This window comes from Arachis hypogaea, chromosome 2, assembly GCF_003086295.3.
Source record: "Arachis hypogaea cultivar Tifrunner chromosome 2, arahy.Tifrunner.gnm2.J5K5, whole genome shotgun sequence".
In the NCBI taxonomy this organism is placed as follows: Eukaryota; Viridiplantae; Streptophyta; class Magnoliopsida; order Fabales; family Fabaceae; genus Arachis; species Arachis hypogaea.
The window spans coordinates 34,285,343-34,429,521 of NC_092037.1; the positions used below are offsets into that span (position 1 = coordinate 34,285,343).

General features: G+C 36.0%; 3 protein-coding genes, 2 long non-coding RNA genes and 1 other non-coding gene across 7 annotated transcripts; 2 read left to right on the forward strand and 4 right to left on the reverse strand.

The window, feature by feature from the left end:
• Positions 1 to 31,602: 31,602 nt before the first annotated feature.
• Positions 31,603 to 76,108, reverse strand: LOC112742597 (uncharacterized). 2 transcript variants are annotated; one of them, XM_072216770.1, is made up of 5 exons: positions 75,914 to 76,108; positions 35,775 to 35,948; positions 35,498 to 35,621; positions 32,572 to 32,993; positions 31,603 to 32,050 (listed from the first exon to the last, which is right to left on the reverse strand). In XM_072216770.1, the coding sequence occupies exons 2-5, from the start codon at positions 35,858 to 35,860 to the stop codon at positions 31,795 to 31,797; spliced, it is 888 nt and encodes a 295-aa protein (XP_072072871.1). In that variant the 5' UTR covers positions 35,861 to 35,948; positions 75,914 to 76,108; the 3' UTR covers positions 31,603 to 31,794. The 2 variants fall into 2 exon arrangements, with proteins under 2 accessions (XP_072072871.1, XP_025647624.1); XM_025791839.3 differs by lacking the exon at positions 75,914 to 76,108 and having other exon boundaries at positions 35,775 to 36,883.
• On the forward strand, positions 45,808 to 49,293 carry LOC112742607 (uncharacterized). Its single transcript, XR_003171896.3, has 4 exons — positions 45,808 to 46,293; positions 46,386 to 46,443; positions 46,833 to 47,196; positions 47,289 to 49,293. It is a non-coding gene; the product is annotated as an uncharacterized lncRNA (long non-coding RNA).
• Positions 56,440 to 77,970, reverse strand: LOC112742586 (uncharacterized). The gene is made up of 3 exons (XM_025791835.3): positions 76,628 to 77,970; positions 57,565 to 57,719; positions 56,440 to 56,736 (listed from the first exon to the last, which is right to left on the reverse strand). The coding sequence occupies exons 1-3, from the start codon at positions 77,277 to 77,279 to the stop codon at positions 56,482 to 56,484; spliced, it is 1,062 nt and encodes a 353-aa protein (XP_025647620.1). The 5' UTR covers positions 77,280 to 77,970; the 3' UTR covers positions 56,440 to 56,481.
• A 1,404-nt stretch (positions 77,971 to 79,374) lies between these two features.
• LOC112718903 (uncharacterized) lies at positions 79,375 to 80,288 on the reverse strand. Its single transcript, XR_003161233.3, has 3 exons — positions 80,133 to 80,288; positions 79,866 to 80,028; positions 79,375 to 79,747 (listed from the first exon to the last, which is right to left on the reverse strand). It is a non-coding gene; the product is annotated as an uncharacterized lncRNA (long non-coding RNA).
• Positions 80,289 to 85,411: 5,123 nt separating this feature from the next.
• On the reverse strand, positions 85,412 to 87,029 carry LOC112742613 (E3 ubiquitin-protein ligase SGR9, amyloplastic). The gene has a single exon (XM_025791855.3). The coding sequence runs from the start codon at positions 86,605 to 86,607 to the stop codon at positions 85,738 to 85,740; it is 870 nt and encodes a 289-aa protein (XP_025647640.1). The 5' UTR covers positions 86,608 to 87,029; the 3' UTR covers positions 85,412 to 85,737.
• A 50,060-nt stretch (positions 87,030 to 137,089) lies between these two features.
• Positions 137,090 to 137,196, forward strand: LOC112765511 (small nucleolar RNA R71). Its single transcript, XR_003183805.1, has one exon. It is a non-coding gene; the product is annotated as a small nucleolar RNA R71 (small nucleolar RNA).
• The last annotated feature ends 6,983 nt before the right edge of the window (positions 137,197 to 144,179 follow it).

Here is a 144,179-nt window from a genome sequence, read left to right on the forward strand (position 1 = left end):
TGGGAGTTAAACGCCCAAACTGGCATAAAAGCTGGCGTTTAACTCCAAGAGGAGTCTCTGCACGAAATTTTCTTCATTGCTCAGCCCAAGCACACACCAAGTGGGCCCGGAAGTGGATTTTTATGTCATTTACTTATTTCTGTACACCTTAGGCTACTAGTTTTCTATAAGTAGGACATTTTACTATTGTATTTCGATATGGGGGGATTGTTTTAGATCCTTTGATCATCTTTGGACATTTAGTTCTTAGATTATTGGGAGGCTGGCCATTCAGCCATGCCTAGACCTTATGCTTATGTATTTTCAACGGTGGAGTTTCTACACACCATAGATTAAGGTGTGGAGCTCTGCTGTACCTCGAGTATTAATGCAATTACTATTGTTCTTCCATTCAATTCCGCTTGTTCTTTATCCAAGATATCACTTGTTCTTCAACCTGATGAATGTGATGATCCGTGACACTCATCATCATTCTCACCCATGAACAAGGTGATTGACAACCACTCTTGTTCTACAAGCGATCAAGGCTCTAGTGAATATCTCTTGGATTCTTTAACCGGAATCTTCGTGGTATAGGCGAGAACTGATGGCGGCATTCAAGAGAATCCGGAAGGTCTAACCTTGTCTGTGGTATTCTGAGTAGGATTCAATGACTGAATGACTGTGACGTGCTTCAAACTCCTGAGGGCGGGGCGTTAGTGACAGACGCAAAAGAATCACTGGATTCTATTCCGGCCTGATTGAGAACCGACAGATGAATTCCGCTATGCTGTGACAGAGCATATGCAATCGCTTTCACTGAGAGGATGGGAGGTAGCCACTGACAACGGTGAAACCCTTGCTTAAGCTTGCCATGGAAAGGAGTAAGAAGGATTGGATGAAGACAGTAGGAAAGCAGAGAGACGGAAGGGAAGGCATCTTCATGCGCTTATCGGAAGTTCCTACCAATGAATTACATAAGTATCTCTATCTTTACCTTTGTGTTATTTTCGTTCATCACCATATACATTTGAGTTTGCCTGACTAAGATTTACAAGATGACCATAGCTTGCTTCAATACTAACAATCTCCGTGGGATCGACCCTTACTCGCGTAAGGTTTATTACTTGGACGACCCAGTGCACTTGCTGGTTAGTTGTGCGAAGTTGTGTAATGCCATGGTACTGAACTACCAAGTTTTTGGGGTTCATGACCGGGGATTATGAGAGTTGTGAAAAAGTATTGTTCACAATTTCGCGCACCAAGTTTTTGGCGCCGTTGCCGGGGATTGTTCAAGTTTGGACAACTGACGGTTCATCTTGTTGCTTAGATTAGGTATTTATTTTTTTCGAAAGTCTTGAAGATGAATTCTAGAGTTTCATGATGATTTGTTAAAATCTGGCTGGCTGAGAAGCCATGTCTAATCTCATTGGACCGAGGTTTCAACTTATCACCACAAGAGCTTGTTGATTTTCATCAATCTTGCTTTTGGAGCAGTGATCTGCAAAGGCTTGGCTGGCCTTTGGCCATGTCTAGTGTTTTGGACCGAAGCTTTCTTTGAAGGCTTGGCTGGCTGTGAAGTCATGTCTAATTCCTGGACCGGAGTCTTAGACTAGCATTGCACTGATTCCTGGAATTCTCATTAAGAATTTTGATACCTTTTTCCACTTAATTTTCGAAAAAAAAAACACAAAAAAATCAAAAAAATCATAAAATCCAAAAATAATTCTTGTTTGAGTCTAGTGTCCCATGTTAAGTTTGGTGTCAATTGCATGTTTCTGTTCTTATTGCATTCATGCATGTGTCTTAAGAATCTTCAAGTAATTCTTGATGATTTTCGTGCTCTGATCTTTGAATTCTATTGACTTGAGTGTCTCATTTGCATTTTCATTTTGTTAGTGTCAGTAGTATACAAACTGCTAAGTTTGGTGTCTTGCATGCATTGTTATTTGATTCTTGTTGCATTTTGATTTTTTTCCTTATTATTAAAAATCCAAAAATATTTTTAATTTGTGTCTTTTCAAGTCAATAATACAGAGAATTGAAGATTCAGAACATACAGCAGAGGAATTGCACAGAAAAAGCTGGGCGTTCAAAACGCCCAGTGAAGAAGGACAGACTGGCGTTTAAACGCCAGCCAGGGTACCTGGTTGGGCGTTTAACGCCCAAAAGGGTAGCATTTTGGGCGTTAAACGCCAGAATGGATACCATTCTGGGCGTTTAACGCCAGGATGGCTAGAAGGGAAGATTTTGTTTTCAAATCAAATTTTTTCTAAGTTTTCAAAATCTTTTCAAAATCAAATCTTTTTCAAATCAATTTTTCAATCAAATCTTCTTCAAAACCAATTTCTTTCCATTTTTTAAGATACTTACTATCAATTAATGATTTGATTCAACATTTCAAGTATGTTACCTTTTCTGTTGAGAAAGGTTTAATGTTTGAATCATATCTTTTCTTGTTAGTCAAGTTTTTAATTTTCAAATCAAATCTTTTTAAAATGTTTTTCAAATCATATCTTCTCAATCACATCTTTTTAAAACTAATCATATCTTCTTAACCACATCTTTTTCAAAATAGTTTTCAATCAAATCTTTTTGATTTCTAATTTCAAAATCTTTTTCAAAAATCACTTGATTTCTTTTCCATTTTCATTTACGAAAATTAAATAATGTTTTTCAAAAATGTTTTCAAAATTTTTCACTTAATTTTCGAAAAATTACTTCCCTCCTTCTCACATCCTTCTATTTATGGACTAACGCTATTCCTTAATGCAAAATTCGAACTCCATCTTCTCTGATAAGTTCGAATTTTCTACTTCTGTCTTCTACGCTTCTTTTCCTCTGACACCTAAAGGAATCTCTATACTGTGACATAGAGGATTCCACATTTTCTTGTTCTCTTCTCTTTCTTATGAGCAGGAGCAAAGACAAAGGCATTCTTGTTGAGGCTGATCCTGAACCTGAAAGGACCTTGAAGAGAAAGCTCAGAGAAGCCAAAGCACAACTCTCTTTAGAGCACCAGAACGAATTCTTCAAAGAAGAAGAACTCATGGCAGCCGAAAACAACAACAATGCCAACAATGCAAGGAAGGTGCTGGGTGACTTTACTGCACCTACTCCCGACTTCTATGGGAGAAGCATCTCTATCCCTGCCATTGCAGCAAACAACTTTGAGCTTAAGCCTCAATTAGTTTCTCTAATGCAACAGAATTGCAAGTTCCATGGACTTCCATTGGAAGATCCTCATCAGTTTTTAGCTGAATTCTTGCAAATCTGTGACACAGTCAAGACTAATGGGGTTGACCCTGAGGTCTACAGACTGATGCTATTCCCTTTTGCTGTAAGAGACAGAGCTAGAACATGGTTGGACTCTCAACCTAAAGAAAGCCTGGACTCTTGGGAAAAGCTAGTCAATGCCTTCTTGGCAAAGTTCTTTCCACCTCAAAAATTGAGTAAGCTTAGAGTGGAAGTCCAAACCTTCAGACAGAAGGAAGGAGAATCCCTCTATGAAGCTTGGGAAAGATACAAACAATTAATCAGAAAGCGTCCCTCTGACATGCTTTCTGAATGGAGTATCATAGGTATTTTCTATGATGGTCTCTCTGAACTGTCCAAGATGTCTTTGGATAGCTCTTCTGGAGGATCTCTTCATCTGAAGAAGACGCCTACTGAAGCTCAAGAACTGATTGAAATGGTTGCAAATAACCAATTCATGTACACTTCTGAAAGAAATCCTGTGAACAATGGGACTAGTCAGAAGAAAGGAGTTCTAGAGATTGACACTCTGAATGCTATTTTGGCTCAGAACAAAATATTGACTCAACAAGTCAATATGATTTCTCAAAGTCTGTCTGGAATGCAAAATGCACCAAGCAGTACTAAGGAAGCTTCATCTGAGGAAGAAGCTTATGATCCTGAGAACCCTTCAATGGAAGAGGTGAATTACATGGGAGAACCCTATGGAAACACCTACAATCCTTCATGGAGGAATCATCCAAATCTTTCATGGAAGGATCAACAGAAACCTCAACAAGGTTTCAATAACAATAATGGTGGAAGAAACAGGTTTAGCAATAGCAAGCCTTTTCCATCATCTTCTCAGCAACAGACAGAGAGTTCTAAGCAGAATACCTCTGACTTAGCAACAATGGTCTCTGATCTAATCAAAACCACTCAAAGTTTCATGACTGAAACAAGGTCCTCCATCAGAAATTTGGAAGGACAAGTGGGTCAGCTGAGCAAGAAAATTACTGAACTCCCACCTAGTACTCTCCTAAGCAATACAGAAGAAAATCCAAAAGGAGAGTACAAGGCCATCAACTTGGCCGAATCCTGGGAGAAAGAAGAGGCAGTGAACGCCACTGAGGAAGGCCTCACTGGGCGTCCACTGGCCTCCAATGAGTTCCCCAATGAGGAACCATGGGAATCTGAGGCTCAAACTGAGATCATAGAGATTCCATTGGACTTACTTCTGCCATTCATGAGCTCTGATGAGTATTCTTCCTCTGAAGAGGATGAGTATGTCACTGAGGAGCAAGTTGCTAAATACCTTGGAGCAATCATGAAGCTGAATGACAAGTTATTTGAAAATAAGACTTGGGAGGATGAACCTCCTTTGCTCACCAAGGAACTGGATGACTTGTCTGGGCAGAAACTGCCTCAAAAGAGGCAGGATCCTGGGAAGTTTTCTATACCTTGTACCATAGGCACCATGACCTTCAAGAAGGCCTTGTGTGACTTAGGGTCAAGTGTAAACCTCATGCCCCTCTCTGTAATGGAGAAGTTAGGGATCTCTGAGGTACAAGCTGCAAGAATCTCACTAAAGATGGCAGACAACTCAAGAAAACAAGCCCATGGACTTGTAGAGGATGTTCTGGTTAAAGTTGAAGACCATTACATCCCTACTGATTTCATAGTCCTAGAGACTGGGAAGTACATGGATGAATTCATCATCCTTGGCAGACCCTTCCTAGCCACTGCAAAGGCTGTGATTGATGTTGATAGAGGAGAGTTGATCATTCAAGTGAATGAAGAATCCCTTATGTTTAAGGCTCAAGGATATCCCTCTATCATCATGGAGAGGAAGCATGAAGAGCTTCTCTCAAATCAGAGACAAACAGAGCCCCCACAGTCAAACTCTAAGTTTGGTGTTGGGAGGCCACAACCAAACTCCAAGTTTGGTGTTGAACCCCCACATTCAAACTCTAAGTTTGGTGTTGGGAGGTTCCAACATAGCTCTGAGCATTTCTGAGGCTCCATGAGAGTCCTCTGTCAAGCTAATGACATTAAAGAAGCGCTTGTTGGGAGGCAACCCAATGTTTCATAATTAACTATTTTCTTTTGTTATTTTACCTTTTTTGTAGGTTGATGATCACAAGAAGTCACAAAATCCATTGAAAAAGAAAAAACAGAATGAAAAACAGGAAGAAAAACAGCACACCCTGGAGGAAGAACTCACTGGCGTTTAAACGCCAGTGAGGCTAGCAGTTGGGCGTTTAACGCCCAGTCTGGCACCATTCTGGGTGTTTAACGCCAGAAAGGGGCAAGATGCTGGCGTTAAACGCCAGAAATGGGCACCAGCCCGGCGTTTAACGCCAGAAATGGCTCAAAACGTGTTTTTGAGTGCCATTTGGTGCAGGGATGACTTTTCCTTGACACCTAAGGATCTGTGGACCCCACAGGATCCCCACCTACCCTACCACTCTCTCTCTTCTTCATCAATCACCCCCACACCTCTTCCCCAAAAACCCCTCACCTATCAAATCCCATCTTTCTCTTCACCACTCACATCCATCCTTCATAAAACCCCACCTACCTCACCATTCAAATTCAAACCACTTTCCCACCCAATCCCACCCTCAAATGGCCGAACCTCTCTCTCCCCCTCTCCTATATAAACCCTCCTTCACTCCTTCATTTTCACACACCTTAAACACTACTTCTTCTCCCTTTTGGCCGAACACATAGCCATTCCCTTTCTCCTCCTTTCTTCTTCTTCTACTCTCTTCTTTCTTCTTTTGCTCGAGGACGAGCAAACATTTTAAGTTTGGTGTGGTAAAAGCATTGCTTTTTGTTTTTCCATAACCATTTATGGCATCCAAGGCCGGAGAAACCTCTAGAAAGAGGAAAGGGAAGGCAAAGGCTTCCACCTCCGAGTCATGGGAGATGGAGAGATTCATCTCAAGGGTGCATCAAGACCATTTCTATGAAGTTGTGGCCTTGAAGAAGGTGATCCCCGAGGTCCCTTTTTCACTCAAAAAGGGTGAATATCCGGAGATCCGACATGAGATCCGAAGAAGAGGTTGGGAAGTTCTTACCAACCCCATTCAACAAGTCGGAATCTTGATGGTTCAAGAGTTCTATGCCAATGCATGGATCACCAAGAACCATGACCAAAGTGTGAACCCGAATCCAAAGAATTACCTTACTATGGTTCGAGGGAAATACTTGGATTTTAGTCCGGAGAGTGTGAGGGTGGCGTTCAACTTGCCTATGATGCAAGGAGATGAACATCCTTACACTAGAAGGGTCAACTTTGATCAAAGGTTGGACCAAGTCCTCACAGTCATATGTGAAGAGGGCGCCCAATGGAAGAGAGATTCAAGAGGGAAGCCGGTTCAATTGAGAAGGCATGACCTCAAGCCCGTGGCTAGAGGATGGTTAGAGTTTATACAACGCTCAATCATTCCCACTAGCAACCGGTCCGAAGTTACCATAGACCAGGCTATCATGATCCATAGCATCATGATTGGAGAAGAAATAGAAGTTCATGAGGTTATAGCCCAAGAACTCTATAAGGTGGCGGACAAGTCCTCTACCTTGGCAAGGTTAGCCTTTCCTCATCTCATTTGTCACCTCTGTTATTCAGTTGGAGTTGACATAGAGGGAGACACCCCCATTGAGGAGGACAAGCCCATCACTATGAAGAGGATGGAGCACACAAGAGATCCCACTCATCATGAGATCCCTGAGATTCCTCAAGGGATGCACTTTCCTCCACAAAACTATTGGGAGCAATTAAACACCTCCCTAGGAGAGTTGAGTTCCAACATGGGACAACTAAGGATGGAGCATCAAGAACACTCCATCATCCTTCATGAGATTAGAGAAGATCAAAGAATCATGAGGGAGGAGCAACAAAGACAAGGAAGAGATATTGAGGAGCTCAAGCACTCCATAGGATCTTCAAGAGGAAGGAAGAGCCGCCATCACTAAGGTGGACCCGTTCTTTGATTTCCTTGTTCTTTATTCTTCTGTTTTTCGAATTTTATGCTTATGTTTATCCATGTTTGTGTCTTGTGATCATTAGTGTCTTAGTGTCTATGCCTTAAAGTTATGAATGTCCTATGAATCCATCACCTTTCTTAAATAAAAAAAATGTTCTTAATTGAAAAAGAGAAGAATTGCATGAATTTTAAATTTTATAACAGTTTAATTATTTTGATGTGGTGGCAATATTTCTGTTCTCTGAATGTATGCTTAAACAGTGCATATGTCTTTTGAATTTGTGGTTCATGAATGTTGGCTCTTGAAAGAATGATGAAAAAGGAGACATGTTACTGAGGATTGACGATTGGATTTTTGACGGTTTAGAATTTCACTAATGAAATCTCGTTGTAAAGTATAGTTTCTAAACCAAACAATGATCCTTTCGTACAAAAAGTTGTTTGTCACTAGTACAAACCCCTAGAATTTATAAACCGAAGTATTGGACCTCGGGTCGTTCTCCCTAGGACTACAATAAAGTGTCTTGTTATTGGTTGTGAGTTATTTTGGGGTTTTTGATAAGAGGCATGAAAGTAAATGGCAATGAAAGTAAACTAACAACTATAAAAAGCTCTTGGCAAGATATGAGAACTAGAAGTCCTATCCTAGTTATCTTACTCAATTGTGATGAGAATTATTCATTGCTACCACTTAGTTAACCCTTGCTAAATAAAGGAAAGTCAAGTGGATGAATCAATTTGATTCCTCAAGTCCTAATCATCTCCTAAAGGAAAGACTAGCTTTAGAGGCATTCAAATCAATTAGCAACTTCTAATTATCAATCAACAAGGGAATTAGAGAACTCAAGAGTTACTAATTACTCTACCTAGGCCAAGAGGGACAAAAATCTATTCTAAAATCCTACCAAGCATTTCATCAAACACTTGGAAGGCATAAAAGAAAAGCATAGTAAATTGACAACAAGAAGAGAATCTAACAACAATTATTGAAAGAAATTAACAACAACAATCAAGGAAATCACAATTATCATGAATTACCTCAATTTGCATTATTGAAATGAAACTAAAGAACAACAATCTATCCAAAACAAAATGAAGAACTACAATTATAGAAACACATAACTAGAAAGAGCGAGAGAGATGAGAAGATTGAGAATTGATAAGGGAAGATTGAATCAAAGCATGAATTAAATCTAGATCTAAGAAGAGAGATTAGCCTAAACCTAATCCTAATTCTAGAGAGAAGTGAGAGCTTCTCTCTCTAGAGAACTAAACTAAAACTAATCCTAGTGAGTGTGTATGTATGTATGAAACATGTGTTGTCAATCCCCTTCAATCCTTGGCTTTTATGTGCATTTTGGCGCCAAAGTTGGTTGCTGAAACCTCTCCAAAATCGCCAGGCACGTGTTACATAAATGAAGTCATGTGCCATCATCGGCGCGTGCGCGCATGGTACGCGTGCGCGTCCTTGGCCTGTTTCGCAATGTGCGCGCGAGCGCCTAGTGCGCGTACGCGTACATGGTCTGGATCAGCTCTTTTGGCTTTTAGTGCTTCTCTCCACTTGCATGCTTCCTTCCTTGCTTCCTTTGATCCATGTCTAGCCTATTTCAACCTGAGATTACTAACAAACACATCAAGGCATCTTATGGAATCAAAGAGAAACTAGAATTCATCAAGATAAGGCTTAAAAAGCATGTTTTTACACTTAAGCACAAATGTGGGAGAGATAACAAAAACCATGCTAATTCATAGGCTAAATGTGACAAAAGGTCATCAAAATACTCTAAATTCAATACAAGATAAACCCTCAAATTGGGGTTTGTCAACCTCCCCACACTTAAACCTTAGCATGTCCTCATGCTAAAATAAGAAGGAATTAAAGGTGATGACATTTAATGAATGCAACTAAACTATATGAGTCCTATCTAAATGCAACTACCTAAAGTAAATGCAAATGCTTAATTCAAACATCTCAAATTGCCAAGAGAGCATGTGTAAGCACAAGGGCTAGGCAATAGAAATTAAGTCCAAACCACAATTGTATTGAATTATCAAAAAGAGTTTAAACTTGCAAGAATATAGATAATATGGGTGAACACATGTAGTTGAACTTTTGAACCCTCACCGGATGTGTATCCGCTCTATTCACTCAAGTGTTTAAGGGTCAATTCACTCAATTCTCTTTTAATCAAGCTTTCCAAAATTTGATTTTCTTCTAACAATCAACATTTATTCAATGCATGCATACATTCATCATGAGGTCTTTCATTTAGGTTGTAATGGGGTTAGGGTCAAGGTAGGATTATTTATGGTTAAGTGGGCTAAGATTTGAATCTTTGATTAGCATAGACTTCTCCACCTACCTATGTAATGACCTATACAAACTCAAACTATTCTAACTACCCATTCTTCACTTTTCTTACATATTCATGCATCCTTATTTGACTCATAACACCTATGCATTGATTCCTTTTTATTGACTTCACTTTGGGGCAATTTGTCCCCTTTTTATTATTTTCTTCCTTTTGTCTTTCTTTTTTTTTTCTTTTGTTTTTCTCATTTTCACTTTTATTTCTCTTTTTTTTTTCTTTTCATTTCTTCTTTTTTTTTTCTTTTGTTTTTTTTTTCAAATTATATACAAGAGCATCAATGCATAAGGTCTATTCATTTGATCAATACATGAGTATGTACCCAATTCCTAAACATAAAAGTGTACTACCCCCTTTATCCCATCCAATGTTCCCAAACCTCACCAACTTTGAATAATGAACACTCTCACTAGCCTAGGCTAGTCAAAGATCCAAACAAGGACTTTTATTGGTTTTCCGCTTTAGGCTTGTAATGAGCTAAATTGAGAATAAGTTGGTCAAGCATAGGCTCAAAATTGGCTAACAATGGAGAATAAAAGGTTGGCTATTTGGGTAAGTGGCTAATGAAGTAATGGCCTCAATCATACAAATGCATAAATACAAGAAATAAATGGACATATAGAATCAAGCAAATCAAGGATTACAATCATAAAAAAAAGAGAACAATTTCACACAAGAATGGAAAATAAATGGTTATAAAATGTAACCACATTAATAGGCTCAAGTCTCACAAGCTTGTGTTCTCAATTCAATACATGCTTCACAAAGTATGAAATTCAAGCAAGTTTTTTTTTTTTTCAAAAAATTTTCTTTCAATCAATTGGGTTGATGCCCTATATTTAAACTTCTTGGAAACTTTCAATATTTGAATAAGCATTGTTGTGATTGAAAAATTCAAAAATTTTCTTAGTTCACCCTTTCCCTTTTTCACTTTCAACCAATTTCTTATGCAAAAAGGGTGACTAAATATTTGCAATCCAAAATATGATTTCTAATCACAACTACAACTAAAAGACAAAGATAAACAAAATGTGTAAAGAAAAATTCAACTAAAAGTACGAAATCTAGCATCCACAATATCTAAAAATATCCAAAAGCATCAAAATAACTAAAATCCAAAATAAGCAATAAAAGTATCCAAAGCAAACTAGAAGTGCATCCAAATATATACAAAATGTGCGAGATAAGATAACTAGGCTGAAAAGTTCACCGGTTCCTGAATGATGCTACCGGTGCCCTCCCCACACTTAAAATCAAGCATCGTCCTCGATGCTAAACCGGAGGATCAGTGGGAGGTACAACGATAGGCTCAGGCTCTGACTGTGGAACCGGCTCCTCATGAATCTCTAGTGGCTCTGTAGTGGCAGGGGAATGCTGCTGAACCGGCGCCTCCGCAACCTCCTCCTGATGATCCTGCTCATCGGAGGCCGGAGAGTCGGGAAGTGGGGGTAGCTCAAGGCCCTGGGCCACAAACATCTGGTCTATCCGATCCAGGCGGCGTCGGATATGGCCCTTCTCACGCTCTAGGAACCGGAAAAGATGCTGGACTAGGAGATATGTAGGCTCAGGTGCTGCTGGTGGATCAGTGGATGATGAAGGAGCTGCAGCTGTAGAGGATGATGGGGCAGCCGTAGGGGCTGAAGGAGAAGGCGTCCCCACGGGAGCTCTGGCCCGAGATCGGCGTCTGGCAAGTGGTCTCTCGGGCACCCAACCACCCCAGGGAATAGTAACCTCCTTGTAATCATCATCAGGGGGTGGCGGTCGCACATCATCATCCAACCATGGCACCTCGGCTAGGGCTGCCATACTCGTGACCAATGTAGGAAATAGAAGTAGGCCACGAATATGCGCCCGCCACATACACTGTCTGATCAGCCTAGGGAAAGAGACCTCCTTCCCCTCCATGACACACCCAATAAGTAGAAGCATCTCCATAGGAATCTCAGAGAAATGGGTGGTGGGAAGGACATAGCAGGCAAAGATCATCTGCCAAGTCTTGGCCTCTCTAGTCAAATGAGTAAACAACATCCCTTTCGGCTTGGTATTGTTGGCATCCATAACCCAAGTAGCCTCTGGTATCCCAATAACAGTCCTGAGTGCCTCATAATCGAAGGTCATACTGTGTATGGCCAACTCAGCCTGCTGATGGGCACACAGCTCATCCGAAACATGCCTGCACTGTAATGCCTCCTCAATGGCAGTCTCAGTGATCATAATCTCTCTACCCCTCACCTGAACCGAATCTAATGTGGGACGGAAGAAGTTACAGTAGAATTCCTTCACCCAAGAAACATTGATATCCCCCAAATCCCGGTCAACAAAGTCAATACCCAAATCAATGATCCGACCGGAAATAGAGTGTCTCACATCCATCGGGAGAAGTAGCTTCTTCTCAATGTTGAGCTTTGTAGTCTGATATTTAGAAAACCGGAGCTCACAGTAGAGATTAGGGAATTTGTCCGGATTGGTAGAAGGTAACTGTTGGTTCTCCTTATCCACATCATTTAAAGGGTTCTTGGCATAATTCTTATATGTGGAAGGAAGAGAAGGGGTAGAGTGTTTTCTCTTTTTGGAGGTAGTGGTGGCTATGGCTTTACCTTTGTCAGCCATCCTGAAAAATAGGATAGGATATATAAGGCATTTAGCATTTAACAAATAAAGCATGTTCAGGAGACAAATGACAAAAACAGTCATGATATTGCAATGAATATATAAAAGTGAACAAATAAACCAAGAAAGCAAGTTTCATTAAAAGTAACAACTCACATTCAATATGCAAAAATATCATCATAATATTGAAAGAATTGTTAAAGAGTAAGCTGAAGTTAGGTGGTTAAAGAGATTAGTAAGTTAAAGAAAATGGATTAGCAATATGATGATATTTATGCACAATGAAAGGAAAGGTTGTGGTTCATGGTCACCATGAGTATGCAAATCCGGGAGGTCAAAGGAAAAGAAAGCTGCCCAAGTTTGAAATAAAGATCAAAAATGAAACCGATTTCCTTGAAAATTGGGCAGCATTTCGGCTTAAAACAGGACGTTCCCGGATAGCAAATCAGCACAAGAAGCATAGAAAGCAACATCAAATAGGCAAAGCATCAAAAATCTCCACAGTGGAGTATCATTCAGGCAACATGAGATGCACAAAATCATTCCAAAATCAACAAATAGCATCCAAATAAGCACACAGCAATTTAAGCACAAACGGAGCACTTATCAGGCCTAGAATCCTCTATCCAGCCCTAGCTACCTAACCGCAATTATTTCTAACTAATCCTATCATGCGAAATTTGAATTCAACTAACTAACATACAATTGAACTAACTAACAGAAATTAAAGACTAACAGAAAAACAGAACAAAATTGAGTGGAACCTGGGAGCAGAGGAATCAGTAATGGAAGGGAGAATGGGGAGAAATAAGGCTAAGCACTGCCTCGCCGTGAATGGTGGCCGGAAAGACGAGCAGCGGCGGTGGTTGGCGGTTTGGTCAAGAAGAAGGGAGAAGAGTGAGAGTGGATGAGAGTAGGTACGGTGAAGGAATGAGAGAGGGAGAGAGACCGTGAGCAGTGGCGGCCGCGGCGAGGACTGGGTGGCGGAGAGTGCTGCCGGCGTTGGGACGGCGGTGAGTGGGGAGACAGAGGGAAGGAGAGAGAGAGAGAGTGTGTGTGGAGGAGAGAGAGAATGGGAATAAGCGATGGTGGTTATGAGGGTGTGTGGGTTGGCCGGAGGTGGGGCCGAAAGAAAGAGGTGGTGGTTATGGAGGTTGGGAGGTTGAGAGGAGGAAGAAGATGATGGGGGTTGGTGGTGTGCGCGACTGCGCAGAGTGCATCGCGTATTAGGGTTATCCCTATTTTAAATCGACGCGAGCGCGCACTTCGCGCGTCCGCGCCCCTTGATGGAACTTGGGACCTACGCGTGCGCGTAAGTTGCGCTTACGCGTGGATGAGGAATTTAGGAAGGGACGCGTGCGTGTACAATGCGCGCACGCGTGCATGGGGTTGGGCTAGAGGCATAGAGTTGGCCCAACCCAGGCCTAACTCTCTGGAGAATGGCCCGGAAGTTGCGCCATCAGATCGGCGCGCACGTGGCATGTGCGCGTCCGCGTCTTAGTGAGAAGAGAGGCTTAGAATGGGCTTGAGGCACGCCCAACTCTCGGGTCCTTGGCCTGGATTGTTGGCAGCACGCATGGACGCGCGCGCAGCAAGCGCGCGTCCGCGTACATTGTTAAGGTATGAATTGGCGCGTCGGCGCGATGTGCGCGCTCGCGCAGACCGAGCTGGGCCTGGGGCTTAAAGCTAGCCCAGAGCCGGCGCAACTCTCTGGAGTTTGGCTCAAAAACCTGCAGCAGCGAATCGGCGCGGACGCGGCATGTGCGCGTCCGCGTGAATGTCCATGTTCTCAAAAACGGCGCGCACGCACGTTGTGCGCGTCCGCGTGGATCGAGTTGGGCTTGAGGCATAATGTTTGCCTACGGGTGGCCCAACTCTCGGGAGTTTAGCTCGTGGTGCATCCTCACAGGGACGCGTGCGCGTACATGGTGCGCTCGCGTCCACCCCCTTTTTTTTTTATTAGAACCAAATTGCTAGGTGCTCTCCTCAGTGTTCACAACTCTTATTCACTCAACCCTCATACAGTTTCACAAAAATGCAATTTTGATATTATTCGTCTACTACTAAACACAACATGTATATGACTAAGCTAACAATTAAATTGTACAAACAAATTTGTATGAAACATCTACCTACAATGGTAACTCAAATCACTTATTAAGTAAATGTAAAAGATTGGAAAGAGTTTACCATGGTGGGGTGTCTCCCACCTAGCACTTTTAGTTTAAGTCCTTAAGTTGGACATTTGAGAAGCTCTTTGTCATGGTGGCTTATGTTTGTACTCATCCTTGAATCTCCAAGGATCCATGCTCTTCAATTGGTTGACAAAATTTCCAACCATCTTTATTAAGCTTGGGCAGAGTTCTACCCAAAATACGAGTCCCCATATTTGGTCTTCACATATCGAACCGGGATCCCATATCTTATTTTCGCATCCATCCGTTGGTTGAGTTCCATGATTTTGTCGGACGGGTAGTTGACATAAATGTGGTGGACACACAGAATTCTCTTTACTCCAACAGTGCTTCCTTCTAGATCCATACAAGGTGATCCTTTTCCCACTATCATCCCTATACCTTGAGGCCTTGACCTTAATGAACTTAACACCTTCTTTCCAACCACTACACAACTCATTCTTACTTTTAATTCCACAAAGAGTTCTAAGTTGACCATCATTTTCAATCAAACCATATTCAAGTGAGAAATTAAAGCTTAGAGATAGAGATTTTACCCACTTAAATGTTGTGTTTGATGGTAGCTTGGGAAGGAAGATTTCCCCACACTTAGACAATGCAAGATCTACCTCTTTGTGCTCCTCTTTGGTTGTTTCCACCTCTTCATAAGCTTCTTTAAATTCAACCGTTTCCCTTTTGTTACATGGCTTGGTGTTGACATTTTGTTTAATGGGAGGTGATTCAACTTTGGATATGAATTCATCGATGAATGAATTCATCTCTTGATCAACCTCTTCGTATTCTTCAATTTCGATATACACCATACCGTTTTTGTTTTCCTTGGGAGGTTGTGCACATTCTCCTATAGCTCCAACTTCACGTCCAATGGGAGAGGATTCGATTGTAGATAGGAATTCATCCATGATTGAATCCATCTCTTGATAAGCTTCTTCCAAGTCTTCAATGATGGTATGCCTTGGAGGTTGCGCACCCTCCTCAACATCAAATTCAAACTTCTTGGAAAAGTGCTCTATGATGCTACATTCCCATGGACTTTCAACATCCCCTAGATCTTCAACCACTTCTTCCTTTTCTTCAATGATCATAGGCTCCTCCAATTGTTCCAACACAAAATGGTATCCTCCATCCCCCACCGAATCTTCCAATTTCTCCTTCATGCTTTGTTCTTCTTTTGACTTTTCACATGAGGTCAAGGAAGTACCTTGAGCATTCAAACATCGGTAGGCTAAGGTGGACACTACCTTGGTCAAGTTGGTCACAAACTCAAGTGTATCCCGCTTCATGGCTTCTTGTCCTTGAAGTAACAAAGTGAGTGAGTCGTTTATTGATGCTTGTGGTGGGTAAGAAGGATCATTATTTTGGAGAGAGGGTTCATAATAGGAAGGTGGTTCTTCTTGGTAAGGTTGTGGAGATGGTGTGTATTGAGGTGGTTCTTTGTGGTGATCTTGATATGCTTGTGGTGGTTCTAAAGGTTCGTGCTCATAATGGTCATAAAAATATGGTGTGGATGATTGGTCATATGGTGGATATGGATCATAGGAAGGTGCTTGGTATGGAGAGGCTTGTGAGGATGGTTGCGGCTCATGTTGAGGATATGGTTCATAGGCATATGGTGGTGGTTCTTGAAAATCACAAGGTGGTTCACCATAGCCATTGGGTTGGTATGCATCATAGGAAGACTCTTCTTCATAGTGCATTGGTGGAGGTTGTTGCCATGAGAATTGATCATATGCATATGGCTCCTCCCACCTTTGATTGTTCCATCCTTGATACACCTCCTCATTGAAGCTCTCATTACCTACAACATAATTGTAATCACACTCATAGCCAAAGTGAGAATTCATGGTAGAAAGGGAAAATAAAATTCTACACTAGCAATTAAAGCAAAAAGCAAGATATTTACACTATTCACATATGTACAACAACCAATAACGCAACACCATTGCGGTTCCCCGGCAACGGCGCCATTTTGACGATTGGATTTTTGACGGTTTAGAATTTCACTAATGAAATCTCGTTGTAAAGTATAGTTTCTAAACCAAACAATGATCCTTTCGTACAAAAAGTTGTTTGTCACTAGTACAAACCCCTAGAATTTATAAACCGAAGTATTGGACCTCGGGTCGTTCTCCCTAGGACTACAATAAAGTGTCTTGTTATTGGTTGTGAGTTATTTTGGGGTTTTTGATAAGAGGCATGAAAGTAAATGGCAATGAAAGTAAACTAACAACTATAAAAAGCTCTTGGCAAGATATGAGAACTAGAAGTCCTATCCTAGTTATCTTACTCAATTGTGATGAGAATTATTCATTGCTACCACTTAGTTAACCCTTGCTAAATAAAGGAAAGTCAAGTGGATGAATCAATTTGATTCCTCAAGTCCTAATCATCTCCTAAAGGAAAGACTAGCTTTAGAGGCATTCAAATCAATTAGCAACTTCTAATTATCAATCAACAAGGGAATTAGAGAACTCAAGAGTTACTAATTACTCTACCTAGGCCAAGAGGGACAAAAATCTATTCTAAAATCCTACCAAGCATTTCATCAAACACTTGGAAGGCATAAAAGAAAAGCATAGTAAATTGACAACAAGAAGAGAATCTAACAACAATTATTGAAAGAAATTAACAACAACAATCAAGGAAATCACAATTATCATGAATTACCTCAATTTGCATTATTGAAATGAAACTAAAGAACAACAATCTATCCAAAACAAAATGAAGAACTACAATTATAGAAACACATAACTAGAAAGAGCGAGAGAGATGAGAAGATTGAGAATTGATAAGGGAAGATTGAATCAAAGCATGAATTAAATCTAGATCTAAGAAGAGAGATTAGCCTAAACCTAATCCTAATTCTAGAGAGAAGTGAGAGCTTCTCTCTCTAGAGAACTAAACTAAAACTAATCCTAGTGAGTGTGTATGTATGTATGAAACATGTGTTGTCAATCCCCTTCAATCCTTGGCTTTTATGTGCATTTTGGCGCCAAAGTTGGTTGCTGAAACCTCTCCAAAATCGCCAGGCACGTGTTACATAAATGAAGTCATGTGCCATCATCGGCGCGTGCGCGCATGGTACGCGTGCGCGTCCTTGGCCTGTTTCGCAATGTGCGCACGAGCGCCTAGTGCGCGTACGCGTACATGGTCTGGATCAGCTCTTTTGGCTTTTAGTGCTTCTCTCCACTTGCATGCTTCCTTCCTTGCTTCCTTTGATCCATGTCTAGCCTATTTCAACCTGAGATTACTAACAAACACATCAAGGCATCTTATGGAATCAAAGAGAAACTAGAATTCATCAAGATAAGGCTTAAAAAGCATGTTTTTACACTTAAGCACAAATGTGGGAGAGATAACAAAAACCATGCTAATTCATAGGCTAAATGTGACAAAAGGTCATCAAAATACTCTAAATTCAATACAAGATAAACCCTCAAATTGGGGTTTGTCAAGGATCTGAAAAATCATTAAAATGATTCTTGAAGCAAGAAAAAAGCATTTCTATTCCAAAAAAAAAAATTTCGAAAAAAAAAATTTTCGAAAAAAAAAAAGAAAGAAAAGAAAAAAAAATTATAGAGAAATAAGAGTTGTGATCCAAGGCAAATAAGAGTGTGCTTAAGAACCCTGGACACCTCTAATTGGGGACTTTAGCAAAGCTGAGTCACAATCTGAAAAGGTTCACCTAATTATGTGTCTGTGGCATGTATGTATCCGGTGGTAATACTGGAAGACAGAGTGCTTTGGGCCACAGCCAAGACTCAATAAGTAAGCTTTGTTCAAGAATCATCATACTTTACTAGGAGAATCATTAACACTATCTGGATTCTAAGTTCCTAAAGAAGCCAACCATTCTGAATTTCAAAGGATAGAGTGAGATGCCAAAACTGTTCAGAGGCAAAAAAAACTAAAAGCCCCGCTCATCTAATTAATACTGATCTTCATAGATGTTTTTGGAATTCATTGCATATTCTCTTCTTTTTATCTTATTTGATTTTCAGTTGCTTGGGGACAAGCAACAATTTAAGTTTGGTGTTGTGATGAGCGGATAATTTGTATACTTTTTGGCATTGTTTTTAGTATGTTTTTGATATGATATAGCTAGTTTTTAGTATATTTTTATTAGTTTTTAGTTAAAATTCACTTTTCTGGACTTTACTATGCGTTTGTGTGTTTTTCTGTGATTTCAGGTATTTTCTGGCTGAAATTGAGGGACCTGAGCAAAAATTTGATTCAGAGACTGAAAAGGACTGCAGATGCTGTTGGATTCTGACCTCCCTGCACTCGAAGTGAATTTTCTGGAGCTACAGAAGCCCAATTGGCGCGCTCTCAACGGCGTTGGAAAGTAGACATCCTGGGCTTTCCAGCAATATATGATAGTCCATACTTTGCCCAAGATTTGATGGCCCAAACCGGCGTTCAAAGTCACCCTCAGAAATTCCAGCGTTAAACGCCGGAACTGGCACCTAAATGGGAGTTAAACGCCCAAACTGGCATAAAAGCTGGCGTTTAACTCCAAGAGGAGTCTCTGCACGAAATTTGCTTCATTGCTCAGCCCAAGCACACACCAAGTGGGCCCGGAAGTGGATTTTTATGTCATTTACTTATTTCTGTACACCTTAGGCTACTAGTTTTCTATAAGTAGGACCTTTTACTATTGTATTTCGATATGGGGGGATTGTTTTAGATCCTTTGATCATCTTTGGACATTTAGTTCTTAGATTATTGGGAGGCTGGCCATTCGGCCATGCCTAGACCTTATGCTTATGTATTTTCAACGGTGGAGTTTCTACACACCATAGATTAAGGTGTGGAGCTCTGCTGTACCTCGAGTATTAATGCAATTACTATTGTTCTTCCATTCAATTCCGCTTGTTCTTTATCCAAGATATCACTTGTTCTTCAACCTGATGAATGTGATGATCCGTGACACTCATCATCATTCTCACCCATGAACAAGGTGACTGACAACCACTCTTGTTCTACAAGCGATCAAGGCTCTAGTGAATATCTCTTGGATTCTTTAACCGGAATCTTCGTGGTATAGGCGAGAACTGATGGCGGCATTCAAGAGAATCCGGAAGGTCTAACCTTGTCTGTGGTATTCTGAGTAGGATTCAATGACTGAATGACTGTGACGTGCTTCAAACTCCTGAGGGCGGGGCGTTAGTGACAGACGCAAAAGAATCACTGGATTCTATTCCGGCCTGATTGAGAACCGACAGATGAATTCCGCTATGCTGTGACAGAGCATATGCAATCGCTTTCACTGAGAGGATGGGAGGTAGCCACTGACAACGGTGAAACCCTTGCTTAAGCTTGCCATGGAAAGGAGTAAGAAGGATTGGATGAAGACAGTAGGAAAGCAGAGAGACGGAAGGGAAGGCATCTTCATGCGCTTATCTGAAGTTCCTACCAATGAATTACATAAGTATCTCTATCTTTACCTTTGTGTTATTTTCGTTCATCACCATATACATTTGAGTTTGCCTGACTAAGATTTACAAGATGACCATAGCTTGCTTCAATACTAACAATCTCCGTGGGATCGACCCTTACTCGCGTAAGGTTTATTACTTGGACGACCCAGTGCACTTGCTGGTTAGTTGTGCGAAGTTGTGTAATGCCATGGTACTGAACTACCAAGTTTTTGGGGTTCATGACCGGGGATTATGAGAGTTGTGAAAAAGTATTGTTCACAATTTCGCGCACCAACCATCCATCTCTAGTAGCCCATATTCAAGTGGGAAAGTAAGGATTAAGGATAGCAATTTTACCCACTTGAATGTTGTATTGGATGGTGATGGCTTTGGGAGAGGTCTTGCAAGCTCTACTCCCTTGTGTTCTTCTTTGCATTCTTCTACCTCTTTGCAAGCTTCCTTTATTTCAACATCTTCCTCTTGGTAGCTTTCTTTTTCAACAAACTCTTCATTGACCTTGGTCTCAGAGCCAGCTACTTTACCACTGCTCAACTGAATAACCGTGTAGTCTTCTCTTGGATTCACCATTATATCACTTGAAAATGTACTTGCAGACCTCTCAAGTAATTGCTTGCTCATTTGGCCCATTTGCACTTCCAAGTTTCTAATGGAGGCTCTGGTTTCCTGCATAAAACTCATCATCATCTCCCAATTAGGATCTTCTTGGGATTTAGAGTTTGCCTCTTGAAGAAGATTTTGGGTGTTGATAGTTGGGACTTGCATGCCACCCATCTGTTGAGTAAGTAGATTCACTTGCTGAGTCATAAGCTTGTTTTGGGCAAGAATAGCATTAAGAATTTCTACTTCCATAACACCCTCCTTCTGAGAAGCCTCAATATCTTATAGTGGCTCTTGATATGGGTAGAAAGATGATGGTTCTTGGTAGTTGGAACATGGGACATTGAAGTTTCTTTGGTTTTGGCCTTGCCAACCAAAATTTGGATAGTTCCTCCATCCACCATAATATGAATCACTACTCGGGTGTGAGTAGTAACCCATGTGATCTCTCTCCATTATTTTTCCTTAGCATAAAACACCAAAAAGGATTAAATGCACCATGTGGTAAATAGGAAAGCAAAGAAGAAAGAACAGAATTCTAAGAATAAAACTAACTGGGAGACACCAAACTTAATTTTAGAAATTAAAAAAAATATTGGTACTATTTATTAATTTTTTTTTAATAAATAAAAAAATTTTTTGAAAATTTAAAATTTAATTAAAATATTTTTTTTTGAAAATCAAGTAATAAAAAAAATAAAACGAAACAGGGGAAGGGGAAGTAAACGAAAAGGAAAAGTAAAGAAAAAAAATAATAACGTAAAGGAAAAAAATTAACGTAAATAAAATAAAAAAAATATAACGTAAAAAAAAATTTTTCTTTTTTTTTTGAAAATTTAAAGCAAAAAAATTTTTTTTAAATAAAATTAAAACTAAAACGCCTAATCTAAGCAATCAAACAACTAATAGTTGTTAATCACAATCAATCCCCAGCAACGGCGCCAAAAACTTGGTGCGGTATTTTATAACCCACACTTACTAACCGGCAAGTGTACCGGGTCGTACCAAGTAATACCTTACGTGAGTAAGGGTCGATCCCATGAGGATTGATGGATCAAGCAACAATGATTGATTGATTGGCTTAGTTAGGCAAGCAGAAATTGGTTTTGAGATGTTTAAAAGGTTTAAGTTTGAATTCAAAATATCAAAAGTATAGACAATAAAAATAAAATATGGATACACAGTTAAGGCTTCAGAGTTATCTATTTTTCTGGATTAACTTTTCTTACTAACTATTTTAATTATGTAGGATTTAATTTATGGCAAACTATATGTGACTAGACCCTAATTCCTTAGACCTTCCTAGTCTCCTCTAAAATTCATTAACTGCCAATTCCTTGGTCAATTAATTCCAATTAGAGGGTAAAAATTAATTTTCAGTTTATATGCCACAAAAATTCTAATTACCCAAAAATAAGGGGATTATATGTCACGTATCCCATTAAATCCAAATAATTAAAATTTAGGAGAATATGTTTTCAAGCTGTTGTTCAAGTAAAGAGCTTTTCCAAGTTTTACAAGAACTCAAATAGAAAGAGGGTCATAATTCCATTCCACCCAAAATTCATAAGATAAAGAACGAAAACAATTCTTAAATATAAATCCAAAACATAAATTAAAATAGAAAAAGTAATAAAATCAATCCATACAAGTAGACAGAGCTCCTAACCTTAACAGTGGAGGTTTAGTTGCTCATGGAATGTAGAATGTAAATTTGTATCGAATTCCCTAATGGAATCCCTCTAATGTAATGTAATGTCCTAATAGAAGAGAAGTCTCCTCTTTTTATAACTAATCCTAATTAATTTAAAATCTAATTATCTAAAAATAAAAATAATATCTTTTCCTAAAAGATAAGATTTGAATTTAAATTCGAATAAATTAACAGATTTTCAGTTGATGAGTGGAGACCACTTGCTTTGTCCATTTTGCAACTTCTAATTTTTGTTTTCTGGGCTGAAAAGTGGGTCAAAACAGCCCAGAAATCACCCCCAGCATTATCTGTATTATTGCAGATCGCGTATGTGACGCGTCCGCGTTGTCTACGCGCTCGCGTCATTTGTGCATATTCCAGTCCACGCGTTCGCGTCAGGCACGCGATCGCGTCATTGCGATTTCTCCATTTCATGCGGTCGCATGAGCCATGTGTCCGCGTCGGTCTTTCGCTGGTCATCCCTATGGTTTCTTCTTTTTCTCTGCAGAAACTTCATCAAATCCCTCCGAATGCTACCTAAAATAAATAAAATTGCACAAAACTCAAAATAGCATCCATAGTGGCTAAAATATAATTAATTCTAAATTAAACTCAACAATTTAGATGCAAATTCAATTATGTGAGAGAGAGTGCGATTTGACTGTAATTAGGGTTAGGGTTTCAATTTGGGGATTTTGGGTTTATTTTGAAATCTAATTAAATCTCTAAAAATTACTTTAAAATATTATTTACTGTATTAAAATACTAATTGATTATCAATCAAATACTCTAATAGAAATTATAAGATAATTCTTTATTCCCAAAACAAAAGTATTAAATTGCGGAAAGATCAATTATTTAAATTAAATCATATAAAATTCTTGTTATTCCATAACTAATAGATTTGTAATTTAAATATAGAAAATAATTCAATAATTATAAAATTAGATAAAATCCAAATTTAAATAGCCAAATCTCATATTTTTTGAATTTCTAAAACTTTAAATTATAATTAGAAAAATAATCAATAATTATAGAGTTTAGATAAAACCTTCATTTATTTCAAATTCAATTAATCAAAACTGTCTTTAATTATCTTTAATAAAATAATTTCTGAAATTAAAACTATAAATAAATATATAATTTGAAATTAGTTTATAATAAGGTTTTCCAAAAGTTTTGGATCTTACATTCCACCCACGTTATGAAAATTTTTCTCCTAAAAAATTAAAGTAATACATATGGTAATACATAGTCTTTACACTCTACTTTTTTATAAATACCTTGTAGAAAAGTAATAAATCTTGGCATATATATATATATATATATATATATATATATATATATATATATATTTCAAATACCGAATAACCATAAGATTTAAATATAGGGATAAAATATGGTGTAAGGCAGAAGATACAAGATAGGTTCGGTGCAACAAGGTTATATGGTTTCAAGACTTTACAAAAACTTGAAGGAACAAAATAGGGTGTAAGTCAAGATAGGCGTTCACAAAGCAAAGCTATAGTTAATGTGACAAAAGGCTACAAAGTACGCTGGTATTTAAACAACAGATATAACATCACTTACATATCTCGCACCCACTTCAGATCTTCAACTTTTCAACTCCATCAATCACTTCACAACCCCATAACCAGTCACAAGCCTAACCTCCACAAACCCCTTTTGCGAGAAATAAAACTCCCACAACTTCTTATAACGTTGGACACTTACCGCTTCACCTTTCATATCCACAAACCACGTCTTAAAGAACTAACGCATCATATTACTACACCTAAGAATCTGTTTGAAGCTTCTTAAGGGCTTTACATGCTTAGTTTGGGACCCCGGAGGCTACTGGAAATACAAACATTGGTAGGGATTCCTGGATCAGTACAAGCATAAGCCACCATAGCAGGAATCTCATCAAATGTCCAACTTAAGGACTATAACTAAAAGTGCTAGGTGGGAGACAACCCACCCTGGTATGATCGTTTCTCTTTATTTAGTTTTGTTTGTTTTCAAGTTTTATTTTATTTATTATATTGAACCTGGAATTTTGCATCTCATTCACATTAAGCATTGCATTCTGCATTCTGCATTTTTCAGTTATTAAAAAAAAAATTTCGCTACGCGACGCGATCGCATCAGCAACGCGTCCGCGTCGCTTGGAGAGAAAGGAAAAATAAAAGTGAACAGAGAGTTACGCAGGAGCAGGGCTGGAGGCGCGCTATTAGCACAAATTGACTCCACGCGAACGCGTCGATGACGCGTCCGCGTCATTTGAAAAAATAGCCTCCCACGCGACCGTGTCACCCACGCGGCCGCGTGACCTGTAATCGGCGTAAAAAGGGTGTATGGCCGAAAGTTGAGCTGGAATTGGGCTGGACCCGTGCTAGCAGCACAAGCCCTGCCACGTGAACGCGTCACCCACGCGTCCGCGTCATATTAGAAATAAGGCCACCCGCGCGATCGCGTCGACCACGCGACCGCGTCACCCTGGATTTTGGCAATACTGACGTTTTGAACAGAGAGTTGTGCAGCCGCGACGCTGCACTCGCGCCACTAGCACAAATCGAGTCACGTGATCGCGTGCCCCACACGTCCGCGTCACCCAACCTTATCGCGCACCACGCGACCGCGTCGCCAGCGTCGCACAACCTATCCAGATTAGTGCCAATTTTCTTATCTTTTCTTTTCTAATCCTAATTTCTTCCTTCTCTCTCCTTTCTCACTTTCTTTTTTCTTCTAATCCTTTTTCCCTTTCATTTTATTTTACTTCATTTATTTGCATATTTCATTCATTGCATTATTCTCATTGGTGTTGGATTTTTATTTGGATAAGTGCCTTATTTTATTTGAGCACGTGGCTACTCGGAGAAGAGATTTGACAATTGACATTTACTTATGGCTCTCATATACATTTGGATTACATTATTTTCATCCCTATTTTAACTTGCACACCCAATGTATTTGGGATTATCATTCACAATTGTCATCATTACACATGCTCTTTAATTTGGCACATTTATTACTTGATGCTTGAGCTATGCCTCTCATGCCTATTATTTGCATGTTTTTACCCTCTTGCATCTAATTATTTTGAATTGCTCTTTAATGTTGTCTTCCCTACATGTTGTAGCTACCATGTAGATGGACTATCATCTTTCCTTTGGCATTCTTTATCACTTGGAATTTCCTCCCTTCTGGTCTTAGTTTTCTATATTTCACACTCTTCCTTTTTCTTCTTCCTTAGGCATGGGTACCAAGAAAGGAAAAGAGAAGGCCACTGACAAGACACCAGCAAGGAAAGGAACCAAGAGATCTCCAACTAAGGCGCCTCCATCTACAAGCGTCAGTTGGAGCAACCCGTCCACCTGCACATCTCAGCATGCACCGAGGACGGTGCAATCTTTAAGTGTGGGGAGGTCGATACCGATCTCCATGGGTTAGTTACTTCTTGACTCAACACCAATATTTTATTTTATTTGTTTGTTCATTGTTGCATTTGCATGTTTGTTTGATTTTTGTGCATATTTTACCACTTGGTTAAAGTAATATTTTCTTTTCAAGAAACCTTTTAGAAAATTTCACTAATTTGAATAAAATTTAATGTTACACTTGTTTGAAGATATATTATACTGGAACATGGTTTAGAACTCGAACACACAAAACCTGTGAGATTTTTGAGCCTATTTGAATTGGTTGCATTTTATCAACCAAAAATTTTGTTTTAGTGTGTATTTTTCTCTCTAAAATTGTGATCTTTGTCTTGCTTAATTCTATATTTCCATAATTTGATGTATGCATGCACTTATATGATTGAGGCCTTTGTTTCACTTAGCTTACATACCCACATGGCCTTACCTTTTATTATCCTTTGCAAACCAATTTGAGCCTATTTTACCCCTTTGTTCTTTACTTTAGCACATCATTAACTCTAAGCGGAAAACAATAATGTCCTTAATTTGAATCCTTAGTTAGCTTAGACTAGTGAGAGTGCTCATAAATTAAGTGTGGAAAAAGTGAGTTTGGAAACAATTGGTTTGAGAATTGAGTATGTTAGAATTTTCTGAAAATGTGAAAGAATGTTGAGAACATGTTCATGCATTCAATACTTTAATCATATGCATTGAAAAAAAAAAGAAAAAAAAAAGAAAAATAAAGGAGAAAAAGAAAAGAAAAAGAGCAAATAATAAAAGGGGACAAAATGCCCCAAGGTAAGCGGTGAAAGCAATGCATATGAGTTATACTTGAAATTAGAATGCATGAATATGTGGAAAACATGGTTAATGGATGGTTAGATGTTGTATTGTGATTACATGGATTGTTTAAGTTAGGTGGGAAAGTTTAAATTAATTAAGGATTCAGATTTTAGTCCACTTGGCCAAATACAACCCTACCTTGACCCTAACTCCATTACAACCCTTAAAAGACCTCTTGATATGTGTATTTATGCATTAAATTTATGTTGATTGTTAGATGAAGAGCAAGCCTTAGAAAGCAAGGTTAGTAGAGAATTGAGAGAATCGAACCTAAAACACTTGAGTGATTAGAGTGATATACACTACTAAGTGAGGGTTCGATGCTCGATTCTTTGTTCCCAGCTTTCATGAGCTATTTTCTTCTACAAGTCTGTTTGTACTTCATTTTTATGATTTGAATTAGTGAAATCCAGTTCATATTTATTCTTGGGGATTTATTTGCTTTTCACCAAGTAAGTAGAAACATTTTTCATTTAGTTGCATTCATAGGTTGCATCTCATACATTCTATCATTCCTCTTCATCTTTATAGTTTCTCTTGAGCATAGCATGAGGACATGCTAATGTTTAAGTGTGGGGAGGTTGATAAACCCATATTTCATGGTTTATCTTGTGCTCAATTGAGTGGTTTTTATCTACTCTTTACCCACTTATTCATACTATTTGCATGTTTTACATTTTCCCTCCTAATTATGTGCTTTGATTGAAAACATGCTTCTTTGACCTTAATTTTATTAATATTAATTCTCCTTTTATACCATTAGATGCCTTGATATGTGTGTTAAGTGTTTTCAGAGATTACAAGGCAGGAATGGCTCAGAGGATGGAAAGGAAGCATGCAAAAGTGGAAGGAATACAAGAAGTTGGAGAAACTGCTAAGTTGTCCAGCCTGACCTCTTCGCACTCAAACAGCGATAACTTTAGCTACAGAGGTCCAAATGACGCGGTTCCAGTTGCGTTGGAAAGCTAACGTCCGGGGCTTCGATTTGATATATAATTTGCCATAGCTGCCCCGACGCCAGGCAATGCGAACGTGTGAGTTACGCGGACGCGTGACCTGACAGGAACGCAACTCGCACGGCCGCGTGAGCCATGCGGCCGCGTCACTTTTCCGCGACCTGTACGGACCAGAAAGCGCTGGAAGTGACTTCTGGGCTGTTTTTGACCCAGTTTTCAGCCCAGAACACACAGATTAGGGGCTATAAAGTGGGAGAATGCATGTATTCATAATTATTCACTCATAATTCACTTCTCATGATTTAGATTAGTTTTGAGAGAGGTTCTCTCCTCTCTCTCTTAGGATTAGAAATTAGGATTTTTAGAAATTAGGATTTAGGACTTCTCTTGGTTTTTAAGAGTGACTCTCGATTCAGGTTCAATGTTCCTTTTTATTTATTTTTCCAATTAAATTTATGAACTCTTCCATGTTACAGATTACTCTTTTAAATTAATGTTATTTGAGATATTTCAGATCTATGATTGCTTTCTTTAATTTATGTTGTCGGTATTTATCCAAATTATTTTCATTCGAGTAGATAGTTTTCCTTTTGGCTCTGGTTAATTAACTGGCGACTCTTGAGTTATCAAACTCATTGTTAATTGAAAATTGGAATTCATCCACTTAACTTACCTTCATAGTTAGAGGTTAACAAAGTGGGAGAAAAATCCAATTCTCATTACAATTGATAAGGATAACCAGGATAGGACCTCCAGTTCCCATACCTTGCCAAGAGTTTATTTTATAGTTATTTATTTATTTTTCTTATTATTTTTTGTGCAACATACTGCCCCTTACCTCCTAAACCCCAATTTACAACTCATAACCAATAATAAGAACATACCTCCCTGCAATTCCTTGAGAAGACGACCCGAGGTTTAAATACTCGGTTATCAATTTTAAAGGGGTTTGTTACTTGTGACAACCAAAACGTTTGTATGAAAGAACTTTTGAAGGTTTAGAAACTATACTTGCAACGAGGATTTATCCGCAAATTTCTAGACCACGCAAAAGTTCTCTCATCAACTGTCATGTGCATACAGCTCTAACTCTCATTATTTGAACAAGACTACTATATGATAGACGCTCAGAGTATGCAATTGAAGCATAGTCAGTCCATTCCTCAGTCCCTATAGGAAAGACCGCTCTGATACCACTAATGTAATACCCTCACTATTAGAATGTCACACTTCCAGCTGTGCCACTCTGATAGCTTGGATACTACGATGACTCTAAACATATTTAATACTAAAATAGAAGCTTGTTTAAAACTTAAAACGTGTAATCTTTTAAAACAAACTTTTTTGTTGAAAACAAAATATATACATACTTATAAAGATCATATATCTACACATAGTATCAATATACAAACTTTACATATCATAAATTCTATCCCTCTTACAAAATTGGTAAAGATAAAAGGCGAGGGAAAAAATATAACATCTAAAACAATACAAAATATCGTATAACAAAACTAGAAATAAAGTTTTCATAACATCTTTGTCCATGTCCTGGAAAAAGAAAATTTTGTAGGGGAATGAGAACATCGTTCTCGCTGGTTCTCACTATAGGGTTACAGAATTGCTATAATAAGATACGTAAAATAAAACTATTTTTTTAAAGTACAATGATCATTGCTCGTCTTACGTACCTTTTTGAAAACCAAAGAATTAACATCCAAAATCCGTTTCAAAAGAGAAATCATTTAATTATCCAAAATTTAGAAAATATTTTTCTTTGTTATAAAAATCTTAAAATCTTTCCTAGACAGTATGAATGACCAACCTGCCCCAAGCATAGGTTCATTAAGTCTATGCTGAATCAGTTTAATTTTTATACAGAACTAGAACTCAAACACATATCAGCCACGACCTGCAAGCCCATCACCTAATCAAACACGGTCTCAGGCCCAAACAACTCAATCAACATTCAAAACACCACAATCCAAATAATTTCTGTCACATATACAAGTAAAGAGGTTTAAACACAGTCAAAGCAATTACATCAAGTAGAGCAATTAGCAGTTAAACATAATTATTTCACATAGGCAAATCAATTACAATATGCACACCCAAACAATGTCATATAAATGCATATGATGCATGCCTGTCCTACTGGCCACGAGCTCACGCGTCAGTTATGTTGCCAGACCCAACTCTGATAAGCGGGATTAGACCACCATTCTTATTCGTATTTTATTATACTCATTAATATTTTTTATAATATAATAAATATTTAAATATAGTGTAAAATGGAAGAATAAGGATAAATATAATGAAAAAGAGGAAGAAAAAATGATTGAAAATTCGTGTAAAGAATTTTATAGTATATGTGAATGGCTAACAACACATACAGAAATTGAAAATAAAATTATTATAGATATCTGATAGAAGTAGATGGCACTTTTATTTATAAAAAGTATTACTTTATTATTTATAACGTGTGTTTAATAAATTTTAGGTGAACGGATATGGTAAAATTTGTCGAGGAGTAGGTGAACTTGGTCTAAAATATTGAAATTTGTCTAGGACTTAGACAAATTTTTCCAAAACTAAAAAAAAAAAAAATTGTTGAAAATTAAAGTTGGATTAATTTTTTTAAAATTAAAATTTTTGTATTTTATTTCAGGAAAAAATCATATTATAGTGTTTGGTGGACATGGTGATGTTCTTTGATCTAAAACTACAATTTATTCTCTGAACTTTCACTTTTCCATGGTTATAACTTGCACAGAGGAACTAAAGAGAGATAAAAAAAGAAATTCCGAATAAGGTCCATTTCATCACATGTTATTTCTTCCTAAGAAAGTTTAAAAAATAGAACCACTTACTTGCCAACCTCTTATGTTTAATCAGGTATCATATTGAAATTATGTATAATAGCAAAATGTAATAATTTTATAAAAACTTATGGAAGTAATACTATAAAACTTATAAATTAGGTATCATAATGACATTTGAAGTAGAAGTAGTTCTATAAAGCATAAATTATAAATTATAAATTACAAGTTATCTTATTAGATATTAGGATAAAATGCATATTCTAAACAACTTATGCACTTCAATAGAATCAACTGATAGGAGTGAATTTCCCACCTCCCAAATTTAGACAACACTTACTAAACTATAAAGCACATTCACCAAATACATCTACATTTTTTTCCCTTGTATTTAAAGTTTTAAACTGACACTAGTCATTTTTTTATGGTTTAATTATTCTATGAGTAGTTTTATCAAATTTATAGATAGGTTCTTATATTTTGTAATTAGATCTTTATATTTTTTTAAATTTCATAATTAAGTTATTTTTAGTATAAAAAATATTAGAATTAACTAAATATTTTTTTACAAATTAAAAGTATTAATGATTAAAAATCTAATTAAATTTTTAACCGCATATATTTTAAAAAAATATTCTATTAATTTTAATATTTTTAACATAAAAAATTTTAATTACAAAATTAAAAATAATATAAAAATCTAATTAAAAAAATTATAAAAACTTTATTAAAAATTTAAAGAAACTATAATACCAACATAAAAAAAATTTTATCTATTCATTACAAATATTAACCCTTAACATTTCTCTCTCTAAATATATCCAAGCACAATAAAAGGTCGCAGAATTCGCTAAACTCTAGGTCTTGTGCTAAGCCTGGTCCTTTTCATAAAACATAAGCCAAAGTATAATAATTATGTATGTAGATGTATGAGTCACAGAAATCAAGTGCTGACCCCATTAAAATTTCAGCCAAAATGTATGAAGAAAATAAAAAAGCACAAGAAAAAAGAATATGGACAAAAGAATTGGACCCCAAAGTTGAACCCTAAATCTGACAGCACATCCCCACATATCACATGCTCTCTGTGGTAAATGAAACCAAAAATCACAAGAACTTTACCACTATGCTAGCTACCAATATTATTATTAAATTTATTTATTACTTACTCCCCAGGCTATATTTGCATGCTAAATTATCTCATTACAAATAATTCATAGACTTTTTTTTTGTGTTCATTTATACAGACTAGACGTATCTTTGATTTCTATTAAATGATGGAGTTTGTAAGTAGTAGATCAATTAGTTTTATTACATACTATGAAATAATATAAGAGTATGGCTATATTTGATGAGTATCTAAAGATAGAAAATACCAACATATTATGGCAATAGAAGTAGAATTAAGATTAAAAACAAAGTTGAGACTTTATTGTTGTCACATGTATGCATAAATAAAAATTTTGCAAAATCTATTTCATGATAGAGCTTCAAACAAATTTATTTTTCTCAATATCTATATATTTCTCTTCTAAAACAATTACCAAATAAGAGATATTCATCAGGCAAAATATACAAGAACAGAGGAACTACATGTAATACATCTCAATATTAGTGTCATTATTGCTATCTCAAATATGGAGGCTAATTATAGGTTGGAGTTGGACCAACATGAATCGTTTGCCTAGTTTCCATTGAGCTTTGAAGCCTTTCTTTGGCATGCTTCAATGCCTCTAGTGCTTCAAGGACACTTTGATTTACTGGTTTGAGTCTATTACTTGTGGTTTGTGATGTTGCTATCACATTCACTGGAACTAATGCCATCGAATTATCAATGAAATATCCCTTTTCATCATCTTCTTTCTCTGTCACGGATGATTTTGAGCTAATACTAGAAATCCTGGAAACATATAATCATATCACAGCGTAAAAAATTGGCATCTGCCTATAGTAAATAAGTTCAGTTGAATTGATCAAAAGTTGTTTCAATTTTCACCTAATACAGTAATGTATTCTAAGACTACGTTTGATAATTGTCTTAATACATTAAAGATAGAGACATGTAAAAGAAACATGAAACAAAAGTTCAAGTTGCCTCTCCTTTTCTGTCATCAAATAAAGTGTCTTAAATACAGGGGTAGTTGGGGCTAACAAAAATAGTTTGTATACACAATATATATATATATATATCAGTTATCAGAATAAATAAATATTTTATAATAGAATAATTAAACGTATTATAAGTATAATAACACAGTTAAATATTTTTGGAAACTAATTTGTTATGTTCATGTAACATAATTATTTTGTCAATTTTTATATATGATCCATTCTTTAAATAATTTGGGATTTTTAAGATTTTTATAATTTTATCCTGAAAATAATTACTAAACATGGTTCTAATGTTCAAATTTGGTGTACCTGCTGCTTTCATCATTCTTCAAATCCTCCGAGCTTGAATTTGAATTATAAAAACTAATCTCTGAATCAGAATCTTTTGTAGTGGATGGATAAATCTGTATGAGTGCAGAAGCTTCCTCTGTAACATTATTATTACTGTGAACTACTTCATTATTATTTTCTGGCAAATCTTCATTTTTTTCATGATGATGATGATGATGCTTTGTTTCATCATTTACTTCTGATGAATGTTTTGAGATTGAAGTAACTGAAGATGATGATGACCCACAAGAGTTTTCACATGAATAATCAGAATGATGGGATTGCATTGAAATGTATGATATGTTCAAAGTTTCAAGCTTCTTCGTTAGAAATCTAAGCTTTCTTTGAGCTCTCTTTCTTAATTTGATCTCTTCTCTAATCATCGTTTCTAACTCAATCAACTGTCCAAACATATAAAAAAAAAAAAAACAAACAATAAAGTTTGTCAGATAAAAAGGAAACGTACACAGAAAAAAACAATGATGTCATTTTGCAATGATGACATAAACATGGTCACATGAAAGTGAGTGGAATAGTTATAGTTCTTTTATTAAATATTGAATATATAGAGTAAATTACGTCAACCTAAATTTTAGGGATTTTTTAGTTTTTAATAAATAAATAATTTAAATATTTTATTTACGAATATAATTCATTTTCATTTCCTTTACATATTTTCTGTAAACGAATTAAAATTATTTGTATTAATTTTAAAAAAATACAGATATTTCATTTATAGTGTTATTACTACAACAAAATTTACGATTAATATTCATGATATGATTTGGATCAATTTATAAAATAAAAAAAGTTACCATTTATTACTATTTAAATTAAATTAAATCAATTTATAAGTAAAATTTAGATATAATATAATTTAAATAAAATAAAATAAAACTTGGAAGTAGATTGGTACTATTGCAGTTCACGAGTTCTTGGTCAGAATAAATGCAAGTTGTTCCTCAAAGTAGGGACGGAGCTAGAAAAAATATTAGAGAGGACTAAAATTATTTACATAATAAAATAATATTAAAATAAATTTTTGAGGGAGACTAAACTTAAATTTACATATAATTTACATGTAAAAAATTAAAATTAGGGGACATCCCAGTATGTAGCTTCGCCCATGCCTCAAAGAAAAGTCATTAATAACTATTTTTTTACTCATAAGTATTTTTAAACCCACGTTATAATGTATTTTTTATATTTAAATAGTTAATTAACAAAATTAAATAAGCAGTTAATTTCTTTCACAAATCTATAAATCTTTTATTTTTTAATGTTTTCAATTTAAATTTAAAAACTAATATCATAAGAGTACATAAAAATTTTAAAAATTTTGACAGAATTTTTAGATATTTTAAATTTTTTATATACTTTTTGGAGTATTAATTTTTAAATTTAATTATATATATTTTAAATTTGGTTTGTAGCATAGCCATTTATCAAATTGAGAATGTCCGAAAAAATAAAGATTTATAAGTTTGTAGAAGATATTAACCGTTTAATTTTGCAAGGTGTAAGATAGAAAATACTTGTGAGTAGAAACACAATGATTTTTTTGGTAAAATAGAAATCACTTGCAATTATTTTTTAAAAAAACTAGATCATGTGAGTTACAACGGTATCAATTTATCACCAATTCTTTTTAATTAAAATTATATTATATCTAAATTTTACCTGTAAATTGATCTAATTTAATCTAAATAGTAATAAATTGTATCATTTTTATTTTGTAAATTGATCTAAATCATACCATCAATATTATTTTAATTATAAATTTATCTGTAATAATACATATATTTCGTTTACACTATAAATGAGATATGTGTATTTTTTCAAATTTTATATATCAAATATATAAAAAAATAGAAATTCATAAATATACTACAAATTATTTATATCCGTAAATAAAATATTTAAATTATTTATTTAAAAAAATTCCAAATTATAAAACTTGTTTCTTTTAATTTTTCTTAATGTATTTTAGTTTTTTATTTTGTATTTTTTAGTTGCTAAAATAAATGAGTAGTTTTAGAATAAACATATATATATATATATTAAGTTAAATAAAATAATTTATATTACTATTTTCTTAACATTATTCTATATAACATAAGAAATTTTAATTTCAAAAATAATATATGTACACTAAAAATTAGTTATTTAATCAGTTATTATGTATTTGCATATAAATCATACTAAGTGTATACTAAAATTAATTATTAGGTTAAAATACACAATAAAATATAAAATATATATTAAAAATGAATAAAATTACACATATATTAATACAAATATATATGATAATTGATTTAGTAATTGATTTTTGGTATATACATAATATTTTTATTTATGAATAAATATATATTATTTAATTTATTTTTAATATGTATTTTATATTTTGATATATATTTTATACTAGTGACTAATTTAAAATTTATATATAATCATTTTGATTTTAATCTTTAAAGTTATGTAATTATAAACACCAAAAGAAATTCTAAAAATGATTTATATCCACAAAGAACTCATTTCCAATATTTGTATGGACTAATACTCACAAAAGACCAAAATTTTGGAAAAATAAGAACTCAAAACAAATGAGAAAAATGGAACGAACCAAATCACTACAAAAATTTCAAAAAAATCTGAAATTAAGAATCATTTAAGTTTCATGAGGAAGGTCCTTATTTGTTATCTTCATATAAAATTAATGACTAAAAATTAATTATTATTTAATAATCTTCTACTATTAATTTTACATAAAAAAAATTATATATAAATTTTTTCGACTAAGTCTGAAAACCGGACTAGGCGATCCAGGTAATAGAATTTGAATAACACTATAACAGTGAGACAAAAATATAAAATAAAAAAAATTGAAAAATTAAGAGATATTTACCTTTTTGTCCATTGATTCTGCTTGTTCCTTTGCTACCCTTGAAGCCTGTCTCTCTGCCAATAACCTCCCTCTGAGGCACTCCACAGTGTTCAAATTCAACCCCTCAACACCTTCCTTTTTCTTGCTGACATTCACCCCCCAAATTAAAACAATGCCACAATGTCACAATCTTATATTCCATTTTGTATCTCATTGAGAAAGTCCATTTCCAACAATGCAATATGACAAATAGAAAGAAAGAGAGAATCAAAGAGCAAAAAAGGAAAATATAACACACCTCAAAGTGTGGTCCTCCATGGTAACAGCAGCTATCACTTGATGCATGTTTTCTGCAATATCACCACTGCAGGTCCCCATCCCCATCTATGCCTTTTCTATTATCTTTTTCCCTTTTCAGATCAGAGGGATGAGAAGAGAAAAGGTAAGGCGAGGAATGTGATGGTCTTGAAGTCTGTGAGAAAAAGAATTGTTGTTTGTGAAACGTGCAATATGTTTGATTCGGTGTTTTTGAAATGGAATCTTGCGAATTCAGTAATGCCTCAGAGAGAGAGAGAGAGAGAGAGAGATAGAGAGAGAGAGAGAGAGAGAGGGTGTTTTTTTTATGTCACTTTCTGTAATTCTGTGAGAGTTTTGAAATGAGAATATGGGCCACATCCAAAGTCCAAAGTACACCACTCATCTCATGCCTCATTCCTAATTCTTTATTTGTATCATCTCCTGTAATTCTGTAAACTTTCTTCCTAATTTTTTAACAGATCTTTGTGTAATTTTTTCTTTTTTATTTCCTTAAATCAAACCCAAACATATAAAAGGATATGGTTAATCAATAATGATCCAAATCAATATATATGATTGGATCAAGCTTCTCTAAAGTGAGAGAATTAATAAAATAATTAAATAAAAGATTAGTTATTTTTAAATAAAAATAATAAAACTTATAGATAATAAATATTATAAAAATTTAATGATGATTAATTTTTTATTTTAAAAATTTAAATTCTATGTAATTAATAACAACAACAAAGTTTATGCATGTGCAAGTAATAACTAATTTAATTGATAATTATAAAATTTACAAAAGCAATAAACTTTATTATTATAGTAAAATTGAGTGAATTTTACTCAATTTCAATAATAAAAAATTGATCCATTTTCACTATAATACCTGTGAAAAAAAATTAAATTGATTTTTCTTCGCTAGTTTTAATTGTATAAACAGTTTAACATATAATTTTGCATGAAATGGTTGCAAAAATATAATATTAAATTTTGTAAAGTCTTATTTTAGTTTAAAATGGTAAATAAAATATTTTATTTAAATAAAAAACCATCGATTTTAGAAAGTCAGAAAAAAATATATATTTTAAGGATAGTGTTGTTCTCAAGGTTGCGAGAACCGAACCGGTCAATAAATCAGTGAGATGACTAATTTACTGGTTTAATGGTTCGACCGGAGTTCAACCGAAATTTGACCGGTTTAATTAAATATTAAATAAAATTATTAAAATTTTAATATCTAATTTTAAATATTTAAATTTCAATAAAATTTAACCTAATAAAATTTAAAATTTCAATCTATAACCTAATAATAAAAAATAACAAACAATTGAAACACAGTAATAACCACTAACCATTGAATTTGCAAACATAATCATAATTTAAATTTTGAACATACATAATCATAATTTGAACAAACAAACAGAATTATAAAAATATTATGAAATCAAATTGCAGTAACAAATTAAAAACAGAACAAAAATAGAATAAAAAAAACTTGATTAATTCATTTAATTAACAAAATTAAAAGCTAAAAAGCAAAAGACAGCAGCAATCAACAGAAATTAAATGCAGAAGACAGCAATAAAGAACAACAATTAACCTAGACAAACAAGCAACAATCAACATGATCAAATCCAAAAAAATAGCAATTAACTCCCAAAACTGAAAACTGAAGCAGGGCAGAAATCTGCTTACAAACTCAGAAATTCATAAACTCAAGCTAAGAAGAAATTAGTAAACTTAGAATCAGAAATCAGAACCCAAATAAAAGTACAAAAACAAGCAAAATTAAATTGAAGACCAGCAGCGAAGGAGGAATCCGAGTGATGACGATGGAAGAGGGGAAGTGAGCTCAAGCACAGAGGGGATTGAAGACAAGCTTGACGCGCGAGAGAGGGGGATCGACGGAGACACGATTTCAGGGTGGCCAACGACGACGAAGACAGAGAGAGGGCTCGACAGCGACAGAGAGAGACGACGGCGAGGGAAAGAGAAACGATGACAGCGACAAGTATACCTTCACCTCCACAAGCGACGATTCTTGATGCCACCACGGTCAGTTCCACCCGGCGGTGACAACACTCTCTATCCGTTCGACGATGAGACCTAGCGACGCGAGGAGATGCATGGGATCCAGGAGAAGAGGATCGGCGACGACGAGGCTGAACGTTGGCTGAGGAGACGAGTTTGTCAGCGACGACAGCGTTGGGCATTGGGCGGTGGCTTCTGCTGCTGTTGGCTAGGAGGGAGAACGAAAAGGGGGCTAGGGTTCTGTGGAGTGGAGAGAGAGAGAGAGAGGAAGGGGTGGGTCTTGTGCGTGAGTGAGAGAGAGAAAATGGGAGAGGGTAAAGGGTTTATATATTTTTTTCTTTTTTTTTAAATTGAAAATTGGAAAAAAACCGTTCGGTTCAAAATGGTTCACCGAGTAACCGTCGGTTCAACTAATTTTTTTACCAGTTTTCTGCCAAACGGTTTTGTACCTCAACCGAACTGGTTAGATGACCGATTCCCAATTAATCCGGTTGAACTGGCCGGTCCGATTCGGTTTTCAGAACAATGGTTGTTCTCATATGAAAGGATGGTTTTTCGTGCTTGGGGATTTCATCATACCTACAGTGGAGTTATAACTATGCTATTTTAAAGTTCTAACTTGTTTTAATCGAAAATTTATCTGTTCAAGTTTGGAGGGTATGATCCAGGGGCAGGGAGACATATAGTTGTGAAGGAGGGGCAATGGCTCCCCTAAAATTTTAACCTTTGTTTAAAAATAAGTTATAGACATGTTCCCTCTCCCTCTCCCACTCTCTTTTGTTTAAAAATAAGTTATAGACATGTTCCCTCTCCCTCCCCCATTCTCTTTTCTTTAGGTTCAATTATTCTATTGATCTCTATAGTTTTGTAAAATTTTTAATTAAATTTTTATATATTGTTTTTAGTTGAGTCCTTTTTTTATTTAAGTTCTTGCACCAGATTTTTTTTAGTTAGGTTTCTATACAATTAAGCCAATTACTACCAAAAAGGTCCTAATTGAAAAAAAATTGCTGTAAGGACTCAATTAAAAGAAAAAAAAGTATAAAGACCTAATTAAAAATTTCGCGAAACTATAGAAACCAACAGAGTAATTAAACTTTTTCTTTATGAAAAAGTTTAGGAACCAACACTTTGGTCAGCACTTAACCACCAAAAAAAAATGAGTAATCCTACACCATTTGATATCATCTCACATTATTAAACTATTGATGATGGTTAATTAATGGCTACACATCACAAATTCTACTAACCCCCTAGTACTCCTCTTTTTTTATTTCTCATCCCCTCCCTTACTCATTACTAACACAGTAATGTTATTTTTTGGGTTTTTAATCTATAAAAAATAGCATATTTTTGTATAATGTTAATAAAATATAATAATTTTAGGCCTAATTTATTAGTCCACTTTATTTAAAAAATAAAATATAAATGTTTATTCTTCTCTCAATATCTTCATTCACTCAAACTTCTCATTTTCACTTTGCAATAGATTAATAGTAACAGTTTTTCCTATTTTTTTCTTCTTTATCTGTTTAATCTTTTTATCTTCTACTCTTTCACTCTTTTTTTTACGGATTAAAAAAAATAATAGTTCAACAAGTAATTTTTTACTCCTCCTTTTAAAAAAAGGTTTTATTTTTACTCTTTTTATTTCAATAGCATTATTAAATTAACAACAAAGACACATAGTTATACAAAAATAGAATAAATAAATTATATTTAATATTACAATTTTTTAAGTATTAGTAAATGTTATGTTATAGGATGAAAGAATAAGAAGAATAAGTTATATACATCTAACATTGTAATTTTTTGTTTAATGTTTTTTTTTGTTAGTCTTGCCTAATTTTTTTATGTTTTTTTATATATTTAGTTATTTATTTAATTTACTATTATTTATTAATTAAATTTATGTTATTATATGTTAGTTTGTATATTTAGTTTTTTTATTAATTAACTATTTAATTACAATTTCATATTAGTTATACTACAATGCTAGTATTATTGTTTTGAATTTCAATATCTTATTTTGAATAAAATATAATTTTCATATCTTATAAATATTATAAATTATAATTTACACCTTTGGCTAAATATATTTTTAATTATAGGAACTTATTTGGCCATTTGAATTATGGGTAAGTTCAAAACTATTGATACATTTTTTAAAAGAAAAGATCAAGAAAATGAAGATGCTTCTACTATTATTACTCCAATACTTGAGGGATCATCAAATTTTATTACTTCAAATTCTTCATTGAATAGCTCAAAACGTCCACTACTTCTTCCTAATCAACTGAATATTTTTTATTTGAAAAGAAATCCTGGAATGCGATCAATGATTTGGAAGTTTTCTCCAAATCAAAGAGATGAAATCCGTCAGAATTATATTAAAGTTGGGACAAATCAACCAATCCTTGATAACTATCTATTTTCTGGTGATAAAAATTATCGTCGCTTTCAAGTTTCATTGTTTAAATTGTTCCCATCTTGGTTAGGATATTCTATAGAAGATGTTGTCATATATTATTTTTCATGCTTTCTTTTGGCTAAGGAACCTTCAATCAACACGGGTTCAAATGTGTTTATTGAGAGTGATTTCAGGAATTGAAAAAAAGTAAATAGTGAAAAAGAATGTGCTCTTTTGAATCACATTAGCAAAGATCGCAACTCATTCTATCATAAGGTGATAAAACCATGTGATGATTTGATGAAACAATCACAACATATCGACAAACTTTTTCATAAGCAAACATCAGAAGAGATTGAAAATAATCGAATTCGACTAGGAGCATCTATAGATTGCATTAGATGGTTGACATTTCAAGGTTACGCTGCAGATGACATGATGCAAGCCAAAGTTCAAGCAACAGAGGTAACTTTTTGAAAATGTTAAAATTTTTGGGATCTTACAATGAAAGAGTGAAAAAGAATGTTTTGAAAAATGCTCCAAAAAATGCTAAGTATACTTCAAATGATGTCCAAAAATAAATTCTACATATTCTTGCTACTAAGGTGAAAAATTTAATTAGAGAAGAGATTGGAGATACCAAATTTTGTATTATTGTAGATGAAGCTAAAGATAAATCTAAAAAAGAGCAAATGGCCATTGTTTTGAGATTTGTTACTCTAGATGGTTTTATTAAAGAGAGATTCATTGATCTTGTGCATGTCACTGATACTTATGCAATAACTTTAAGGAAAGAATTGATTTTTGTCCTTTCTCATTATAATCTCCAAGTTGAAAATATTAGGGGTCAAGGATATAATAGTGCTAGCAACATGCGGGATGAGTGGAATGGTTTGTAAGCTTTGTTTCTTAAAGATTCTCCACAAGCATATTATGTACATTGTTTTGCTCATAGGTTATAATTAGCACTGGTGGCAACTTTAAGAGAGGTACTTCAGATTCATAAATTTTTTACTCAATTAAATTCTATTGTCACTATTGTTAGTACTTCTTCAAAAAGACATTATCAATTATAAGATGCTCAAACAATTGAAAATGCAAATTTGGTTGCTCAAAATGAATTAGAAACAGCCAAAGGTGCGAATCAAGTAAGCACTTTACAAAGAGTTGGGGATACACGATGGAGTTCTCACTTTAATTCCATTAGTAATTTGGTAAAAATATTCATTGCTACTAACATTGTTCTCAATAATATCATTGAAGACGGAACAACTTATGCACAAAGAAGTGAGGCTTATGGCGTTAGTAAAATATTATTGTCATTTGAATTTGTTTTCACTTTACACTTGATGAAAGAGATTATGGGAATTACTAATGTTCTTTGCCAAGCACTGAAAGAGATTATGGGAATTACTAATGTTCTTTGCCAAGCACTGCAACAACAATCTCAAGATATTCTCAATGCAATGCATATTATTTCGACATCAAAGTTACTTCTTCAACAATTAAGAGATGGTAGATGGTGTAATTTTCTTGCAAATGTTAAAGATTTTTATGAAAAACATGAAATTTGAGTCCCTAATATGAGTGCATAATATGTTTTTGGAAGAGGTTGATCTCGTCAACCAAGTGTGACAGTTGAGCATCATTATCGAATAGATGTATTATTGGCAATAATTGACTCTCAAATACAAGAGTTGAATAGTATATTTAATGAGCAAACAATAGAGCTTTTGATTTTGACTTGTGCTTTGGATCCTAAAAATAATTTCAAATCATTTGACTTTGAAGAAATTAGCAAGTTAGCAGAGAAGTTTTATCCCCTTGACTTTTCTTCTAATGAGCTAAATATTTTAAAATCTCAGTTGTAAGATTATTAGCATGATATACCAAATCATTTGAAAGGTATTGGTACACTTTTTGAATTGTGCAACAAGTTGCAAGAACAGAAAAATCAACAACTTATCACATGGTTGACAGATTGATATGTCTTATTTTGTCTCTACCAGTGTCTACAGCAACAACAGAAAAAAATTTTTCAGCAATAAAAATTGTTAAGATAAGATTTCGAAGTAAAATGGCTGATAAATTTCTTGCAGACAATTTGTGATCTATATAAAAAAAGAATTAGCAGCTATTTTTTACACAAATTCAATAATATATGATTTTGAAAATAAAAAAATATCCAATAGCTTTTTCATGATACAAAATTGTAAATGATAACTTTTATGTATTATTATCTTACTTTGATTGAGATTATATATTTAAGTTTTTTAATTTATCATTAAAAATAGTAATATAAAATATTTTTCGTAAATTATTAAATACCGTCCCCTAAATAGTTAGTCTAGCTCCGTCCCTACTATGATTCGTACCTGTTATAACTCAGTTGATATCTAAACCGTTATGTCTTAAAAGTTATAAACCATTCTAAACTATATTATTATCATGATTATCACAATCATAACTGATAAACAACTATAAGCTGAGCATAGCTTATAAAACATGATGAAAACAATAAACAAAGTACATTCTTGATTCATTTCAGATCTTAACAAAAATATTTCACACACTAATTTAAATGTTGGAGTACTTTTGCAGATATTCAAATTCACTATTTTATTTTGACCAAAAAATAACTCTTCCAATCCAAATATTATATTACTTGCCAAGATGTGAATAAACTATATTAGAGAACTATTTAGGAGAGCCATCCTTTCATACAGAACAAATATAATAAAAAAAATCGCATAAAGATTCAAATAATGGTCAAAGTTTTATATTTTCTAAATGAATATATTTATCTTTTTTAAGAATATATAAGCATAAATTTGTAACCTTAATCTTTTTATAAATTTTCTCTCAACTCCTTTATTTGATGGGCTTGCTTTTCAAAAAATACAAAAAATTATTTATTTTCTTCTTTTATATTTTTAGAACCCAAATAAATAATTTTAAAAAAAATATTTTTGAAAAAAATAATACTTCTTTATCCTAAAAACAAAAACACACAAGTTTTATCTGTCTAAATTTTGCCTTTTACTCACTAAAATAAAATAAAAAATAAAATATTATTTTGATCTTTAATATTTAGATTAAATTCTGATTCAGTTTCTAAGGATTCAAACACTCCATTTTAATCTTAAAATTGACATATCAATGATCATCGATATAAAAATTTTTCTTTAATTATGAAGTATTGATGATTGATGGTTAAAATTTAAAGTTTTTTATAAAAGAAAAAACTAAAAAAAATATTACAAAAAAAATTATTTATGTTTCTCTAACACACAGATAAATAAAAGATATGATTTAACTAATAATATTATTACTTATTTAATTATTTATATCAAATTTAATTTTGTAATAACATTTAACCCATCTAAAATCTTTTAGACAAAAATAAATGTTTAAAAAATTACAAATTAAATTATAATTTAATCTAATTATTAGGAGGCAAACTAATACTTTATTCTAAAATAGAGTAATTATCCAAATCAGTCCCCAAGAATTTTAGAATCGGACATTTTAATCTCCAAGGAAAATTAATGCACAAATCAATCCCCAAAGTTTTACTTCGGCAGACAAATCAGTCCACAGTTCATTTTCTGGCAGAGTAATTACCCAAATCAGTCTCCAAAAAATTTAAAAACGAACATTTTAGTCCCCAAGAAAAACTAATGTACAAATCAATCCCCAACGTTTCTCTCTATTAGACATAATAGTCCTCCGTCCAAAAATAAAATAAAATAAAATAAAATAATAATTATTATTAATTGCACAATAATTATTTAGACAGAGGACTTATATCTAATAGAGAAAAACATTGGGGATTGATTTGTACATTAGTTTTTCTTGAGGACTAAAATGTCCGTTTTTAAAATTTTTGGGGACTGATCTGGTAATTACTCTGCCGTAAAATGAACTGGGGACTGATTTGTCTGTCAGAGTAAAACCTTAGGGATTGATCTGTGTATTAATTTTCTTTAAAGACTAAAATATCTGATTTTAAAATCTTTGGGGATTGATTTGGTAATTACTCAAAATAAACATTGCCAAAGGGAGTGACACTCAATTACAATATCTTGATTCCAGTGATAAACCCTTCAAACCCTGGAAAAGTTTCTCCTTTCCTCAGCTTTTAAAGTTATTTTGAATTTTCTACTAAGTCATAAATCATAGAGCAAATCAAGTACAAAAATGTTCTTGGCTTGTCTCTAATCCATGACACTCTCTTGAGTTGCTGGCAGAGGCGCACATAAATTTAGAGAGGAGTGTTTTTTTTTTTTTTGTGATAGACACATTTACTCTGCCGCATTTATTGGTTATTGAATTTGAATTTTGAATTCGCATGAAAGGAGATTGAGTAATTAATATATTTGATTCCTTCGCTCACAATTTTCTAAGGTAATCGGTGAACTATCTTAGTTATCAGTTTATAATTTTTTTAATTCAACCGATTCAATTATGATTTAACTATAATAATTATTTTATAATAAATATAAATAAATATAATTATAGTTTAATATAAATTTTAAAATATTATTTAAATTAAAAATAGTATATCAATTATAATGTTATAATTTTATTTAAATATAAATTTAAAAACTAAATAATTAAATAATTAAACGTAAAATACCAAATCATCATTGATCAAGCCATTTAATCACATACAGAATTTAATTTATAGGAAACAAGACAAAAACAATAAATTAAGATCAATAACGTGAATAATTTATCATATTAACAATTTATCATATTAAGATTAACAGTATGAACAATTTATCAAATCAAGATAACAAGATGAATAATTTAACAAATCACGAACAAAGAAAATCAAAATATAACAAATCAAGAAGAGGGAAAATTAAAATACAACAATGAAAAAGTCTAGGGGTCAGCAAATTTGTTAAAATATGGCCAGCACTTAGCCAGCAAAACAAAAATTAGTGTTTTTCTATCATTAGATGAAATCTCACACCATTAAATACACTATTGATGGCTAATTGATGGCTACAACTCACAAAATCTGCTGACCCTCTAGCACTCCTCTACAACAATAATTAAAATTTTGAAATACAGAAAACCAACAATAAAACAAGAACTGGAACAACATACTAATCATTAAAACAATAACTGAATAATTAGATTGGAGCATGTTATGAAATACCACTACAAAAAAAAAAGATCTGTCGCTACACTTTTTTTTAAAGGGTCAATGGCCACGCTTTTATGAAGGTGGTGATTGATTTGAGATTTGGCTACGTTTTTTCTTGTCACGCTTTAAAAGTGTGGCCGAATAGGGTCAATGACCACGCTTTTATAAGAGTGGTGATTGATTAAAGATTTGATCATGCTTTGTTTGCAACGCTTTAAAAGTGTGGCCGAAAGAGGTCAATAGCCACACTTTTATAAAAATGGTAGTTAATTAGAGATTTGGCCACGCTTTTTGATGTCACGCTTATTAAAGCATGGCCAAAGAGAGCAGCAGGCACGCTTTTAAAGCGTGCCAATAGAGTTACGTTACGGTAACTTTTTAAAGCGTACCAATAGAGTTATGTTAAAATACTGAGAAAAGCACTTCAATATTATTCACTCTTTTCTATTCCTTAAACTAGATACTTGAGAAAACCCTAACATCAAAGCTTTATTATCCCAACCCTCTTCGTCGCGCTTCTACCCCTTTTCATTGCGTGTCTAACCCCTCCAACCCTCTTCATCGCGAAATACAGAATTTATCGTGCAACCCTCTCTCACAACCCCTCCTTCGGCGCTCCTTCTGTCAGCGCTCCTTCCGTCTCGGTGCTCACTCTCTCTCTCTCTCTCTCGCAAACCCTTCGCGGTGCTCGCTCTCTCTCGCAAGCCCTCAATCATTGCTCCTCCCTCAAACGTCACTGCTTCTCCAATAATTACCCTCACCTGTAACCCTCTGTTTCTCCTCTTACATTCCCTTCGCGCCTCCAGTCTCCGTTATCCTTCCTCCATGTCCTGTTCCTGTTCGTCGATCTCTGCTTCCTTTGCGTGTCTTGTCATTCTCTGCCTGTGGCTGTGCTGAAGCCCTAGTTACTACTTGCAGGTGTGTCACACCTTGCTGCACACCATAACCTATTCTGTTCTTTGTTGAACATCTTTCATGAACCTTAACTTCATTTTCTTGTTTACTTTCAGGGTTCCACCACAGGTAATGTTCGTTCATCCTTTGCAAAACCATAGCCCCCAGCTAAAGGTATTTTCTTCATCATTATCACTTTCTCTTGAGCAACAATATTCTTAATTTGTATTGAATTGACACTACAGATTTGTGCCTTGCTGCTTCTGTCTCAAAATGCAATTTTTTGGGGGGAAATGAATGAGCTGTGTCCAATCGTAGAGAATCATATTTACCCCCATCTATTGTAGATTTTAACCTTGGAGCATTACTTCAACTTTCATATTTACAATGAAATTATAACTAGAAATTGTTTGATGGCAACTATGATGCATTAATTTTGGTCCTACATTATACTATATTATAATGTTGTTACCTTCATAAAGTTACATTGAGGCTTTTAGTTTAAGTGGAGATTTAAATTAAGAATGTTATATTGGGTTGATAACTCAGTGTTCTATATGCAGTTAATAATTTAAAGAAGGCTGGTCCAAAAGCTTAGACCTTGAAAATTGCCAAGGTAGTGAAGTCGGGTGCTACCTTTAAGAAGAAGGCTAAGAAGATCAGAACAAAGGTCACATTCTATTGCCCCAAGACTTTGAAGAAGGATAGGAACCCTAAATACTCCCGTATTAGTGCCTCACCAAGGAACAACCTTGACCATTATCAAATTCTTAAATACCCTCTTACAACCGAGTTGGCAATGAAGAAAATTGGAGACAACAACACTATGGTTTTCATTGTTGACTTGCGTGCTGACAAGAAGATAATCAAGGACGCACTGAAGAAAATATATGACATCTAAGCCAAGAAAGTGAACACTTTGATAAGGTGAGCCTTTATGTAGTCATTGGTAAATTGAAATTTGTTTATAATCAAATCACCTATCTTCATATAAATTTATGTGTATTACTTTGTTGTAGGCCTCACTCTGCCTATGTTACACCTACGGTATATAGCCGGTCTTAAACCCGAATAAAAGAGGAGGGTTGTGTTAGACCTTCGATAACCAACATAAAAATTTAGTCGAATCTTTATGATATGGATCAAAGATGTTATTGCGCTAAAACTAGGTCGTTGCACGGAAAGAGCGCACTGTATGGCTTGCGTATAGTGTCAAATGAGCAAGATCCATTGCATCGGTGCCCGAGTGTACTTTTAAATGAGCAAGGGTTCCCGCGTTTTCGTGAACGGACGAAGGTAAATATGCTAGTTCACAAAGAAAAAGGTAAAGGTAAAGGTTGGAGTAACAAAAGGTTGAGATTTAGGACATGGAACATAGGCACTCTAACAGGAAAATCTATGGAGGCGGTGGATACCATAACAATGAGGAAGATTAACATCATGTGCCTACAAGAAATAAAAAGGGTCGGCACAAAGGCTAGGGAGTTGGATACCTCTGGATTTAAACTTTGGTATACAGGAAAGGTGAAGAATAGGAATGTGATAGGTATTTTCGTGGATAAGTAGTGGAAGAAAGATGTAGTGGATGTTAAGAGGGTGGGTGATCATATTATCTCTATCAAACTTGTGGTGGAAGAAGGTACCTTTCATATGATTAGTGCCTATGCACTACAAGTGGGTTTAGACGAGCAATACAAGATAAGGTTTTGGGATGATCTAGAGAGTTTGGTCCAAGACATACCTTCGAGAGATAAGATTTTCTTAGGAGGATATTTAAATAGCCATGTTGAAAGAGAAGTGTCTGAATATGGAAATATTCACGGAGGCCATAGTTTCAGGGTGGTCAATACCGAGAGTAAAACTATTTTGGATTTTTCCTCAACCTTTGACATTCTCATCGCAAATACATGTTTTAAAAAGAGAGACGAATATCTTATAACCTATAGGAGTGGTATGACAAGCTCTTAAATCGGCTTCTTTTTGTTGAGGAGAGTCGATCCAAAATTTTGCATTAATTATAAAATTATTTTGGGAGAGATTTTAATAACACAACATATAGGATGCTCGTCATGGATGTTCACGTTGAGTAAAAGTTGAGGAAAAGACATCATACAAAGAACCTAAGGACGAGGTGGTGGTGAATGAAATGTGAGGAACAAAGAAGCTTCCTAAGATGGGTAGGAGAAGAGGAAAAGTAGAAAGGGGATGGAAGCACATAGTAGATGTGGGAAAAATAGTGGAAGTTATTAGAAGAATAGCAAAAGAAAATTTTGGTGAATTTAGAGGGATAGGACCAAGAGACAAGGAGTCCTGGTAGTGGAATGCGGGTGTACAAGAAAAGATAAAGGCAAGAAGAGAGTGCTTTAAAGAGTGGTCTTTGTGCCGCAATGCAGATAATTGAGAAAAATATAAGGCGGCTAAGAAAGAGACAAAAGTGACTGTAAGTGAAGTAAGAACAAGAGCATACGTGGGTCTCTACTAGTCTTTAGGCACGAAAAAAGGAGAAAAAATTATATATAGAATCGCAAATAATCGTAAAAGAAGAATGAGACTTAGATCAAGTTAGGTGCATAAAGGATAAAGATGGAGAGGTTTTAGCTCAAGATGAGAAGATCAATGAAAGGTGGAAGAGTTACTTTTATAAGTTATTTAATGAAGTACAAATGATTATTTCAAGCTTGATCGGTTATGCACAAGCTGAAAGTCTAGTCAAACACAAAACTAGTCCAGTGGGATAATCAAATTAAATTATTCAAGATAGGCCATATAAGTAATTATTAATTGGTGTATATCCAAAAGTTTAAAGTTTGAGATTAGGGATTTCCAACTCTCACCAAAAATTCAAAAGCATTTCAAATTCATTGATAATTAGCTTGCATATGGGTGGAAATGGGTAAGATTTGAGTTTCACTCCAATTTTATCTGTACAATTTAATGTTTATAAATTCTCTCTGATTTTATTTGTGGATGTAGAAATGTAACACATGTTTAATTTGTGTAATCTGCATTTAAATTTCATTCCAATCAATATTATATTTAGTATGAGTTTTAATAATTTTTTAGATGATAATGATTCAAATGATGAGTTTTAATAATTTTTTTGAAATCACTTAATATTCCATTTTATATTTATAAGTTTATAAAAATGTAGATTTCTGAAATTTGAACTAAAACACAAAAGTTGAATTTCTATTCTTATTTATTTTGATTTTTTTATATTTTATTTGATCCAAATAGAGATATTTTTATTGATATTTATAATTTAAAGTTAATATAAAATAAATGCCAATTAACTTAAAAAATATAAATGTCAATAATCTGTATCAATAGTAAATCGAATAAACTAGATACAGATTATTGACATTTACATTTTAAGCTAATTAATATTTATATTAACTTTAAAAATGTCAATAAAAAAAATCTAATTGATTCGATTTACGTTGAAAAAATATAAATCAAATTTAGTTGATTCAATTTAGATAGAGTTATTTTAGAATACGTATGTAACCCACTTCATTTTAGAATATTGGTATAATATTAATCTTCATTTAGTTTATTTGTGTGATTTATCCATAAAAAAAAACTTCCCTAATGCTTGATCGCTTGTGTACCAGTTTGGTAACAGCAATCATAGTTATTAAAACCGGACCAGACCAATCAATTTGACTGAAAATTTGGTGAATCGGATCCAATATTACTTTGGTCCGATATTTAGACCACACAAGATGTAGAACCGAAATGAATCGGTGAAACCCAAAATAAACCGGTGAGAACTAGTAAAATTCGGTAAGACTGATCCGACCGAATCATTTAAAATTTAAAATTTCTCAAAATGTGTGAGATGGAGTTCGAACCCTGTCCTTTGTGAGAAAAATATTTTTTCTTATCACCGAGCTATCATATGTTATATTAATATATATGCAAATTAAAATAAATATAGATATCTTTAATTAAATAGTTTACTTCTATTTAATTTATTTTAATTTTAGTTATAAATTCACTCTTTCTTAAATAAATTATATTTTTATTTAATAATAATTATAAACTCACTTATTTTTTTCATAATTATATAATATATATTAATATTATTTCTAAATAAAAACTTCTAGTATATAATAGTATAATAAATATAAACTAATTAATAAATTATTAAAATTTTAAAATAATAGTTATTTTAATATAAAAATAAAATAAAAATATTTATGATAGATTAAAATTAATAAAATACTTATTATTCCTGTTTTATATTGTTTTAGAATAGTTAAATATTTTTAAAATATTAATAAAAATATATATTTTAAATTTTTTATTTTTTTATTTATATAGAACTGGATCAATCAACTCAACCGATAATTAATAATCTAATGATCCAATAATATAACCGTTCGATCACAGATTTAATTCTAAGAACTATGGCAGCAATAACCAAAGAGATAGGCTTAGGCGTGTAAAGATTAGGAAATGGATCAGGGGTTGTAAGTGGTTGGGTTGAATTGGGTTGTTGGGCATGGGCCAGAGTCCAAAAAAAGAAGACCCCTCCCTCATATATATGACTATATAAGTGTGTTTGACAAAAAAAAAAACTATATAAATGTGTAATAATGGCAAAAAAACAAAAAAGCAAAAACAAAACATAAACAAAAATAATAACACAAAAATGGTGACTATGTCGCAAAAATTTTTTTGTATGACTGCAAGGTTGGTGATATGTTATAAACTAATAATATGGCAAGAGATGGGATAATATATATATATATACATATACCAGGGAAAGAAAAAATTGCTCCATGCAATTTCTATCCTGATCAGGAGAAAGGAAAATCGATTGGTACGATTTCCCAATCGTGCAATTCAATAACAGATTGCACCCTGCAATCCTGTTTTTTTCAAAAATTTAAAAAGTAAAAAAAAATGAAATTGCATCATGCGATTTCTGTATTTTAAAATTTGAAAATTAAAAATCAAAATTGCATTCTACAATTTTTGTATTTCTAAATTTAAAAAAAAATTACAAAATACTCCTTCCGAATTCTTTTTTGTAAAACGATCTTTGATATTTTGAAAAAATTACATAAATACTAATATTCTTGAAATTCATGGCCTCATACCATTTTTTTCCCTATGTTAGTGTGTAATGGCGAAAAAGAAAAAGAAGTAAATAAAAACATAAAAATGGTGATTATTATATCTGGGTGCAATAGGCATATGCCTTTAGTAAAATAATAAAAATATTTTATATTTTATTTAATTTGAGATCATATATTTTTTTAGATCTTACTCATTTAGGTGTGCCTTTTATAATAACAAAAAAAAATTTTTAATAAAATAATGTTACGTATTTAAATATTTTATTAATTAAGTTCAATTAAATTAGTTTCTCATAAATAAAAATGAGTTATAAATAATATGGAATGTGTTCTATTTATATAGACCTAGTGAGTTTAGTTTCAGCTCACTCCATATAAAGGTGGAGTGAATTAGAAATAAATTCTCTCCAATTTTTTTAACATTTGAAAGAATAAAGTATAATCTCTCACTTTTAATTTTATAATTAAGACCAAAATTAAATATAAAAAAATAATAAAAGATTAGATATAAGAACAAAAATAATAAAAAATTAAATTTAATATTAAACACCATTCAACTTTTTTTTTTCACGAAAAAAAATCCACTCCAACAAATCAAAGGGGCCTTTACCATCTTTGAATGGACCAACTAGTTCGAAAGGATCAGTTCGAGTCCCATGACCCGTGATTTGAGCCGATGTGGAGAGCAAACTATAAAGGCTCCGCTTCCCTACTACTAGGATTATGATTGTGTAAATGATAGCCAATCCATTGAGTCGATAATGCACAGTGTCACCCATCTCTTTTTGTGATTTATTTAGAGAGAGAAAAAATTAATATTAAAGTCTAAGGTAGATATATTTTTTAAATTATTTTTGTGACTATTATATATATTATTATAATTATTTATATATCATTAATGCTTTATTTTATTGCATCTAATTATTTTATGTGTTGTCCCTTTTTTAAGTGGAGTTTGGTTAAAGATATTATTATTGTTATTATCATATTATTTATTTTTTATTTTTTCGGTCCACACTACAAGAAAAATAGTAAATACCGTCATTTATCATTAAATTTAGCGTCGGATATTAACAGCGAATTTTTTGTCAAATTGATTGTCGGATTTGGCATAAAATTCATCATCCTAAAATATTACAGTCGATAAATTTGACGAGACAATCTGACGATAACAATATTTAATGAAACACTACATTTGGGAACACGGAACACGATACAGTTGAATTCATCCGACGGTAATAATATCTTAAATGAAAGTGCAAACATCGTCTCCCCCATTTCAAATTTCACATATACTCTCTTCATCTCCACCCTCTCTCTCTCATCACCACCATTATCTCAGTGCTTTGTCGCCTCCTGTGGCCGCCGGGAGCACCGCCGTCGCCACCCCTCTCCGGGTTGCCGTCATCCCTTTACGGATACCCCTCTTTCTTCTCCTTCTTCCCCTCTCTCTATCCCCTTCGCCGTAACCACCATCCACTGTCACAGAAATTTTGGTGACTACCACTGCAACATCCACGTGTTCTCTTATTTCTTGTTCTGTTTTTCATTACAGGTTCTTGAACAATTCTTTTTCAATTTTTTTAATTGTAGTTTAATGTAGTTTAGGTTTGAGTAGAATTTCAATATTAATTATGAATCAGTTTTGAAGTTAGTTCAGTTTAGTTTTTTACTTTTAGTGGATTTAGGTCGATTAAGTTAGGTTAGATTCAATACATTAGGTTTGGAATAGTTGAAGTATTTGGAATTATCTAATAGTGTTGATTGTTGTGTTGATGACTGTTTTGCTGAGAAATTATTACTGAGATTATTAGATAATTTTTTTTAATTTAGTTTAATTTAGTTTAAGTTTGAGTATAGTTAGAATTTTAAATTTAAATCAGTTTCAGAGTTAGTTCAGTTTAGTTTTCTAATATTAGTGTATTTAGGTTGATTAAGTTATGTTTGATTCAATACATTAGATTTTAAATGCTTGAAGTATTTGGAATTATCTAATTGTGTTAATTACTGCGTTGATGACTGTTTTGCTGAGAAATTATTGCTGAAATTGTTAGATAATTTTTTTAATTTAGTTTAGGTTTGAGTAGAATTAGAATTTTAATTTTAAATCAATTTCAAAGTTAGTTCAGTTTAGTTTTCTAATATTAGTGTATTTAGGTTGATTAAGTTATGTTTGATTCAATACATTAGATTTTGAATGTTTGAAGTATTTGAAATGATCTAATTGTGTTAATTACTGCGTTGATGATTGTTTTGCTGAGAAATTATTGCTGAAATTGTTAGATAATTTTTTTAATTTTAGTTTAATTTAGTTTAAGTTTGAGTAGAATTAGAATTTTAATTTTAAATCAGTTTCACAGTTAGTTCAGTTTAATTTTTCAATATTAGTGTATTTAGATTTATTATGTTAAGTTTGATTCAATGCATTAGATTTTTAATGCTTGAAGTGTTTGAAATTGCCTAATTATGTTAATTGTTATGTTGATGACTGTTTTGTGAAGAAATTGTTGCTGAGATTGTTAGATAATTTTTTTAATTTTAGTTTAATTTAGTTTAGGTTTGAGTAGAATTAGCATTTTACTTTTGAATCAGTTTCTAAGTTAGTTCAATTTAGTTTTCGAATCTTAGTGGATTTAGGTTGATTAAGTTAGGTTAGATTGAATACATTAGGTTTTGAGTTATGAAAGTGTTTGGAATTGTAAATTCTGTTATTTTGCTAAGGCATTCTTGCTGAGATTGTTAGATAATTTTTTTAATTTTAGTTTGATTTATTTTAGGTTTGAGTGGAATTAGAATTAGAATTTTAATTTTAAATCAGTTTCAAAGTTAGTTTAGTTTAGTTTTTTAATATTAGCGTATTTAGGTTGATTAAGTTATGTTAGATTTAATACATTAGGTTTATAAGCAATGAATTTAAGGTTAGAATGAACATTACTTTAATTAGTTAAAATTCATTTATTACAGGAAGTTTTAGAAAGAAAACAAAAAGAAATAGAACAAAAAGGAGGATGGAGAACAACAAACAGAAAGCTCTTTGTGACAAATAGTGACAAGCAGAAAGCTTTCTGTGAAGGACAGAAAAATCACTGGAAGGAAAAGGTGAAGGGCGTACAACATAAACTCCACTACGTGAGGGAAGAAAAAGCATCTGCGCGTACCCACAAGCATATATCATTCACCATTTCACATAGTATGTGGACAACTTCACGTATGACTTGGCCTGTGTGTGTACGCACAAGTGTGTGCGTATACACAAGAAGCAGATTTTGGACAGTGTGCACATGCGCACAAATACATTTTTCACGTTGTATGTAGAATTCTCTACGTGCAACGCCAGAACCCAACAGAAGCGTCAATTTGAGAAGTCAAAGCCCACGTACAACGTGAAATACCTCACGTACGATATGGGAATACAAAGCTTCACATACAATGTTGAAGACTCTATGTACCATGTGGGTTAATTAATACTCCCGGGGTCTCAATTCAAGCAACCCAATTGTCCAATTCTTCATCAATTCAAGGCTCAACTCAAAGTCCACCAATCACATATCAATTGAGGATTAAAAGGAGATAAAGATTGAAAGTTATGCTAGAGGCAATCATTAATTAAATAGATTTGATTCTGTTTTGATTTTGATTTTGTTTTAATTTGAATTTGAATTTAAATTAGGGTGAGCATTTAAGGAGAAGTCAGACACTTTGTTTAGGACTTCTTCTTCTTCTTCGATTGTTTTAATTTTCTTAAGGATTTTCTGAAGAATATGAGTTTCTAATTCTCCTCGGTTAAGGTTAGGAGCTCTGTTGATTTCATAGATTAATATTTTAAGCTTTTCTATCTTTGATTTATGCATTGATATCTTTTCAAAAAAATATTTTCGTTCTTCATCTTAAAAAGTTTGAATGTGTTGGAAACAATTCTTCTATGATTTGAATTCTTTTAACTTTGTGAAAAAGTTGATTAATTGAATTAAGCTTGAAAAACGATTCTCATAATTTTTAAGTTTTAAAACTGGATTGATAAATTACATAAAATCAACTAGAAAAGATTCTTATGAATTGTGTAGTTTTATAAATCAGTGGATATTCTTCAACTCTTTTCTTAAATAATTGGCTAAGGGATTAGCGATTGATTACTAATGATTTGCCATAAAAGTATCTTTGCATGATTAAGGTGGAAAGTGAAAAATATTAATCTGAAAGTCTTAATATCTCCGAAACCTTAACTTTCTTAATTATATTATCTTTACGTTACTCATTGCCTTGCTTTATTTCATTGCCGTTTATGTTTCGAAATGTTCAAAACCCTAAATTGATCGTCTGACTAGATTAAACGGTTGATTTTGTTTGCTTAATCCGTTAATTATCGTGAGATACAACCCAATGCACTTACTAGTATTTTGTGGATTGTAAAATCTACAAAAGACAAATTTCTTCACTTTGATATTCAGAATACTATGCAGAAATTATATTGCGTCAACATCCGTTGAAAAGAAAAAGCATTTTGATTGAATATGCTAATACATTTTCACTATATAAAAGTCCAAAGACTTAAAAAATATCCTATGTTTTTGTTTCAAATTGTGAAAATGATTTAAAACACAATTCAATCCCCCTCTCTTGTACCTTTATAGATTTAAAAATTAAAAGGACAAAATGAGAGAAAGAAAATGAGAAAAAGAAAGAAAGAGCAGAAAGAGACTATATATATGCTAGGTAACTAACTAAGAAACGAATCAAGTCGTACGATTTGTATTAACATCATGGTTAAAGAGTGCATTTTTTTGTTTAATTACTCTATTTGTCTCTATAGTTTTACTAAGTTTATAATTAAAAATTCTTATATTTTTTCTTTTCAATTGAGTTCTTATACTACTTTTAATTTTGTAATTAGATTTTTTCTAATATAAAAGATGTTAGAATTAACTAAATATATTTTTACAAATTAAAGGTATTCATAATTTAAAACCTAATTAAATCTTTAACTATATAATTTTTGAAAAAAATATTCTATTAATTTTAATATTTTTAGTATAAAAATAACTTCATTATAAATTTAATAAAATTATCGAGATCAACAAAATAATTAAATTTTTTTTTTAAAACAACTCACGGAAAAGAGGACATTTTACTCAAGAATTACTTGTAGCATGCGTTCCATTTTCTCTTTGTCCCTACACATGCTGATCAAATCCAGGTACTTCATAGCATCATGAGGTGGGAGCCCTTCAAGAAAGAACTTCAATAAGGGGCGATGCGTTCTTTGCATCACATCAAAGCAATGCTCTAGTGCAATCCTATGCTGCTCATCACTTAATTCCACTGCCTCCATCATTGGAAGCAATTCAACGTCCTCACTCCGAAAGTGTTGGTTGCATTGTCCCTAAGATGTAAATCAACAAGAAAATTACGGATTAAAAGTCCAATTCAGTCCTCAAAATTAGGGGTATATATGATTCAGATCAGCTCGAAGATTCGGCTTAAATTCGAATACTTTGGAACTAATTTTATGTGATTTTATCGGATTCAGGGTCGAATAAGGATTTTAAAAATAGATCTTGTCATTTTTTAAAGTTGAGTTTAGATCAAGATAAATCTAACTTTACCTAACTTATGTGTATTTTAGGAGATTAAAAAAAGTATATTTATTTTGAATTAATTTTAATATTATGTTATATTAATTATAAGTTTATTATTTTATTTTTAATCACATTTGTTGAATTAGAAAATAGATCAAAGAAGTATGAAATTAAAAATTATGGATAAATTCAAGTTTAAGTATGTATATCAACTTTTCAGTAGTAAGTATGTTTTTTTCTTTTTTATAAATAAATGCATCATAATTTTTTAATATAAAATTTATTAAAACTCGAACTTCACCCAATTTAGATCCGATTTTAGTATAGTTCGAAAGTAGTGTAATTTTTTTGGGGTCTAAAATCAGATAAAAATCTCAAAAATAAACTCAATCATTATTTAAAATCAGACTTGAGTCAAGACGAACCCGACTTCACGAAGTCCCATATGCCCTTCTACTCAAAATCATCATTAAAAAAAAAAGAAACAAAATAAAACAAAGCAACACAAAAAGGGAAACTAAATGTGCCTAGCAGCAACATTGGACATACCATTTATCGGGATTAAGGATGAAGTGAACCCCAAATGATAACGAGAAATATGAATATGAATATGCTTAAAAGTAAGCTTTTACCTGCAGTGTTCTGAGCCGAGAAGAAAGGGTATGCAGCGTCTCTCTGTAATTTGGGCTTCCTGAATCTAAAACCTCAACAGATTTGATGATTTCTCTTATGCCATTCATGATAGGGAGGTCCCTTGCATGTTCTTCCTTCGCATGTTTAGATAGTCCTGCATAAATCTCCAGATTCAAATTACCTCGTTTACTTGGTGAATTGCTTCAAAATAAAGAAAACTCCTTTTTTCCGTGATGTCTACTACGTGTGCTACAACTTAAAAGCTCTCATACTCCATGTTCATAGATGAACTCAGAACTGTTAAGATTTGATTCATTTTGAGGGAAAATTGGTGGTTCTTGTGTTTCCCCGATTTTGTATAACTCCAACACACAAATATTCTTGTAAATTCTAGCTTTGATAAAATTTTCACTTTTAAAAATAATTTATTAAAATTATTTTTTAAAAATAGTTTTTCAAAAGTTATAAAAATTATGTTAATAAATCAAAATAAAAATAATTTTCAATAAGTATAAAATAAACACTAAAAATTATATTTGATAAAATCACTTTTAACATTTAAAAATGACTTTAACAAACATAAATATAATAAAAAATAAAAATAAATGTAGACATTTATTAATACATTACGTTATATTAGACTTTTATATTTGAAAAACATAAGCTATTTTACAAAAATATTTTTATAAATACTTTCAACATCACTTTGTTTTTCAAATCTAAAAACATAAGTACGTAATATTTTTATTTAGCACAAAGTGATGTACTTAAACATGACTAAAAAATATTTTTATCAAATCGGACTTTAATATTAAAATAAGTTTACTGAAATATTCACTTATAATTGTCATTTGATCTATTTTGGGAACCCAGCAGCTGCACTTCCAATTTTTACAATCCTTGGACGACTTGAGAAAAATTGTTGTTCATGAATTGAATGCTACTGTCCTTTTGCGTTCATGGGCTTTGTTTTTACTATATCACTATTTCAAAAATTTATTATAAAATTGACACTTTTTAAATTATTTACGAATGTGTTTCTGTTTCACCCATAGACCATAGTAGTACTTTATTCTTTTCTTTTTTTTTTTTGGCGTGTTGACGGGAGACACTTGATTGAAAGAATTTGAATCCTCTAAAGTTTGAATTTCACTTTAAAGAGTAAAGTGTGATCTTTCACTATTAATTTTATAGGTGGGACTAAAAATAAATATAAAAAAAAAACTATTCAAAAATAGAAGATCACATTTTACTCTCTAAAGTAAAATTTAAATTTTAGAGGATCTAAATCTTAACCGAAAAGCGCTTAGAATAAAAGCGCCTAAATATGTGACGCTTGCATTCTAGAAGCCTAGAACACGAAAGAGTTTTCAGCTCGAAAACGACAGACATAAAGGAGTTGCCTTAATTTCGAAAATAGATTTTTTTTTAAATTTTTTTATCATTGAGTAAAATATAATTTATCTTTTAAACAAGACAAAAAAATATATAAAAAATATTCAATAATATAAAATTATATTTTATCAAATAATTAAAAATAAATTAAAAAAATCTACTCCTTATTAAACTACTCTTCCACCTTAACTCATGACAACAATATAAAAGTCTCGTAGCTCACAAATTCAATCCAACAGAATACATCAATTCAATTACAATTTTAGTCTTTATTATTTTATCTTTATCTTATCTTTAGTTGTTCTTATCTTATCTTTATTTGCTTTTATCTTTCATACGACAATGCTCTATATATAATTAGTTTTACCCTCATAATTTACAACACACTTCAATTCAATTCAATCAATCAACAATCAATAAAAAGTTCGCATTCTTTTCTTTTCCTATTCTTTCACAATTTTATCACTCCTCTTAATTTGTCTCCTCCATTGTAGTTTCCTTCTCCTACCTTATTAATTCCAAAATGAGTATTATATCTATCATCTTAATCGATATTCATCCTGAAATAAATGGTACTTGTGTAGTATGATATTCATTTGTAACTTTCTAGACAAAAAAAATTGAATGAAAGAGTAAGAGAAATAACTAAAAAATTAGTAGAAATACATGTAATAATCCCATTATCCAAGTCTCGGTTTTATAATTAGACTCTATTAATGATTAATCAAGTCATAAGTTGAATTTAAATTTTGGAGTTAAACTTTAGTTAGTTAGGTTTAACTCGACTTATCTTGGATCCGACTCTTTTAAAGTTGAATGGTCACTTTAGAGAAAAAAGTACATTATTAATCACCATTAAACTAAGATAGTGAAACTCACTGATAATAAATGTTATAAATTAAAAGATAATTTAAGTACCATTTTATCATTTTACTAACATTGTCACTTTAAAAGATATTTTCTACTCATCTTAGTTCACTTTTATCCAAGATGATGGTGTCCGAGTATATCCTCTCAACAGGATTAGGGTTTAGAGAGAGTAACTCCGTAGATACTCTGTAGGTACTCCTCAGAGTATGAGAGAACGAGAGAGAGGGCGAGTGCGGTGGAGAAAAACAGGGTGGGATAGAGTTAAGCACTCACGGAATGAAAAAGATCCGCAGATTTGGATCAAGAAGAGTATCAACGTTTCGAAAAAGAATCATGTACAATTTTTGTGGATAATTTACCGGAAGATAGTTTGAAGAAAAAGTTGTTTCACTTATTTAAGTGCACAGGTCGGATAAACGACATATATCTGTCGTGTAAGCAGAAGAATGGACGGATACGAAGAGAGGGAAACTGAAAGCAATACTAGTGATGGACCGAATGCGATTGCGGGTTAAAGAGATCTGTGTAGGAGATGCTAAGTATCGGAGACAGCTTGATGATAAGGCAAAACATGTTATAGAAGATGCCGCTAATACCAGATATCTTCAACAAAGTTTAATTGGCTATGGGAACCAATAAGTGACCATGGTGGCTGGTTTGAATAGCGTGAAGCAGACAGGAGAGGAAAGTAGAGTAGAATGCATCCCAAAGTTGGAGTTTGGTGTCCGTGCAAAATCACGGGAGATACCAATAAAGATGGGGTGGGACATGGTAGCGGAGATAGTGACACAGGCGGCACTGGCAGACAAATAGGGAATGGATAGAAGGGTCATTTCCCTCGAAGAACGGGATGAATGGCATATGAAAATTTCGGTAAATTTGAAAAGACAAGCAAGGGAAGCTCCTATAATTAGATCGACAGTTATGGGATTATATTTAATTGATGAAGACGCTGTTCCTAGGGGTAAGGGTCCCAATAACGTACATAAGCACACTAAAGAGAATATGTGTGATGTGGGCCAAAACCACATAAGAGCTCATGAGCTAGCTGATCCTAGAGGATGGGCGGGTCGAGTAACCCAACCCGGATGTGGTACACAAGATGTACTCCCGGGTAGGAGCGTGGTACCACGTGGGGATGGGAAGGGGATTGGAGTTTATCACACTCCTGTTGCTGCTACCGTAATGTGTGATGGTGACTTCATCGTATTGCGCTTTCACAAGGAGTTCTTGGCAGCTACTGTGGCTAGTGATGTAGGGGATACGATGCGTCAGACAGTGATGAGGAAGGATGGTCTTGGGTATCACGCAGCTGTGGTGGATAACGTGAATCACAATAGCGACGCGGAATATGGTGGAGGAGTGGTAGGGATGGAAGTTGGTCGGCAGAAGGTCAGTGGTAGTGCCAGCAGAGATGTTTGGAAAGCGATCGCTGCCAGGGTGAGTGACGAGTTTGATGTTGGCGATGTCGCCGCTAATCCGCTCCGTGCCGTGAAGGAGCATGACGGTGTTGGAGGGCACAAGCTAGTGCCAATGGTGAAAACCTCTATGGTAATAAAGGTAAATAGCGTAGGGATGAATGATTTCTCTTGTGCGGGGATGCTTCATGTGGTCAACAACTCTGTCATTGATGACGACAATCTATTGGACGGGGAGAAATGGGGAAGAATAATAGGGAGCTTGAATGAAACTAATGCCATATCACATACGGTTCACGAAAGTCTCAATGAGAGTGTAAAGAAGAACACCGTTACAAGATTGGTAAGGGATGATGGAGTAGAGGAAGCAGATTCAGGGGGTGAGGACACTCTGAGGGAGGGAATATGCTTTGAAGAGGATGGGGCGGTCAGGAACTTGGAGAATATTGGAAATTCTGAAAAGGATGTAATCAATGATCAGAATATTGTGAAGCAAATAAAAAGTTGGGATGAAGACTTGGTTGAAAACAGAGTTGTTTGGGCCTTGGCAGTGGAATTAGGGGGTTGTCTCATATGACGAAGAAGACGACATTATGGCATCTCTTCAAGCTCAGAATGAAGTGCTTGCACAGAAACGAAGGAAAGCAAAGCAAAAGGAGAAAGCAAGAAGGAGTCGGTCTAAAAACCGGAATAAGGTGTGTAATAATGTGCTTAAATGATTTATAGTTTTTGGAATGTGAGGGGTATTGGGGGTGATGGAAAAATGGGTATGGTTAAAAATTTTAAGAGAAAAAATAATGTGAATATACTAGGCTTGATAGAGACAAAGAAGAATGAAGTCACTAAATTTGACTTAGTGCAAATTTGGGAAAATGATGCAGTGGATTGGAAATATGTGGGTTCCGAAGGGGCTTCTGGAGGTCTATTGTTAATGTGGGACAAAATAATTTTTAAGTTGAGTAACTGTTATAAAGGGGAGAGGTGGCTGTGTGTGGAAGGGGTGTTGATGAGCAATAATTTTCATTGTGCGTTTTGTTTGGTGTATAGTGTGCATGTCAGGGAGGAGAAGTTAACTGTGGGAGGAATTGAGTTTTATTGCTTGAGTATGCCAGGTCCCCATTTGTTATATGAGTGATTTTAATGAGATTGTGAGAGTAGAAGAAAGAAAAGGAGCTAATGCTTTAACAACATCAGCGAAAGATTTTAGAGACTTGATATGGGATATGGAGTTAGTGGATTTAGAATTAAATGATCACAAATTTACATGGTTCAAAGGTCAATCTTGCAATCGTATTGATAGAGTCTTCGTTAGCCTGGAATGGCTTGAACAGTTTCCTGAGATACGACTTAAAGGTGAGCCAAGAGGTTTATTTGATCATTATCCTTTAATAGTGGAGGACAGTAGATTAAGAGGGGGGTCAAGGCCATTTCGAAGTCTGAATTCATGGTTCACACATGACGGGCTTCTCAGAATGGTGAAGGAAGAATGGAGGGGTCTAGGTGAAGTTCAATTTACTGAAAAGTTGAAGGCTTTGACGATACCTTTGAGTAGATGGCACAAGAAGAAGTTTGGTGATATTGATTTGAAGGTACAGTAGTTGGAAGATGAAATCAGGAAGTTGGATTATTTTGCTAGTGATGGAGTTTATGATGGGACTATGGAGGCAAGAAGGAGAGCTCTAGTTAGCTTCTGTAAGCATTGGTATGTCAGGAAGAAAATCCATTGAAAGCAGACGTCAAGGTCCCAACATGCTAAGTATATAAATAAGAACACTAGATATTTTCATAATTTAGCCTCAGCAAGAAGAAGAAGTAATCAGATTGATGCGTTAGTGATAAGTGACAGATTGGTGAGGAATCAAGTCAGGAATAAGAGTGCAATAAGAGATTTTTACAAGAACTTGTATCGTCAAAAAGCGTCACCTTTGGTAGGTATTCGAGATGGCCTAGTTAACAAGATACAGGAAGAGGAGGCTACAGACTTAGAGAGGATGCCTTCGGTTGACGAAATAAAGGAAGCAGTTTGGGATTGCGAGTCGTCTAAGGCCCCTGGCTATGATGGCTACAATATAAACTTCATAAAGAAGTGTTGGGGGGGAAATTGGTCCTGAGTTTACTGCAGCTGTCATGGATTTCTTCCAGTCAGCTGAGCTGCCAAGAGATTCTAATATTACATGGGTGGCTCTGGCTCCGAAGTTTGTGGGAGCAAGGGAGATTAAAGATCTTTAGCCGATTAGCATTGTAAGGTGTGTGTATAAGGTCATTTCGAAGGTGTTGGTACGGAGACTGAGAAGGGTAATGCCGGACTTAGTAGGGGAGACTTAGAGTGTCTTTGTGCAAGGGAGGAAGATTCATGATGGGACTTTGATTACGTGTGAAACTGTGCAATGGTTGAAGTAAAGAAAGAAGAAATCGGCAATAATCAAACTAGACTTTCAAAAATCTTACGATAGAGCCAAGTGGAAGTTTGTGGATATTGTACTTTAGAAAATGGGCTTTGGGAAATGATGGCGAGAGTGGATCAAGGAATGTGTATGCACGGCGACTATGTCGCTTTTGATAAATGGCTCACCTTCTAAGTCTTTTAAGATGGAACGACGCTTACGACAAGGGGATCCTCTTTTTCGTTTCTTTTTGTTCTTGTTGTTGAGGTCCTTCATAGGATGGTAGGAGAGGCAGTAAGACATGGAAGGATCTCTCTTTTATTGGTTGGAAAAGACAATATTGAGTTGTCTTACTTGCAATTTGCGGATGACACAATATTTTTTTGCCCCCCAGAGGAAGAGATTGTTTGCAATTATAAGCGGCTTCTACGTGTTTTGAGATGATGTCTGACTTGAGAATTAACTTTGATAAATCTAGCTTGATTCCGGTTAATTGCGCGCGAGAGTGGTCACAAAGGATGTGTAGCTTGTTGGGGTATAAGGAAGCAATGTTGGTAGTTAAATATCTTGGTATTTCTTTGGGAGCGAATCCAAAATTGGTTAAGACATGAAAACCTATTATAGACAAAGTAGAAGAGAAATTAAATCTGTGAAAAGCCAAAACAATTAATAAAGCTGGTAAGCTGGTACTCATCAAATATGTGCTTAATAGTCTGCCAGTTTACTACCTTAGCTTATATAAAATGCCTAGAGCAGTAGCAAATAAGTTGATATCTTTGCAGAGGAGGTTCTTGTAGAGTAATGAGGACAGAAGGGATGGGGTGCCTTTGGTAAGTTGGGATATTGTGTAAGCTCCAAAACGCTTTGGGGGTTTGGGCGTGGGCAATGCAATGCTCCGGAATACAACATTGTTGTTCAAGTGGTGGTGACGATTTTCAAAGGAGGATTGCCCATTATGGAAGAAAATTGTGTGCTCCTATAATGACTTGAATCCAAATGTCCTTCTTTCTTGTCAGCCGGTTCCTAAAATAAAGGGTCCATGGAGGAACATTTGTCAGTTGCAGATAAGAGAACAGCAAGCGAGAGATAAGATGGTCAGAGGGTTATCATTAGAGTTAGGAGACGGTAGAAGAATTCGTTTCTGGGAAGATAATTGGCTACCATGTGGTGTTTTGCAGGATGTATTTCCGAGGCTTTTTTCAATTTTAAACCAAGTCGGATCTGTAATAGGGGATTGTGGGTTCTGGGATGGGTTGGAGTGGATATGAAACTTTCATTGGAGAAGGGTACTATTCCAATGGGAGTTAGAATTAGTTAACCAACTTCATGAAGTTCTACAATCTGTTAGGTTAACAAGTGAGAGGGAGGACATAATAGTATAGAAATTTGATAGATCAGGAGTTACTCTACTAACTCATTTGTGCATGCTTTGCAAGCTGAGACTCTCTCGGAGGACATTACGAGTTATAGTTTCACTAGATTTATATGGAGAGGACTAGTACCACTAAGAGTTGAGCTATTCACCTAGTTTGTGTTAGTTGGGAAGGTCAATACTAAGGAAAGATTGATTAGATTGGGCATTATTGATCACAAGGATATGATTTGTGTTTTATGTAAAAAAGAGACAGAGAATGATTTCTACTTATTCATTAGCTGTGAGTTCACGTGGCAGGTGTGGTGTGCTTGGTTATATGCCTATAATAAACTTTGGTTTATTTCAGGAACCATTAAGCAACACTTTGAGAGCTGGATAGGAGCTCCTATGAGAAAAGACAAACGTAACAGGTGACTGATTGACTTTTTTACTATCACTTGGAATACGTGGTTGGAAATGAATGCTAGAATTTTCAGGAATCAAGAAACAAGCGTTACGGAAGTTATTACCAAGTTGATTAGGAGTTATAAAAAGTGGGTTGGCTTTGTTCCGTCTAGTTGTTGATGGTAATGCTAAAAATAACTACGATTTCTTATTTAGTGGTTGTATTGTAACTCTGAACTTTCTAAATGATCCACCTTACTGTGTTGAGCTTTTTATTTCAAAAAAAAAAAATTAAAAATTCTTTATTCTATTATGAACTTTTAAAATTGGAGGCACCAATTTTTTACTTGATAAATAATTTTAATACAAATGGGACACCACCATTTGTCTTACTTAATATTTTTTTAAAAAATAATCAAAAATCAAATTTTTTGATTTTATGTTTTTCGAATATTTTAAATTAAAATCATACTCTCTGAATTTATTTTTTATGAAATATTTTTTTTTTCAAATTCATAATATTAAAATTAGACCATCTAATTTAAAATTGTCTCTTTTCAATAACAACTAGGATGGTATAATTTATTTAATATCAATTTTAAAAAATAATTACTCCATACAAATAAAAAATATCCATGCTACTGATATCATCACACTACACACGTTTTATCCAATAAAAAAACATTATCCCACTATATTAAAGTCATACTTTTTTATAATCAAATCAATGGGAATTAGATTGCAGTGCCGATAATTCAACATTAGATAATGAAGTGCATGTTATAGGAGGCATAATCAAAATATTAGAACAATTTAGTGTTACTTAGGTACCTATAAATATAGGTGTGATATAACTATTTTTCACAAACTTCACTAAAAATGGCCTTGATTTTTCAAATTGCTAACAAAAGTGTTATCTAAATTAGTTAACAACAAAAATTTATTTTTAAAATATAACAAAAGTATTCAATTATTAGATATATATTTTCAAAAAAAATTTAAAAAGTAATTTTAATACAAATTTTCATAAAACATAATTATAAAAATAAAATATTTTTATTCTTAAAATTTAGTGAATAGCTTTTTTGAATTCTTTTGTAAATAAACAAAAATAATTTTAGAAATAAAATTTTTTCAAAAGATTGAATTTTGATTTATTCTTTTATATATTTTTTAAATTATTATTTAAATATTCTCAAAAAAATCGAAACAAACACATAAATAATTTGTTAAATAAGTCATTTGTTATTTCTAAAAAAAATGTATTTTTGTTGTTTCTTCTTATCATAAAAATATCGCAAACTAATTAAACAGAGGTTTTATCATAATTTTTTGGTGATTTATCCCATTTATAAATAATAAATAATATAAATTAAAGACGCATCTATCATAAAGATCATAAACATAAATAAATAAACAAGGAAAGAATGAGCAGCTGAGCCTACCAATTACCCTAAGTATAATATAATTAGGAATAAAGTATTAAATTGGTCTTTATATTTGGGTGTAATTTTATTTTAGTCTTTAAAATTTAAAATATTCTGTTCGGTTGGTTGGTTACCGAACGGTTCGGGTGGAGATTTGAGGTGGCAGGAACGCTTCGTCCGGAGCGATTGTGCTGGAATCGGATCTGCCGGGTAGCCGAACTCTCGTTGTGAAAGGAGGGGGTGTCACCTGCACAGACACTCCGACGCTCTAGTCAGTTAGTGTGCAGGCGAGGGATAAGTTAGGTGGAATGTGTGACGTACCTTGGGGAGGGGTAGGACCCTCCCCTTATATACTATGTCAGAAGTCGGTCCCACGAGGGCAGAACCCACCTTCCTCGAAGTTTTCCTGTACAGCTGTGGCGACCAGCTGTCCCGGACGCGTGTTCGGGGCGGATATGAGTGCGTCATCCGACCGTTCAGGTCAGGTGGTTAGTGGGTCGGGTCGGCCCAAGTTTCCTTTGGGCCAGGCCGTAACAGTGCCCCCAACGCGTCAGTAATAGTCGCGTGGGCTGTTGGTGGCGTGTTATCTCTGATCTCATGCGTTGTCGCCAAGTTGGCCGTCCGTGGGGGGGGCACGTGCCTCTTGCGCGCGTGCCTATTTGTTGCTGGGGTGATCATTCATCGCCTCGTTCTTCGTGCCAAGCATTAAATGCTCATAATGGGTTTAACCTTCGTGCAAAGACTAATATGCCCCTCGACTTTCGCGCTCCTTTTGGTGGTAGTTTTAAAACAGTTTTGTGATGCCTTTGGTATTCATTTGGCGTTTATCTCTTCATTTCCAATTCAGCTATCCCCATCTTCTTCTCCCTCAGCAATTCCAGGGTGTTGTTCTTGCCTTCCTTTCGGATCTTTGCCATCAGTACAGGTAATTGTGCGACTTTTTTATCCTCTTTTGTTGTTCATGTTGTTTCTGCCGTTGCTTCCTTTTCATGCATGTTGTTTGTTTAGCTTTGCATGATGGTTGATCTTAGGTCTTAAGTAGGTGTGTTAGGGGAAGGCTGCCATTCTAGGGTAGGTTTTGTTTGGGTCTTAGCTTTTAGCCGAGTTTAGTCTTAGTTGCTGAATAGGTTGAGCGTGGCTTCTGCGTTCACTCCGAGTACCCGACCTCTTAGACTGACTGGATGGTGTCCCCATGTAGGTATGGCTCGCATCGCCTCCCGGGCTTCCCCTTCTCCCGCGGCGTACGAGCCCTACGCTTGGGTGGTTTCTGACCTGAGGGACTCTCCCAATCAAATGGGCGAGGAGGAGCTCACCGAGTTCCGTCAAAACGAGTACTTATGCGGTGGTACCGACGAGGAGTCTAACTACGACGTCTACGTCTCAGCTCCCCACGAGCATTTATACGAGATCAACTTCAGTGCTCCCCGAGTTGCTGACTAGATTTGGTTCTATAAATCCATGTTTACTCAAGTGGGGGTTCGTATTCCTTTCTCCGTCTTTCAAATGGCGCTTCTGGGCTGGGTTTCCGTGGCACCGTCGCAGCTGCATCCAAACAGTTGGGCCTCAATCCACTGTTTCGAGATGGTTTGTGAATATCTCGAGCTGCCGGTGTCTGTAGATGTTTTCCTTTTCTTTTTCAACCTTACAAACCCTTCGAAGGAAGGGAAACATAAGAAGGGGTTCATGTCCTTCCGATCTGCCTAAGGTCGGAGGATTTTTGGCTTGTTTGAGAACTCCTACCACGGGTTCAAAGATAAGTATTTTAAGGTGCGCCCCGTCAAAGGTCGTCATCCTTTCTGGCTATCGTTAGAGGGGAAACGCCTCATCCCGACATATTGGAGCTTCGGGGCGGGGTCCAATGCCTTTATTAAAGTATCCTATAAGGGTATGTCCGTCGTGGACAAGAAGATTGCCGACGTGTTATTGGCAGTCTTCGGGAGGAATCATGTGAATCCTCACCTCCTCATGGGTGATCGGGAAGTTGGTTAGAACTATATTTGTGAGCAGTTTTAACTTGAGCTTTACTTTTTGTTTCTTGCTTTTTTCAATATTCAATTGCGACTAAACGATCTTCCTTTCCTATTACAGTGGGGATGTCTGCCGAGGTGACGGGTCTCTCAGACTTGTTCCAGACCTTTTTATGTGCAAGTGACGATGAAGCGGCCAATGAGAAGTCGACTGCACCCCCAGAGGACAAGAGCAAGGCCACTTCCGAGCAGGGGGTCGTGGCCGATGTGGTCGGGACCTCGGTTCAGGGTGCCTTGGCTCGCGACGACAAAGAGGTGCGCGTTACCCCTTTTCACGAAGTGGTCGGCACTGGGGGTTCGACGTCCAACCCAGTGGCCGACGATGATGTGGAAGAGGTGCCCAGCCTCAAAAGGAGGAAAATGTCCAGCAGTCCTGAGGGGGTTCTTACTGTGATGGAGAAAAATTTTGACGTCGGGAATTTCATAGACGCTCAGTTGATTCCCGGTACTGAAGAGCATTTTCACGAGTCATCTCTTGCCGGGCAAGCGAGGTGGATGTACCGTACCCTCCTGCGTGGCACAGTGATAGCTCGGAAGGCCGAGTTTGAGCTGTCCGGGATGGAATCTCTCCGTAGAAGGTTGGAATCTGCTGGGAAAGCTAATAATGATTTAAAACGCGAAGTTGAGACCCTTCGGGAGCAACTTGCCCAGTCTAATGAGAAGCTTGAGACTGCCGAGAAGAGAGCCTCCACTGCCGAGAAAAAATTGGAGGAGTCTGATGCCACCGTTGCTCGGCTTGTCGAGCGGGAAATGTCTTTAGAGGATCAGGTCGGTGTGGCTCAGGGGCGGGTGATCGCGCTGGAGAAAGAGCGCGATGAGGCCGTTTCGTCGAAGGAGGCTGTCGAAGCTGATCTTGCTGGGTTGAAGACAAAGTATAAAGAAGTCGTTAAGCAGGGGAAAGGTGCGATACTGGCGACTGAGGATGCCCTTAAGGCTCAGGTCAAAATCGTTGCCCTTGACTTCGACACGTCAGCAATTGGTGTCTTCAAGATGATCAAAGATGGCAAGATTGTTGACATGCCTAGGAAATGATTTCTTATGTTTTATGTAACTTCATGAAACTCTTTGCCAGCTGTTTTGTTTAACTCTCGTGAACAATGGTTTTTTGGGTCGTTTGCCCATCTTATTATAGTTAATACTTTCCTGTTCGTCTGGTTGTGTCGCCGTTTATATTTGTCGTTATTGGTTTGTTGTTCGCACTAGTTTTACCGCATTGATGGTATTCTGGCTGAGCCAGGTTGTGGCTTTTTAGTGTAGCCATTTTGTTGTTGTGGTAGTTGACGGGCTCCCGGGGTGATCAGTCCCCAGACCGCGTATTATCGTCGCGTTGTGCAGAGTTCATTTGCGCACTGGTTTGTCCAAGAAAAACAAAACAAAACTTGACAAGTATATTTTAGTCGGTAATTGCACAAAAGGGGTCTATAAGCCATAGCAAAAAGTACAATTTCATGGATTGACTACTTAGCTCGTTTGGTCGGTAAATCGTCACGCGTGCTAGGAGTAAAACCTTCTCAAGTTGCTCGCGTTCCACGTTCTTGGGATCTCTTTGCCATTGAGCCTTTCCAACTTGAAGGCGCCTTTGCCAATCACCTTTTTAACTCTGTAGGGACCTTCCCAGTTTGCCGTCAGTTTGCCCTCTCCCGGGGTCGGTAAGCTCATATCGTTACGCCTTAGGACGAGGTCGTTTGGTTCAAACTCTCTTCTGAGTACTTTGGTGTTGTAGCGCAGGGCCATTCTTTGCTTCAGCGTTGTTTCCGTCAGGTGGGTTATCTCTCTGGCATCATCTATTAGGTCCTTCTCCACAGCTTCCCCCACTCCCTTCAAAAGTAGTCGTGGGCTCGGTTCCCCAATTTTCACAGGTATTACCGCGTCCAGCCCGTATATTAGTCGGAAGGGGGTCTCCCCGGTGGATGACTTCTTGGTTGTACGGTAGGACCAGAGGACCGAGGCGAGCTCGTCGGCCCAAGCACCTTTTTTATCATCCAGCCGCTTCTTAAGTCCTAACAGGATGATCTTGTTTGCAGACTCAACCTGTCCGTTTGTTTGGGGGTGTCCACTGAGGAGAACTTCTGTCTTATACCCAGGCCGGTGAGGAACTCCGTGAACTTCTTGTCGGTAAATTGTGTCCCGTTGTCCGAGATAACGACCTCCGGGATACCGAACCGTGTTATCACTTGCCTCCACATGAACTTCCTGTAATTGGATGAGGATATGCTGGCCAGCGGCTCGGCCTCTATCCATTTGGTATAGTAGTCAATGGCGACTATGAGGTACTTGACTTGTCCTGGACCAACCGGGAAGGGCCCCAAGAGGTCGACTCCCCATTGTGAGAATGGCCGGGAAGACGTTAACAAGCTTAGCTCAGAGGCCGGTGCTTTGTGAAAATTGGCGTTCTCTTGACACTTGACGCACTTTCTAACGAATTCTTTAGAGTCTGCCATCATTGATGGCCAATAGTATCCAGCTCGGATTAATTTTCTTGCTAGGGCTTTGCCCCCTATGTGATGGCCGCAACACCCTTCATGGACTTCCCTGAGGACGTAGTCCGTTTGGTCGGGGTGTAGGCATTTCAATAAGGGCTGGTTGAGTCCTTTCCTGAACAGTTGACCCTGGATGATCGCCTACTTGGCTGCTTTCCTTCTCAGTTTCTTAGCATCTTTTTCGTCGTCGGGGAGTTTGCCGTTTTCTAAGAAGCTGGTGATGGGGTCTAACCATGAGGGGGTTAACCTTGACAGGTGGAGAGTGACTGCTGGCTCCCTCATCATGCCTTGGATGAGAGATCGGTTGCCTTCTCCCGGTTTTGTGCTAGCCAGTTTTGATAGGAGATCTGCCCGTGTGTTCCTTTCTCTTAGGACGTGGTGGATCGTGACCTCCTCAAACTTCTGGCTCAAATCCTTGACTTTCTCCAAGTACTTTTGTAGTAGCGAGTCTCTGGCTTGGTAGCTCCCGTTTACTTGGGAGGTGACGACTTGTGAATCGCTGCATATTTCCAACCTTGTCGCTCCAACTTCCGTTGCTAGGGCTAAGCCCCCTATGAGGGCTTCGTATTCTGCTTGGTTGTTCGAGAGGGGGAGTTCGAACTTGATCGATTGCTCGTACACGACCCCGGCTGGGCTTTCCAGGATGATCCCGGCACCCCCGGACGTCTGATTGGAGGCTCCGTCCACGTGGAGCCTTCACCGTGTGCCTGTCTCTTCGGTTGGATCTCCCGTTACTTCTACCAGGAAGTCTGCCATCGCTTGCGCCTTGATCGCTTGCCGGGGTTCGTATCGTATGTTATATTGGGAGAGTTCAATGGACCAAGTCATCATCCTTCCCGCCAAATCGGGTTTTTGGAGTACTTGTCGGATTCCTTAGTCCGTCCTTACGACAATCTGGTGACTTTGGAAGTATTGTTTTAATCTCCGCGAAGAGGTCAAGAGTGCCAGAGCTAGCTTTTCCAGTTTGCTGTACCTTAATTCCGCCCCTTGTAGGGCTCTGCTCACGAAATAGACTGGTTGTTGAGCCCTTCCTTCTTCTCGTATCAAAACCGTGGCCAGGGCTTCTCTTGTTATGGCGAGGTATAGGTATAACGGTTCCCCGGCCTTTGGCTTTCCGAGCACAGGGGGTGTTGTTAGGATTTCCTTGAAGTGTCTAAAGGCTTCCTCGCACGCGGGCGTCGATTCAAATGCTATCCCTTTCCTCATGAGGTTAAAAAAGGGTAGGGCTTTTGTTGCCAAAGCTCCGAGAAAACGGGATAACGAGGTCAGTCGGCCTGCCAATCTCTGGACGTCCTTGACACAACCTGGACTCTTCATTTGGAGTATCGCTTGGCATTTCTCAAGGTTGGCTTCTACCTCCCTTTGGGTTATCATGAATCCTAGGAACTTTTCAGCTTCCATGGTGAAGGCACATTTGAGGGGATTGAGCCTCATACCGTGTTGTTGGAGAGACGCGAACACATTTGCCAGGTCATTCAGGAGGTCGTCGGGTCACGCAATCTTCACGAGGATGTCGTCCACATAGACTTCCACTGTCTTGCCTATGAGGTCGCAAAATATTTTGTTCATCAGCCTTTGGTATGTTGCCCCTGCGTTTTTTCGGCCGAATGGCATCACCCTGTAACAAAAGGTTCCCCCAGGCGTTATAAATGCTGTCTTGTCCTCGTCGGGTCGGTGCATCGGTATCTGATTATAGCCGGAGTAGGCATCCATGAAGCTCAAATATCGGTAGCCCACCGCCGCGTCGACGAGTGCATCTATATTGGGGAGGGGAAAACAATCTTTAGGGCATGCCTTGTTGAGGTCGGAGTAGTCTACGCACATTCTCCATTTGCCGCTGTGCTTTTTTACCAGAACTACATTCGAAAGCCAGGTCGAGTAGTCTAGTTCCCGTATGAAACCTGCTTCTAGGAGGCTGGCCGTCTACCTGGCCACCTCCTCCGCCTTCTCCCGCGACATTTTTCTCCTCCTCTGGGCTACCGGGCGGGCTTCCGATTTGACGGCTAGGTGGTGTGACATGACTTTGGGGTCTATGCCCGGTATGTCGGCCGGTGTCCAGGCGAACAAATTCCCATTGGCCCTGATCATTTCTACCAGAGGCTCTTTCAATTCATGTGGAAGGTTTCTATTGACAAACGTGAACCTTTCCTCCATGTCACTGACCCTGAAGTTTTCCAGGTCCCCCTCTGGTTCTGGTCTGGGCTTGTCGTCAACCCTGGCATCTAGGTCAGCTAGGAACACCTCCGACGCCTCTTTAGATTTCTTCCTTAGGGAGAGGCTGGCGTTGTCGCAAGCGACTGCCGTTTCTAAATCTCCCCTTATGGACCCTATAGACCCGTCGTCGGCAACAAACTTCATGACTAGTAGCTTTGTGTTGATTATCGCTTCAACATCGTTAATCGTCTTCCTCCCCAAGATGATGTTGTAGGTCGTGGAATCTCGGAGAACCACGAACTCAGCCATTGCCGATCTTCGGCCTTGAGCCTGTCCCACAGAAATCGGCAGAGATATCACTCCGTCTGGCTTGATGAAGTGGTCGCCTAACCCAATGACCCCGTGCTGGTGAGTCGACAGGTCGGCGTCCCTTAATCCTAGTGCGTCGAACACGTTGCTAAACATATTGTTCGAGTCTGCCCCCGTGTCGACAAGGATTCATTTGACGAGGCCGGTTCCCACTCTGGCCGTGATGACCATGGGTGGGTTTTCAGGGGCCTCGTCGAACCACTGATCTTCAGGGCCGAAAGAGATAGATGGGGGCTTCTTAGAGCTTCGCATCGGCGAGGAGGGGACCGTCAGGACCTTGGCGTCTTTCTTGTGCGCCGATCTCGACCTTGGTGTAGTGTTTTTGGCGGTTACTACGTTTATCACGGTGAGACCGTGGTCTTTGTCTTCTGTCTCTTGTCACCGCTTTGCCGACCGGGTCTTGCCTTCCTCGTCTTGGTCACGATGTCGCCTCCTCGGCTCCCTTATAAGATGGGAGAATTCTGTTAGTTTACCGTCCTTTATCGCTTGCTCTAGTGCATCCTTCATGTTAAAGCAGTCATGTGTTTGGTGCCCATAGCCCTTGTGGTAGTCACAATAGAGGCTCTTATTTCCCCCCGTACGGTTCTTGAGTGGTCGGGGCTTCGACAAGATTCCTTTCTCGGCTATTTGCTGGTAAACTTCCATGATGGGGAGAGTGAGTGGAGTGTAGTTGGTGAATTTTCTGATCCGGAAAAACAGTCTGGGTGCCTTGCTCGGCCCTCCCTCTCTGGCTTGTTCTTTCTGTCTCTCTTCGTTACCTTGTTGCCTAGGTTGATTGTAACCGGAGTGTCGTTTATTGGCAGCCACGACCTGGCTAACTTCCTCGTCATTTATGTATTCCTTAGCTACCGTTTGGATCTCGTGCATCGTCCAAACCGGTTTCGTGGTGAGGTGTTTTCGGAAGTCCTCGTTGAGGAGGCCGTTCGTCAGACAGAGGCTGGCCACCGAGTCGGTTAGGCTATCAATTTCTAAGCATTCGTCGTTGAACCGGTCCAGGTATTTTCTGGTCGGCTCCCCGGGCCTTTGGGTTATCCCGAGAAAGTTGATCGGGTGCTTTGCCTTTGCTATTCGTGTTGTGAATTGAGCTAAGAAGGCACGCCTGATGTCTGAAAACCCATAGATGGATCCCTGCGGGAGGCCGTTAAACCATCGGATCGCAGGTCCTGCCAAGGTGACTGGAAAGGCCCGGCACCTCACCTCGTCTCCTACTCCCTCCAGATTCATTCTAGCCTCGAAGGCCGTGAGGTGTTCCAGAGGGTCTTGGGTTCCATCGTACCTCATGTCCGTTGGTTTGTCGAAGTGCTTCGGCAACCGGACCTCAAGGATGGATCGATGGAACGGGGTGGCGCCCATTATCACGGGTCGCCGTGTCCTCACAGGCCTCCCTTCTCCGTCTTCGCGATCTCGTCTCGTGGGGCGCGTTTCCTTGCCTCGGGAGTAGATGATTGTGTCGTTTTGTCTTCTCGGGATAGGCGAATCTTCTCGGGTGCTTTCCGCTTCCGTTCTGGAAGCGGAGGCGTGCTGGGGGCGACTCCGGTGGAAATCTCTCTCCCGGCTTGCGGGGGACGGGGAGTAGCTAGGATCGGTGGTTCGTCGATCATGCTCCTGATCGGCTAGTTGTCGTTCCAGGTTCTGGACCCTATGGCATCGCTCCTGCATTATTCTGGCGCTGTCACCGCCAGTTCCTCCGAAGGGTCGCGTCTCTCGCGTCCTTGTGCGTGGTTCGGTGCGTTGTCGGGGGCACCTTCGTCGCCCTCCCGGCGAGGCGACAAAGGCTGCCCCCTTTGCGCCGGCTGTTCGGCCTTGGTCTCCAAAGCCCGGCACGACGTCCATTTAGGCGTCCCCACAGACGGCGCCAATGTTCGGTTGGTTGGTTACCGGACGGTTCGGGTGGAGATTTGAGGTGGTGGGAACGCTTCATTTGGAGCGATTGTGCTGGGATCGGATCTGCCGGGTAGCCGAACTCTCGTTGTGAAAGGAGGGGGTGTCACCTGCAAAGACACTCCGACGCTCTAGTCAGTTAGTGTGCAGGCGAGGGATAGGTTAGGTGGAATATGTGACGTACCTTGGAGGAGGGGTAGGACCCTCCCCTTATATACTATGTCAGAAGTGGGTCCCACGAGGGCAGAACCCACCTTCCTCGAAGTTTCCCTGTACAGCTGTGGCGACCAGCTGTCCCGGACGCGTGTTCGGGCCGGATATGAGTGCGTCATCTGACCGTTCAGGTCGGGTGGTTAGTGGGTCGGATCGGCCCAAGTTCCCTTTGGGCCAGGCCGTAACATATTCTATTTGAATTCAAGTAAGTTTCAGTTAGTTTCAATATAGTTTCACTATGAGGTCAAAGTTAAATAATTAACGAAATATTTTACATGGTAACAGTATAAGAACAAGGTCAATAATCTAGAGAATAAGTGCAAATTCTATAACACAAAATTAATTGTGTATGCATCAATATATTTATTTATTATTTTTAATAAAATATTTTTTTATAAAAATAAAAAAATAATAACTAAATGTATTGATGCATTCACAGTTAATTTTATACTTTTAGAATTTGTATCGATCTTATTCTTGTACTACTGTCATATAAGACTTTTAGTTAATTATTTAACTCTAACTTCACTCCTCTCATGTGGAACTATATTAAAATTAAATAAAATTTTTTTAAATTTAAATAAAATATAAAACACTTTAAATCTTAAAAAATAATACAAAATTATACCAAAAATAAAAGATCAATTTAATATTTTACCATATATTTAGTTATTTAGTACTATACCTCGATCGGCACTATCAAAGATGGGAAAAAGGACTCTCTCCTCCATCTGGGCGTGCTCCATCATCACCTCCAACAACAGACAGTAGCTCTTCGAAAACTTCCTCACCTCCATCCTCCAACTCCCCACCTTCGGATCAACGGCTCTCCTCCCTCCACGTCTCGCCAGATCCTCCGCCCACCTCACCATCCTCTCCAGATGCCACGTCATGCTCTTGTGCTGCATCTTCGTCATCCTCACTATCAACGACGTCGTTTCCAACTCACCCTTGCTTACCACTGCCGCCATTGCTGTTGGCGCATATGCCTGTGGCGGCGTTGATGACAGCCCAGGGAACCGCGAGTCTATAAACCTCAGTAGTGCGTCGCGGGAGCCCGTCACGCCTTCGGATCTCACCTGGATCGTCGTCGTGATCTCGTTGTCTGTGCAGTCAGGTACTCTGCTACGCGCCGCCGTCGACGTTGTCGATGCCGGAGGCAAGAACCTTCTGTCGGAGGGGATGGAATTTGTTGAAACGGATGCCAACCGAACATATGCGTTGAGAATGCTCTCCGGCGAGCCGCGTAATCGAACCGCATGGTACAATGTTGAGCCTTCGTGGGGTACGATCTCCGCCGTTAATTTTTCCGACCTCCTTAAACAGTTTCCCATCATAGAAGAGGGAAAACGAGAAGGAAAAAAAAATAAACCGTCAAGAGCTGGACGAGAATGAGGGTGTAAATTTGCAATTAACGAAAATTATGGGGAAGGAAAATAGCGAAGTGTGTTAGATTAGAACGACAGGTGTGTTGAGAGAAACATCATTTTAGCAGAAGTAAAGAGTGAAAAGGAAAATCGTTGAAATCTTAGAAACCGGGATTAAACGGGAAAGGGACAAGTTGATTGGATTCTTCAAAGATAAAATGAAAAGTGTGGGACTAGCTTGGAGTGGGTTCGGTGGCTTGCAAGAGAAGCGAGGAATCGGGAACGTGCTGTGACACTGTTTTGCGGTGGCATGGTGCTTTTAGTAGTTCGGGTAGATGGAAAGTATATTTCCATTTACTTTCTTGGACCAACGCCATTTGACAAATCTCCAAGTTGCAACATGCCTCGGGGTAATAGAAATTTAGAATAGGAATTAGGATAGGATAGTAAATTCGGAGTACTTGCAAAAGTAAAATAATATACTAGCTCTTCGGGCCATTGTAATTTTGGTTTTAAAATTGTTTCCGATTTTTTTCTCTTTTTGGTTAATTTCTAACTAATGAAAAATGGTCTGTATTTAATAAGTACATTCATCTTGAGTATTTGTGATGTACACAAATTAATAATTTTAAGTATGATTTTATATATGGCACAAATATTTTTAAAATTTATTTAGTGTAATTTTAGTGTCTTTATTTTATAATTCCTTCGTTATACTCTCCTTTCTTTTCACAGGATTACCATCTCTATTTCTCTATGATTTTTTGTCGTCGCCGTCCAGTCTAACAATAATCATTGCCATTCTAATTCTCTCTCAACGTCGTTCTTAGCCTCTCTCTTCATTCTCAACCTCATAGCGTCTCTTTGTCATTGTTGTGGCACCCGCATCTTTTCGTCGACTTTTAATTCGTCGTCGTTCTCACTCTTCAGTGGCATCATCCTTAATAAACAGTAACAATATAATTTTCAGGGAGTTAGTGCTGTTGTCAGCGCCGTGCCGTTGTAGTGTTCTATATCTCCCTTCATTGCTGCACTTCTAAAGTTTCAATAGAACTTGAATTTGCTTCATTGATTTCATTCAATTTTTTTTCTATTTATATTTTTTTCAGTTTTATTGTATGAATTTGTTTCATTGATTTTATTCAATTGTTTTTATTTTGTTTATGTATTTGTTTGATTTTTTTAATTCTGTTTATGAAGATTAAAAAATTTCTATTTTTCTCATTCTATTTTCAGGTTCGGGTTACCACTAGATGATTGATCGTTATTTATTGCCCTAAAATCATGTATACCATTGTAGCATCAATAGTAACAAATGGAAATCATTGTGACATTAGTTAAGTGGGTGTTGTATTCAATTTTCGAAGAATCAATTATCATCTGCCAATCCTTATGTAAACTCTTGATCTATTTTGTAATCGAATTTACCAATTTTTGGATTGGTGATATACAACACAACTGTTGTAGTTTTAGTATCTCAAGAATTCGTTTGAATGTTAATGTCTTATTAAAAAGTTAATCAACTCATAATTAGTGCCAACCTTTGCTGTTCACACAATCTTGTACCAATTGAAATGTGGCCATGTTTGGCTTTGGTTCTCATTTATTGTTGTCATTTTTTCTTCATAAATTCTTAAAATTATAAAATGTTGAAATCACGGGTGAAAGACACGATTAGCAACAAATATGCACATAATTGAAGCATAAATGTAAGGGAAAATGTGCTGATAGCCTCTATGATACTCATTAAATCTCCAAAGAATGGCGAATACTTTAATCTTAATAAATTTTAATTACCAAATTATTTTTTAACATTTTATTTTTTAGACTAATTATTTATATGTTATATTTGAAAAATGTTTCAGACAAATTAGTCGTTATAATTATTTAATAAAGACATGAAAGTCTCTAAAAGTTTTTAAAATTCTTATATTAGTTCTTCCAATTTAGCATATGATATGAATCTTTGTTTGAGAAGCATAAATGTTTGATTCAGCTTGAATTGGAATTGATTTCAAGAACTGATTTCAAGCACTACCTACAAAACAATCCAAATCAAGTCCTCTTTTCATTGCAAAACAGTGCAGTTGTACTTCAATTTCGATATCATGAAGCTTTGCACATACACCAATCAAACCATTCAATGTTACATCATCTGGAGCCACCTTTTCCAACAACAATAAGAAAACCCCAGATGAGGATTCAAGTCATTTGCATTTCCAAATCCAATAACGTGGTGGATCACAATATTCCACGAGACCACATTTCTCCCAGGCAATTCATCAAACAGTTTTAGTGCATCTTTGGTTTTCTTGCCTTGTAAATACTCAAGATCTGATTTTGTAATGACAGAACGTGACAAAAACCAAACTTTATCAAATGGGCATGCAACTGTTTCCCTTCAGGGGGAAAACCCCTTATAGCAGCAACTTTGAGAGCTTTAGCACAAAACAAATGAACAATTAAATCAGACTCTCTTAGCAAAAAAAGCCAGTGAATAATGAATTGAAAAAAAAAAAGGATGAGGCATTGGAGAAAGGTTTGAAAAATAAAAACCTGTATCATGAACAGGGGCCTCATTCTTTTGGTGGAACACTTGGGCAAGTGCTTGAAACTCCAAGGGAGAAGGGAAGGGGACACTAATCGAAGAGCACGATTAATCCAGTCCATAATTTGAAATTATTCACTGTTCTAGTTTACAGAGTCCATCGTAATCGTGCTTTAACCAAAAAGAAAATGGAAAATCGTAGATTTTGAGAGAGGAAGTCGAAGAACGGAAGAAAATAAGAGAGGAAGAACCAAAGAAGATTAATGGGTACTCACTAATCATTTTCTTCATCGTCGACAACTATACAAGCAAGAACGAGGGAGGAAGAATCGGAGGTCTTCCTTGGAGTTGTCCATAGGATTTCTTTGCCCTGAAAGGTCTTCCAGCGATGAGAAATTTAAAACATTAAAAGACTTATTATCTTTTATTATAATTTTTAATAAATTATATAATATATATATATGTGTGTGTTAGATAAAAATATTATTTTTATAAAAAATTATGAAAAAAAATAATTAGTTATATAGTGATCGGTATATAATAATTATATTTATTTTAATTAAATTAGATCATTTTACAGTTTAGTTATTTCAATTTTTTGAATTGACATTAAATAAGGAGTATTATGGATGCAATTTAAAATTTTCAAAAGTGATGTACAAAGTAAGTTGACATTGTGAATAGATTTTCTCAAATTTTTTTAACAATTGAGGGAGTAAAGTGTGATCTTCTATAATTAATTTTATAAGTGAGACAAAAAATAAATATGAGAGAAAAAACAATGAATGAGTAGAGATCACACTTTATATTTTCAATTTTTTTTAACAATTGAGAGGATCCATTTCGTTGATATTAGGTTAGTCTATAAATAGAGTTTTAGAAACACATTATAAGAAGTCCAGTTCTTTTGAAAAACACTTAGAAATCCAAAACGTTCTTAGTCCCTTAGCATCCCAGAGTAATAATTGAGAATCTTAATTAATTTCTCTAAACTCAAATACTTGTAATTTGCTTTCTTCCAATTTTTATTAATAAAATTTCTCTACTTTTACATGTTCATCTCTTTTTTACATTTATATTTCTTTCTTTATCATCTCTTTAATTTTTTTGTTTGTTTTAAATTCTACAATTTACTTTGCCTCCAATACTTTGCATTTCTTTGTTTGTTTGTTTTTTTCATTTCTTTTAATTTTTATTGACATTATAATTGTGACATTGAGATACCTATATTTTCTTTTAAACATTAACAAAATTTGAGTAAAAACAAATTAGTATGTCTGGTGGGACCTTGTCAATAGATTGTAGTTTGTCAAAAGAAAAATTATGAATTTTGAATTTGCATGTGGTTATATAATGGTAAGATCGTGTTTTCAAAGACTAAGAAATCAGCGTCAGTTGACATGTCAAATACATCTACAGTCTCTTTTTCTACTTCTAGTAATGAGACTAAAGAAAATGTGTTCGAAAATTTTCCTGTGATTTCAAAGGCAGAGCCTATCTTGCTGTCAGTGAGGCATGATTGCATTGGCTATACCCATCCAGGGTTAAATGCAAATCACATAAATACCATGGGTGACCGTCTTATGGCTTGCCACTGGAGTATGTCCCCCCTTTGGTAACACAAGGATTGCCTGTGCCTCTCTACTCAACTTTTCAAAATCCTCTTTACCAAAGTTCATATGTCATATTAAATGTACCTATTTCTGGAGTGTTAGGTTCTCATATATCACAACAAAATGTTTCATATGCTATTAATACAGGAAATAACAGCGCCTCTAATTTTACTACACCAATTGTTACTAGGGTAGAGAACTCCAGGCTTGTGTTTCCTGACATGTTATAAGAATCACAATAATTAAACCGTTTAATTGTCCAAAATAAGATCCAAAAATTTAGAATGATAATTAAAAAAATTAAATATGATATTTAGACTCAGTAGATTTTTTCTGAGTTGGAAAAAGTAATTTTTTGCGAAAAATTACGTAAAAATACATACCGATAAATTAGGCGATAGTACCAGCTCACGTCTGTTCGGTACTGTACGAGATGATAAAAAAAGTAGAAAAACTTAAGAAAACAATTAGAATTAAAAACTGGACGCTAATTTTAAAGGTTTGGCCTAAAGTTGGGGCAAATGGGCCAAAAATACTAACAGATTGGATCGAGCCCAAGTCCAACATATATAAACATATTAACACTTTTTTATTTTTAATATTGGATTAACAATGGTGTTTTTCTAAAATGTGATCTAATGTGGTATTTTTTTAAAATGTGGGATGATTTAATGTACGGAGTACAAATCGGACCGTCCGATTCTTAAGAGGTACAGAAATCGGATCGTCCGATTTTTAGGTACACAAATCGGACCGTCCGATTTCTGTACTCGGACCGTCCGATTTGTGTTGAAAAAATTAAAAAAATTTGGAGTACACAAATCGGTGGGTCCGATTTGTGTACTCCAAATTTTTTAAATTTTTTCAACACAAATCGGTGGGTCCGATTTGTGTACTCCAACTTTTTAAAATTTTTTCAACACAAATCGGTAAGTCCGATTTGTGTACTCCCATAGTTTTGAAAAACACAAAAACTCACCATGTTAAAGTATAACACCCATTTTACTACCATATCAAAATTTTTAGCCACATATTAATGAACCCATTTCAGTGCCATAACTCACTAAATATTAAACCTAGCAGCTGCATGAGTTGAGAGAAGAAAGAGAAAAGTTACTATTCATCACCAACTTCCAGTGACTATAACTCGAGCTACGGTGCTCCGATTCACGTGTCATTTGCGGCTATGCAAAGTTCTCGCCGAATCCGTTATTTTCATCTAACTAAAGTGGTAAGAATCTCGAGAATACCAACCCAATTTTATGGCCTTGTAAAATTCGAATTTAAGGTTTTGATTTTGAGTAAAATTTTGTATTTTGGTTGATTAGGTACTAACCATTAGTGAGAGATTGTTGGGTTCTATCTGAAATTTCAGTAGATAAGATAGGATTTCTAAAAAACCTTGTAATTTGGTATATTGTGAATATTAGGTTTTTTTTTTTTAAATATATGATGTTAGTTTGAGCATTGGTTCTTATTGGAGTTGTCTTGGCTATTTGGAAGCATTTGGATTGGAATTGGTGGCTTGATTTTGGTTAAAAGCTTGTTTAGGCTCAAATTTAGTGTATTGTGCATATTGGAAATCGGTTAAGGTATGGTTTCAATTTTTTCTATGTAATATGTAATATTTCTGGACACTTAGATTAATAGACCATAGGATAGAATTGAATTGATTATGTATGATGGCATTGATGATTATGATAAATGTTGATGTTGAATTTTGGTGGTGTTGTTGATTTTTGAGATTGAAGTTGTATAATGATAATTTTGAGGAGTGATAACTGGATTATGATGCTTGTTGATATTGATGAATGTTGAGGATTGTTAAATTGATGTTGAGTTGTTAATTATTAAATAGTGGTAATGTGTAAGTAGGAATCTTTATATGAAAATGATGAAAATTTGTATTGATAGGTTGTGGAATGAATTGGAAGTTATATGAACATGATTTAGGTACATTGGACTATTTTGGTTGTAGGATAATTGGTCTTGATTGTGAATTTTGGAAGTTTGAGGACCTAGCTAACTTTAGATAAAAACCGATTTTTGGTGAATTTTGAAAGATCATAACGTGAGCCTTTATTTTTGAAATTGGTTGAAATTTACTTTAAATTAAAGATAATTTAAAAAATTTTAAATTGATATAAAGTTTGATGAAAATGAAATTTTATAGAGGAAGTTATGAACGTTTAAAATTTGGTGTTTAAAACTGAATTCTGCAACTTTACAAAATTTTCAAAATTTGGGAGTGTATGCGTATGCAGGTACCTCCCATACACGAGTGTGTGATTCTGCCTGGCCTCCATGCATACACACCTTTTGCATGTGTACGAAGGATGGGTCAAAACTCATGTACACGTACGCGACCCATGACCTAGTACGCGGGCGATTGTTTCTGCCGCGTGCGTATGCGACGTGGGAAATTTCAACAACTTGTAACATCTTAATTACTCTAAACCTTACCTCATGCCATAAAGAAAAGGTTAATCAAAGGTTACGATAATTCTAAAACTTATACCTAAATATATACATAGAAAAGAATAATAATTCTAGAAACCCAATGAATAAGGGTGGAGCTAATGATATATTCCACTTTTTTTTTTTATCAAGCAAATTGGACAGCTCCCAATCCTAAACAGTACACCTATATTTTACACACCCATACAACACACTCACATACACTATTATAAATAATATGGGTTCTTAAACAAAACTATTTAAATTCGGTGCACCTTCTAGCAAGGCAAACATAATTGGCACTACACTAAACCTTCCGTGCACCTCATGGTTGTTACATACAGTTTTTTATTCCGGACAGAGCTCTGATTAGACAAAGAACTCAATAAGCCCATACACAATAACTCTAATGCATCGAATATAAGTTATAAATACTAAACCCAGTTACATTTTCTATAAACAATTTCACTCCTATCGTTACACCAAATGTCAATAAAAAAATAAATACACATACAAGGGCTCCCTGCGAAAAACCAACAAGGCCCATGAACAACTAAGCCCATATACCCAACAATGGCCCTTCGTTAAGGTTAATCATACTCATTGTCATTAAGTTCATTATCCTACCTTAATCAGAAATCTCTCATGTGACGGAAGCTGAAAATCAGCTGCACCATCTGTCTCACAGTACAATATCAGCAGAATTTATCTCTTGGCAGAGATATTTGTCACACTACGATTGTGCCAGCACAATTCCACACATGTAGAGTGTGTCCTGGCCTATGTTCTACAAGGTAGAATATATATATATGCCATAGAAATGTAATTGTAATTGAAATTTCAATCGTCAAAGAGATTAAAGAATTTGACATCACCTCTACTAAGGCATATTCTATCACATACATTAATCATAAGGATGACATCAAATTAGCAATTACTGCAAAATCAACTACCATCTATGAGTAACACATTGTTAAAGCATTACTGTTCTGTCTTATAATAGAAAGTTTTAAGGGTTTTTTTTTTTTTCATAATAATGAACTATTTCACATTAGTTTAAAAAATATAATAGAATAAAAATAAATAAACAAGTATTTAGTTATAATTAATTAATTGTGGACTAAAAATTTTGCACTAAAGATGATAAAAAAAAATCTTTATAACACTGTACATACATCCACAAGATTAAGAACCCTACCATTTCCACCCTTTATCCTTCCAATTCATTTGATACCTCTATAGACCACATGAGTCCTTGTCTAATGCCAGCAGCATCAAAATCAAACAAATTATTGCTAGCCATTCAAGTCAAGAACCAATCTAGTTAGTAAGCTTGTTTTGCTCCATTCTACTATCATCACACAAATCATAAAGCCACTTGTACGTGGACCCCACCTCTCTAATACCCTGCCTTATTGTTCTTGAATCCCTTTGCTAAGTGAAAACATAGAAACAAATAAAAAAGTGTTACAAATAACCAGGACTAACGAAAAAATTAATTCTTTGTTTTACAAACTAGCTACTAGGCCCGAAGAAAAATTTGGCATACTTACTAATTGATATTTACAATATTTTTTCAAAATATCCACAACTAATAAAAGAAAGTGACTATTTTCTTAGATCGATGCAAAGCTTCTCTAGAAACATAAATTCCTGAGCGTAAAATTCAAGCCAACAGGGATCAAACTCTGAAGGAAATAGCTAAAATCCCAACTAGCTATTAACTCTGATATTAGAGAAATACTTATAAATGAAATTCGTAAAATCGAAGAATCATAGTCCTAAAGTACAAGAAATAAGGTCAACAGAATTAACCGCCTCCACATTCTTTTCCACCCATCTTAACCAAAACACCCCACAGCCGTTGGATCTCTCCGAAAACATCATCGGACGGCAACCTGAGCCTGCAGCAGGGACAAGTGTTCCTCTTTCCAAGCCACGGCAAAATGCACATCCAATGAAACAAATGCTGACATGGCAATTCGCAAACGTCCCTCCCCACGCGCATCTCTTCTTTGCAAATCACACACTCTTTTCCTCCAACCGCCACCTCCACCGCCGGCAAAGCCACTACCGCCGCCGCCGCTGCTGCCACCTCCACCTCCTCCTTATTATTCCCTCTCCCTACACAACATCCCATGGACCCCACCAGCCCCATGCACCGAACCACCGTTTCCACATAAGGGATCAAGATCGTTCCGTTACACTCCCCAATACTTGGTAATCCAAAACCGCCACAAAAAGAAACGGCCGCCAATATTTTCTCCCGGAAAGCCCTTCTCAAATTCACCCTCCATTCCGAAAAGGAATCTTCTAAAAGCTCGGGGTTGTGGTTGTGCGTCTCGCAGAACAAGAGAAGGAGGAGAACCGCGTCGAGATCGCGTTGCCGCATTGAAGTTGACAATGGTGGCGGCATTGCGGCGTGGCGAGTGAGTGTGTGGAGAGAAGAGAGGAGGTGGCGCGCGATGAGGAGGGTTTTTTGGTGGAGAGAGAGGGTATGGAGATGGTGGAGGGTTAGAGAGAAGAGGGTTGGGGAGGAGAGGAGGAGGGCGAGGCGGTGGGTGCGGTGGTTGGTGGCGGAGATGATGGAGTGGGTGAGATTGGAGACGGTGGTGGGAGAGAGAGTGGAGAGTGCTGCCATGATTGTTGATGATGTTGAAGATGTTGTTGCTTCTTCCATTGTTATTATGGGATCATGATGTGTTCTTTTTTATTTCTTGGACTTTGTTGGCTTTAGTTTCTGTTTCTTTTTCTTTTTCTTTTTCTTGCTTTTGTTTTGTTTGGTTTAAGACGGTGGTGATGGTGGTGGTGATGATGAGAATTGATAAGCGAAGTAGGGGGTTTGTGGCTTTATATGTACGTGTGGGCTTGTGATTACCGTCGTTAAAATGCAACAAGTCCAATTTATATTCACACCTAATTTGTGCTTATATAATAATTTTTTTATCCGAAGAACTAAGAATGAAAATAACGTTAGCAAAAAGGGGGGAAAACCAGAATCAATGTACTTTTAATTAACAATTAGTTAATTTTTTGAAGATTTAATTATTTTATTGTTCTTATAGTTTTGTGAAATTTTTAATTAGTTTTTTATATTTTTTTTTCTTTTAATTGGTCTCTATACCAATTTTTTTTAATTGAATCCCTAGATTTTTTTTCTTTTTATTTGAGTTTTTACACAAATTTTTTTTTAAGTTGGTCTATAATTAAACCAATTACTACTAAGAGGGACTTAATTGAAAAAAAAATTTAGTACAGGAACTCAATTAAAAAAAAAAGTATAAGAATCTAACTAAAAATTTCGCAAAACTATAGAGACCAATAGAGTAATTAAACATTTTTTTAATTCTTTTTATAGTAACAACTCAAACTATATCAACCGTTAAACATTCTTTATTTTTATTATTGATTATTATTGGTTAAAGAAAGTTAATTTCCGGAAAAGAGGTAAAAAATTTCTTGATACTTATATTTTCTTTTTCTTTATGCATTATATTTTTGTCTAGTGCCTATAAACATGAAATACATAAATATAATAGAATTATAATTTTCATACATTAATAGTGTAAACAAATTTTATATATACATTTAATTATTTATTGTCACATTATCAAAATTAAAATAATTAATTTTTAAAAATTTATTATTTAGAAAATTATCTAAATATAAAAAAAATTCTATTTTTTTCTTTTAAAAAATACTAAAATGATATTTTTCTTTTTTCTATTTATAAAATGTACATCTCTTTATAACTTTTAAAAAACTTATTCTTTAATCTATTTTAAATTTTTTGTGTTAACTAATGTTAATTTTATTCATTTTTCAAGAAAAATAAATTATTTTTTACAAAAATATCCTTTAGTAAAAATTTTATTTTTTTGTCATTAAATTTTGCTTACCAAAATATCATTTAATAAATTATTTTTTTCTAAAATACCCTTCAATAATTTTTTAATTATTAAATTATAATTTTATCAAAATTTTCGTTAACAATTTTTTTTATATTGTACTATTAATTTTTCGATATCAATATATATTATTTTAACATTAAATAAAAAAAGTCTTACCACTGTTAATATGTATATCAATTAATATATATTGATATTGAAAATGATCTTATCAAGATTTTTTTTATTTAATGCTAAAATAATATATATTGATATTAGAAAATTAATAGTAAAATATAAAGTAATTGTTGATGAAAATTTTGGTAAATCACAATTTAATAATTAAAAAATTATTGAAAGATATTTTAAAAAAATAATTTATTAAAGAGTATTTTGGTAAGCAAAATTTAATAACAAAAGAATAAAATTTTGCTAAAGGGTATTTTTGTAAAAAAATGGATAAAATTAACATTAGTTAACCCAAAAAATTTAAAATGAATTAAAAATAAGGTTTTTTAAAAATTATAAGAGAAGAAAATATACATTTTATAAATAGAAGAAAGAGGAGTGTCATTTTAACATATCTCAAAAGAAAGGAATAAAATTTTCTCCTAAATATATGATTATATAAAATTTTTTACATTATTAATATTTTAAAATTAAATTAAATGTAATAATACATAAAAAGAGAAACAATAACTAAAAATGCATTGTTGCAGTGTAAATTTCAAAAAGAATGATAATATTAATATGTTTTCAAGGTTTTTTAATCAATATCTTATTTAACCATATCTGTTGTGGCAAATTTATTTATTATTTTTTATTTAAATAAACTAAACAAAAGAAAAAAAAACAAAGAGTTTCTTAAACAGAGGGATAGCTTTATTTAAAATTATTGTTAAATTTCTCCCAAAAAAAGAAATTTTATTTAATAAAATTATAATTTTATTGTCATTTTTGTTATAATATATATCATCATATTAATATCTTTCATAATCAAACGAAAATTAATACATCAATTCTAATGTATAATATTTTTTATTTTAAATATCAATAAATTAATAAATCCAAAATTATCTTAGTGATCAGTAATACGATTAAATCCAAAATCTATTTATCATTGATGATTGTGCTTCAGTTAATTTGAGACAATTACTATTAGGATTTAGTTGTGCTTCATTTATCTATTTAGTTTTCCTTTTGTAGACAATGCTTCAGTTAATTTGAGGGGCAGTAAAATCAACCTATTATAAAGATTTTTATAGTAGTTGTACAGTGTTAATTACTCTTTCTTTATTTACACGATTTGACGAACAACACTTTATCTAACTAGCTAGATAGGTGGGTTCTAGACTTCTAGTTTGGTCATTCAGTCATAAGTGGTTTCAATTTATGATATAACAACCACCCAACACTACTTGAGATTATATTTTCTAATAAGAGAATATGTATAAGTAATAAAGAAGGAGAATAATAATTCTATAATTCTTTACATTAGAAAATCCAAGATTCCTAGTCTTTTGTTATTATACTAATTTATTATTAAAATTGTAGAAACCTAAAAGAGTATATATTTTTCAACAAAAATAATTACCTCATTCTTATAAGAGTAATTATCTATTCAAAATTTTTAAAGTCCAACATTTTAATTAGTTTTTTATATTTTAAAATATACAAAATAATTTTTAATATTAGTTTTATTAAACAATACAATTCTTTACAATTTGATCTGTTAAATAATAATCGTTATTGTTAATATGAAATATTAATTCGTACATGTGACTATATTAAATATTTACGTGTGTGAGATAAGATAAAATATAAAACAATTTTCAATAAATTTAAAAAATCTTAAAATAATTTTAAAAAATTTTTAAAATTCTAAAATAATCTCTTCGATGTTATGCTTCTATCGAATGTGCCACTGGTTGTGGAAAGTTTAAACAACAATGGTAATTATTTTTAAGTTAATAAATTTTAATTTCCAAAATTTTTTATTTATCTCAAATTTGCTTTATATATATATATATATATATATATATATATATATATATATATATTTATATTCAAAACAAATTATAAATTAATTTTAAAAAGATATTATTTCTTAAAAAGAATTAAATAACTTAAAATATATGAATTATTATTTATTTTTTTCGTACAAGATATTAATTTAATTTAATACAATAAGTACAATATTTTAAGATAATTTCTTAACGAGAAAGAAGACAATGAACTAATTTTTGAAAAGAGATGAGAAGACATTTATTTAACCTTTTTTTTCTAAAGAAATAATTGGAAATATTTGTACAAGTGCTTATGAAGTAGGGTGGCAACATGCACCCTACCCGCAAGTATCCAATCCGAACCCACCCGATTCACAGTGGGTACGGTAGGGTTCTCATGCGGGTCGGGTAGGTGCGAGTTGAGCAGCACCCTACCCGACCAACCTGCACCCTATATATGTATATGTTATATACTTATATAAAAATATGGTTTAAGTGGATGTTGAACCAAAAACCTCTCACTAAATGTAAAAGATACTTAGTTACTAAAAGATTATCATTAATTGATAATTTAATACTTTTTTTACTTAAAAGTTAGTTCTATTTTAAATTATCATCAAGTTATATAATAATGTTGCATCTTTTTTGTAACCTACGGGTATAGTTAGGTATCCACGGATAAGGTTAGGGTTAGGATATTCTCAACCCACGGGTAGGGTTAAAGTTGGCTCCAAATACTACCCTATCCTACCTATTTCTATTCCTGTTACGAAGGAAACACTTTATTTGGAACTTGTATGCAATGAGAATCAAGTCATCTCTGAAGTCAAATTTATAAACTTTGGTCAACCATAAGGTCAATGTGGATTATTTACAAAATCTCAATGTGAAACTTTTACTACTTTGCATAGGTGAACACTTAATAGTGACATGTGCATGTTAATGTTCTACGCCATCAGTTATAACGGCTTAGTTTTCGGAAAAACGGATTTATTTCTCGAAAAGTCTAGTTAAAGCCAGCACCTCGTTACATCCTTAGTTACTAACTAGCGAAGATTTCGTTTTTGAGGCGCTTCGACTAGAAATTTTAAAATTCTGATTTTCGCGGTTAGAGTCGTTTCGACAAGTCGGAACCGAATCTTGAGAGAATAAAAAATATAATACAATAACCTAGCCTAAAATCTATCGGCACTCTCTGATGAACTTAGCGATGCTAATGTATCAGCATGGATTTTTTATTTCAAAATAATCATGTTACTAATATTATTTATACTATCCGCTAATAGCTCATATATTTGCTCTAAGAGTATAATTACTAGTAGTATAATATATCTAGCTTTAGTAATTATTTTCTTAATATATTTTATTAATTTAGTCGGGTGACTAATCACCCTTGGAATTTAGGCTGTGTTGATTCAAGCCACCTCCTGCTTATTTTTCCTCTCTTCGTACATAATCCCAATAACTACCTCTTGCTTCCTTTCTTTTTCATGTTACGTGATGTTGAAAAGAAGAACAAGAGAGAAAAGTTAAAAACTCCATTGTCAGATAGTATCTGATGTTTGATCCTTTAGTTCTAAATTTTCAATTAAGATTTTAAACCAATTAAAGTGTTAGTCTCTTCCTCCTCTTCACAACCGTATTAGATTTGTCAAGGAGAAGAACTTCTTCTTGAATTTGTGATGACAATTTAGAATATATATATATATATATCATAGTTTATAAGTTGTTTTTCATTAAAAGTTAGAAAAAAAAGTCAGATAGAGATCGTCAAGAGAAAATCGATTTTCGTAAGTTAAAATGAAGAGGTAACGCTTGGTAAATTTATTATGAATTGAAAGTGTTTTTATGCTTTCCTGATGTTTGATTATCTCAGGTTTGAAACTAAATGTTTGCGTGACGTTTTTAACGTATTCTAATGGTTAAAAATTTGGGCACTGGGCACCCTCCCCTTTGAAAACTTTGGGTATTGGGCGCCTTTCATGTGAGATTATATGGGTGCTGGGTGTCCAGTCACGCAACCTACGTAGGTGCTAGGCTCCCTGTTAATCAAACCTGGGCATCAGGTGTTGGGTGCTAGGCATCTGTATTCTGTGACAAAATTTCACACTTCGAATGCGCTGGGCACTAGTCATGAGTGCTAAGTGCCATGCGTTGTGATTTACGGCATTCGGTACCCACATTGGCGCTAAGTACTAAAGCACAATACAATGGAATTTTGTAAAGAATTAAAGGAAAATATAATTTGGTAAAATTTTAAAAGTGAAAGTGCAATTAGTCTAAAGACTGAAGGATTTTAATACAATTAACTAAAGCCTAGAGACTAGAACATAAGTAACTAAAGTCTTGGGATTAAAGATTAATATTCAAAGGTTAAAAGGACATAAGAAAAAGTGACGAAAACATAACAGGCAAATAACTTAAAAGTTTCAAAGAATATAATGGTAATTATAGTAAAAGACATAAAAATATAATACAAAAGTCTAGATTCTAGGATATTCATCATAAAACACCTAGAGAGAGGTATGAGGAAAGGACTGTAAATAATTATGGCATTAAAAGGAGAATAGGATGTGAAAGATATTAAAAAAAAAAAAGAAAAGAGTCATGAAATTAATGAAGTGGGCTTGGCCTTGAAAAACTTGAGAAAAGCAGAATGTGTAAGCTAATGATTGCATTTAGAAACTGATGATTATTGATTGGGCCTCTGGTCGAATAATGATTGTTGATTTGGGTCATTGGGCCAAATATAAAAGACGGGAATGCCCATGGATTATATTAATTTGCTTTCCAGACATACTTAGCCATAGTGTTGTTCTTGTAAGGCAAGGTCCCTTACAGAGGTATGACATGCATGCTCAGCCAGAGTGATGTTCCTGTAAGGCAAGGTCGCTTACAAAAGTATTACTATAATGTGCGTAGTTCTGATTAGCTCTCGAAATGCCATATCTGGCCAGGTGCGTCGAGTTACGTCAGGAGCAGGTAGAAACCAACACATGAGCTCATGACCTGCACTAGGACTAAACATGTGTCGTAATTGTTTGCGCATTCTTTTCTATCATGTATTCTATATGAATGTATGTGTGTTTTTCTGTGTTTGTCTTTTCTGTAAGACTTTTGTATTTTTTGTTTATTTATTATTTTTTGTACTTTATTATGTTCCGTATTTTCTATTTACATACTGTTTGTCTAAGTGAACAACAAAATGATAATGAACTTAACTAACAACCCTAACCTTAATAAGAACCCCCAAGTTCTTACCCCCTATTCTTCCCTTCAGATGGAGACGAGAGTGCTCTTCTATGAGTTGGACCCTCCGTTCATCTTTGAGGACCCAATTACATTTGGATGTTACTATGTTTTTGGTAGGGAACCTCATGTACATATGTATGTATTGCGCGATAGGACCTTTTCACACCCACTAGATAGTTCATACTTTAACTCAGATATGCCATACAATTTCTTCTTTCTTGGTTACACCCCAATGGCCACAGTCATTCTTTTCCCAGTCCTCCAATCCATGCTCATCTTTTACATCCCAGGAGAGGGTTACATCCCAGATCCACCTCTGGACGTCATCATACCTTCGGCACCTCAGGCACCTCCTTCACCAGCCGAGTAGCTACAGGCGTAGTTTGGCCCATTAGGTGAAGCGTTAGCTCCAGTATATGCCAATTGTCTTATACTAGGCGGGAGTAGCAGTTCATTCTGTGGAGCATCTATATTAGAGGATTCAGAAGAGGGGGATCCATAGGAAGATCCAGAAGAGGAGGAGTTACCATCTTCTAGGAATAGCTCATCTACAGGCGGACCACACAGGGATATACTAAATGGCGATATCTGACTCCGGTTAGGGAGACATCAGTTGGTATTTTTGGTGGCATCTTAGTTTAGTACTTTTTAGTTTAGTCTCTCCATTTTATTAGTGTACAGAAAGAATAGGAGAGTCTAGAAGTGCTAGGGTAGCCCAAGCACTAGTTTAGTAGCTAGGGTCTGAGGATGTCATATGTTCATACATGTAAGTATTTATCTTATGGGATGTATACTGACAGGATCGGTAAATGTTGTCCTAGTGTGTGATGATATATGAACGTTCTATTAATATTTTATGCTCATGATGTTGATTACTTCTTGTTATGCAGATTTTTAGTAAATCTGGGTTGGTTCGATCTTTACTGATCTGGGAGCGAAATCTACTCCTCTTATGAATACCAGTTTTCAAATTGTGCACCAAAAGATCCCAATTTTAGACAAATAGAGAAAGAATGAAAAAACTTGAAATGTAAATAAAATTTAAATGACTTGAAATCAAAATTATAGAACAAAGTAAATGACTCAAAATTAAATCAAAGTAATAAAATGCCTTCAATAAAGGTCAAATGACTTCGAATTCGAAAGACAATAGAGAAAAGTTAAAGAAGAAAACAAAGACTTTGCATGAAAAATAAATTTGTAGAAAGAGTAAAGATTACAAGGAATTTTAAAGAAATATAAAAGACATGGAAGGAATCTAACAGAAAAGAAAGCTTTTTGCGAACCCAGAAAGTCATTGGGGAAGTGAGTATGCGAGAGTATTTTTTCTAAAAACAAATTTCAACCCTTATTCCTTCCAAGTTCTGTCTATTTATAGCCTTTTTTAGCCAATCAGAATTCCTTCACGTGCTCCACATACAAGAAAATCAAATATAACTGTTCCCGCTATAACAAGTGTGATAGCTGTCTTCAACTGCCTCAATCACTGGTCTTTCCATTGCTTCGATCATGGATCTTCATTTTCAATTTGAACCTTTGATCAACCTAGCGTGCTCATCGATGATTTCTTTTAATCATCTTAAGCACCTTCTCGACATAGTCTAGACGAATGTTTTCGATTTGTTCATAATCAAATTTAAATTATTATTTTTTTAGCCAACAAAATGCTCCCTTAAATCAATGATTCCTTCTTTAAATAATGTATTAATTCAATAAAATTTTTTCCTTTTTTATTTAAAACTAAGAAAACAAAATTTAAATCCCAAAAATATTTGGATCTCCAACTGATACCAATTTTTGGAAACCATTCCACTTCATCACACCCATTAAATGTGCGTCCCATCACGCGCACTTTCTTATTACTTTCGGGCAATTCATCTCTCCTCAACTCAAAAACCTTTTCAATCTTAGCTTATAAATACCACTTTATCAACTTTTAAAACTTTTTTCAGAAGCTTTTCCACTACACACTCTTCTCTTCTCACTCGTGATACCACTTCATCCTACCTAAGTTTTCTCTGTAAACAAGAATATCTTCTTCTGCAAATCCTTCATTGTTCATAAGATTCAATCTTTCCAACTCTTCTTTCTCAAGGTATCTTCATTCATCCATCAAATATATTCATATTATATTTAAATATTTTCGTATTGAAAAATATTTTCATTTCACTCATATTATTATTCGGAATTTTCCAGAACCTTCATGGTTACCTGCAGCAACCCTTCTCCTTCCATGAAAGAAAAAGAGACAGTAAAAGAAAATTCATGCATGAACCTTCAAATCATAGTTCAAGATCTTGATACCATTATTGAAGATCCTGTTGATGCTACCAATGTGCAAAAAATTCTCTTCCCCTTTGCAGTTGATAACCAAATGCATTATTTTCTAAGCCCTTTGCTTCCACCTTCCGAAATTGATCAAGTTTTCTCCTTCTCTTCCTAACCAAGAATTATTGATAAAAAAGGACATGAATATGGCCCCTTTCAACGGTCATACTAAAGGGTTTCAAAATAACCCTAAGACTTCTTCAAAAGTGTCAATTATATAGCCTGGTTTAAAAAGGTCAAACGAGAAAAGAAAGATTTTTGGGGTTGGCATGGTATATATGCCCTACTTCAGCTATCTTAATACCAACTCACCATTTATCACTAGATGATTGGAGATGCCTGATATTTTTGGAGTCGATCAACTAACAATCTACATTTGCCATGTGGGATGGTTGGACCAACCCTTTTCAAGGTGGCTGCTATCACATGACTACCCCCCTTCTGGAATCGACATTTTTCCAAACATGGAATCAAAAAAGTAATACAACATCAACTGGGAAAGCTCATCCTATAGGGATCATAAAAAACAACATGGGTCAAGGGAACGACCCTATATTCGATGCGAACATGTGGCTTTCTTTTGCTTTTGGTTGAATGCTGTAGTCTTTTGCTCTCGAAGTGTCACCATGCAAAGACTATATCAACCTTTCGCTGCCTTGATCCATAAAAGTGAATCGACCTTATGTCTTTCTAAATTACTCTTGAATGTAGTCTTTGAGAAATTTATGAAAATCGATGGTATTCCAATTTTGGCCAGACAACCCATCGAAGTTATCTGTCTTGCATCTTTGAAATCAACCTTTTCTGGTCCTAAGATTGAAGATCTTTCTTGGGCCGTTTTCACCAAATTCTACCATGCAAATTCCTTCCAAAATAAAGAACTCAACTTTACACCTTTATCAATAGCAAATATGGTCAAACATGGTTTCAAGTAGCAAGAGTTTCAAAAGATAAAAATGAAAAGCTACAATGCGCAGCTGATAAGACTTGGAGCAACTATACTGTCAAGTCTTCATCACTGGCATCCCATTGTACAAAAAGAATCAATATCGAGTCACTTTGCATGTTCTTCATCTCATGGCTCGAAAAATGGGCTTTTCTCAAGCTTTGCCAGCTCGTTTTGGTTCTAAGTTATCAAGCCAATTAGCCCAAAAATTTACAATTCTATGTCACTTATAGCTCGGGAACTAAAATACAATAAAAGCAGTCGATCTGAGTATGAAGCAATCGAATCTATTCCCAGTCGATATGTGACTAAATCTTTCCTTGTTTGGTGGCAAAAATATTATTCACAATATAATCGCAGTCTTGAGAAAATTCTAGAAGATATGCTAAGGGTTTGTCCGAATATGAGAGCCCTGCTACCATAACTACTTTAAAGCGCAAAGCAGAGTCTTCAAAAGCTTCAAAAAAGAAATTGAAGTCTTCAAAAACCTCTTTCGTAGCATCAAACTTAGCAGAGGTAACATAACGAATCTATACACCTGTCTATATTTTACATACCAAACACTATATTTTAACACCAAAAAATTTTATTTTAGGCCAAACAGTATACAAGCAAGTCTGTCAACTCTCCATCAAAGGATTCAAGCACAAAAAATTTTCAATCAAACTCTGAAAATCTCGAAGTTGATTCTGAAGATGTCTCTTCAAGTTCTTTCAATGTGGTGGATTCTGAAGCCACTAAGATATTTCATTATTATTACTTGTGTATTATTAAAAAAAAAGGTACAACCCCTTTTATCGATAAGGTTTATATACAGGAAGCATCTCCTCCTCCAAAGAAAATCGATGCTAGCCTAACCATTCATCAACCATCCTTTACATCCTTCAGTACCAATTCGATTCCAACAATCAATGTTGGACCAGAAATAGCAAAGAATGATGAACTCATTTTTTTACAAGTTGAAAAAGTTGTTGATCCATCATCGACCACAAATGATATCATTGTGAATATTTCTGTCGACAAGATCGAGCCCACACCCCTTGCACAAGATCCAATTTCCCATTTGCTTCAAACTGAAGGTACATAAGTCAATAACCAAGGCAAAGAAATCATTGATCTTAGCCAAGGTGATGATGTTGTCAGTGAGCTTTCTTGTGATCGTGTCAAAGATTTCCAAAGGCAAAGAAACTAAGTTATCAAGTTCTGAGAATAAATCAGTTCATCTAGATCAGAACCCACAAGTCCTCAATCTTCTCGAAACCACACATGATCAAAATATCATAAGAGACCCTATTGACCCTGGTGTTTTCGATCTTCTTCGAAAACTAAAACTTTTGCTTGTCAGTCCTTGATAAACCACTATTTTATGGTTTACAATGTGTTTAATTGTGTGGTTTTATCATGGTCTTTACCCACTTATTCAAATAATTAGCATACATTTATATTTCCTTCCTAAAATTATTACATGATTGAAAACTTACTTCCTGGAGACCTTTAATTAGGTATTTTAATCCCCCTTTATTCCATTCGATGCCGTGATCTGTGTGTTAAGTGTTTCAGGCTTTATAGGGCATGAATGAGTGAGAGATTGGGAAGGAAGCTTGCAAAAATGGAAGGAATACAAGAAATTGAGGAGATGACCAGCGAGAAGTGACGCGTACGCGTCAGCGACGCGACCGCGCGGAAGAGAGGAATTCACAGTGACGCGGCCGCATGAGTGACGCGGATGCACGGATTGGAAAAGCAGAAGTAACACGGAGGCATGGACGACGCGCCCGCATGGAAAAGAAAAATGCCGAATGACGCGTCCGCGTGACGTGCGTGATCTGCAGAATTTCAGAAGTCGCTGGCAGAGTTTTTGGGCCGAATTTCAACCCAGTTTTTGGCCCAGAATTACAGACTAGAGTCAGGGAACATGCAGAAATGAGAGAGACAATTCATTCTGCATAATTTTTAGTTTTAGATCTGGATTTACTCCTCCCCTAGGTTTTTCACTCACTTGAGCATTCATAATTAGCATTGGAAGATTTTGGCTTTAACTTTTGAGAAGAGTCTACCTCCGATACTAGTCATCTTATTTTGTTATTTACTTTTTATATTTATTCTTCCATATTTTTAATCCCTCTAGAGTTGACTTTGGCTTATTTTTACAAGTTATTAATATAGACTATTTTTATTTTCAATTAATCATTTTATTATTGTTTATCATGTCTTCTTTTATTTTCACCATTAATTCTGTGAATTTTATAATTATGATGAGTGAATAGTTCCATGACTTGATTGGGGGATGATTGAAAGGAACCCTCGAGTTGAACTACTCAAGAGAAAAATTATAATTGGGTTTATTGTTGAATCACCCTCTAATCATTAACTCTAGTCCTTCCCAAGGGAGAGGATTAGGACTTATGACTAGAAACCGATTTCCAACTTGCTTGACTTTTCTTTACCTAGTAAGGTTTAACTAAGTAGAGTAACTTCCAATTATTAATTAATCTTGAGAGTATTTCAACAAGAATAGGGCTTCCAACTAATCTACCCCCCAGTCAAGGCTTTTATTTAAAATTAATTAAATTCTCTAATTTAAATTTCTATTTATCAACTCAACCATTTTTGAAAACACCCGATTGATGAAATAGCGCATCTCTCTGCAACTCGTTGGGAGACAATCTGGGATTCATACTCCCAGTATTTTAATTTTCAATATTGTGACAACCCCTTTTAAATTGATAAGCGGATTTTTGGTTGGTTAAGGACTGTACTTGCAACGTATCCCTATTAATAAATTCTTAACTCACCAATTTCCGCCACGTCAATTTTTGGCGCCGTTGCCGGGGAGTTGCAACAGTGTGCCAGTTTATTGATTGGCATTTATTTAATTGCAATTTTTCTTTTTAATTTTGTTACCATGAGCTGTTCGTTTCTCTCGTTAAATGACGCGTTCACTTCCTGATCCAAGCTTGCCAGTATTTGAACCCTGAGATTGAGAGAACTATTTCACGTATAACGCAAGTTCGGCGTCAGCGACTCCTCTTTGAGGACGAATATGAACCGTCATCTAAGAAAGAAACAAGCTCCCTCTCTACTGATCCACGTGCAGGCGACATGGCAGCGCCTAGGAGAGTCACTATCCAGGAGGAAGGAGCCCCTGATTTTACGCTCCAACCATTCCAGGCACACCACCCAACAGTAGCTGTAGATTTTGAAATAAAGTCTTCACTACTCAACTTGATGCCCAAGTTTCATGGCTTACCTACTCAAGAGCCTATCAAACACCTGAGGAATTTTTAGTCTGCTTGTTCTACTGTCAAGCGTAATGGCACTGATGAAATCTCCATTCTGTTAAAAGCCTTCTCATTCTTCCTTGAGGGAAAGGCAAGAGAGTGGTACTACACTCAACCCGGAATAACTATATCCAACTGGGATATACTTAAAAGAGAATTTTTGGAGAAATTCTTTCCAGCTGAAGTTGCCGATAAACTGAGGAAAGACATGTCCATGATCGTTCAGGATGAATCTGAGACCCTCTATGAATACTTGGAACGCTTCAATAATCTTCTAGAAGCATGTCCGCACCATATGATTGACAAGATAGTGTTGCTCGGTTAGTTTACACAGGGCTTGAAATCTCAAGATAGAACCACATTGGAAGGTGCTAGTAATGGATCTATGAAAAAGTACAAGACTATAGAAGAAGCATGGCAATTGATCAGTGACTTGGCCGAATCTACCAGAAATCACAGACAGAAACAAGGCCGGTCAAGAGCTGTTGCAGAGGTATCCACTAGTAAAGAGACTGCTGCTATAGCTCAGAGCTTATGTGAAATGACTAACTTGCTGAAGCAGATGCAGCTAAATCAACAACAACCACAGCAAGTTCAGCCATCTACACCACAGCACAACCAGCAGTTGGTTCCACAAAGAGTATGCGGGATTTGTGCAGATTACAGTCACTATACCGATGAGTGCCCGCAACTCCAACCGGAAGACAACACTGTAGCAGCCACTCATAACTTTCATGACCGCCCCAATCAAGGGTACAATCAAGGTGGCAACTATAACCAAGGATGGCAGGATCACTCTAACCAAGGCTGGAGAGATAATTCTAATCAGGGTTGGAGGGACAATCATAACAGAGGAGGCAGAGATAATAATAGAAATCAGAGGTAGAATAACAATAACAACTTCAGCTAGCAGAATCAGAATCAGACCTACAGAGCACCTCATTTAAGACAGCCTCAAGCATCTCAGCAGACTTTTCAGATCACTTACCCCTCTTCATCTCCTAATGATGAGTTACTACAATCTATTGATCAGAGACAATAGGCCATGGAAAACAACCTTACTTCTACTCTGAATGATTTAAATTCTACTTTGCAAGCCCTTGTCTCACAGATTGGATCAATGAACACCTCCAACAACCAGTCCTCAAGCTCTGGTGGACTCCCCTCTCAACTATTACCCAACCCAAAGGGTGGTATTAATACCATCACCCTAAGGTCCAGAACCACACTGCAAGAGAAGAATCAGGAAGAGCCAAATCCACCTGAATACACCTCAGCTGAAGAGGTAGTGGAAATAGAAGATGTTGAAGAAGAAAAGAGCATACAGGACATGGCTGAAGAAGAAGACACCAAATCACAGAAAGAAGCACCAAGGGGCGCAGACACTACAGAGGACACCGTTCCTATTCCATTTCCACAACTTGCAAAGAAGCCCAAGAAGCAGTTAGAACCTGATCCCAAAATGGTAGAAATCTTCAAAAAGGTTGAGGTAACTGTTCCCCTTTTTGATGTCATTCAACAGGTACCTAAATATGCAAAGTTTCTAAAGGATTTATGCATACATAGAGATAAAATTAATGAATTAGAAACTATTCCTTTAGGTAGTTCTATATATGCTTTAATGGGAAATATACCTGAAAAATGTAGTGACCCAGGCCCATGCATGGTTAACTGTACAATTGGAGGCGTGATATTTTCTGACTGCATGTGTGATTTAGGAGCATGTGTTAGTATAATGCCTTTATCTGTATATGATATTTTGAGGCTCCCTCCCTTAAAAAGGTCGGCAGCTCGTTTTGTGTTAGCAGATAAAAGTATTATTATAGTGACTGGAGTTGCTGAAGATGTATTACTAGGAATCAAAGGTCTCACTTTCTCCATTGATTTTTATATCCTGGAGATGCCCCAACTTGACTCAGAGAAGCCATCATCAATCCTACTCGGAAGACCTTTCTTGAAGACCTCGAAGTTCAAATTAGATGCTTTTGCAGGCACATACTCTTTTGAAATAGACGGCTGAGTAGTAAGCTTCAATCTGAATAGAGTTATGAAGCACCCTCCAGAAGACCGTTCTATCTTCCAGTGTGACATCATAGATGAAACCGTAGCTGAAGTTCACCAGGAAGAGTTTGAAGATAAGTACATAGGACAAGGTCTAAGTGTGGAGAATTCCGAGGACAATGCAGACACTCTACCACTGCCACCAGTTCCAGATAATCCAGAGCCAGACTATGAACAGAAGTTAGAATTGAAACCCCTCCCTCCACACCCCAAATATGCTTAACTCGAGGACAAGCAGAAGTTTCTAGTTATCATTGCACAGGATCTCACTTCTCAGCAGGAAGAGCAGTTACTTAGCGTGCTGAGGAAGCACAAGAAAGCAATTGGGTGGAGTTTAGCAGACATAGTAGGCATCAATCCTCAAGTTTGTGAGCACATGATATTTTTAGAGGAAGGAGCAAGACCTGTTCGTCAACCCCAAAGAAGATTGAAACCCACTATTTTAGAGGTTGTCAAGAAGGAAGTGATCAGACTATTAGAGGCAGGTATTATCTACCCCATCTCAGACAGTGAATGGGTGAGCCTAGTACAAGTGGTGCCCAAGAAGTCTGGAGTCACTACAGTGAAGAATGAGCATGGAGAGCTCATAGCAACCAGAGTACAGAACGCCTGGAGGGTCTACATTGATTACAGGCGTCTCAACCAATCTACTCGTAAGGATCACTACTCTCTTCCATTCATTGATCAAATGCTGGATCACCTGTCAGGTAAATCACATTATTGCTTTTTAGATGGTTACACAGGCTATTTTCAGATTCATATAGCTCCTGAGGATCAGGAAAAGACTACCTTTACATGTCCTTTTGGGACTTATGCTTATAAGAGAATGTCCTTTGGCCTGTGCAATCCACCAGCTACCTTCCAAAGGTGCATGATGATTCTTTTCTCTGAACTTGTTGAGGACTGTATGGAGGTTTTTATGGATGATTTTAGCGTTTATGGTGATTCTTTTAACCTTTTCTTAGATAGTTTATCTAGGTATTAGATAGATGTGTCAGTACAAACCTTGTATTGAATTTTGAAAAATGTCATTTTATGGTTAAACAAGGAATCGTACTGGGACATGTTGTATCTAATACTGGGTGGATGTTATTTCTAGTTTGCCTTATCCCTCTTCTGTGAGGGAAGTCCGTTCGTTCCTTGGCCATGCAGGTTTTTACTGAAGATTCATTAAGGACTTTAGTAAGGTAGCACTTCCCCTATCCAGATTACTGCAGAAAGATATTGAGTTCGAGTTCAGTGAGGATTGCAAACAAGCGTTTGACAAGCTGAAAACCGCCCTGACTCAAGCTCCAATTGTGAGAGGACCAGACTGGAGCCAGCCATTTGAAATCATGTGCGATGCTTCCAACTATGCAGTAGGAGCAAGACTGGCTCAATGTGAAGGTAAGGACCCTTTTGTTATTGCTTATGCGTCTAAAACTTTAGACGCCGCTCAGTCTAACTACACTACTACTGAAAAAGAGCTTCTTGCTATTGTTTTTGCTCTGGATAAATTTCGAGCCTATTTACTTGGTACTAAGGTAGTAGTGTATTCAGACCACGCAACTCTAAAGTATCTATTAGCTAAAAAGGAATCCAAACCAAGGCTTATACGCTGGATACTGCTGCTACAAGAATTTGATTTAGAAATAAAGGATAGGAGTGGTACCCAGAATCTAGTGGCAGACCACTTAAGTCGCCTTGAACACATTAAGGATGACTCCACTCCTATAGCTGATAATTTTCCATTTGATAACCTACAAGCAGTATCTGAGGTAATCCCTTGGTATGCACCTGTAGCTAATTATCTAGTTAGCCGTACTTTTCCTCCACACTTTACTAAACACCAAAGAGACAAGCTGAAAAGCGAGTCTAAATATTATATATGGGATGACCCATATTTGTGGAGATGTGGCACTGATCAGGTAATTAGAAGGTGTGTGCTTCAATCAGAATTCCAGTCCATTGTAGAGGCCTGTGACTCATCTGAGAGTGGAGGACATTTTGGCCCTCAAAGAACAGCTAGAAAAATCTTAGACTGTGGATTCTGGTGGCCCACCCTTTTTAAAGACGCTGCTGAATTTTGTAAATCTTGTCCTGCATGCCAGAGGTTTGGTAATATATCCCAGAGGGATGAAATTCCTCAACAAACTATGCTTTTCTGTGAAATTTTTTATGTCTGGGGCATTAACTTCATGGGTCCATTTCTAAATTCTAATGGCCACCTCTATATATTGTTAGCTGTAGACTATGTTTCTAAATGGGTGGAAGCGATTCCTACCCGTACTGATGATGCTAACATTATTGTTTCCTTTGTTAGAAACCACATTATTTGTCGCTTTGGATCACCACGAGCAATCGTGAGCGATCAAGGCACCCATTTTTGTAACAGGAGACTAATAGGATTACTGAAGAAGCATGTGATCATTCATAAAATAGCAACAGCCTACCATCCTCAGACTAATGGGCAAGCCGAGGTGTCTAACAGAGAGATAAAGTGCATCTTACAGAAGATAATCAAACCTCATAAAAGAGACTGGAGCACCAGACTACAAGATGCACTCTGGGCATACAGAACAGCGTACAAGATACCCATTGGGATGAGTCCTTTCCACTTAGTCTATGGAAAGGCTTGTCACCTTCCAGTTGAGGTGGAACACAAAGCTTTTTGGACAGTAAAGGAATGCAACATGGGATTTGAGAAAGCCGGAGCTGAAAGGAAGTTGCAACTGCAAGAATTGGAGAGTCTTCGCCTAGAAGCTTATAAGAATTCAAGACTGTACAAAGAGAAAATGAAGGCTATACATGATCAACACATCAAGAGAAAGGAGTTCCAACCTGGGGATTTGGTTCTTCTTTACAACTCTAGACTGAGGCTCATGCCAGGCAAACTGCGATCAAGGTGGGAAGGTCCATATAGAGTCGAGAGGGCTGAGCCATACGGAGTTTTCCATCTAAGTCACCCTTCAAGCTCTGAACTCATCAAGATTAATGGACATCGTTTGAAGCTCTACCATGGTGAGAAGGCGACGAAAAACAAGGACTTAGAGATCTTCCTCCTGGAGGATCCACTCGCAACTGAAAACTGAGCTACTGAAGCGTCCAACTTAAGGACGTTAAAGCAAAGTGCTAGGTGGGAGACAACCCACCACGGTATGATCGTTCCTCTTCTTCTCCTTCTCTTCCCTCATCTATAACTCTTCTCCATACTACTGCCTCTATCTTGCACCTCATCTGCATACTGCATTTACATAAAAAAAAAAATTTTTACGCACGCGACGCGTAAGCATTGCTGACGCGTCCGCGTCACTAGTTCGTTTTGAAGAAAGGGGAATTGAACAGAGAGTCACGCAAGAGCGTGGCTTGAGGCGTGCCTTTGGCACATATCATTACATGCGACCGCGTCGTTGACGCGTCCGCGTCAAGTGCAAACATTGGCCTCCCACGCGTCCGTGTGCCCTGGAATTCGACGTAAAATGGATGCACGACCGAAAGTTGTGCTAGAGTAGTGCTGGATTAGTGTTGAACGCACAAACTCTCCCCACGTGGATGCATGGCTTACGCGTCCGCGTCATCTCCTTCGAATGGCCACTCACGCGAACGCGTAACCCACGCGTTCGCGTCACCCAAAATTTGGCAAAATTATAAATTCAAACAGAAAGTCGTGCGAGCGCGAGGCTGCCCTCGCGCCAGTAGCATAACATATGTCACGCGTCCGTGTGACTGACGCTTCCGCGTCAATTCATTTAATACGCATTCGCGCGAATGCGTCACTCACGCGTTCGCGTCGCTTGTGCCGCAGAGCTTATCCTAAATTGCCAAATATCTTATCTTTCTCTTCCCCAAATCCTACTTTTTCTTTTCCCTCCTTATTTCTTTCTTCCCCCTTCTTCCTTCCTCCCTCATTCTCACCTTCTACTTTTTCTCTCTCTCACCACCATTATCAAGGTTTTTCTTTTCTTCTTCCCTCTTTACTTTTCTATTCTTCTTCTTTATTTATGTTTTCTTCTTCCTTTCTCTTTTTACTTTCATTGCATATGTTTTCTTTTTCTTTCTTTTTTTATTGGTGTTGGAAATTTATTTGGTCATTGTGGATTATTTCATAATTATTTGGCAATTATATTTTTAAAGGGGTTGCTTGCATGTTCAATTTATTATTTTCATTAGATTATTTACCATGCATGCTATGTGTTTGTGAAAAAGCCCATGTGGCATTATGCACTTTTCTACATTATTCTATTCTACTATTCAATGCATGCTTTTCACAAATTCCCTTTACTATTTTATTAATTAAATTTAATTGCCAATACAAACGTGATAGTTTGTTACAAAGTGATGCTTGATCTATGCTACTCATGCCCTTGCCGGCATACCAATAATCATCTTGCATCTACTTACCCTATCATGCACTTGTTCTATTCCCTTTATTGATCTTTTCACATGTTGTCATGACCATGTGGTTATTTCATTCATCTTTACCGTGCACTGATTATCACTCACTCAATCCCCTTCTTTGTTTATCTCTTTGGATCTAACTTACGTTCTCTTCCCTTTTTCAGAATGGTCACCAAGAAAGGCAAAGAGAAAGCTACCCCTAAACCCACCGCAAGGAAAGGAACGAAGAGAGCATTAGTGGCAGAGCCTTCTTCAACTGCAGTCAAGCCCTCAACAAAAAGAATTAAAAGGATTATCAAGGTTGATGAAAAGGAGAGAGCCTTCCCAGCAAAGGACACTGCACGATTTCCAAATTGCTATTGTGAGCAGATGTTTCCTATTCTCGCAGCTCGAAATTACAACAATGAACACCTTCTTATCCTTCCGTCTCGTATTGCTGAATTTGTTGAGCCACAAATTGCACAAAGACATTGGAGATTCTTACAGAGACAGCCACGACAGGTTAATCTTTCTTGGGTTGTTGAGTTCTACTCCAACTTCCACCTGCCGACTCTGCCGTAGCCCCCTACAGAGCCGGAGACACCAAAGCCATACTTCCACGGGATGATTAGTACGTCCCCAACGGGAGATATCTCAGGCCACCACTTGCCACTACCAGCCTGTCCACAGAGGATGCTGCAGTTCTTCTACCATCTACTAGTCAGCTGCTGCATCAAATACTGACGCGGTTGGACCAACCAGAAAAGAAAGCAAAGCTCCGAGAGCGCCGTAACCAACGTCGTTTCAAATACCTCAAGGAGCTCCTCACAGGCAATCACTGACCCGATAATGATCCAGGCACTCCGGACTCCATTTCTTTCACCAGCACGGGGAGCCACGATGGTCCCAACTGTGGAGACACTGCCACCAGCCCACCATTGTTCCTGACAGATGGCACCGAGGATGGTGCAAATTCTTAAGTGTGGGGAGGTCGGTCAGTACCTGACTTCCGGAGGTAATTTTTCTTCCCTAAACACCAATAAATTAGGATATTTAGTTAGTTTTTCTTTTTAGAATAGGATAAAATTGCATAATAATAGATTAGTTGCATGCATGTTCTGCTTGATTGAAAGACAATAAGTTTCTTCTAAGACTCTAATTTTTTTTTGGAACAAAAATTTCACTAATTTTAATTAAAATTTTTATGTTAAATTTGCTTGAAGCTGTATTTGGAACATATTTTTTGAGCTAACTAACACACAACCTGTGAGATTTGAGCCTTTATGCATGGTTACATTATTTAACCATAATTGTTTTATTCTTGTGTGTTTACTTCTCTATGATTGTAATCTATATTTTGTTCCATCTTATATGTCCAATGTTTGGTATATTTGTATGCTACATATGATTGAGGCCATTAATTGTTTAGCTCACTTACCCAAATTAAGCCTACCCTTTCAATTACCTTTGTTAGCCACTTTGAGCCTTTAAATTCCATTTGTTCTATAATTTACCACATTACTAGCCTTAAGCGGAAAAATAATTGTATATCCCAATTTGAATCTTTGATTAGTTTAAGATAGAATTATGTGTACTAATTAAGTATGGAAAATTGTGGGGACAAAGGATAATAAGGGAGTGTATCATGATAATATAATGGGAATTTGGACACCTACTCATGTGAAACTATAAGAATAAAAAAAATCTATGTGTATTGATTAGCTATGTTTATTTTTATGTTATGTAAAAAAAATTTATTATTCAATAAATGAATAAGGGGACAAAATTACCCCAATGTTGAGTTAAGAATTCAAAGGTCAATGCATGTATGATAGAATTAAAATGAACAGTTGATACATGAGTAGGGAATGTGAAAGAGAATTCTGGGTAGCTAAGTACGAACTCCAAAGTTATATAAAATATATATAGGTTATGTTAAAACTTGAGTTAATTAAAGATTCAATTTATAAGCTCACTTAACCATATATGTATCCTTACCTTTACCTTGGCCCCATTACAACCTTGAAAAGACCTCATGATGCTGCATTAGTATATTAATTGTTGTTGATTGGTTAAGAGAAGAACAAAATTTAGGGACCATGATTAGAGAAGGATAGAGTGATTACCCTACACAGTGGAGAGATTAGAGTATGCATACATCATCAGTGAGGGTTCAATGCTTAAAATTCTATGTTCTCCGCTATCATGAGCTACCTTCTTGCATTTTTATCTGTTCTTACTGAATGAGAATTGAATTAGTGAAACTTGATTTGTAATTGTTTGAAGAGCTTATTTATTCTTGATCAAGTGGACAAGAATCATATAGTTGCATTCACATATATAGGTTGTATTGCATTGCATGAGTTTTTACATGTTCCTACTCATTTATTCTATCTCCTTCAACTAAGCATGAGGACATGCTAATGTTTAAGTGTGGGGAGGTTGATAAACCACTATTTTATGGTTTACAATGTATTTAATTGTGTGGTTTTATCATGGTCTTTACCCACTTATTCATATAATTAGCATGCATTTATATTTCCTTCCTAAAATTATTATATGATTGAAAACTTACTTCCTGGAGACCTTTAATTAGGTATTTTAATCCTCCTTTATTCCATTCGATGCCGTGATTTGTGTGTTAAGTGTTTCAGGCTTTATAGGGCATGAATGAGTGAGAGATCGGGAAGGAAGCTTGCAAAAATGGAAGGAATACAAGAAACTGAGGAGATGACCAGCGAGAAGTGACGCGACTGCGTGGAAGAGAGGAATTTGCAGTGACGCGGACGCATGAGTGACGCGGACGCGCGGATTGGAAAAGCAGAAGCGACGCGGAGGCATGGACGACGCGCCCGCATGGAAAAGAAAAATGCCGAATGACGCGTCCGCGTGACGTGCGTGATCTGCAGAATTTCAGAAGTCGCTGGCAGAGTTTTTGGGCCGAATTTCAACCCAGATTTCGGCCCAGAATTACAGACTAGAGTCAGGGAACATGCAGAAATGAGAGAGACAATTCATTCTGCATAATTTTTAGTTTTAGATCTGGATTTACTCCTCCCCTAGGTTTTTCACTCACTTGAGCATTCATAATTAGCATTGGAAGATTTTGGCTTTAACTTTTGAGAAGAGTCTACCTCCGATACTAGTCATCTTATTTTGTTATTTACTTTTTATATTTATTCTTCTATATTTTTAATCCCTCTAGAGTTGACTTTGGCTTATTTTTACAAGTTATTAATATAGACTATTTTTATTTTCAATTAATCATTTTATTATTGTTTATCATGTCTTCTTTTATTTTCACCATTAATTCTGTGAATTTTATAATTATGATGAGTGAATAGTTCCATGACTTGATTGGGGGATGATTGAAAGGAACCCTCGAGTTGAACTACTCAAGAGAAAAATTATAATTGGGTTTATTGTTGAATCACCCTCTAATCATTAACTCTAGTCCTTCCCAAAGGAGAGGATTAGGACTTATGACTAGAAACCGATTTCCAACTTGCTTGACTTTTCTTTACCTAGTAAGGGTTAACTAAGCAGAGTAACTTCCAATTATTAATTAATCTTGAGAGTATTTCAACAAGAATAGGGCTTCCAACTAATCTACCCCCAATCAAGGCTTTTATTTAAAATTAATTAAATTCTCTAATTTAAATTTCTGTTTATCAACTCAACCATTTTTGAAAACACCTGATTGATGAAATAGCGCATCTCTCTGCAACTCGTTGGGAGACGACCTGGGATTCATACTCCCAGTATTTTAATTTTCAATATTGTGACAACCCCTTTTAAATTGATAAGCGGATTTTTGGTTGGTTAAGGGCTGTACTTGCAACGTATCCCTATTAATAAATTCTTAACTTGCCAATTTCCGCCACGTCAGTCCTGTTGAAGCATGGTTCTCACAAAATGATCTTAATGCTGCTCTTAACTTTGAGTTTGAATATCTCCACTCAAGATCTCCCCGATCATGCCAAACCACTTGTGTCTTTCATCCACCATACCAAAAAATTTTTCTCATGTTAAGATGAACTTGAACTTTATTGAAAAAGTATGAAAGAAATCAAAGATCGAAGTGTAAAGGTGAAAGTTTCTTTAGCTGATAAGATACGAAAGGCATCAGATTACAAAACTTATCTGACTAAGGCCTCTACTGAATTGGAACAACTAATTAACAGAAAAAATGAGTTTGAGAAAGAACTTGTTGAAATCAGACAGAACAAAGTTCTTCTTTAAAGGCCTCTCGACAAGCTCCAAAATATAAAGCAACTGTTCGACAAAGAAATCCTTACTCTATCAAAGAAAAAAAAGGATTTAGATGGTCGAACTCTCCAATACCAAACTGCCGAAAAAGAACGTGTTCAAGAGCTTGAATTACTTGCACAAGATCGTATCGAGATAAAAAAACAATTGGATCAACTTTTGCAACTTTATAGGAATTGAAGGCTTGGGATGCCAAATTTCTTTTGTAATTGAAGTTCCTCTTAAATTCGTTACTTGAATTTGCATTTGGTATTAATTTTGGTTTTACTTATTATCTTTGTTACATCAATAACGTTTTAAATACTTTTTATTTATCAATTTTATCTTAATTTTAGTATCAATATGTTTAATTTGATATGTATTTTTTGAAAACAAATTGATCACTTGAAAAAGTCCCTTCCAATTAGGGATCCATTTTCTATAAATTCTAGATTTTTTATCGATTGACAAAATAACTTTTAAAATTAACTTATCATTGTCAAAATTTTTTTCCTTAACTCGTCAATTATGGATACGAGCTATACTTTTTTTTTTTTGGCAAATAAAGTTAGTTGTCGAGTACAAACGATAAAAATGTGTTACTTAAACATTTACTTTCATCATCCAAATGTATCACTTAAGCAATTTTCATTAGGAACTAACGAAAAAAATGACAAAATCATTGCATTGTTTTAAAGCATTAAAAAACTGAGATCGATTTGATTTTTTTTTTTTAAGAAACGCTTTATTATTCAAGATAATGATCAAGAATCGAATTAAGTGTTCATTCTTCATTTTTATTGTTGGTTCTTTCCTCTAAAAATTACTTTTGGTTCTTTCCTCTAAAAATTACTTTCTCTCTTCACTTAGGTGATCTCAATTATTGTTAAGGTAAATTTTATGATGTCTATAACTTAATATCTAATTTTTTTTAACTTATTTTTTATGACAACTTTTGAATATTTAATAATTATTTATTTTTATATTTTTAAAATTAAATATTAATTTTTAACTCTTTTTAGTAAGTTAGACAAATACTTTTAGACACCATAACAGTCATCTATTATTAAACATAGAAATGAGAATGCATAAGAGTCAAACTCAGAACACAATCTCAACGAGATGTATAAGAGATTAACTATTGAGAAGTAAATTTTTTTAATATGTGTTGTTGGATAAATAAGTTTAAGAAATGTTCTCATAAAATAATTAGATAAAAAAAATTATTATAAAGTACAATAATTTTCTTTAAAACAATAAAAGAATTAATTTATATAACGAAAATAATTATTAAAATTTTAAAAAAATAAAAATTTATTACAGACTAATTTAAATATTTATTTATTATTTTTCTAATGTTATCAGCACATAAAACTTTGGTTGAGCTTAAATAATTATCCAAAAGACACGTTTTACTCTTAATTATGATGGAACATGTAATATTTATGAATTGTTTTTTGGGTCGTTTAGTCCAATACATCTTTTAGAGAAGATTTGATCCTCTACATGGCAGTACCTGACATTTTATCCCCATCTTTCTGTTTGTTTGCGTCAAGATCCACAATGATTTTGCTAATGCTAGCATTAGATGTATATATGTATAAATATAAGATGTACTACTTCTAATTAAGAGATTATAGTAATTGTCTTGTTGCAACACATCAAATTAAAGAAGAGTGATCATATTAAGATGCAGCACGAAAACGGTGTATTTGGAGGAGATTTTTATTAGTCTCTATCAACAATTGAGACTCTCTCAATAATGATATAATAAATTATTAGTGCTTCAACAAACATTCTGTGGTACATAATGAATTTATGATTGAAGAAAAATATATATGTTGATTTGTGAGATTATAATAATTGAGATGGAAAGAATTAGTAGAGCCATTGACATAAGATCAACTAGAGGAAAAAACACCCTATGATTTTTATAAAATTTTAAATATTCGAATATAATGTGCTTTACTAAATTCATACCTTTGAATTCAATAATATTAAAAAAACTTTGAATAATTTTTTATACTTATAAAATATTTGTTTTTTTTTTTTAATTTTACTCTAATAAAATTTAAGAAGTTTTAATTTTAATTTCTATTTTTAATTTACACAGATAAATAATGATGTGACAAATTAAATACTGATATAATACGTCTTATTGTATTATTTTTTTATTCTATCACGTATCATTTAACTTATCACTTCAGTCCTTAACATATTAAACTAATAATAAAGTCTAAAACAAAATTTTACATGAATCGAAATCAGAATAGAAGTATTTTTATAGAGAAATAAAAACCACTTAAAATAATATTGCAAAATTGCCTTCAATCAATTATCTAAACTAGTGAAAAATATACAAGTGTTATGGAGAAGGTACTTACCATGGTGTATGACACTGTACTTGTCGGGGATTGAATAGAATGAAGTGGGAGTATTTGTCCACATGTTGTTGTCAAAGTGCATGCACGTTTCTTCATTCGTATGCTTTTCACTATCTCTTTCAAGCATTATCTCTCGATAGATTTTCCATAATGGCAATAAAACAAACAGAAGAGAAAGTTCCACCCTTGGCCAATGTCCATGACTTGTTCCTTTTGTCACCTTTAAAATACAAACAACCAAACCCAATAATGCAAATTCCGGTGAATAGATGTAGATCAACTTGGCAATTTTATACCTTCACAATAGCTTTCTAGGCTTCTCCCACCGCCCTTCACTTTCATGCACAAAGTCTGATTTCAATGCAGCTCGTAATTTCTTTTAATGTAGGAAAGGATAAATTACTCGAATGTCTTGAGATTTGACATATTTAACGCGATTCAGCTTCACTTTTATTCTTTAAACTAAACACTCTTTTAAACGTAACAATACCCTCTCTTTAAAAATAAGTTTAGAGGAAAGCAATGTTATTTTTGGTTGCTCACTAAATCTCTTAATCCAACAGGTAAAAGACTAATTTATCATAGATCTAAATTTTATCTAAAAATTTATAGTTGATCAATGAATTGTTGCATGTAGAAGACGAAATTCGAATTTTTAATACTTACTTAAATAGATGAGTGAGCTATCTACTTAACTAACCCAAGTTAGGATTAGTTGCAATGTTATTTGCATGGATAAAGGAGAGTTACGCTTAATTTCATCAACTTCGCATAATTTACCAAAGCAAGCCAATTACCCTTTATCCAGGTTTAGAAGGGATATATTGCACTTCTATGATTACTATGCCCATTCTCATTGCACATGCTGATTTCTTGTTGCAACTAATGCTTCACCACCATAGCAGACATGTTTATTATGGAGAAAAAGAACATTTCTTTGCTATGACTAAAGCAAAAGATATTTTACTAATATTGGGGGTGCCTTTTGTTCTGGAACACTATACAGGATGCTTTATTAGCAAGAAAACTATTTTCGAGACAAGAATGAATGGGATAAAGATGTGGCAAAGGTGGAGGCAAGAGAAGAAGCCCCCACAATAATAATAATAATAATAATAATAAGGAAAAAAGACAAATAGGTTTTTGACTTTTTGATTCGCAACATTTAAGTTCTTAAAAATTTAAAAATATATTAAAATTTTTAATTTTTTAAAATTTAGACATATTGATCTTTTAGGTTAAATTAGATTTGTTAGATTCAATGCAAAAATTAAACGTGACTTTCGTTGTATTAACATAGTTAATACAAGTACACACGTGAAATTTTTTTTTACGTATTTTTAAAATTAGATAAATTAAATTTAGAAATCGATATATCCAGATTTTTAAAAAATTAAAAAGACTTAAATATATTTTTAAATTTTCATAAACTTAAATGTTTGTGAATCGAAAAGTCAGGACGATTTTTCCTTTCCTCTGATAATAATAATAATAATAATAATAATAATAATAATAATAATAATAATAATAATAATAATAATAATAGAGATAATGAAACAATTATGCTTCCATGATCCATCATTAAGTTACAACTGGCTTTGTCGAAAGCAATGCACTGTGCATCCCGAAGTATCATCTGACCAATTTGGCGATCCCCTAAAAAAAGTGGGTCCCATATGTGGAGCCCTTCTCAACAGAAAGCGCCGCCCTTTTTGCTAAATGTTAGGTCCCCGTCTCATCTTTCCACACACAATTTCGAACTAAGCATTCATGTTGGATCAATGGGTTTTACAGTAACCAATAAATCTTCTCAGGATTCTCTGCAAACTAACATTGAAGCCCAATTACTTTCTGTACCCAATAAATCTCTCGAACTTGTAATACCAAAAGAAAATCTCTCGAATTTGTATGTCTGATCTTAAATTGCGGCAAGATTTTACCTCAGGTCTAAACTTGGTACAAAAGAAAAGGGGAAAAAAAAATTCTGCGTATTCTACTTGACTCTGTCTCTGAGCAATCTATCAACTTGAAATACCTGACTCTAGTTATTAACAAAAAATGTTAAATATTAAGTGAAGAACTATGAATATATGAATCAAAGATAAGACCTTTAACCTCTTTGTACACCAAATAGCAAGATTAAATAGGTGCTATGCTGGTGCTGAAGATCAAGATGAACACCAAGAACAAATTTTTGAAAATTTTTAAGGAATTAAAAACACAAAGGACACCAAACTTAAAAATTTTTATACTTTGGACACTAGTAATTCGAAAATGCACAAGAAAAACAAGAAAAATTAAAGATCAAACAAGGAAAATAAACAAGAACAACTTGAAGATCAAGAAAGAACAAGAAACATAAAACTCGAAAATATGAAGAAAAATACTAACATGCAATTCAAAAAATTGAAGGAAAATAAAAACATGCAATTGACACTAAACTTAAAACATGAAACTAAACTCAAACAGAAGACTAAATTATGAGGTTATTGGTTTTTTTTTGAATTTATGAAAATAATCTAGAAAAAGAAAACAAGAACTTTAAAATTTTAACAAAAAAATAATAATAGAAGACTTAATTTTAGTGACTCTAAACCAAAAAGATAAATTTTTCCTAATCTAAATAACAAGATGAACCGTCAGTTGTCTAAACTCGAACAAACCCCGGCAACGGCACAAAAAACTTGGTGCACAAAATTGTGATTCACACTTTTCACAACTTCGCACAACTAACCAGTAAGTGCACTGGGTCGTCCAAGTAATACCTTACGTGAGTAAGGGTCGATCCCACGGAGATTGTCGGCTTGAAGCAAGCTATTGTTACCTTATAAATCTTAGTCAGAAGATTAATGATAAAAATGATTTTGTTTATGAAAGGTAAATAACATGAAATAAATAATACTTGTGATTCAGTAATGAGGAACAGGTTGGGGTTTGGGAGATGCTTTGTCATCTGAATCTCTGCTTTCTTACTGTCTTCTTCTCCAAACACGCATGGCTCCTTCAATGGCAAGTTGTATGATCCTCTCGGATGAAAAATACTAGGTACGGTTTCTGCACAGCTAGTCAACTGTCGGATTTCTTGTCTCGGATGAAAAATACTGGGTACAGCTACCACACGGCTAATCATCTGTCGGTTCTCGCTAGCGTCGGAATAGGACCATTATCCTTTTGCATACTGTCATCCCCTTCTAGATCCTACTCGGAATACCACAGATAAGATTTAGATTTTCCGAATCTCAGGAATGCTGCCAATTGGTTCTAGCCTCTACCACGAAGGTTCTGATCTCACAGACTCGGTCCGTGAATCAGAAACCCAAGAGATACGCACTCAAGCTGTCGCCAAATGACTACGTTGAGCTCAGATAGAATGGGAGTGGTTGTCAGGCACACGTTCATAGAATTGAGAATAATGATGAGTGTCATGGATCATCACCTTCTTTAGATTGAAGTACGAGTGAGTATCTTAGAATAGAATCAAGCGTGATTGAATAGAAAACAGTAGTAATTGCATTAATCCATTGAGACACTGCAGAACTCCTCACCCCCACCTATGGGGTTTGGAGACTCATGCCGTCAGAGATACAATATGAAGTATAAAAATGTCATGATTTGCTAAATGAATCTCTAAAAGTAGTTTTTATTCTAAACTAGTAACTTAGGGTTACAGAAAATGAGTAACTAGGTGTAGATGGTGCAGAATTTCACTTCCAAGGCCCACTTGGTGAGTGTTTAGGCTGAGCTTTCAGGCTTCCACGTGCATATGCCTCATATTGGAGTTAAACGCCACCCTGGGTGCCAAAATGTGCGTTTAACGCCGAAAAGTATGCCAGTTCTGGCATTTTATGCCAGAAAGTATTTGGCTGGCTTTTAACGCCAGTTTGGGCCATCAAATCTCGAGTAAAGTATGGACTATTATATATTTCTGGAAAGCCCAAGATGTCTACTTTCCAATGCAATTTAGAGCGCGCCAATTGGGCTTCTTTAACTCCAGAAAATCCATTTCAAGTGCAGGAGGGTCAGAATCCAACAGCATCTGTAGTCCTTTCTCAGCCTCTGAATCAGATTTTTGCTCAGGTCCCTCAATTTCAGCCAGAAAATACCTGAAATTACAAAAAACACACAAACTCATAGTAAAAGCCCAGAAATGTAATTTTTGAATAAAAACTAATAAAAATATAATTAAAAATAACTAAAATATACTAAAAACTACCTAAAAACAATGCCAAAAAGGGTATAAATTATCCGCTCATCATACTCCCAAGCTTAATCCAGATTGGTCTCACACAATTCCGTTCATCACAGAATTAGTTATAGCCTTTCAAAATTATTGATTTCTTTTAAAGATAATGCAGAAAATCAGATTTAACAGCTTAACTTTGAAAAATTATAACTAATTCTTTAGTTATTACGAAACCTTCGAAATTGAATCCTAAAAACTACAATTACTAAAGTTTACTCGGCTTTCAATCTCATACCATTTTGATCAATAGCAAATTACTGGGTCGTCTTCAAAGTTACCATTCTATTTTGAAAATTAGATTCTTAATAATAGTCTAGTCTTTTAGGTTCTAATCCTTCAACGATTCTCAATTCAATATCAAATATATCGAATGATTATCTCAGCCTCAACCAATTATACATAATCAATTAAAATCACAATTCTCAACTAGTCTCAAGTCACTTTCATAGCCATAGCAATATACCAATCAACCATTTCAACAGCCAACAGTCAATAATTCAATCATCTACCAACATAGTTACACTCAATTCAATCACAACTCCAAACACAATCTTAATCATTCCAATCACAATCTCAACCACAATCCAATATTTATTCATATAATCAATCAATTACTCACAGTTATTAATCCTATTTGCAGTTATCCAATAAACTTTGTGGACATTCTTAAATTAAAATCAATTAAGTTAAACCCCCTACCTCGATTTAGTCGAACCCGCATAGATTAAATGTGACAACTCCCTTCCCTTTTTGTTTCATGGCAGCAGTGGCGACCCTCACACAACTGGAACGGCAGTGGCAGCAACCGGAACAGCAACAATGTTAGCTTTCACAGCAGTGACCGGGGTTGCAGCAAAACAGAGGATTCAATTTGGATGGAAATTAAGAGCAATCACAGCCCTGTGGATCTCAAGACAAGGCACATTCCAGAATCAACTTAGATCAAGCATAGCAGTAACAATAAAATATGTAAATAGACCGTAATCAAGGAAAAGATCAATCCAGAATTAAAGAAGTAGCATCGGACTCACCGACAGCAATTCTAACAGATTCATAATAGCATCAACGTTGGTATTCCAGATCATTGCAGTAGAAAAATTGGTGCAGTAAAGTGGCTGAACTAAATTAGAGATACATGCTACCATGAGTAAAATAGGAACATAGCAGAGAAATAAAATTTAAAACAGAACAAGGATGAAAGGGTTACGATTTTGAGAATGAAAGAATTGGAACCGGAACGATGATGGCTAAGAGAACACTCACCATCATGCGTTCTTCCCTTCCTTTCTCTCATTGTTCATGTTTCTCCATCTCTGCCCTAATTAATGACGTAGCTTCGATGATGATAGTGGCAGTCTCCATGGTGATGGTAGCAGCAAGCTCGATGGCAGCACCCAGGCACGACGGCAGCAACAGTAGGACACGGTACTGCGGAGATGACTGGGCATGGTCTCCCCCTCATCACTCACATCATTTTGTATCTCTCTAACTCTTCTCCTCTCGACAACGGCGATGAAGTGGCTGGCGGTAGCAGCACGATAGAGAGAAGGCTCTTCCTCTCCCTCACTTCTTCCCTGTTTCTCCTCTGTTTCCTGTTTTCCCCTCTAGCTCCCCCTGTTCCCTTTCTTTCCTTTCTGCGTATTTGTGTGTAGTTTGTGAAGTTAGGGTAACAATTTGGGATTTAGGGTAGTAAATTAGAAATTTTTGTGAAATTAGGATTTTATTTGATAATGCTATATTAGGAAAAAAAATATACGAGTAATATAACAATTTTATAAAATATTCGAGATAAAATAATGATTAAAAAATCAAATATAATATTATAAAAATTACTTTCAAAATGTATAAGATTTTATTTATCAATATATCAATAAGCTCAAATAATTATTTCTAATTTAAATTATTAAATAAGCATATTAATTACATTTTATTGGATACAGTTTAAATTGACTTTTGGTATCTTAGTTTTTTTTCTTTTATATTTAACTATTATTGTTTATATTTATAATTTAATAATTTCTTTTAAGTTTCACAAATTAATTTTTAGTTAACATTAAAAATTTGATTATTAAAAAAATTATATATTAATTTTTTAAAAGAATATAAAATATTATCTAAAATTTTTAAAAATTAATGAATATAAATAGTATTTAAAAAATTTTAATTTTTGAAACAAAATAAAATTATTCTGAAAAGAATTATATAAACATTTTTTTATTCTCAAAATGTTTAACATTTTGAAATATTTTTTCATTAAATATACTTACATTTTGTGACAAATAAAAAACTTGTTACAAATAATGTTGAATTTTGTGACAAATTGATTTTTTGTTACAAAACAATTGGAATTTTTTAAACAAAAAGATATTTTGTAACAAAATATTTTGAATTTTTGCAACTACTCTATTCTTTGTTACAAAATATCATAATATTTTGTAACAAAAAAAATTATGTTGTTTCAAAATATTAGCATATTTTGTAACAACTTGTAATGTTGTTACAAAACATTATTCTTCTGTAACAATCGCCAATTATTATTACAAAATTTTTTTTTGTAACAATTTTAAATTTGAAATAAAATTTTTGTTACAAATATTTCATTTTCTTGTAGTAACCGATAGATACTCTTTTTCTTTTTTTTCTTAATTTTCAACCATATTTAAAATTTTAAAATAATCATAAATCCCAGTAGATCAGTGATAAACCATAATTTTATGGTAAATTTTGGATTGAATTGAGTAGATTTTATCAACTTATCTCACATTTATTCATTGAAATAGCGTAGTTTTGTGAATTTCTCCTAATTTGCTTAATGATTAAAACACATGCTTTTTAGACTCTTAAATTACTAAATTCAATTCACTTTTTTCCCATTCGATATCTTGATATATTTTTTTGAGTGATTTAAAATTTTGAAGGCAAGGATGGCTTGAAAAAATGGAAGAAAAGCATGTAAAGTGGGAGAATTCATAAAGAAATAAAGGATTTGTAAAGCTGTCAATCCTAACATCTTCATACTAAATCGATCATAACTTTAGCTATAGTGGTTCGAATGAGGCAGTTTCAGTGGCATTAGAAAGCTAACATCCGGGACTTCAAAATGATATTCGATTGTCTATAATGGACATGGAGTTAAGTAACGGGTACTTATGCCTCATGCGTACGTATGACGTGCAGCGTGTGACTCACTTAATGCAACACGTGTTCTGCGATTTCTAGCCCATTTTAGACCAAATTCAACTCATTTCTAATGCTATTGAACCAAGGATTGAAGGGATGATGAACTAAATAGTCATAGTTTAAATTTTTATCATGCTTTAGGTGATTCTAGAGAGAGAAGCTCCAACTTCTCTCTACAATTTAGGGTTTCTTAGCTTAATTTCTTTCTCATTTTAGGTTTTGATCTTGTTTTAGTTTAGTTTTCTTTATTTTTCCTTGTTCTATTGTATCAATTCTTAGTTATTCTTGTTAGTTCCTTTATTTTGTCTATTTTAGTTTATGAATAATTGTTGGATTCCAATTCCTTTTAATGCAATTTGAGGTATTTCCTGTTTAATGTTGCTTATTTGATTGGCTATTGTTGCCCTCTTGTTTTGGTAGTTGTAGCTTTTATAATTCTTGTAATTTGTCATATTTTACTTTTGTTCATCCTATGTGCTTGATAAAATGTTTCTTTTAGTTTTAGAGTAGATTTTTGTATTCTTAGCTTGGGTTGGTAACTTGGGTAACTTTAAGTTACTAATGTCCAAGTGATTGATAATTTAGAGATCTTAATTGGTCTTATTTTTATTAATGCTAGTCTTTCACTAAGTTAATTATTGAGTTGGCTAGGACTTATGGATTATGATTAATTAAGCCCATTTGACTTTTCTCCGATGTTCGGGATGATAAAGTGGGTTTAGTCTTTGTAATTATCATATTGTGGTTAGTAACAAGGAAAGTGATCTTTAACCATCAACCCTTGCCAAGACCTTTCTTAGTTGGTTTCTTTAATTGTCTTAGTCTAATTGCTTTTGATATTTAGTTATTGTTTGTTTCTTGAAATTCTTGTTATTTACATTTCTTGTCTCTTGCTATCTCACCCCTAATTTTTTCATAGCCAATAATTGAGCATTCGATTGTAATTCCTAGGGAGAATGAACCATGATTCTACTCCCAGTTAATTTGGTTTGTATTATGACAACCTTTTAAACTTTGATTGAGGGTCAATTATCGGTCTAGACTATGCTTGCAACGAAGAAGGTCTTTTCTGTTGAGAAATTCTAAACTGGCATTAATTCTCACGTCAATCAACTTTTGACACAACGAATCATTTTTCAAAATGAAACAGGTAAAGCAAAAAAAGCAATAACTTTAATGGTTTCCAAAAAAGAAAGATGATATAAGTAATATAATTATGTAGGTGACTTAACAACCGTACAAATAATTATTTGAAATCACAAAATCAAAATATAAGGAAAAATCCTGTTATTAAGCAGTAATGCAACTACAGAGATAAAATTCTATTTACATGTAATAGTTAACCTAAACTATGGAATCAATGATTTGTACTGATACTTAGTGGTGTTATAAGATCCTTGATTTGGAACAATAAAAAAGAGCTTCATCATATATACTTGACCCTCGAACAAAAGTTCTTTGAATATATGAATCATAGACCTCCAAACAGTAGCTTGTATTTTGCACCCATGTCAATACACAAGACAATTTGTATCAAATTTAGCATCACCAACCAAGGGAAGAAAATGTATAATTCGCACACATTAAATGAAATAACAGTCAGAAAAAAGACCTCTAACTATAAAACAGAAGATAAACTACAAAGAGACAAACATTAAATACATATACATTTATAGTTTTTCACACATTGAAACAATGAAAAAACTCAACTCATAAAAAGAAAAAAGATAGTGAAAAAATTATAAACATTCAATTAATGAATTTGGCATCCTATCATTTTGATTGAATCATTGTATAATGAGAAAAATAATATCATTTTGATTGAATCATTGTATAATGAAAAAAATAACAGAATAAAGATACCGGAGGGATTTACTTGTATAAGGACAATCATTCAAAACCAATGTATTTCACCATTAATAAAATATTGAATCAGCAACTATATTCTCTACTTTTTATTATGTTTAACTGTCTAAAAAATATAAATATATATTAAATCTTGATCTCAAGTTCAGAGAGTAAATATGAAATAGAGTAAACTTATAAATATCTCAATGACCATAATTTATTATATATGTATTATCGCAAGTCATTTTGTTCCATAAAATTTAAAGTATCATTTTTCATAAACAAACATCTTCATTTGATGATCATCTGAGTGACAACTTTAAAAAAATTCTAAAAATATTCATCAAGTAAGTTCAGAATTTTAAAATATTATTCTTCAATTTTTTAAATAAAAAATAAAATATTTTTAATATAAAGATAAAATCTTTAAGTAAAGCAAAACTATCATGAAATTCATAATTTTGTATCATAAAATAGTAACACACACAATCTAAAAACATAATCTAATATGAAAATCCAATCTAAGATTCAAGAGAAGATGGATTATTAAAGATTTACTTAAATATTGGCTAGTTAAAAAATTTTTTGAAACAACATCACAAAGTCAACATAAGCAAAAAAGAAATTTTTCTAAGGTAAAAAAAGGGCTTATACGTATGCCTTTGCTAATAAATATATACTCATTAACCTTGACTATTTAAACTTTTTTGAATTAATTACAACTATTGAAGATTTATCAATCATCTCCAACAACTCTTGACCTATATTAGTTGCAAGATTATTTCACAATCACTACTGTCTTCTTTAAAAGTAAAAAATCAAGTTTTAACATTATATATTATAAATAAATTGGAGTTGAAGAGTATTAAAAATTAATTAAATTGAAAGAGAAAAATTTTAAAACTCTTCAATAATCTCATGGAACAGAGCCACTCTAATTCTTGGACTTCGTTGAATCAAAAGTTGGTTTTGTGGTGTCTACAGACCAAATTGCAAATGCAAAAGATGGCAAATTACAATTATTATACATACATGAATACAGAAATTTCAAAAATAACAAATTAAAAAACACACATGACAATTGAAAATTCAAATTCAAAAAATTGTTAACCAGGAGCATAGATCCAAAAATAATATTTAAAAGAGGACCATTTACCTGTACATAATTATGAAGCCAAACATACTATTCTCCAATCCCCAAAATTCCTGAGTAATAAAATCCTGTGTTGCCATATAAGCTTTTTAAATATTAACTCCTGTGCAGCAATCATATGAGTAAGTCTACGTGTCAACTATTATAATCAAACAAAAATAACATGATGTTGTGTAGTGTAGTACAGTGCCTTTGATTTTGATTGTTATTGGATTCCTTATGATTATGAATTTCTTTTTTTTTTTGTTGAATTTTTCGCTACTTCTTTGGTGATCATCTTTTATGAATTCATTTGTGGAGTTCTGCATCACGGGTTAATTTGGCTTATAGTTCTATGACTTTATATATGGACAAAAAATTTCCACTTTTCTATTGATTTGTGTTACTTTTTTGTAATCTACAGAACTGATGAGGTAATCGACACTCAATTGATGATTTTTCGGTAAATTTACCAAAAATCGATCAAGCAGTTTTCTCCATATTTTAGCTTGAAACAAAGAGGCTGTTATTGGCTTATTGGCATTACATTTGCATTGTGTAAATTAAATTATTAATTTTGTTATAGAATTGTAATTTTTTTAATTATAATTACAGCATGTAAATAATTTATATAAATCAATAAAAAATTAATTCTTTTTAAACTTTCTTATTTTCTCCTTTTTTAATTTGACAAAGGAATAGGCCACGCTTTGAATATGTAGCAAAAGGTTCTACCTGGCAAGCCACACTTCATGTAACACCCTAATATTCAGATCCTTATGCTCGAGTCATAAGTCTATGATATTACGGTGGTACGACTCCCAGGTGGATCTTTAGTATATAAGTATAAGTAATTCGAAAGGAGTATTAATCGAGAAACCTGAAAATGGAGTAAAATAAAATTGCGAAGACGTATCACTCATGTTTTGACAACTAAAAGATAAAGCGTGAAGTCGAAAGCGATATAAGGATAAAGGCATAAAGGAGATTAAGAGATAGATAACATATAGATATATATAAGATAAGAATATAGCCACTAGTCGCGACCCGCGAAGTTTAGGATGGCTAGGGTACAATATGAAAGTAATTGACAACAGAATCTCCTAATCTCTCCCGAAAGAAACATAAGAACCGCTATAGGCAAATTCGAAAGGGTTCAATACATAATAAGGCTTTTCAAAATAAAGGTGGAGACATTCTAAGAAAAATATAAAGTAGATAATATAAAGATCTTCGCCGTCTCTCAGACGAACCATAGATCACTTCTGAGCACCTGGACCTGTATCTAAAAAACAAGAGATATATACAGAATGAGAACTCCCGACCCATGGGTTTCCAGTACGGTAAAAGTGTCAAATAAATACAATGCATTGCAATAAAACTCACTAAGCATCCTGAACTTCTTTTCTCCAAACATTCACCCTATGTTCTTACTAATCCATGAATAGGCAACTGACATAAGGGAGTGCTAAATCTAATTCATATTTCTCATGCTTCCTAACTTTCTAACTCTCCTACGAATCAGAATCAGAATCATAAATAAAGCCATCACCAGTTGTTCTGTTTCAGCAATGCTATATCAATACATCCTATCCTCACCTGGAGCTAGTGAAATCACTTCACTACGTCTACCCAGGGAGCTCGAACTATCTCATTCAATAGTCATCATCATTATTCAATGACATCATCAATTCATCTTGTCAAGAACAACCCTCAGCGTCCATCGACACCAGCACGAGGGACCTCTCAGTGGTACAAATACAAGCAATACAGGCAAGTAATACACAATTAAGGTACAAGTAGAACAAGTAGCACATAATCAGATAACATAGCATATATGAGATAGAAATCCAAAACAAATAGGCAAACCTAAACAATTCAAACATATGCAAATGATGAATGCCTGCCCTATGCCTCATGATATCATCTGTCAGTTATCAAGCTAACCCGACGTGTTCGGTAGCTAACCCAGGAACAGTGTCTCTGTTGCTCATTAATATCATTAGAGGGAATATGTGTCCTGTCACCATTAGGGGGTATATGTACCCTGTCGCCATTAGATGGTATCTGTGCCCTGTCTCCATTAGAGGGTATCGGTGCCCTGTCACCCTTACAACTAGAGAGAAAACACAAGCATACTCACATTCAACATTTGCCATCATTATTCATTTACCACATTCGTTTATTAATCATATATGTACCTCCGGCATACTCGCTACATGTTAAGGCGTCCGCAATCAATCATTGTTGTTATCAAACTTCAAACATTAACCTGGAGCAAGCAGAACGAATCACAACCCTTGCTACTACCCAGATATCACAAATACACATTATTCATATATCCATAATTAAACTCATTATCATAATCCTCTATCCCCATCTCTTACCCGGAGCAAGTGGACAATGCCACTGCCTACTACCCGGGGTCACGCATCACATTCCACATTTGATCATTAATCATACAAATATACATACTTAGCCATAACTCAATTCTTATCGCAGCCATCTGGCTCATGGCATAACCCATAACCAGCCAATAATCACCATCAAATACAGCACTTTGGCTCACAGCATATCCCGTAATTCTATCATCACCCTCAGCAACTCATACTGTCATTATTAATCATAACTCATCATTAATCTCACTTGCTTCATTCACAAGTGATCACATGTCCTAGCTTCTTTTCATTACTAGGCATATTATAATAATTTAGGACATAGAGGATGATAATGGAGACTTAGAAGTCTGAAATTTGGCTTTAACAACTCAAAAATCAACCTTGAGGTGAAAACAGGGTCACGTGTGCGCGTCGCCCACGCGCACGCGTGGAATGCCAAAAAGTCAATCAACGCGTACATGTCGCCCACACATACGCGTGGTTTAAAGGAAAGCCAAGTGACGCGTACGCGTCAGTCACGCGTACGCGTGGGTGCGTTTTGTGCCCCACGCACAAAGCCAGCACGCTTTTCGCACAACTCTCGGGAATTTGGCTGGGCAATTGGTGCAGTGCATCGGCGCGTACGCATGAGCCATGCGCACGTGTGGATGGTGCATTTTTGAAAATGACGCGTGTACGTTAGCTATGCCTACGCGTGGGTGAGCGTTCTGCCAAAAAATTTACTAGGTTAAAAAGCTGCATAATTCACTGTTTCAAACCCCAAACTTCCAACACACATAACTTTTTCTACAAAACTTCTTTTTAAACTATTTCTAAACCGTTGAAAAGATCGTTGAATAAACTTTTGTAAAAATTCAATTTTGAAGAATTCCAAACTCCGTGGACCGAGATACGGCCCGCCAAAGTTTGTTGAAAATCAGTTTTTACCCAAACATAGAAATAATCAATTTTTCCAATGTTCCCAAGCCAAATTCGTTTCCACTCATCCAAATAACCACAACCCAATCACATTCATATAATTACACTCAACCTAATTGTGCACGAAAATTACCAAATACACTAACATAACCAATTTCACATATATATACATTAACCTAGGGTTCAAGAAATTGATAAATCACAAGGGTTTGAGCACTTCTTACCTTAACCCACTGAAGTTTGTGATGAATATCAGCCATGGCTCATACTAGAGCACTCCTAAATAACCAAAATCACAAGGTTTCCTTAAAACCCAAATCAAATTCAAATTTAAAGAGGAAAAAGAAAATTGAGCAGAGGACAGTGAATTACTCACCATCAAACTTAGATAGAATTGCAGAAAATGAGAAGAGCGATGTGAACTAAGCATTCTATTTTGTCTACGAAGTTAGCTTGGATTTAGCGATGAGTCTGCTACAGTAGAGTTTGTCGCTAATCAATGACTACCTTTTAGTCTATTTCTTCTATGGTATTAACTTTTACTTTAGTGATGGATTTACGACTATCTATTCGGTCGCTAAAATTTTTTTCAGATGAATTAGCAACTATTGTGTTTGCCTCACTGATCTGCGACTTTTAATTAGTGAGGAAAGCATTGGTGGCTATGCGGTAGCTATTCCGTCACAAATTATATTTTGCATTAGATTAGCGATGATTTTTCGATAATTTCTGTGGTAGCTAATCGGTCTTATTATTGTTGTGTTCTCTCATCTTTTGTATATTTAACTTTGTTGCCTTAGAGGCTTTATTTTTGAAAACTTTGAGAGATAGGTTGTTGCTATTTTAAACTTCAAAATTCTGTTGTATTCAGTTTGACTTGCCGGCCTAAACTTCGCAAGTTGTGACTAGTCCTCTTTTTGTATATCATACTTATATATATATATATATATATATATATATATATATATATATATATATATATATATATATATTACCTTGTGTATCCTGGAGGTATCTACAAGGTTTTTGTTCCGGGAGTTTACCTGAAACTGTAAGTCGATCTTGGTTGAGATCTGTTGTGTTGGTTGGAGCCGACGTGTCCGGCAGGTGTATAGCTGCCGGAGCTGGTGTGTCCGACTTGTGGGACTGAAAGTGCTGCTGATCCTTCGTCCCCGGAGGGTGGGGGGTACCTGCAAGGAACTCCGATGCTTAAGTTAGCAAGGGTATTAAACAGGCATTGAGTAGGATCAGAGTATGAGTTATACCTGGGTGCTCCAGTGTATTTATAATGGTGAGATGTGGCCTTCTGTGGATAAGATAAGTTAGTTATCTTATCTTATATTTATCTTATCTTTAAGTGAGGTCATCTTATCTTCAAGGGAACCGCCCTTCTCTCTGTAGGCTTGGGCCGCCTTAGGTTTTGGGGCGTGTTCCTCTAATTGGGCCCTTCTTTGGGCTTTCCTGGGGACTTGACCGAGCTCTTTTGGGAAGAGGTCGGTCACTTTGTCTGTCGAACATCCCGGGTCGGACACCTCGACCCAGGATATGAACAGTGCCCCTGCTTGAGCTCGGTCTTCTTTTTGAGGTCGAGTCCTTGACTTCGGTCCTTTTTTTGGTGAAGCCGAACTCAAGTATTTTGTCGATTCCTTTGTAGAAGCTTTTGAATGTAGAACGTTTCCTCTAAAAAGCGCGCACTTTTATATCAGCGCTTTGGGAACGTGCGAGGGTTTAATGCTTTCCTTAATTTTAGCATTAATTGCCCCCATTTCCCTTTTGGCTCTTTATTTTGATTTTGAAAGCCCAGAAACGATTTCTCTTCTTTCGCCTTTTTCATAACTTCTTTTCTCCGCTCTTTCCACTCTTATGTTTTTGCGGCGTCGTTTGGCGTTTCTGGAGCTTCTATTTTCGCTTAGAGTTTCGCGTTTCTCCTTGCGACATTACTCTTTGTTCGCGTTCTTTCCGTTGTTTGTGAGGAGGCATTCCCAGATTCCGTCTTCCATCTTCAGTTTTCTTTTGAAGCTTGCTGCTTTTTCCAGGTTGGTACTAACTTTTTTGTTTCTTTCGCGGCTTCACTTTTAGTTTTTTGGTGAAGCTTTGATTTTGCATGTTTAAAAGTTTGAACCTTTTCGTGATCTTGCGTTTGTTTGTCGCTGTAAATGTATTTTCCTTGGCTTACTTACGTTCTTTTGGCATTTCCGTCGAGGCTTTCTAGGGTTTTGTTGTTGCTTCTGATAGAGAATCTACATCTGTTCCTCGCTTTGCTTGGTTGCTTTTTGTTTCTGATATTGAGAAAGTTTGTACCTTTAATGATTTCTACTTGGCGCGTTTTGACGTCTGGGAATACTTTTTGCTTGGTAAACTGTGATGACTTATGCTTCTGAAAATGCTTGCTTGTTTGAAGTCTTTTTCTTGTTTGAGAAATGCTGGGGTAGGAGCTGTAGATTTTCCTAGAAACCTTACTTGATTATTGCCTCCAAAGGATGTCCCAAGGCTTTTGGTTTGAGTCTTGGGGTTTTCTTTTTCTGTTTGTTTTGCCTGTATCGTATTGAGTTGTTTTCTCCCTTGTTCGAGATGTTTTTAGTCACCTCATCTTCTTTTCTTACTTGTAGGATTAGTTGGCCTCATGTCTTCTCGCAATAACATTGTAGAGATGTCTTCCAGAGTTCCCGAGGGGATGTCCGATTGGCTGGACTCCCTTGTTTTGTTGTGTGTTTCTGTTGTGGATGCTGAGTTTTGCACAGAGCTGAGGAAGTGCCATAGGATTTGTGGTATCAATGCCCGTGAAGAGGATTACGAGCTTATTGCTCCTGATTCTGATGAGAGGGTTTGTTTTCCGACTTCCATTGAGAGGGAGCATCCCTTCTTCTATGCCTATGAATACTTCTTCAGCCAGTTGAACGTTACCTTTCCTTTTACTGCTTTTGAAACCGACCTGTTGTGGTTGTGTAATATTGCTCCATCCCAGCTTCACCCCAATTCCTGGGGTTTTATTAAAATTTTTCAACTTCTCTATCGTGAATTAGATGTAACACCTTCCCAGACTCTTTTCCTTTATTTGTTTGTTTCTGCCAAGCCTAGCGGTTCTTCAAAAAAGAAAGCTTCTTGGGTTTCCTTCAGGTCCGCCCAGGGCCACAAAGTTTTTGCTATGTATGATGAGTCCTCCAAGGACTTCAAGAATTACTTCTTTAAGGTTCGTGCTGTCGAGAGGGCTTGCCCCTTTTTTCTTGATGAAAATGATGAACCTTCTTTCCCTCTGGAGTGGCAGAGGGATGTGAGAGTGTCTCCCTATACCTGGGAGATGCTTGATGATGTTGAGTGTGCTTTTGTTGTTGTTCTTGAGGATCTGTGGGGAAAACCACCCCATCTTGATACCAAAAGGTTTTTGAATGACCCGTCCTTGGTTCGGACTGTTTTGGGTATTTGTCTGACTTGTCTTTTATATTTGCTTCTTAATTTTTTTCCTCCTCTTTTTTGTGACCGTAACGCTTTGCTGTGGCTAATTCTGTATTTGTAGTGATGTCAAAGAACAACGACTCCATGAAGGCCTTCAAAAGGGCAAAGAAGGCAACTTCTGCTCTAAACATCTCGGCCCCCTTGGCCGGCGAGGGATCTTCACAGGTCCCAGTGAAGCCTCCTGTGCTGAGTTCCCTTGGTCCGAGAAAAGTAGTTCCTACTCCTCGGTTTCATCAGGTCAATCCTCCTTAGACTTCTACCGTTGCTTCTGGTGTCCCTCCCTTAAAAAAGCAAAAGACATCCGAGCCCTTCAACCTGGATGCCCCGGACTTTGATGCTATCGAGTTTGTTGACCAGCAAATTGCCCCCTATGGTGGGCTTTCCATGGACGACGTGTCTCTTCTTCAGCATCTGGATTTTATCACTAAAAGTAGTGTGAAGATGGCTCATATGAGTGTGGCTATTTTCCAAACAGTTCAGGGGATTCCGATTCATGCCACAAAATCCTTCATGGAGGAGGCCAAGTCAGAATTTGATCGAATCAAGTGTCTGAAGGAGGAGTTGGAGGTAAAGTTGGTGAAGGTGGAGAAGGAGCTGGAGGGTGAGAAGGCCAGCTCTATTGCCCTGGCTGCTTCTTTGAAGTTGGCTGAGGACATGGCCCTGAAGCATAAGGATAGCTATGTCTCAGCTTATAGGGAATTAATGCGCCTCCGGGATGCGTTGAAAACTGCTCGGGCTAATTATGGTGAGCTTCAGGGTCACCTTGTGGGCAGCGTAACTGCTGCCTCCGAGAACTTAATGGAGCAGTTCCGAATTGTTGCCCCTGATGCCGACTTGACTCTTGTTAGCCCGGACAATGTTGTGAGGGATGGTAAAATTGTCCCTGATGACCAGGATGATGATGATGCTGACCCTCCCCCAGTGCCTTCTCTTAAGGTGTCGACCTCCTCGGTTCCTTCCGTTACGTCTGATCCGGATTGCCAGATTCTGAACCGAGATGATGGAACTGTAGATGCTGTGCCCCCTTCAGACTCGCCCTCCTTCTCCCCGTACTGATGCTGCGGGGAAGGCTCCCTATCTTAGCTGATCTTTTTTCTGAATATTTGTAAATAGCCCGATTTGTGGGCTTTTGAACTTGTTTTTGTGAATGATGTTTTATTGTCTGTTTGATACTCTAGTTGCTATTTTTAGCAACTTTATTTTGAAAAGTGATTTCTCTGAGGTTGATTTCGGTGGCCTCTTTAAAGCTTTATCATACTATGCTTTCATTGTGCTTTAGCAGGGTGTCGGTTGGAATCTTGCTGCTTGGCTTCTTTAGATTGCTTTCGTACTTTTGTTTGTAGCTTGGATCCTTTTGAGGTCGTGACTTGTGGGGGGTCCAACTTGTTTTTCGGTTTCCTCGCTTTTGTTTGTATTTTTAGCACCTTTATAACCGATTTCTTTATGTTGGTCCCCTTCTAAGTTATTTTTGTAATCCTCTTTTCAGGGCCTTTGCCAGGTCTCTTTAAGGGATTACTTTTATAACTTATCTTTGTAGGAGACCGACTTCGTTAGGTCGATCTTTTCCTAGTTGTTTTCGTAATCCTCTTTCTTGGACCTTTGTTAGGTCTCTTTCAGGGATTACTTTTACAACTTGTTTTGTAGGAAACCGACTTCGTTAGGTTGGTCTCTTCTAAGTTGTTTTTGTAATCCTCTTTCTTGGACCTTTGTTAGATCTCTTTCAGGGATTACTTTTACAACTTGTTTTGTAGGAAACCGACTTCGTTAGGTCGATCTCTTCTAAGTTGTTTTCGTAATCCTCTTTCTTGGACCTTTGTTAGGTCTCTTTCAGGGATTACTTTTACAACTTGTTTTGTAGGAAACCGACTTTGTTAGGTTGATCTCTTCTGAGTTGTTTTCGTAATCCTCTTTCTTAGACCTTTGTTAGGTCTCTTTCAGGGATTACTTTTACAACTTGTTTTGTAGGAAACCGACTTTGTTAGGTCGGTCTCTTCTAAGTTATAGCAATTCCTCTTTAATAGGGTTGGCCAGACCTCTTTCTAGGGATTTGCTGATAACTTGGACTGGCTTGGTCTGACTTTTTAATGTTCGGCCAGTCTTTTTAAAGTTATTATATAGCAATCCATAAGACCTCGTCAGGTTCTTTTTTGGGATCACTTTCGATAACTCCTTGCATTATTCTGTGTTCATCTTTTGCCGATTTGTAGATTGTGGTTTCTGTCCTGGTTTAATTGACCTTTAGGTGAATCGCGTTTTCACCTTTGTCGGTTGATTATTCCTATCAAGATCGTATAGTGAATATGTTCTTCACTTCTTGTTTGATCTGTTGCTTTATAATCGGACGATGAATGCTTCAGATTAATGCGTCTTGAGCACTTGTAGAATATCTGAAATGTATTTTTATTTAAAGAAAGTGCAAATATATACAGGCGGGAGTTTTTCATACCCTTAAGTCGGATTCAATCTCAATCTTGACGCCTCATTAAAAAACCTTTTCAGGAAAAAGAGCGCGTCTTGTGATGAGACCTTTATCTAACTATAGTACCTTCTTAGGTTACATGTGTGCCATGATCTGGGGAGTTCTCGTCCCTCGAGTTCGGACAGTCTGTAGTAGCCCTTCCCAAGTACTTTTGTGACTCGGTAGGGTCCTTTCCAATTAGCTGCCAGCTTTCCTTCTCCAGGTCGAGTTGTTCCAATATCATTTCAGAATAAGATGAGATTGTTCTCTGTGAAATCTCTTGGCACTACCCTTTGATTATACCTGGAAGCCATTCGCCGCTTTAGTGCTTCTTCTCTGATCCGAGCTCTTTCTTGGATTTCTGGAAGTAGGTCGAGCTCTTCTCTTTGGAGTTAAGAATTGGTTTGTTCATTGTAGTGGACTACTCAGGGAGATCCTTCCTCGACCTCTATTGGAATCATTGCCTCCACTCCGTATGCTAGTCGGAATGGTGATTCGTTCGTGGTAGAATGGGAGGTCGTTCGATACGCCCATAGGACTTGTGGAAGTTCCACGGCCCAAGCCCCCTTTGCTTCTTACAGTCTACGCTTCAACCCGGCCAATATGACTTTGTTGGCCGCTTCGGCTTGTCCATTGGCTTGGGAATGTTCGACGGAGGTGAGCTGGTGTTTTATATTCAAGTCAGCCACTAACTTTCTTAAGCATGCATCTGTAAATTGGGTGTCATTGTCTGTGGTGATGGAGTTTGGGACCCCAAACCTTGTGACGATGTTCCTATATAGGAATTTTCGGCTTCTTTGAGCAGTGGCATTGGCTAGGGGTTCTGCCTCGATCCATTTCGTGAAATAGTCTACTCCTACTATGAGGAATTTTACTTGTCCTGATCCCTGTGGGAAGGGTCCGAGAAGATCGAGTCCCCATTTTTCAAATGGCCAGGGTGAGGTTACGTTAATGAGTTTTTCTGGTGGGGCGATGTGAAAGTTGGCATGCTTCTGACATGGTGGACATGTCTTTACAAATTCTGTAGCTTCCTTTCGTAGAGTTGGCCAATAGAATCCTGTCCGGAGTACCTTTTTGGTGAGAGCTTGTGCTCCGAGATGATTTCCACAAATGCCACTGTGTACTTCTTCCAAGACTTCCTTTGTATTGGATGTCGGGACGCATTTTAACAATGGTGTTGAGATCCCTCTTTTGTATAGGATGTTGTTTATGATAGTGTAGTACTGTGCCTCCCTTTTTAACCTCTTTGCCTGCTTTTTGTCTGTGGAAAGCGCTTCTGTTTTGAGGTAGTTAATTATGGGGTCATCCATCCTTGATCCCGACCTGTTATAGCTAGGATTTTTTCTTCTTCCGATATTGATGGGTTCTGCAGTATTTCCTGGATGAGGCTTCTATTGTTGCCCCCTGGTTTTGGTGTGGCAGATCCTATATTCTCCAAGTTGTCCGTGTTGTTCTTTGGTTTTATCCAAATATTTTTTCATGGTAGGATCTTTGGCTTGGTAGCTTCCCGTTATTTGCGAGGTAACGACTTGTGAGTCACTATAGATGTTGAGTTTCTGAGATCCAACTTCCCTAGCCAGCTTCAAACCAGCTAATAACGCTTCATATTCCGCCTGGTTGTTTGAGGCCGGGAATCCGAATTTCAGGGAAAGCTCAAGTTGGGTTCCTTGGTTTCTTTCGATTATCACACCTGCACCGCTTCTGGCTTTATTTGAGGAACCGTCCACGTATATGTTCCACTCTATGGGGATTTCTGTGGTGTCTGTGAATTCTGCAATGAAGTCGGCTAGGTATTGTGATTTGATGGCTGTTCGTGCCTCGTATTGGAGGTCAAACTCAGACAAATTGATTTCCCACTGTAGGATTCTTCCTGCTAGATCTGTTTTCTGCAGTATCCCTTTTATGGGCTGGTTGGTCTGAACTTTGATGGTGTGCGCTTGGAAGTATGGGCGAAGTCGTCGGGATGTGAGTATTAAAGCGTAGGCGAACTTTTCTATTTTCTGGTAGTTCAGCTCTGACCCCTGTAGTGCTTTACTAATGAAGTAGACGGGTTGTTGTCCCCCTTCATCTTCTCTAATTAGTGCTGAGGCTATTGCCCGACTTCCTACGGCGAGGTATAGTATGAGTGGTTCTCCCTCTCGTGGTCGAGATGGGATAGGGGGCTGTCCCAGGAATTCTTTAAAGTCTCAGAAGGCTTGTTCACATTCTGTTGTCCACTCGAAGTTTTTTCCCTTCCTTAAGGTAGCGTAGAAGGGGAGGGATCTTATTGGTGACCCTGCTAGGAATCTGGACAAGGCCGCCAGTCTCCCATTGAGTTGTTAGACTTCTTTGACGCAGGTCGGGCTTTTAATGTTGAGTATGGCCTGGCATTTATCTGGATTTGCCTCGATTTCTCTTTGTGTGAGCATGAAGCCCAGGAATTTTCCTGCCTCTACTGTGAAGGTGCATTTAGCCGGGTTGAGTCGCATGTCGTGCTTCCGTATGGTGTTGAACACTTGAACCAAGTCGGTTAGTAATATTTTTTCACTTTGTGTCTTTATCAACATGTCGTCCACATAGACCTCCATGATTTTTCCGATGTGGTCTGAAAAAACTTTATTCATTAGCCTTTGATAACTGGCTCCCGCATTCTTAAGGCCGAAAGGCATTACGATATAGTAATAATTTGCTTTTGGTGTGAGAAACGAGGTCTTTTCTTGATCCGGTGGATACATTGGAATCTGGTTGTAGCCTGAGTATGCGTCCATGAACGAGAGATAGTTATATCCTGATGAGGCATCGACTAGAGCATCGATGCTTGGGAGTGGATAAGGTTCTTTTGGGTAGGCTTTGTTGAGGTCGGTGTAGTCGGTGCACATTCGCCACTTCCCATTTGACTTTTTCACCAAGACGACGTTTGCTAGCCATAGTGGGTATTTAACTTCTCTTATGAACCCTACCTCTAGTAGTGCTTGTACTTGTTCTTCTACAGCTTGAGACCAGTTTGGCCCGAGTTTTCTTCGTCTTTGTTGTACCGGCTGGGATCCCGGGTAGACTGCCAGCTTGTGGGTCATTAGTTCGGGGTCTATGCCTGGCATGTCGGCAGCTTTTCATGCGAAGAGATCAACATTATCTTGTAGAAACCATATTAGCGATTCTTTTGCGTCTCCTTTCAGGATCGTGCCAATGGCTTAGTTGGGTCAATAGGAGGGGTCTCCAAAATGTGAAAATCAGTTGGAAAGAGCAATCCTTGAATATTGACTATGACATTTTCTGCAATCCCCACAATTGACACAATACTCTTGTCGGCTAATACAAACCTCGACCTGGACCTCTTTAGGGGAGATAAGTTCAGTCTTTCATAGATGGGGAGTGGCATGATGCTCACACACGCCCCCCGAATCACACATACAGTCCATGAACTTAGTCCCACCAATCAAGCAAGTAACCAAACATGGGCCGGGATCATTGCATTTTTCAGGAAGTAAAGAAGAGATAGAATCATCTACCAGCTTTTTGTTGAGGTCGCCAAACTTGTCTTTGTGAGTACAAATATCCTTAAAGAACTTGGCGTATTTCGGCACTTGTTGAATGGCTTGAAAGAGAGGGATGGTAACTTCAACTTTTTCAAAAACTTTCACCACAGTGGGGTCAAGATCTTCTTGCTTCTTTGCTTTCTTGGCTAAAGTTAGAAATGGGATGGGCAAAGGCTCTTCAAGCAAGGTCTTTCTCTTTGGCTCCTTAACCTTTGGTGGTTCTTTCTCATTTTTATCAACATTTTCATCTTCACTCCTCATCACATCTACTTCATCTCCTACCTCTTCATTGTTTGTCTCCTCATTCAACTTTAAAGGTATAGCCACATTCTTATCCAACTTAGTACCACTTCTAAGAGTAATGACATTTATGCTTCCTTTAGGATTGGGTTGAGGTTAGGAGGAAAAACTACTTGAGGTTGAAGCTTGTTGGGTGCTTTATGTGGTTTGAGGAGGGAGAGTTAAATGGGTAAGGGCTTCGGCTATTGTAGCCATGTAAGCGTCTTGTTTCTTATGGAACTCTCTTTGTTCTTGCATGAAGGTGTGAATTATGTCATTTATGTGGGATTGATTGGAGGGAAAGGCTTGGTTAATTTGAGAGGAATTGGATCGACAATTTGGATGTTGATACTTCACTTGAGATGGAGGTTGTGGGGGTTGTTGTTATGGTTGTTGGTATTGTGGTTGACCTTGGGGGTGTTGATGGTAGTAGACTTGAGCATTTTGATTAGGTTGAGCTTAGGGAGCTTGGTTCCACCTTTGGTTTGAGTTATCTCTCCACCCTTGCTTTTGATTACCTCCTTGTGGGTAAGATCCTTGGTTGTAGTTGAGTCTTTGTGGGTAAGGGTTAGCAACCACCAATGTAGTGTCCTCTTTGATTTGAGGGCCATCATCAGTGTAATGAGTAGTACAAGCATAAACACCACATATCCTTGATAGTCCTTTGGTCCTAGGAGGTTGAGGTGGAGTATTTATCAAAGCTTGAGGGATTTGTTGCCCCTGGGTGATTTGCCTCAACAAAATCGTCATCTCACCGAGGGTCTTAGTCAAAATAGCATCTCCGGAGGGAGAAACTCCGTTCACAGCTTTTGGTTGCGAACTCCTTGCCCTAGAGTGTTGAGTTGAATCCGCTAGGTTTGATATAACTTCCCATGCTTCTGCTGCGGTCTTATTTTTGGTCAATGATCCTCCACTTGCGGCATCTAGGAGAAGCTTGTCTTCATGGTGCATTCCTTGACAGAAATAACTTATCAGAACCAACTCATCAATCCGGTGGTGAGGGCAAGCCTCTAGAAACTTCTTGAACCTCTCCCAATATTCATACAAAGTCTCCCCATCTCGTTGCACAATGCAAGAGATCTCTCTTTGCAACTTGTCTATTTTCTAAGGAGGGTAGAACTTTTCGAAGAATTCTTTCCGCAACAAGTCCCAATTGGATCTAACTTTCCCCAGTTGAGTATAAAACCATTCCTTTGCTTTTCCCTCCAAAGAGAAAGGGAAAGCGAAGACCAATATCGCAGCTTCATTCGCTCCATGTCTTCTTGTAGTTGCACAAGCAACTTAGAAATCCTTAAGGTGCTTCAGAGGATCTTCCCCAGGCAATCCATTATACTTAGGGAGCAAGTTGATTGTGCCAGACTTAAGCTCAAAATTTGGATCCAAGGCCGGATACAGAATCTGAAGTGGTTGCAAGGTGAGATCAGGAGCTCTGGCTTCCTTCAAAGTGATCCTTCGTGGTGGGTCCGCCATGATGGTGTCACCTGAGTCACTCAAAGATAATTCAGTACTCCCCACAGATGAATAGAGAGTCTCCTCGTTGATTGGAGAATGATGGTCACAGATTGGTGGTGAAAGTGAATGGGAGTGATCCTCAAAGGAGCCTGATTCACTATGCACGAAAGCTAGCCAGCGCCGAGCTTGCCTTATATAGGTTAAAGTTCTTTCAATTTCTGGATCAAAAGTGGCCAAGCTCGGGTTTGGAAGCGACCGTGTCATTCAACTGATGAGGCAATGAAAGCATGCAATTATGAAAAGCAAAATAAAAGTATACAAGTAAACAAGAACTAACTTAACAATCTACAACTACCAAGACTAACTAAAGAGAAAAGTAGTATCTACAATTAATGCCAAGTAGCAAACCAAAAATCAAATATTCACAATATTCACATATTTACACAACCAAAATCATAGCACACATTGCACTTAAAGTGAAGTTCCCCAGCAACGGCGCCAAAATTTGATGGAGACGACCAATCACATAGGTTTGGATTTTCACACTAAAAGAGGATAAACGTTGCAAGCATAGACCAAACCCAACAATCGGCCGCCGATCAAATTGGAATTTCACAAGATGTGACACAACTCAAAACCAATTTAAAACTGAGAGTAATTGACTCCCGGGTCGTCTACCAAGGAATCACTTAAGGGCAATGAGTATACAAATTCTAATTGTAGTGATCAAGGGGTTGTGAATGAAGAAATAAACATATAAAGCAATAAAAGAACATGCAAAATTGTAACGATTGAACTAATAAATAAATTAAAGAACCAACTATGTAATATGAATGATGAGCGGATAATTTATACGCTTTTTGGCATTGTTTTTAGGTAGTTTTTAGTAGGATCTAGCTACTTTTAGGGATGTTTTCATTAGTTTTTATGCTAAATTTACATTTCTGGACTTTACTATGAGTTTGTGTATTTTTTTGTGATTTCAGGTATTTTCTGGCTGAAATTGAGGTACCTGAGCAAAACTCTGATAGAAGGCTGACAAAGGACTGCTAATGTTGTGGGATTCTGACCTTCCTGCACTCGAAATGAATTTTCTGCAGCTACAGAACTCCAAATGGTGCGCTCTCAATGGCATTGGGAAGTAGACATCCAGAGCTTTCCAGCAATATATAATAGTCCATATTTTATTCGATATTAGACGACATAAACTGGCGCTCAACGCCAGTTCCATGTTGCATTCTGGAGTCAAACGCCAGAAACACGTCACGAACCAGAATTGAACGCCAAAAACACGTTACAACTTGACGTTCAACTCCAAAAGAAGCCTTTTCACGTGTAAAGCTCAAGCTCAGCCCAAGCACACACCAAGTGGGTCCCGGAAGTGGATTTCTGCATCAATTACTTACTTTTGTAAACCCTAGTAGCTAGTCTAGTATAAATAGGACACTTTACTATTGTATTAGTCATCTTTGGTCTCAGTTTTATTCTATTATTCATCTTAGGAGAATATTAATCATTCATGGGGGCTGGCCATTCGGCCATGCCTGGATCTTCATCACTTATGTATTTTCAATGGTGGAGTTTCTACACAACATAGATTAAGGGTGTGGAGCTCTGCTGCACCTCAAGTTTTAATGCAATTACTACTATTTTCTATTCAATTCAGTTTATTCCTGTTCTAAGATATTCGTTGCACTTCACCATGACGAATGTGATGATCCGTGACACTCATCATCATTCTCACCTATGAACGCGTGACTGACAACCACTTCCGTTTTACCTTAGACCAAACGCATATCTCTTGGATTCCTTAATCAAAATCTTCGTGGTATAAGCTAGAATTGATGGCGGCATTCATGAGAATCCGGAAAGTCTAAACCTTGTCTATGGTATTCCGAGTAGGATTTAGGGATTGAATGATTGTGACGAGCTTCAAACTCGCGATTGTTGGGCGTGATGACAAACGCAAAAGAATCAATGAATTCTATTCCGGCATGATCGAGAACCGACAGATGATTAGCCGTGCTGTGACAGAGCATTTGGACCTTTTTCACTGAGAGGATGGGATGTAACCATTGACAACGGTGATGCCCTACATACAGCTTGCCATGGAAAGGAGTAAGAAGGATTGGATGAAGGCAGTAGGAAAGCAGAGATTCAGAAGGAGCACAGCATTTTCATACGCCTATCTGAAATTCCCATCAATGATTTACATAAGTATTTCTATCTTTATTTTCTGTTTATTTATTATTATTATTCGAAAACTCCATAACCAATTATTATCCGCCTAACTGGGATTTACAAGATGACCATAGCTTGCTTCATACCAATAATCTTCATGGGATCGACCCTTACTCACGTAAGATTTATTACTTGGACGACCCAGTGCACTTGCTGGTTAGTTGTGCGGAGTTGTGACAAAGTGTGATTCACGTTTGAGAGCGCTACCAAGTTTATTGGCGCCATTGTTGATGATCACAATTTCGTGCACCAATGAACAAGTAAAGTATAAAAGAGATTAACATAGCAATATATGAAAAATTGAAAGCATAAAAAGGGGTCTTGGCTTGGAGTGAGCTAAGGATCCTTTCCTTGTTGGAACCACAACTATGACAATTATGATAGATTAGTCTCACTTGATCAACCCTCACATTGGAAGGTAAGTTAAATGAGCATAAGTGTTCTTAACCCACAAATCCTCAATTGCTTGCTAATTGCCTTAGTAACAACTTAGCGTTAGTGGGAACAAGAACAATTAACAATCCAAGAATTGTTACTAAATGTTGGACATTCCAACTCTATGAACCTAATTGCTCACTTTACCCAAGCCAAGAGACAAAAGTTTAGCCTAAAACCATGTTTGACATTTTGTCAAACACTTGGTGAGCAAAAAGCTTAAACATGAGAAAAATAAGAATAGGCTTGAAGCTAAAAGCAACACTTGATCTCAATCAACAAGAATGACAATAAAAAGCATAGAAAAACCATCAAACAATAAATTCATCAACAAGAAATTGAAATTTCAAAAGAAAAGTAAAATTAAGCTATAACTTGAAATAGAAGAAAGAGTAAATGACAATGTAACTATAAAGAGTAATAACAAGAGAATACTTACAATGAGATTAGGAAAATCCAAGATAAAAAATAGAAATGGCATTTTGAAAGCAAACCCCTAAGATAAACCCAAATAGAGAAGATGAAAAACTTAGAGAAAACTAAAACTAAAAACCTCTACTACTATTCCTAAAATCTACACTAATGATATCCTATGTTATGTCATTCATTCCCTCCAATATGAGATAAGAGACATCAAAAATGGGCCTCCAAAGCCCTCAAATCGTGAGTCACGTGCTTTTTTAACGAAGTCATGCGCGGACACCTGTGCAGACGCACAGGCGTGTGCGTCCGCATATTTTGTGAAAAATCCCATCCTGTGCGTATGCACAAGTAGCTGTGCGCACGCACACTAGGCGATGCTTAAATGGATGCGCGACGTGCTCGAAATGGTCCACGCACTCTGCTTGGGCTCCTGTGCGTATGCACAAGAGGCTGTGCACACACACGTCTCTGAACTCATCTTCTTTGATTCTTCATGTTTCCTCCACTTTACATGCTCTTCTTCCATCTTCTCCAAACCATTCCCACCTTATACACCTGAAATCACTCACAAACACATCAAGACATTGAATGGAAGGCAAATGAAATAAAATAGATCAAATTAAGCACAAAAGAGCATATTTTCATAATCAAGCACAATTTGGGAGGAAAGTTCAAAAGCATGCTATTCAAGGAAATAAGTGCAAGTTTATGTAATGGAATCCATTAAATTCTAACCAAAAATCATCATTAAATATGGATTCATCAGAGGTCCAGTACATACCCCGAAAACAAAACACCCGAGCTGACGCGCTCTCAAAACTAGCCAGCACCAAGCCAGGCGACAATAACAAAAGTCTCATCCAAGAAACCTTACAATGCCCATCAGTCTCAAAGGAAGAGAAGGTGTTAAGGATATCGGACCAAGACCAAGGTTGGATGACTCCTATAATCAACTACCTCAAGTTCGAAACCCTACCCACAGAAAGGAAAGACGCAAAAAGGCTCATAAGGAAGGCGCAACACTACAATCTAGTACACGACGTTCTGTACAGAAGAGGGATCTCGGCACCCCTCCTCAAATGCATCCTGACCTTCGACACAAAGGAAGTCCTGGAGGACGTTCATAGCGGCATGTGCGGCAATCACCTCAGAGCTCGGGCACTATCCAAGAAAGTGATCCGAGCCGACTTCTACTGGCTGACCTTACAAAAGGAAGCGACCGAGTTCCTAAAAACATGCCCTCCTTGCCAGAATCACGCCAACTTCCACAGAGCCCCACCAGAAGAGCTTATTAGCATCACCTCACATTAGCCATTCGCGAAATAGAAACCCGACCTCCTCGGGCCAGTTTCCCAAGGATCAGGGCAAGTCAAATTTCTCATAGTGGGAATAGACTACTTCATAAAGTGGATTGAGGCAGAACCCCTAGCCGCCGCCACTGCCCAGCAAAGTCGGAAATTCCTATACAGAAATATTGTCACAAGGTTTGGGGTCCCTTACTCCATCACCACGGACAATGGAACTCAGTTCACCGATACGAATTTCAGAAACCTAGTGGCCGACTTAAATATCAAACACCAGTTCACCTCAGTGGAACACCCACAGGCCAACGGACAAGTGGAAGCAGCAAGTTAGGTCATACTGGTCGGGTGGAAACGCCGGCTACAGGATGCAAAGTGAGCTTGGGCCGAAGAGCTCCCCCAAGTCCTATGGGCATATCGAACAATGCCACATTCCACCACGGGAGAATTACCTTTCCGACTTACTTATGGAATGAAGTCAATGATTCCCGTTGAAGTAGACGGAAGATCCCTAGAATGATCTTCTACAATGAGGAAATTAACTCTCAAGCATAGAGAGAAGAGCTCGACATGCTTCTAGAAGTCCGGGAAAGAGCTCAAATTAGGGAGGAAGCCTTGAAGAGTCGAATGGCACTAAGGTGTAACTGGAAGGTAATCCAAGTAAGCTTTGCAACCAATGACCTTATCCTGATCTGAAACAACATCAGAGCAGGCAAGTTGGGAGAAAACAAGCTAGCTGCAAATTGGAAAGGACCATACAGGGTTGTAGAAGTACTAGGAAAATGTTACTATAAGGTGGCCAACCTCCAGGGGCGGGAACTCCCGAGGTCATGGCACACCTGTAACCTGAGAATGTACTATAGTTAGAAAGTCTTGAACCAAGGTGCACTCTTTTTCCCAGCAAAAGGTTTTTTAATGAGACACCAGGTCAAGAATTAAGGGGGGCCAGAATTACAGGGTAACCAGGCATGTATAGAAATTTCCATTCCTTGCATTTTATCTTAATAACATCTACCATTCCTTAAAAAGTTTCTTACCAAGGTGCATTAATTTACGCTCGAAAAAACACAAAAATCATTCTCTGACCAGAAAAGGTCGACAAGATAAAGCGACGAGACTCAAATTAATGTGAGAAGTTATAAAAGTAACTCGTACAAAGTGACCTAACAAGGTCGGATAAAAAATAGAGTTGCAGAAATAAATTAAGAAGGCCCGACAGAGAAGTTAGACCATCGAAAGGATAACTAAAAAGGAATGATATATACCTCGACCACACAATGGTCGGACAAATGCCTAAAAGCCACCAACAATCAAAGGGACCTCTAAAAGTAAAAGTTTAAAGTGATCACTACTCCTAAAAGTTGTTAAGTAACAGCTGAAAGGTAGAAGTTTGAAAAGAGCACTACTTAAAAAATGTTAGAACGCAACTAAAGGCCCAAAAACACGAATGCTAGCTAAAATTTGCCAAGAAGCAACTAAAAAGCAAAAGAAAACCAACCAACAAGCTTGTGGCCAGGAACAAAGCCAAAGCAACTCGGATGTTATCCATGAAAGCTGTCAAAGATAGCTAAAAGGTAAAGCACAATAATGCCGAGCAACCAAAGGTAGAAGCTCACCAGAAATACTACCTCAAGAAGCGGCTAAAAGCCAAAACCAAACGCCACTCGCAAAAGTTGTTGAAAAACAAATCAGACCACTCCAAGGGATTAAACATTAAAGCTAAGAAAGTTGTTGGAGGTAACTACAAAGTAAAGTGTTTAAACTACAAGTCATTACAAAAATATCCACCAAAGGCCCACAAACCTAACCATACCAACACATAATATAAATTGTTCATAAAGAGGACTTAAAAGTAGAAGTCACAAAGGGTCGAGCTTCTCTCCCGTGGCTGCATCCTGGGGAAGAAGAGGAATGATCGAGATCGGAACTGCCCCAACAATGCCGTTTGGCCTATTCAAGATCTCCACATCAGGGCCGGCCTCAGACTGGGTGGCCTCAACAGAAGGGGTCGGGGAAGCCTTGGTCTTCGGGTCGGGCGCAGGGACCTCATCCTCATCCGGTGCAGGCATAATATTACCATCTACTACCACATTATCCTTACTGAATAAGGAGAGGTCAAGATCGGAAACCAAAACCCGGACCTACTCCTTCAGATTCTCATACACAGTGGTCATGCCATTCACTACGTGACTCTGCAGCTCAGCGTAATCATCATAGGCCGACTGA

Coding starts and splice junctions, on each gene's coding strand:
- LOC112742586 (XM_025791835.3), bottom strand. CDS start 77,279: ATGATGGGAAACTGTTTAAGGAGGTCGGAAAAATTAACGGCGGAGATC. Junction 57,720..76,627: donor CTTTGATAGTGCCGATCGAG/GTATAGTACTAA, acceptor AGATTTATGCAG/GACTATCTAAACATGCGAAG. Junction 56,737..57,564: donor CTCGGCTCAGAACACTGCAG/GTAAAAGCTTAC, acceptor TTTACATCTTAG/GGACAATGCAACCAACACTT.
- LOC112742597 (XM_072216770.1), bottom strand. CDS start 35,860: ATGGGGATGGGGACCTGCAGTGGTGATATTGCAGAAAACATGCATCAA. Junction 35,622..35,774: donor ATGGAGGACCACACTTTGAG/GTGTGTTATATT, acceptor GGTGAATGTCAG/CAAGAAAAAGGAAGGTGTTG. Junction 32,994..35,497: donor CAGAATCAATGGACAAAAAG/GTAAATATCTCT, acceptor ATGTTTGGACAG/TTGATTGAGTTAGAAACGAT.
- LOC112742613 (XM_025791855.3), bottom strand. CDS start 86,607: ATGGAAGAAGCAACAACATCTTCAACATCATCAACAATCATGGCAGCA.